The sequence below is a fragment of the Pholcus phalangioides genome, unplaced genomic scaffold (genome assembly GCF_987345545.1).
Source record: "Pholcus phalangioides strain wild (caught in Gottingen) unplaced genomic scaffold, Ppha-v1.0 ptg000042l_1, whole genome shotgun sequence".
Lineage (NCBI taxonomy): Eukaryota > Metazoa > Arthropoda > Arachnida > Araneae > Pholcidae > Pholcus > Pholcus phalangioides.
The window spans coordinates 10,730,972-10,875,150 of NW_028301628.1; the positions used below are offsets into that span (position 1 = coordinate 10,730,972).

A 144,179-nucleotide genomic window follows, 5' to 3' on the forward strand; every position below is an offset into this window, starting at 1 on the left:
CTTAAAAATTAAAATACAGGGTGAATTTCACTAAACTGCTAAACGAAAAGAGGTGAGTAGTTTTCAAGTGGAACATAAAACACCATTTTAGTCTCTTTATATTTCTTACCGTTTTAAAGATTTTGGGGACAATTTGATCATGCACTTTTTCAATTTTTAAGCATTTGTAGCTTGCCATTAAATCCAGATATGGTGTCACCTTATAGGATTTTTTTCTGCTCTTTCCAAATGTGTACTTAGTTTGAGTTAGGTCTCTCAGGAACTTCACAAATTTAGGTTTTTTTTGGATTTGACATTTTTCTTCTTCCACCATAACTCCAAAACAGTAGGAGATAGGACAGAGGTGTTTTATAATCTACTTGTGCTCATCTATCACCCCATTTTCATTTGGCAGATTAGGCAGAATTCACCCTATATACTTATGACAACTGATGTACCGTATACACTTGTGTATAAGTCTGGTTTTTTTTGTTCAAAAATTCATTCCTGAAGTGGGGAGGCATCAGCTTGAGCAGAAGAAATAAAATCCCAGGATTATCAACACTCCTTCCCCCTCCTCCATGGCAGTGATATGTTTATTCTTTTCTGCAAAGTAGATTTTACTCAATCCTTGTATACAAAGACTCTTTGCTGACGTCGCAGTATCATGCTGCCTCCCCCAACCAAACAATATGCATTGAGACCCTATTTGCAGGGTTAGCAGGTTTTTGACGGTTTAGACCATAGTTTAAATTGTCATGTCAAAAACCTCAAATATTGTTTTTCGGTATAAAAATTTCCATAGAAAATACACACATTGATTGCATGTAATATTTAAACTATGTTACACAAAGAATAAATATTTAGTATGATTGTAAAATAATTTCAGATAATGTAATTGCAATATAATTTCAGATAATGTAATTGCAATATAATTTCAGATAATGTAATTGCAATATAATTTCAGATAATGTAATTGCAATATAATTTTTTGACAATATATATCAAGATTGGGGGTTTTGGACAGAGGATTTTTCGCATGGATTTTATTGTACAAAACTGTACTTAACTGTCCAAAACTTCAAAAGCCAATGTATAACATGGAAACAGATTTTTTAAAACGAAAGTAACATACTGAAAACTAATTAGTTGAAAATTTAAAAAAATACCAAAATCCAAATTTGTCAAAAGAAAATGAAGTAGTAAAAGTATAAAAAAACTGTCCTTAACTGTCACAAACCTATCTAAAATATGACATGAAAATACTTTCTTTTCATTGCACTGTTCAACACTGATTTTGTTCCCAAAGATATTTTGGTGATTTTAGGGTAATTTTAGGAATCTGAATCTGGAATTGGTTTTATCACATTGGCTCCCCAGTTTTGGATATATATATATATATCTGTGTGTGTGTGTATATATGTATATCTCACACACTCACTCATAATACATAAGCATCATAGAAATCACATTGAAACAGTACAAAATGCAAATCAATAACAAAATTAACATCAATACATATAGACCAGTGATGTATGATGGTGATACAAATGGAATAGGAAAATAAATAGAAAAGTAAAAATTCAACACAAAAATTAGACTTCAGACTACATTGAAATAGTGAGAATTTGCAGTATTTCAAAAGCTAGAGCCAAATCCAGCAAAAATAACACCAGTTTTGAAATCAGCTGCCTAAATTTTTCCCTAATACAGTAGAAAGTTTCTTGAGAACACAATTTTTTTTTTTCTTTTGAACACTGTTATTGGCCTACTAATATACTATAGAAACTGTCTTTTCTCTTTTGAGACTCTTTAGCAGTCCAAAATTTGAAAGTCAGAGTTGGCAAAGTTTCGGACACCACTGTAAGTAAATACAGTCGATAATTTATCGTTATAACGGCCCCACATTATAGTATAGATACACTCAAGTTTACTATAAGTTAGATACACAATAAGAATTTTCTGTCTTTCCCTTTCCAAAGTTACAGAATATAATTAATTTCATTATTAATAATTAATTTAATCATTCATGATTTTCATTATTGTAATAAATTGATGTTTAAAAATAAAACATTGTAGTATGAAATTTTTTTTTCATCATTATGTTATAAAAAAAACATGGCCTATCTATTCTATTCAAAACATCATTCAAAATCATTCATTTATATTTTTGACAGTTTAAACAAATTTTTGATGCTTGCCAGATCAAAAACACAACCCTGCCTACAAATTAGACATATTTGATTACAATTACTATGTAATGCTATCTAAGGACCCCTTCATTTATCCTGATACTGCCTTAGAAAAATCACTTGGCCCGGGGGCCCATGATACTTTTGAGATGGCCCTGCTCAAGATAAGGGGGTTGGCTTATACACGAGTATATATGGTATGCTTAAGAAGAGCTGTTTGGGTGAGTGATAAATTTGTACAAAAAAAGTTTTTTAAGCAAATGTATCACCATTGATATGGACACTCATTACCAGCTAATGATCATTATAGGAGCACATTAAGTTTGTTCTACTCGTGCGACACTGTATCTATTTTTGTAGAGAGTGTTTCTAGATACTTTTGGCAATATGGGATATTTTATTCGTATAACAGCATTATGTGATGCCAAGTACTATTGTGGTGGGTTGGTAAGATATGAAGTCAGAGATGGGAAGAGTTCAGGGTACATGCTTCGAACCCACCCACGGGAAACTAGACATTTTTCTCAGCCACCTTGTTGGGCATTTTGCCTGTTGTGGTGTTGTATTTGTATTATGTACTTGTGAAGTGATCTCAGTCTGGTTCTTAACCATCTCTTCTGGCATATACAAGACCCGCATAAGGCATCTTTCATTTATGATAGTTCTATGGCAAAGTGAGATCTCAAACGAGGTAGCCAAATTCGACTGAAAATCTATAATACGAGTTGAATGATCAAAAATTCATTTAAATGTTTGTTTAAAACATTTTTAGTTTTAAAGATTGGAATATCAAAGACAAGAAAAAAATCTTTCTTCAAAAAAATTTTTGTAAGAGCTTCGGGCATTTTGTAGTCATTTTATGCATTTATGTACAGTGTTCAGAGATTTATATTTCATCAACATCCATCTTTATGGTGTCACCAAAAATTATGTGTCTTTTCCCTCTATATTGTAATTATTATTTTTTTTGTACCTAAAGAGTCGCAATTATAACCTGTTTGCTTCGTGGATCCGCATTTATTATCATTTTCTTTTATCCTCGTTGTTCCCAGTGCATATTGAGAATTCCTGTATGACATCTCTTGTTATAGTTATCAGAAGATTTGCATTAAACTTAGTTTTAAAAATACTCCTCTCTTTCTGTTTTATGTGCTTGTTTTTTTAAGACATATTTCTAGTTGGTTCAATCATAGTTCTTGATTGTGTCACATGTTTTGACTCTTTTTACATCTACTTAACTGAAAATTATCAAATAATATTTCCTCCTTGATTTTGTATATTGATGTTGCCCATCATTGCTTTAAAATTATTTTTGAGACTAAACTAAGGAGCCATTAACCAGTCAACTGTCCAATTAATTTCTCCGAGCGTTACCCGCAGTGTCCACTTTTTCTTTGAAGATGCGCGCGCTTTTCCCTTTTTTCCTTTTCTTGGAAGTTTGAAACATTAAAATATTTTTTTATAGCTCGAATGTGTCAAGACGTAATATGGCACCCCAAAAGTGGGGGGGGGGGTGTCATAATGTCCTGTGACTAAAAGAAATGCTGTTGGTGGATTTATGTGGAACCATAGTAGTTGAACCTTTGCTAAAAGATATATGAGTAATAAAACAGATGTATCTTTGCAAGGGAATCAGAAATAAAAAAAAAAGTGATGGGGCTGCAGCTTTGCAAAACATGACGAAGATAATAGTAATAATAATCTCAGACCTTGAAATATAATTGTTCAACTCCATCTAGTGATGAGATAATAAAGTAGAAGGATGGCTGTACAGATGGCAGCACATGTATGAGGCCGGTATTACACTATAAAAGTTCTTTGTCAAAGATAATTTATAAAATAAGTTTGACAAAAAAATTTGATAGTGTAATGGGTAACTTTGATAAAAAATGCTCTTTATCAAAGTTTCGTTTACCAAAGTCAGCCTCCTCATCCAATATTTGAAAAAAGATTAATGTTGATGCTTTCTATGCTGCAGTTTCAATTGCTCAAGTTTATGTACTTTGGGAGTTGATAAAGTAATTAAAAAAATGAGTGGTAGGTATCAATTGGATATCCAAGTTTTCGATTCAATGAACTGAATTAGTTCATACGATTTGAACGGTATAAAAAAATATAAAAATGATTTTAAATAAACTAAAGAAAAAAAATATTTTTTTGCTTCTATCACATACTGAAGTCAGTGGGAGCTACTTTAATTCCCTATGTGAATATCAGAGATTTGAATTTCCCTAGCTGAATGAAGAACAAACGTTTGGATGCTTATCGGTTATAACAAATTTAATTCCGTCCTAGTGAATTTTTATGGCAATGAGTGTATATATATGTTGAACTGGTATATATATTTGGTTGGTAGATATGAAATGATAAATACTGTACTTTCGGAAATAATATACATAGCCTGTTGGAATATATATATAGCCTATACTCAGTGTTATCTTACCACATGGGCCCGGGGCCTCACAAAAATGAAATGCGGTTGGAATTTCCGAGAATTCACCACGTAGGGCCTCAGAAAAATTATTTGGCCCGTGGGGCTCATGATGCTCTTAAGACTGCCCCGCTCAAACTTCTGGTACTTTTGCAATCAGGTAGTGGGGCCCTAGAACATCACTCGGCCTGGGAGCCTCATGATGCTCTCAAGTTTTACAGATATGGGTTATAGGAAGATCGGGGTAGGACGAGGCATGTCATGGGTCATGGTGACAATTTAGGAGTCCTCAAATTTTAGAGAGCGGGGGTCGTTTCCAAGTTTTCCTTTGGGGAGCAAAACTGGTGGATCGATTTTTTTTTTTTTAAATGGATTAAGTTCCATAAAATCAAAAGTTGTATTTCAAGAAAAAAGCCAGAATCTCTGAAGTACTACCGTACTATTGCGAAAATCGGCTTAAGGTGTGTTCTGTCAACATTATAGCTAGATGGCTATCTCTAGCTATAGATAACGCTGGTTCTGTTCATTCCCAGAATCACTCGAAGAAGGATCGACATAACTACAAGTTTGTGTCAGAGGTCCTCAGTCTTTGTAAACCATGCACCACAGTGGTCATCGGCTGAAGTTGGTTTTTAACTTCGAGCCATGAATGTGAGTCTGGCGCATGCTGAAAGTCTCTCCACTGAAAGCAACAGGCCTACAATGGTTCAAATATTCAGTCTCATTACGCTTCACTCCCAATTTAAAATATTGATGTCAGCACTGCAATATCAGGCACAACACCTTATACGCATTGAGACTGTTAGGCACACGCTCACATTCCCGGCACAACTCATTCAGTAGTATATTCCCCATGGTGATAGGCTGACCGGAGTTGTGCTCGGTTTGAAAGAAAGTCTTTGTAAACATCAGATCTATTGAAATATCTGTAACAATTCGACAGACCACTTACATCCATGATTTTTAAAAAGTTTCCTTCCATTTCACCCTTGTCTCAACGTTTACCCACTGCTCTCCAGAGTACTTCAAGTAGCACTTCAAAGCACTAAACAAATCAATATCGACAGCTCGCCTCTGGTAAAGGTTTGTGACTACCCTAGAATCTGTGACTCACACTTTGAGAAACACTGATTTGCAGTACACGGGTAATTAATTCAAACCCTACGTGAATATTTTTAATGTTTGTGACAAACATAAATAATTTTAGTTTTCAAGTCTGTATGAGGACCACTTGTTTCTGGTACAGACCCATCGCGAATAGGTCGAGTAGTTTTTCTCATTAAACTCGAATAATTATGGTGTATCGGTTTTCACGAATATCGGATGTGTAGAATGTTTTCACGACTTGGTTATATCCGGGCTCGACTGTTTATGCATTACATCACTGGATTTGTTGGTTCATATTGATGATACATTTATTTCATTATCATCTGAGATGGTTGACAGTGCCAATAAATTACACGAGGTGTAAAATCTTTTATCCAACATTGCCTCATCACCAATGTTTGATAAAAGAGTTACGCTGATGCGCTTCCATCCTGCACTGTGACATATTAACTTTTCAAAAACCTGTTCTTTCACCTCTCACTTGCCACTCCCTTCTCTCCCTGGGGACAAAAAAAAAAATTCTCTTCCGGTGTGTATTTCTTTGATTAAAAAAACTTGTGTTTTCAACAATAAATGTGATAGAAAATCGGGAACGTAACTAGGCTGGGGCACTCTGTCACAGGGCTCCGAGCCAAATGGGGCCCACAAAAATTTACACTAACCAGGGGTCTGTTGATCCAAAATTTGGGTCCGTTTTCCGGACCCTTCACAAAATTCCGGATCAGAAAAACGAACCCTTCACGAAAAATAAAAAAATAATGAATCCATAAATTTGAAATTTTTCATTTCTTTTGTGATAGATCAACTAGATTATTTCGCTTCCTACAAAATTACTCATTTCTCACAAAATTAATGACACATTTCACAAAAATAAAGAAAATTTTCACAAAAACAAGACCCTGCAAAAAAGTCTGGGCAGACCCCTGCTTACCCCAAATAGAAGTCTGCCCCGGGCCCGTAAAGGCACAATAAGGTGTTATAGGAAAATGAATTTTATGTCACCCGCAGCTCACTTGCCCAGTTCATGGTTTTACTGCTGCTCCCCAGAATAGTTAAGCAGTGCCGTCTTAAGGTATGGGCGCAGCCCGAGGACCTCACAAAAATGGGATCCTCACAAAAATGGGATCTGGTTGAGATTTTCAAAAATTTGCCTAGTAGGGTCTCAGAAAAATCATTTGCCCCGGGGGCCATGATGCTCTTAAGATGGCCCTGTAGTTAAGTGGTGTTTTCAATTATAAAAGTACCAATTCAAAGCAAAAAGAGGCACAAAAATCAATATCTTCATCTCGCCGGGACGCCCATAGAAGCCACGGCGCACACTTTGAAAAACCCTATCATATCACATTAATGATACATTTATTTAATTATCATCTGAGAGGTTGTGAAGATTAAATTAATCTATTATCTCATGGGTGGCTAACCTCTCTCTATTCGAGGGCCAATATAATGTTCAGTTGCTACATCCACTCCGATGTATATGCCACGGTTCAAGCTCGGAGACAAGGTGAGATGGTAAAAGTCTGAAAATGTTTTTATTTGGGACTCATTACCAAGTCGAAGCCCGTTTTTATTCAGTCAATAAACCATCGTTAAATTAATTCATTTATATATAAAACAGGCTTTAACTGGGAGTAAATTAATTATGAGCATCAATTACTTAAATAGCGTCAAAACCTCATCATGGTGGTTATTTCGTTTGTTAATTCATTATTTGTTTATAATTATTAAATTATTATTCATAAACTAATAAGCATCAGGAACTAATAAGTTCATGGCGATTAATTGATTCATTTAAAGCAGACTTTGACTTGGTAAAAATCCGAAGTGAAAACATTTACAAGCGTTTTTTGGACTTTCACCAACTCGCCTTGATAAAACCCGAGTCTCTGGGATTTCACCGTGACATGAGCCGCAATAAGTAATATGATGAAACATGGACAATTTAGTCGCTAAACTTTAACTCTGGGCGTTGTGTATTCCTCAACTTCTTCATAAACTGACGTATTCATTATTCATTAAGTTGCGTTCTCAGCTAGATGTAATGCATCAAAATAATTAGCTTCTTCCGCAAATTATTTCATCCAATACAATCATCCACACAGGGGTGTTGGAGCTGTGGGTGCTCAAGAATGCACAGTAATTTGTAACATGGATCCGAGCACTCCCAGAATTGATTCAGAAATTAAAATTTCCGATATAAAACTAAAGACGAGCACCCACAGTTTAGAAACACTTCCGACGTCCCTGCATCCACATAAGCTTCATGTTTTTTTTAAAACCGAAGCCACTACACAGAGGTTGCAAATGATAAATTTCCTATAGCAAATGGTAAAAAAAATTTCTTCATCCATAACTTCTATCAGCAACAGCACAACACTAACGAAAACTTTTGCAAAAACAATTTTATATAAATCTTTTATAGTGTAATGTGGTCCATTTCCTTTATAAAATAAATTTTATAAAAAAAATTTCAATATAAAATTTATAAAAGAAATTTTATCAAACTTTTATAGTGTAATACCGGCCTGACAAATTATTTCGTCATATCTATGTGAAAAAGGCTGAAAAGTCTGTGTCTGCAAATGCCGTCGCAGGCACCACCATTACACATAGCAGCGACGGCAAATGCTGACGTAACCACTTGACTGGTTAAATTATGACAAGGCCAAGGGTGTTATACAAAGGAAAGGTTCAAGAACCGCTGTCTTAGATTATTCTTTTATCCTCTTCTTCGGCACGGTTCAGTTAAGAGGTAACATTGCCACAGTAGAAATCGTTAAACCCTCTTTGAGATTCTGCTTCATTATTTCATGATGTTTATATAATTTTTAACAAACGTGAGGCTAAAAAACATCACATTGCTTTACAAAATATCCAAGCTTGTCATTACCAAAATGAAAGGCTTTCATCAATGCTAGAATGCAGTGCATTCAGCAGTGAAATCAGGTTTGGCAAGATATCTTTCCAATAACGTGGAGGTTAAAATATTTATGTAGCCAAATTCCTCTCTTAATACTTTGAAGTACTTCCAGCAATTGATATTGCTGTATTTTTCTTTATATACAGGGCATCCTCTTGTAGCATTTTTCAATTATAATATTTTCATTAAAAAATAATATAAAAAGAAAATATATATAGGTAAATAAGAGTTGAACCAAGAGAAAATAAGGCATACTAAGTGAGAAAATGTTCTAAATGGGAACATTATAAGCAGCATTCACTGTAATCTGTGGATTATATATTAAAAAACACATCTGAATTTTAGTACATGCAAATGTATACAGGGTGGTCAGAAAGTAACTTTACTGACATACGAGCCCCTGGGGGGGGGGAGGGGGCATAAAAATTAATGAATGTGGATAAAATTTGAGATGAAGGTGTTTCAGAGTATGCACTTGCCATCAAGAAGCTAGGGGCTTGTATATCTACAAAGTTTATGACCATCCTGCTGTGTATTACGTAGATTTTTTTTTACAGAGCAATTGGAATAGCAATTAAAGTTTTAAACGATTTTTAAAAAATAGTTCTTGAAAGATTCATAGATGGCACATAGTTGTATTAGTAGGAAGAGTGACATTTGTCGTACAAAAGTCTAAACAATTCCTTTCATTCATTAAGATTTTGTACCAAGTCAACCAAGTTTTCATATGAAGATTGTATGTAGCTGCTGGTTCTACAATGAAATTTTTTTGAAAGTAGTGAAATTCATATCAGTGGATTATACGCAGGAAAATACTGTACTGTAATGAACTTTTAGTACACCGCCAATCGACTGCTTTTACAAGGGGACACCAGTATCGATTGGTGAGGGACAATGCAAGGTTATGGTGTCACAGGGAATTTTTCTCTAATAGGGTTGTTAATAAATGGAATAGCTTACCCCCGGAGGTAGTAAATTGTAGTACAATTGACACGTTTAAAAAGAAATACGATAAACATGTTGGGGTAAATCGAGAAGCTATCCATTCTTAGAATAAGACAACCATAAGTATTCTTTATGGGGCGTTATATAATATTTTATCATGTGTATATATTGTTTATAATTTGTGTTAATTGCATTTTTAATTGGGTTGCTGTATTTTTTAAATATATGACATCCATATTTTTATGGGCATCTTTTTATCAGCCACCTCGTTGGGCATTTTGCCTGTTGTGGCGTTGTATTCGTATTTGTATAGACAGCTAGAGATGTGAACAGACTCGTTGTCTTTCATTTTGGAATGGAAAAACCTGATTTTTGTTCAAAGTTATGCCTAATCATTGAAAAAAGGATAAATAATAGTGATGTCACACTTTACTCAAAGATGGCTTGTAGGTCGATGTTGGGTTTCAAAGAGTCATATATACACAGCCATGATAAAGAATTAAAATTATTTTCAAGTTATAGGATGCTGTATTTAAATAAAGTGTACTATATGTTGGGCGCAGGTGCAAGAAACTGGGGTTAAGGTTCTTTCATCCCCTATATATGCAGGACTTGCAACAACCTTATATAGCACCCTGCCTCCCATCGCCAAATATTTTTTTCACTTGAATATATGTAGAAAATATCTTGAAAATTGAATATATGTAGAGATGCAAATTTTTTGGAACGAAAAATTCATTTCTGCATTCACAGGGACTCAAATTCCCATCCTCTGGCATGCCAAACAAGTGCTTTAGCACTGATAAGCTATAGAAGCAAATAAAATATCTCTTCCTCAGAGCATATCTGCTTCTATAACTTGTTGTGGTTCCTAACGTGCAAGGTTCGAATGTGAGCGAATCTCTGTTAATAAGCCGAGCAACAGGCCAACAATAATAAAAGTATTTAATCGTTACACTTCACTCATAGTTTGAAAAATAGATGGCAGCACTAAAGAAAAGGAATGTGAAACAAGCATCACTCCAACAACATAAATATGTCAAGGCCATGCATATACATACACTCACACAACACGTTCTCGCATGTACCGATTCGTTAGAAATTCCTCAGAGGAAGGTATACATGTGCACGTTCAGTTAAGTAATAGTGTAGTAGCACTACAAATTCATGCACAATGCTATTAGGTACACATACACACATTCAGTACAACTCAATCGGAGGGTCTGTTACCTCACCCCCAGAAATGTTTTAAAATGACTGATTTGTGTATAGAATAACATATACTTAAGTCAATTGTTTTATCAGTATGCACCTCCCTCCAAAATAAAATTCCTGGTTATGGCCAGCACAAAGTAACTGCATATGTACATGGATCATTGTTACTACTGCTTGAATAGGGCTTTGTGAACTGATTAAGGAAATTTTTATAAATTGGGGGTTGGGGAGAGGGTACAGCTTCTAACCTCCTACATAGCCTTGCAAGTTGATAATGATAACTTATAAGGGAAAAATAAGTCTGGTTTCACCTTAATTTCAAAATGCAAAAAAAAAAAACTTTTTTGACAGAAAATAAATAACATAAACCAAAATCTCCTGATAACTGTGAACAAATTTTTTCCCATATTATGATATTGGCCTGTTCCGTGATAACACTACTGAATGATAATATTATCCCGGATTCTTTAATAAATGATGTCTACTGTGATAATATATTTCAGAGCCATCTTCACAATGTCAGAGACCTTAGGATAGCTACCCAGGGCCATAACTATAAACTGAGGGCCTCACAAAAATTTATACGTATTTTACATAATTTTTTTCCTTTTTAAGGGCCCCCCCCCCCTAAAAAAATTTCTGCCCCGAGAAGGCATGCTAGGGCTCTGTAGCGATCCTAAAATCCCTGGCATTTAAAAAAGAATAGCTGTTTCAAAATATGTAGTTTGATCTTTTATCTATGCCACTATATTTTCACAAGATTGATAAGCTTTTGCATTATTTTGTTTCAACACAGTTTTAAGTGACTTTCCAGGTCCACATTCATAAATGTTTGGAAAAGGCGTTTCTTGTGGTCGCTCGAAAATTATGTGCATCGTCTGCTCCCATTTGACAGGACTACACATTTGCTCTTCAAGTTTCTTCCTGATTTGCTCGATACGTGTGTAAGGCTTGCCGTCAACATTACAGTGCACAGGTATCAGAGGTACTTGAATTCGAGCTGATTGCAATGCATTCTTCAGTTTTTCTTTTGCTGGTTTCATGAGTTTTGTGTGAAATGCACCACTCACTGGAATATACTTTATCTTCTTGATTCCAAGGTCAGAAGCATTCAGTTCGATGAATTTCAAAGCCTTAAAAAAATATTAATTTACAATTTTTGATTAATAATTTGTGAAAAAATACACTAATCACTTCTTTTAGGGGGGGGGGGCTATTTTTCATGACTAATGTACAGTATAAAAAAAACTCAAGTTTACATAAATACAGAATAAAGTACAGGGTGCGCGGAAAGTCCACAACATGCTATGAAAATTAATAAGAAATCAATCTATTTATGTAAAAAACAAGTGTGGTTTGCACTAAAATACAAATTATGCCAAGGAGATTTTTTTTGATAAATTAGAAAAAAATAGTTCACAAAATCTCACTCACAGATATAAATAGTGTCAAGAATTCTATGAAGATGGATTGGATGAGGTAGGGGACCCCTATTATAGCCTCTTCAGATTTCAACTCCCTTTGACTCCTTGTGGGGACATGGTGAAGATAAGGCCCATGTGTAACCCACATTGAGGTATTAAATATAACAATGGTGGAAGTGATTGAGACTTTTTGGCAATTGATTTTAGCGGATAACAGGGATTAAAATTGATGTGTGTCAGAGGGTTTCTTTTTCTGAATCCCAGAACCACTAAAATTTCTGAAACAATTTAATAGACCACTAATTTACTGTATTTCAGCCTGCTTCATCATTCCAACATTAATGGATATCATTGTTATTGCATACCATAGAATAATTTTCATTCAATTAGAATTTAATTTTCATGTTTGCCTGCATCATCTTCACGGACCATAAGTTGAGAAACACTGGTTTAAGTAAAATCTTAGTTACAAAGACTGCTCATATTGAAATGTAGTTGTTTTATGTTATTCAAATTTACATTAGCATTAATTATGCACCATTTATGTCACATTTTATGTCTTACGTCTAACTTTTCATGATATAGTGCCATTTGTGAGTAGAATTCCGAGCTATTTATTTAAATTTATTAAAATAAAAGAAACTATATCATGATAAATATTTTAGTGTAAACCAGTTTTTTTAAATGAAAACTTGTTGATTAATTAATTTTTAAATTGTATAATGGACGTTTCGTCAACCCTTTACAATTAAAAAAAAAAGAGAGCACATTGTACCCACAAAAATTTAGCGATACTTAATATGAAATTTTCATGTTGAAAAATTCTGAAATACCTCCATATGCCCAGCGATGACTCTGATGTCTGGGCATAAGTAGATGGCAACACTGCATTCAGGATCTTCAATGCCCCTACGGGCACACCATTCTCTCGCTGCCGCACATGCATATTTTATCTTCGTCTCACGTCTGAGTATAACTGTCATCATACCGCTTGGACATAATTCTGATGCTGATTGCATTGCTTCTCCTCGGATCTTCAGCAGCTTCACAGCTATCATGCAAATATTATAGAATGAGGAAAATATTCTGATTGAATGAGTTACAAAAATATTTTATCTTCATACAAACCTACAAAATAAAACAGTTTCTAAAATCTAACGAAGAATTTATGATGTACATTATATAAATATTTAGTTTTTGCTGCAATTCTTTTCAGGTATAGTATACCCAAATGTCTGATTTCAGTCATAGATTGGGAAAAATTTTGTACACAAATTTATAAATTAAGTAAAATTTCATTCACCTACATGTTTTAAATGAATGTAGATAATTTTCTTTTTCTTTTGCAAACTCAAGGCAATTTATGAAATGAACTTATGATTTTAAAATATGGACGACTTTTACTAATCCGGCGCATATCAGACCAGGGTATGCCAGATTACCGAAATCGCAGATTACTAGAAATTAATTGGAAAAGCCCATTCAAATAATATAAACTTCTATACAGAGACATGAAGTGGCATGTTTTCCTCTTCTATGGGCTCAAAGAAAACCTGCCTACTAAGAATGCTAGAGAGGCCATTCAATAATCTAGCTGTGCTGTAGTGAGTCTACTGCAAGGTGGCGAACCCGCGGGAGGCCATGGTACCAAGATTAGCATGTGCGAACGCTTTAAAAAAAAAACTAAAGAAATTTTATTTCATTTTTCAATCAAAGAAATTCTCTCCAACTCTAATAAACAATCCTTTTCTTATGAATGATGGTCTTGGCTGGCAAATCTATATTTAGAATGGTTGGTAGTCTTAAAATTATGAAATGAGAGACTTTCTATTCAATGCGTTTCTCTTCAGTTTTTCATCTCTGGACATCCCACGTGTATGAGATTCAGTATTATTTGCATGGGGAACATGTATTGTATAATATAATTGCATTGTATATCCATGAATTCTTGGGGGGTGGGGAAGTACCTTGAGTCTCCGGTTCTTATGCCCAACATGGTGTAGGTGAGATGAACTTCTATCAATATATGTATGTACACAATCTGCATTGTGATTATCAAATTTACAACTCAAATATAAAAACAATACAGAATTCAAAAGAGTGAAAAACTGAAAATTTTTTTGAATGTAAGAAGGCAGCCAAATAATATTTTGCAGGAAGGGAACTGATTGTGACCTGTAAAATAGGATGCACAGTCTGTATGTTAAAATTTGCAGAGTGGGAATTGCATTGAAAATAATCTTCACTGTGGCACAGATTAGGAAAAGTTTAGCCACCCCAGTCTACTGTATAGTGAAACATTGCAAGAAATACTACTTCACTGAAACACATGTTTACTCCTTTTGAAGTAAAAGATTTTGAAACATTATTGAATAACATATAAAGTTTTGTTATTGCATTGCACTTTTTTGGTTCCACATTAATGAGGTTTGACTATCTCTCACCCATTTTCTTACCTTCTTCGAATTCCAAAGCTCCAGCAAATACCAGAGCCGAATATTCACCCACACTAAATCCAGCTGCAGCAACACAGTTTTCAATCATCTGAAATGAATTTTTATGAAAAATGATAAAACAGAGCAAGTTATTAGTTGTGTGTATTTATATAAATTAAACTGCCAACGTACTTCGTGTACATAGGCTATATCTACTATCATAATTATACAGTTGATGCTCATTATAACGACCATTCTATTGAAACGACCAGAAGGATAAGTCCCAAATGTTTTCATGGAACGACTATCATATATATATGTTACTTTCGATATAATGACCCTCCTAATATAACATCCGTTTTTGACAGGATGAATAAATGACATTAGTCCGAAATAAATTTCTGGCAACAGGCTTTATGGGAACCTGGATACATCTGGTTGTGTGTTCAGTAGTATAAAAATTTGTATTTGCTGCCAGTGATGACAGGCAATTTTAACATTCAGTAAATCTCCGGAATCACCCTAGTTTCCATGGGACAATGGGCTTAAATCCCCTTGTGTGATAGAACCTGCATGTCTTTCGGTTGTTCAGTAGATTTACCTGTAAAACTTGCCCTCACTCAAGAAATTTAGTGATGATACAGTATTTCAAAGAACTTCACAATTTAAAAAATTTGTATGGATAATACACCGGGTGCATTGGGCATATGGTATATTACTGGCGTACCATTGATCCTAAAGGCATACTTCCAATTAGAAAAAGTATCCAAATGACATGTAGTACTTAGATATGTGTCATTCATGTTTCACATTCGAACATGTTGCAAGGGGTTGTATAGTTATTAAAATAAAAATGTTAGTGGAAAAAAACTGAGTTAAATACAGATAAACCTTATCCGTACACTTTCCAGTGCCTTCATTGTTGCTCGCTGTACTTCATCAGAACCTGAGAATCACTGTCCCTTAAGCAAATTCTTTATCCAAAGAAAAAGTCACATGGGACAAGATGGGGGGAATAAGCTAGTTGTGAAAGGTAATCTGACAACAGCAGGGACCTGGGATCTTAAATGTCTGCATGGTTTGGTGAGATGCAAGTGACCAAATCTTTGGAAGGCAAAGTCATGGGTGCTCTATCACAATAATATGGCAGCTCACAGGTCTCACCTGGTATCAGATTACCTGTCAAAACACCACATTCTGACACTTCTACAACCAGCTTATTTCCCTTATCTTGCCACATGTAACTTTTCCCTCTGATGAAGAATAAGCTTAATAAGCAATGATTCTCAGGTTCCAAAGAAGTGCAGTGAGCAGTGACGTATGTACAGCATGTGCCGATTCCCTAGAAGTTCTGCAGAGGAATGTGGATGAGGTGAATGTGTGGTTTAGTAGTAGTGAGCAGAGGCACTGGAGAATGTGACAAAAAGAAGGCTTGCAGGTTGCATTTACATCTTTGTATGAATAATAGCAAAAATGTATAATTGCATAGGGTAATTACTTCAAAGGAAGCACCAAATAAACAGGTTCTATCTGTACTCACCCAAAATGTAAACAAGTCTTGGAATATTTTGAACGTAGTAGTAAATCACAACATACCTCAGGAGAAGTAGCTCTAAGTCTCTCAACAGCAGCCAATGACGCCACAACCACAGCTACTTGACAATGGACAGTGTCATCAAGTAATTGTTTCGGACCATTCAAACATAGATCAAGTAAATTGTAGCGAAGAATATCATTAGCTGACTTGAACATTTCTTGGACAGTATCATATTCTAATAATGATTTCCCCATTCCTACATACTGTATACCCTAAATGAGGGAAGGAAAATTATAAAACAATCATTTCACATCATCATTCTTATTAATATTGCATAAGAACGATCATTCTGTATGAATTTAAAGACAAGTAAAATAAATCTATGTGTTTTCAGCCCATTTATTTCAACAAAAGTCAGAACTAATGAATGTTTTGTACCAAAGTATCATCGCAAGTTTATTCAACATTTTGCCAACTCCAGTGGTTGGCACGATGAGATGTTTATATTTCTTGAAACTAAGGCAAAATGCTAATCACTGGAATGGACAGAACTTGCGGCGAGTGCTCAAACTCAAAACATACGAGCATCACTGATTTTCCCAAATTACAGAATCAAACATTTTTTATTATTTCATTCTATGAATGATAAAAAGACTATGAATGAAAAGATAAATTGAAGACAGCTCACATTCCAGCCTCAAAGTTGAAGAACCAGAGAGAATAAGACTTCAGCCGATTGCCACTGTGCCATCTCTAGGGTTCGAACTCAGATCTTAGATGTGAGTCTATGACGATACCCACACAACCACACAGCAGCAAAAAATGGTGCTGTAAAGATTGGGGACCATGGAAGAGGACTTTGGTTTAACTAAGCAGTCTTTAAAGCATAGTTCATGGGCCACTTGTGGTTAGCTGAGCTCTTTGATAATATGTGAAGAATAGCTTAGTGGATTCTGCAATCCACTAAGCTATTCTTCAGGCTTTCCACTAAGCAGGCTTCATTAAAATGTCAAATATGGTCACTGTGGGTAAATGGTTGAAGAACCCTTGTCTAACTAGTGCATTAGGTATTATATATCAATGATGCATTTATTATAATGGTCAGAAAGTTTTGAAAAAGACAAAATTCTGTGAATCTGTAAATTTCTTAAGCATGCATTACTGCTGTTTGGCAACTTTTTTTTTCTTATTATTTGAACAGAGGTCTTCAACCTTTTTCCAGTCGCAAGCACTGCCTGTACCAATCATAAAAAATGAGACACCCTTATGTAGAGTTCACCATACGATTGCATGCAATGACAATGATTTCAATCAACTGAATGCAATTCCTCCAAGGTGTTTAATTGGTATGTTTATCAAGTGCTTGCAAGCACAAAATCGGTGAAGAGCATTGAGCACTCTGGGTAATCCAGGGAGCACTGCAGTGTTCGCGAGCAATGGGTTGAAGATGCCTGGTCTAGAACTATTTAGTGCTTTTTGTTAGGGTTACCAGAGGAACAATATCAAACAGTCATCTGTGCTGCAAGTAACTTGAGTGATGTGGAAATTAAGTGCTTTGGAACTGTGCCACAAGTTACTTAAATGATCTCTAAATGTGCCGCTAGTCACTTATGTGACCTCTAAATGTGCCACTAGTCACTTATGTGATCTTGGACACTTAAGTGGTCTTGATATGTGCCATGGGCACTCAAGTGATGTAGAACTGCAGTGCAGGTCACTTGAGTGATCCAAAAATGTACAGCGCGTCACATAAGTGATGTGAAACTACACCACAAGCCAATTAAATGCTCTGGAACTATGTCACGAGTCATTTACGCGATGTAGAATTGCCCCACGGGTCACTTAAGTGATCCGTAAATGTGCCACGAGCCACTTAATTACTCTGGTATTGTGACGGGGTCACTTTAGTGATCTGTAAAATGCCACGGTTCCTTTAATTTATCTGTAAATGTGCCGCTAAATTTATTTTTACAAAATTTTGTTTGAGGTAGCGGGCAAGATGATTTTGAGGGCCACATCTGACCCTGGGTTGAGTATATTTTGTGTAGAAGTTGAACATCAAATCAGGAGCACGTGCCTGTCCGGGAAACAGCAACACTGATGTACGTTTTGGATCGATCTGAGGTCGAACTGAATGTCTCGCTTGACTTTTCTTCGTCAAAGTTGGATAGACCGGAGAAGACCATGAATCGCTGGGCGGGTCCTCGATCTCATATGATGCACATTCCTCCAACAAAGACTTGGCATTTTGATTGTTTCTTGATCGAGAGTTAGAAGATTCCTCATCATTCAGGCTTTTTTCCTTCTCTGAAAAGTCACTGCAAGTCCGAATGAGATGACATTTGGGTACATTTCGGAATGCAGCGCTTCGTAATGCGAGAAATGGATTCAAAACACCTCTCATGCCCGTCGTCAATGTTTACAAATATTACAATTCCCTGAAGGTGGACGGCGGTGACCAAAGGACGGTGGTGACTGCTTTCAGGTGAAAAGGAGGGGGAGTGAACAGTACAATATAATAATGATTACATCACTGAGCTATAAGGAAAGTTATTCTGTTAAAAGTTATTTTTTTTAAAGTTAATTTCATTGTTTCCTTATAGCTCAGTGGATTACACTGGGCTTTCGGGGATCAAGATCATTTTCTGAAAATAATAATGTCACTGAATGTCAATTTCGGTTTGGCAACGGAAGTGGCGGGATTTTCTGTGACACTTTTCCCGCGCTTTTCGTCATTCAGTGGTTGTGGGATTCACAAAGGCATTTAATTTTATGTCGGAGAATTTTTATTGAAAGTATTAAATATTTGCATTCAAATTTACCATATTACTATCAGTTTGTTAAATTCAGTGAATATATTTGTAAGAATTTCTATCTGTGCTGTTTTCAAATAACTATTATTATTGTTTGTAATGATTCAATGATATTCTTTGTTTAGATTTTGCGAATAATACTGATTTGAAAAGATGCCTACTTCGAGTAGTGAGCAAGGATCTCAAGGGAGAAAGAGGCAATGTAAGGTTTCATTTTGTATTAGAAATAAAATTTTTAGTGCAATTTAAATACATTTGTACTCTAGAATCAGTATAGTGAAAGTCCCCCCCCCCCCAGGCTGAAATCTTTAGGAAGATGGGGTGGTCGGTATAGTGTGAAAACACAAACTAAATTTGTAATTGTCCTTGGCCGGAGCTGTGTCAGTCCCAACCTTGTGTAGGCCATGATGGGGCCTCCCAGTGTTCACACTTTCCACGGCTATGGAATGAGAGGCATATTTACAGGATGGAGAGCTTAGCTGAGGGTGACAAATGTACAAAATGAGTAATGAATATTATTAAGGCCCATTTTTACACGTGTTAAGTGATTAAGTAGTTAACTAAATTTTAAGTTGTCAAGTACTTTAAAATGTATGGAGACAACCAGGGCCATTTACACTGGTTAGTAAGTGGTAAGTGCATAAGCAATTTAGTGGAATAAAGATGGTATATTTTTTTCCGGTAAGTAGATCTATGGGCATGCACCAGTGGGCATGGCCTGCCACTCCTGGAGGAGTCTTTTTGCTCTCTCGGGGGGGGGGGGAAAGGGAGAGGTATGTTTATTTTTATCTTAAGCGGGAACCTATTTATTCTCAGTTGTCTCCTTCCATTTAGCTAGAATTCTTCAGAAATATAGGATGACAAAGTGGCCAGAAAGCATAATCTTCAAGTTTATCTATCCCATGAATTTTTGTTGACTTATAGAAATGAAAACTACCTCAAAAAAACGAGCTGAAAATCAATCGATGTTGGAAATATTGAAAGCTATGAAGTATTCTGTTGACATGCTCACAAGAGTTTGAAAAAATTGAAGATTCAAAAATATCAGGTACTGGTGTGGAGGATTTACAGTCAAATCCTGTTATAACAAACTCCAAAAGACTGGAGAAATCACTTCGTTGAAATTAAATTTTGTTATAAAGGAATTCCATGTTTTCGCATTGTTCTTATGTAAACTTATCTGAAGGATTAGCAAAGTATTCATTAAAATGAGAATTTTGCTATAATGGTATTAATTAAAACAGGATTTGACTGTATTATATATTAAAAACTGTGTGGACACTGGTTTGGAATATTTCCCTCATCCAAAACGAATTTGTTGCCATCTATTGGTAAAAATATATAATCAAGTATTTAACGTCAAGAAAAGCATCTGCATTAAATTCAAATAATTTTTGTTTAATGAACCTAGAGAATTTCCTATAAACGTCAAGGAATTTCCCACGTTGACCGATTTTTCCCGCTAATGTGTGAAATTTCTCTGCTAGATGACCATGTCCCCTCCCATAATTTTACATAATTCATAATTTAACTTCAATTAATATTTAACATGTCTCTGATCACAATTTTTGTAAGTTCAGATTATCTTCATGCATTGTTGCGGAAGTTATCAGCTGTTATAAAAAACACCTCTCTGAATTCAATGTATTGAAATTACTATTATTTTCCCACGTGATGTGTCTCTCTCCCTCTGTTGGTTTGAGTAAAATATAGCATGCATGCGCCAGTTGCGCTTGCGTGTAACTTAAAATTTAGTGTGAACTACTTAATCACTTAATGTATGTAAATGAGCTTTTAGACTGGAACAAGAGAAGGGCGGCAACATGAAAAGCTTCCAGAAATTGAACAATAATTTCTAAAAAAATAAAACAGGACGAAGCCCAGCACAGCAAGCCTATTTTTTATTTATTCATCAAAATTACAGATTTTTTTTTAATCGTTCAAAAATACATTTATAATTATTTTTCTCAAATTTACTGTTACTTTTTTTATTTCCCTCGAGCGGTCCCTGGGTAGTTTACACGGAGCCCCACGGATTCTGCAGAACACTGGTTGAGAACTGCTAGACATAGGATAATGTATCATGTCTTGAAAATGACTTCTTGAAGTTTCTTTATGCATTGATACCTCGGCCAACAAAAAAAGTAAAAGTAAATTATTCAGTCTAGAATCACATTCGTTTGCCAAAATGTAATGTCACGCAATCAATTTGTTTTCAATGGAAAATTGCCGTCATTCCAGGTACTACCCAACATTAAAAAATATATTTTTAAAAGCTAAGAAGTATTATAAAAAAGCAAAAACAAACCGAAGCCCAAAAGTGATTTTTTAAATGATCTAAATGTAATAGTGTTTCACAATTACTAAAATCAACACTTAAAATTGGGTAAATGAGAATTTGCTGGAAGATGAGATACTGAAGATCTTTTTGTGTTTTGCACTATGTATACAATTCAGTTAGGTTTGTAGGTGTCCCTCATCCATTTGTGATTTGATCAGCTCATTTCTATGTCTCATACATGCTTAGAAACCTGACCATTCAGTTTGACGCCATGAGTCATGCACTGAAAACATCCAAGTCTAGGCTCCTTTTTTTTTCAATGGAGTTTCTTTTAGCTTAATCTTTCATTTGGCATAAAATACTTATTATGACAAAAAAGAAAAGTGGAGGTTCCTATGTTTTAAAAAATATTTTGAGATAGACATGAATTAATTTGGTTCGAGTGACAGTAATTCTCATAATGAGGGACATAAAAATTCAGCTCACAATGCTGCTGTGACATTATTACTATGTTTGCTGAGGCTAAACAATCACAAAAAAATTTTTTGTTAACTGAACTTTGAAAATCTGTACAAGCCGAAGTATTACTTCATTTTAGTTCTTCTACACTATTGATTTTAAATGGGCCTCAATCTTCATAAACTTTTTTTTCTAATGTATTCATTGTGTTACTTACTGCCAGTTTTCTTTTTATTGGTCACTGATACTTCTCATTCAATATAGATGTTTCCGTTATGCATGGCAGTGAAGGGGATAGACAAGAAGAACAGTCTGACCTGATGCCTCTTCCTCCGTCTTCACCACCTGATCAGCTTCTTTCGACTCCTAGTCGAAGAAGTGTTGGTAAGATTGTTTAGTTTAATATTAAAAATATAATCATGTATAGTAGCCTCTTGCTTATCTGACACATATAAGACTGGATTATTAAAATGCCCAGATTACTGGAACCCAATTGAAAAAGTCCATTTAAATAATATAAACGTCTGCTCACAGACATACAGTGACAGGTTTTCTTTGGCCAGATTATAGAGAGTCTACTGTACTATACAGTAAAACCTCGGTAAGTCGTCACTCTGGTTAAGTCGTCATTTTAGTTTGGTTTCGTCTGGCTTCCATAGATAACAAGGTTATTAAACCCTCGGTTACTCATCACTAATTTTGGTTAACTCGTCACTATGAAAAAGTTTGGGAGAGAAGAATGGATGAGTTCTATGGTTTCCTTTGAAGAAAAAGCTTAATACAACACTATTATATGTTCGAAAGTGACCATAAAAGCCTTATATACCGAAACGGAACAGCTCAAACAAAGATAGTGGCACAGAGGAAGTTCATTTTTCGACTAAAAAGACAGAAGTTCTTGAACCGCGTTAGGGTGACTATTCGAGCGAGACATAATTCTTGCAGGGGTCCCCATTAATTTAGGGCTTCAGTTTAAACAAAATATCTTTGTTGATAAACCAGATATTTCTTTTTTCCCAGTTGAGAAGGCTCTCTAATATCTGTCTTGCCCTACCCAGGGATCCCTCTAGTCAAAATTTGGCCCTGTGTTCGAAATTACTTCATATTTGTACCATGAATTACTGATAAAAAATTCAAATCACTGAAATTAAATTTGTCATGCACATATATAAAACTAATGTGCATTAAACTGTGTTGTGGAGAAATGTTAATTATTCTAACATTTGCTCTGATTAGTGTAAATCAAAGAAATATATATATATATTGCAGGGTTCCCACTCGTCCTACTTTTCCTACTTTTTGGTAAAATGCCCTACTTTCTAGTTTTTGTCCTACTTTTCTACCAAATCCTATTGACAAAATTTGTGTAGTTGATTTTAATTGAGCAGGAAATCATTGATATATTGCCAAATATTACACATGTTGAAGAATGCAATTAATGATTCTGCCAAAGCAGAAATTTTATCATTTTTAAGGTTATTTGGGAGGGGGGGGGGGTTGTATGTGGACCATTTGGTTGATTAATTTTTCATTTGCTTAATTTGAGGGTTCAACAAGTATAGTAGTCATTAAAAACATCTGTCTGAATGGGAAAAATAATTTCGCATTTATTACTTCATGGTCTTGGACAGTAACTAACATTCATCATTTAAAATTACGGTGCAAATAGGTGAAACAACAGTTTGCATTTCAAAGAAGTTGAATACATAGGCCTATTCTAGGTTTGGTGATTCTGATGCTACACAATAGCATTCAGTTGTCTTCTGTATTTTTAAGGCATGAAGAGCCATAAACAATATTTACAGTGCTCAGCAAAGAAGAAGTGCTTCATTTGTCAAGAATGATTACACTGGCATTGAACAGTAATTCTGTCGTTTGATGTTTGTGTGTCTTAGACATTGTACACACCTTTTTAACACAACAGATTATTTCATCATATTAAATTTATTCCGCTTAAAATATTGAAATATTTACACCATGACAACTAGGAGAGCATAACTGCGTGTGTGTTTTCTAGCTCTCTCTATCTTCCTTCTGCCCAGTCTGCATTGGCGACCGCCACATCACTCCCCTCCCAGTACAGTGCTTCATCACTATGCGAACCTTACTGGTGGTTTCGATTTTCGACCAGACCTAGTAGTTGGTAGTTGTTGGTACTGTCGTGGGAGGTGCATCGCCATTGCCCTGCAACAAATATGCTGGTTTGATTCGGTCGATGGATATGGCTTTTTTTATGTTGTTGATCAGAACTTTGTAAACTTTTTCTGATCTCTCCAGCACAGGATATGGTCCTTTATATGGCTGGCTGCGAGAGTTGGTCTTTGGTTGTTGTACGAACACATGTGTGCACTTGTCCAACTGTTGTGGCACGAAAATAGATTTATGACCATGATGCACGGGAGGTTGAGGACGCAGTGCAGCCATTGTTGACCTCAGTTGAGAGATGAAATCCTTACTGGCAATAGATGGTGCATTTGTGACGCTGAAAAATTCTCCCGGCAGTTTTAGAGCCGTTCCGTAGGTAAGCTCTGCTGGTGAAGATTGTAAGTCCAGCTTGAGTGAAGTGCGCAGTCCTAGAAGTACCATTGGAAGGATGTTCATCCAATTTCGTGAATCTAGACACTTCATTGCTGCTTTCAATGGCCTATGGAACGACTCAATCATGCCATTTGATTGAGGATGATACGGCATGGTTTTAAGATGTTGGCAGCCCAACAGGTGAGCCAAACTTTTGAATAGTGCCGACTTGAACTGCTGACCACGATCCGTAGTGATCCGAGCCGGACAACCAAAACGAGCTATCCAGTTCGCAAACAGTTCTCTGGCCACTGTTTCTGCTTGGATGTCTTTTATGGGGATGACCTCAGGCCATCTTGTGAATCGATCAATGATCGTCAGTAGGTATGGGAAACCATTTGAAGGTGGCAAAGGTCCTACTATGTCTACGTGAATGTGTTGGAAACGTTCATCTGGCAATTCAAAGCCTGCCAATGGACTGGATACATGTCGATGAACTTTAGATTTTTGGCACTGGACACATGTTTGTGCCCATAGGTGACAGTCGCGCTGAAGGCCAGGCCAAACAAATCGTTGCTTAATTAACTGAACTGTTTGTTTGATGCCTGGATGTGCGAGACCATGGACTGCATCGAACACTGCCCGACGATGTGGATGAGGAACGAAAGGTCGAATCGTCCCTGTAGAAGTTTCACAGAAGAGAGTAGCTGTGGTATTAGGCAGAGACAGTTTCTTTAGCTGTAAGGATGTGGATGATGATGATAGTGTTTGAGTTAAATCATCGTCCTCTAGTTGATCTGCGGCCATCTGGTTGTAATTGATGGTGGATGGACACTGGATTGCAGATATTCTTGACATGCAGTCAGCTGGTATGTTTGCACTGCCCTTGATGTGTCTGATATCTGTGCTGAATTGTCCAATGTAGTCTAGCTGCCTTTGTTGTCGAGGTGATCCCGAGTCTTGTTTCTTGGAGAAAGCGAATTCCAATTGCTTATGATCTGTATATATGGTGAATGGACGTGTCTCTAGCATGTGCCGAAAGTGCTTGGTGGATTCATATATTGCCAATAGTTCTTGATCGCAGGCTGAATAATTACGCTGCGCTGGTGAAAGTTTCTTTGAGAAGAAGGCTAATGGTTGCAAACCCTTAGAAGTAGTTTGATGCAAATCTGCCCCGATGGCGAAGTCGGACGCATCAAGCATGAGTGCTACTGTTGCATCAGGATTTGTATGTGAAAGTAGACACACATCAGCGAGAGTTTGCTTGCATTGTTGGAAAGCTGCAGCTAGTGATCAGGACCAAGTTATTAGCACTTTATCTTTCTTATTTCCGGCTCCCTTCAACAGTTTGTGTAGCGGTGCTTGAATATGGGCTGCTTTAGGCACGAAACGTCGATAAAAATTGACAATTCCCAGGAACTGCCGCAACTCTTTGACCGTTTGCGGTTGCTTGTAGTTGAGGATTTTAGACACTTTTTCAGTTAGTGGCTTGATACCCTCAGATGATACTTCGTACCCCAGGAACAAAATTTCTGACTGGCCGAATTTGCATTTGGCCACATTGACAGTAAGTCCATATTTTTGAAGCCTGTCGAACACAAGACGTAGGTGTTCTTTGTGCTCCTCTATGTTTGCACTGGCGATCAACAAGTCGTCGATATAGGCGAAGCAAATCCAGCCCTCTGAGCACTTCATGTATAAAGCGCTGAAAAGACTGTGCTGCTCCACACAGACCAAAGGGAAGGTATGAGAATTCAAAAAGACAGAAAGGTGTTATTATGGCAGTTTTCTTTACATCACCTGGATTAACTGGTATATGATGATAGGAATTCGGTTGAGAGCTCTGTAATCCCCTGTTGGTCGCCAATCGGTAGTACCTTTGGGGACCATATGTAAGGGACTAGCCCAATTGCTTTTTGAAGGACAACAGATGCCCTGTAATTAAATTCTTCCTTAGCAGCTTGGAGCTGTTGTGGATGCATCCGTCTAGCTTTCGCAAAAACGGGAGGACCATTTGTGGGAATGAAATGCAGTGTGTCATGTTTGACATCAGCGAGCCTATAATTTGGTTTCGTTATTTCGGGAAATTCTTCCAAAATAGCATGAAATTCGGTCTCCTGAGAAATGGTTTTAATATCATAGTTTGAACAAGAAAGAATTTTTCCCTGTTTTGAAATATTAGTCAATGTGTCTATCAATTTCCAATTTTTGATATCAACTACTAAGCCAAAATGGCGAAGAAAATCGGCAGTAGGTATGGGTCTGTTGACATCTGCGACGGTGAACAGCCACTTGAATGAACGTCTGAGATCAAAATTTATATTCAATAATTTTGTACCATACGTTTGAATTTTCGTGTTGTTTGCTGCTACTAATTGATAGGAAAGAGCTTTTCATTTCTTGGAAGGAGATGGAGGTATGACGCAAATATCCGATCACTATCAATTAAAAATTTCAAATTGGATGCGTGATCGAAAATGAAAAGGCGGCTACTATTGTTAGGCCCTGTGATGTCCGCTGCGTCGACCGAAGGCTTAATTAGTTTCCCTTAAACGTGCACGGTTTTGTGCTTTTGCCTGAAATTTTCTATGATAAAAACAAATTCCGTTTTAACTTTCTTAATTCTGGCTGTCGCGTTTTCGCTGCCAAGAGATAGATCGTCGTCTACGATAATATCCACCTCTTGAGCGGCTACGTTACGGCTACGACGCTCGAGCTTTTCTGCCAGGTCAGCTATTTGTTGCTCGAGACGCAAAGTGTGACTGGATTCAGTTGCGCAGATTGCTGTCTGGCTTGTGGCAGTAACCTCTGCAATTTTATCTGCCATCACGGCTAACTGAGGCAAAGTATCTGAACTGACAGCTAGGATTGTCTGAATGTTAGGAGGGAGGCGACTCAGCCAAATGTTTTTGATGAAATCTTCATTCACTTTATTCCCCCCCCCCCCCAGTTCCTTCATTCTTCTGAGAAGATATGAGGGTTTGGAGTCCCCCAACTCAATATCCTGCAAAAGAGTTTTTATTTTCTGATTTTCTGTTAAATCGAATTTGCCAATTAACCTATCCTTAAGAACGGTGAATGGATTCTGCGTTGGAGGTTGGAAAACCAAATCAGAAATATGTGTCAGAGTTTGAGAATCCAAAGCTGCCACAACATAATTGAATTTTGTTCTTTCATTCGTAACTCAAGAAATTTGGAAATTTGCTTAAATTTGAGCAAAATATAATCGTGGATTATTTGACCAAAAAGGGGGGATTTTCATCGCAACTGTAGCGATGGTTCCTTCCGGCTTTTCGTCTGCCATACTGATGGTCGGGGAAAAGGGGAGAGAGGAATACTACGCACAAATGATAGAGAGGGGCAAACGGAATAATAATGAAAAAAAAAAAAAGAAAAGGGAGAAAAACAAGGCAATAAATTTTATGGGTGGTTGGAAACTACAAGGGGCCTTTTAAGGGAAATGAGACTTACCCATCTGGCCTGTGGAAGCAGCTATGTCGTATTATATGCATAGGCGTTGCCGACGAAAGATGTTGCTTGTTTCTTTAACTGGTCACCAATTCTGTCATTTGATGTTTGTTGTTCGTTAGACATTGTACACAGCTTTTTGACACAACAGATTATTTCATCATATTAAATTTATTCCGCTTAAAATATAGAAATATTTACACCATGACGACTAGGAGAGCATAACTGCGTGTGTGTTTTCTAGCTCTCTCCATCTTCCTTCTGCCCAGTCTGCATTGGCGACCGGCACACGTTATTGGCGACCGCCACAATAAAATGTGAACAAATTCCTTTAAAAAATTATGGACAACGCTGTAAAACTATCTGGTTCACCTTGCCTTATTTATATCGGATCTTGTAATCTACACATTTTGCACACTGTGCTTTTGAAAGTGGTCTCGAAGGAGCGTCATTCTTAAAAAACTTATGTATTCAAAATTTGCTGTGCATTGTCGAAGAGAGTCTGCAAGCTCTGCACTTTGGAAGACTCCAAAAAAAAAATGTAATATAGTTATATGAGGAGAGACAGCAAAGAATTATCTGCGGTTGCTAGTGCACTGTTTTGGCCAAAAATTGGTTTTGTAACCAAGTCATTTATCATTTTGCTTTGGCTTGAGTCAATCTTATAGGAAACTGAAATAGTGCTATGAAAAAAAAAGTTAGTTGAAAATTAAATTTTTTTTTAATTTGAAATTTTTTTTTTTTTAAATAATTTTATTTGAGGGGTTTTTTTTTTCATTATGCTATGATTATGTTGTCTAAAGGGGTTACCCTCCCCCATCCTACTTTTTAGTCCTGCGTTTTCCTACTTTTTCTCATTTCTTGAGTGGGAGCCCTGATATTGGTAAAAATCGTAAATTTACCAGTGTATTTAACTATTATACGGTGAGTTGAGTACAAAACGCTTAAAAAATTCAAAAATTTGTTTTATGTCTTTTATTGTCTATAAAGTTTTTCTAATATTGTAGTTTTAATTCATATTTTGATAAATTGTTCATTATTTTAAATTTATAATAATATTTTTTAAATTTATAATAATATTTTTTAAATTTATAATAATATTTTTTAAATTTATAATAATATTTTTTAAATTTATAAACACTGAAACTGACGGCACTCCATTCAAGTCGTCACTCTGCTTAAACCGTCATAATTTGTGGATAACTTGAGTGACAACTAATTGATGTTTTACTGTAATTTTTCTTGCACATGATCAGCAAATCATCATCGAAAAAACATCTAAGTTCTTATTATAGACATTTATTTTCATTATGTGCAGTTTACATTTTTCCAGAGTTGTAATATTATAAAATGTTTTGAAAAATTAACTTGTTAAAAATAATTTCTTATATATACACTGAAGAGCCGTAAAAACTAGTAACCTGCCTAATATTGTGTAGGGCCCCCGCGAGCCGCAACATGACGTGGCATGGACTCGACTAATGTCTGAAGTAGTGCTGGAGGTAATTGACACCATTTATCCTGCAGGGCTGTCCATAAATCCGTAGGAGTGAGAGGGGGGTGGAGTTCTCTTCTGAACAGCACGTTGCAAGGCATCCTAGATATGTTTAATAATATTCATGTCTGGAAATTTAGGTGGCCAGCAGAAGTGTCTAAAGTCAGAAGAGTGTTCCTGGAGCCACTTTGTAGCAATTCTGGACGTGTGGGTTGTCGCATTGTCCTGCTGAAATTGTCCAAGTCCGTCGGAATGCACAATGGACATGAATGGGTGCAGGTGATCAGACAGGATGCTTACGTACCTGTCAGAGTCGTATCTAGACGTATCAGGAGTCCCATATCACGCCAACTGCACACGCCCCATACCATCACAGAGCCTCCACCAGCTTGAACAGTCCCCTGTTGACATGTAGGGTCCATGGATTTATGAGGTTGTCTCCATACCCGTACACTTCCATCAGCTCGAAGCAATTGGAACCGAGACTCGTCAGACCAGGCAACGTGTTTCCAGTCCTCAACAGTCCAATGTCGGTCTTGTCGGGCCCAGGTGAGGCATAAAGCTATGTGTCGTGCAGTCATCAAGGGTACACGAGTGGGCCTTCGGCTCCGAAAGCCCATATCGATGATGTTTCGTTGAATGGTTCGCACGCTGACACTTGTTGATGGTCCATCATTGAAATCTGCAGCAATTTGCGGAAGAGTTGCACGTCTGTCACGTTTAATGATTCTCGTCAGTCGTCGTTGGTCCCGTTCTTGCATGATCTTTTTCCGGCTGCAGCGATGTCGTAGATTTAATTTTTTACCGGATTCCTGATATTCACGGTACACTCGCGAAATGACTGTACGTGAAAATCCAAATTTCATCGCTACCTCGGAGATGCTATGTCCCATCTCTCGTGCGCCGACTATAACACCACTTTCAAACTCACTTAAATCTCGATAACCTGCCATTGTAGCAGCAGTAACTGATCTAACGACTATGCCAGACACTTGTTGTAGACGCTGGCATAGTCGTTAGATCTATGCCAGACGCTGTGGCGTCGTACTCTGATTGGTTCCATATCTCTCTATTTGCATACGCAAGCTTGTACCAGTTTTTTTTTGGCTCTTCAGTTTATATTATACCTATAACATAAGTTATGTATATAGATGAGAAAAGGAAAATCAATTTTTTTTCCTTACCAAAATCCAGCCAATCCTCTTATATTTATGGTCTAATATTTTGTTATCAGTGAATGGAATTTACTTATGCAGATTATATTATAACATTTTTTTCCCCCTTTGAAGTGGCAAAGTTTGCATCTGTAGATTATATGCTACCATGTTTCATACATAAGAAATTACTGTAATAACTTGATTATGTTTTGCACGTTTTCTCTGAATCTGAATTCCAGATTTTTTTCAGCATTTAGTGAGATGGATTTGAGTTCACCTTTGCATTATGGGCCACCGAGCTCTCAGGGTACTACACATTCAGCTACGTAAGTATGATACCTTATTAAGTTTTCTGCTTTTTTACTTTTTAAAAACTTTACATGTATCAATGAGTAGATACAGTTGATCCTATGCAAGAAGTTCTCACTTGACACGTTTTCTTATTTAACTCTTTAAACAGCATAGCAGAAACCACCAAGCCCTCTATAAAGTGGTGTATATATATTTAATTAACTAGGCTTTCTTTGAATTCCCAGCAGGTGTAAAGTAAGGGGGTATGGGGGAAAAAGTGTTCCCTTGAGAAATCAATTTTACGTGAGAAAACAATTTGGGCGTGTTGATGCTGAAATAAGAGGTCTTTGGGGAGGGGGGATATCTCATCAATGACATTTAAAGAGTTAAGAAATTCTTATTTTCAGAGCCTTAACTTTCCCCTATTTAAAACACTTTCCTTCCTTGAGAACAAACGGGGGGGGGGGGGGGGGCAAACATTTTTAAGAATGTTGCAGGAACAAAGCTTGTAATCCATTCTTCTTACTTATGAGAAAGTGATGCAAAGCAAGCAGACAAAAGAGGCAAATACAGGCTTTGTTTCCACTACATAAGACTTTTTTAAAAATGTTTGTCACCTGTGAAACGAAATGTTCAAAGACAGTGCTTTCTATCACATCAGTCTAACAACCTGGAAGCTATGAATTTTTCATTCTGCTGTAGTCATATATGTTTTGTATAGTTTTTTTAACACTCAGAACCAGAATAGTTTTTCATTGTTTTCATAGGCCTCCAAAGAAATTTGGCTGACGCCTAATTTTTTAATTCAATTTATCAAGCCCTGGTCTACAGAAAAAAAAACTTACTATTTCACATTCTTTTTTATATACTGTTGTGTGAGATATGTCAAAGATAGCTCTTGTGTTCTTCCCGCAGACGTACCCCTATTCGCCAAAGACCAGATGTAAGAAGTGAGCGAAGAGTTCGACAAGTAGCATTTGGCAGTAATGAAGGGGTAATTTTAAAATTACATTATATTAGTCACACCTTAGAAATTCTCACAAATTTTTATTACTATTTATTTAATCTTTCTGTGATAAACTTATTATTCTTGTTTATTTTAGGATCCAGTTACTGAACCACAGTCTGTTGCACCTGGTACCAGTGAATCAATGAGTGGACCTCAGTTAGTAATATGGGGAACAGATGTGGTTGTCAGCCAATGCAAAGAAAAGTTCAAGGCTTTCATTCATCAGTATAGAGAGGATCATCTTGAAATGGATGAAATGATGGAAGGCGTTGATTATGACCAGCCATTCTATGTCCAGAAGTTAAGAGAGGTAATTGTTTCTTCCCCCTTCGTGACAACTTTTTACTATCATCTGTTTGCACATTTTACTTCAGCTTAAAATTGTATTCCACCAATGTCAAAAGTGTACAATACAGTAAAATCCCTCGTAATAGTCTCTCCTCTTTTACGGCCAAATAATAATTTTCTTTGTGATAAAAGTATGCATTTCAAACACCCGGTTTTAATGTCACCCCACTGTCATGGACAATTCTTTTTTTTTTTGGGGGGGGGGGTCTTCTCCACAAGGAGTTTACTGTAATAGTGCAATTTATGTCGTCTTAAATATGTTTTTTTTTTTTTTTTAAATTGTTGTAATATATCTCAATGGTAGACTAAGGATGCCACCAGAGAAGCACGGGGGAATAGTTAATTTGTTTTTTCTCAGCAAAGGGTGGGGGAGGTGGAGTATTTTATACCTTTGGTTGCTGGACTGGAGCTTTAGATATGAAATTTAGTTTTCTGAATTAATACTGGAGTGCTCATCCTCGTGCTAGGAAAAACTGTCTCTCCACTGTTTTTAAATGTGCAAATAGATTCATTAATTGTTGATATTGTTCTGAAGAAAAAAGAGAAATATTGTTTTATTATTTATATGTATTCATTAGCTTCGCTTATAATTTTATGACTTTTTTTGATAGATTTATATTCTGGGAGAGCCCTTCCTTAATGTGAGTTGTGCTCACCTCCAGAATTTTGATCCTGAGTTGTATCGACAGCTCGTAAATTATCCTCAAGAAGTCATTCCTGTCATGGATATTGGGGTCAATGAAGTATACTTTGAGTTGTATCCTGACAGCCAACTCCCTCATCAAGTACAAGTTCGTCCTTACAATGCAGAAATGACTAGAAACTTGCGTTCTTTGAATCCTGAAGGTTAGTATTTTGTGCAGTCCTGCCAGTTGTAACAATGCATTTATATAGGGTAGATATCGTACTGTATAATATGGCCTTTCCATATTGCACATCATTAATGTGCTAAAGTTGTAACAGGAGTGTTCTGAGCTGTCTATAGCTTTCTGATGATGTAGTCAAGATCATAGACATATTACAGAACATGCCAAAAATAGAATTTTATATGTTCTAAATAAAGCTCAATATATTTTTTGCAGATATTGATCAACTTGTAACCATAAGTGGGATGGTAATTCGTAGCTCCAATCTCATACCAGAAATGCGAGAAGCTTTCTTTTTATGCACCATATGTAACAACAGTACCACTTCGGAATTGGACCGTGGTCGTATACCTGAGCCCGTTCTATGTTCCAGATGCAATACCAAGTATACCTATGCCCTGATTCACAATCGCTCCATGTTCTCAGATAAACAAATGGTGAAACTCCAAGAATCACCAGGTAAAGTTTTAGTTGTTATGGATATATTGTGTGGGTGTCAAACTTAATCTTTGAAAATATTTCTATGTGTTATGAACAGGTCCGCAATTAGAAAGGAAAGTTTACTCTTGTCGCTCAGGTCCACTGTACATTTTGGTGGCCCCATCTGTAATTTTGAATGTAAAAATTAAACTCTGCTCCCTCTGATCCATTCCCTTTGACACCAGACCAGTCTGTTCTTCCCTAGTTGCAGCCCTGGTGCCCAGGAAGATTAAATTTGTTAACTATGAATGAATATTTTTCCAAGGAGGTAAACATCCACTCAGCAACCTTTTCTCTTATTTTGAATTCAAAGATGTTGAGCTATTTTTATTATATCATTTTGGTATTGCTTTCCATGTCTTTTCTCTCTTGGTTTGATTTATGGTAAGTTTTTATGTTTTGAAATACTCATAGATGAGATGCCACCTGGCCAGACTCCTCATACTGTCATTTTATATGCCCACAACAATCTCGTGGATTCTGTACAGCCTGGTGATAGGTGAGTTCTTTAATTTCAGAACTCTTCCATGAATTACAAATTCTCTTTGCATCTTTTTTATTAAAATTTTTCTTGATTCAAATTTTTCTGCATTCAAACTTTTTCATCGAGTTATCATTGGGTTTTCTATCTAATATAGTGTGTCCCAAAGTGAGCAATAGCCCCTTGGAGGGTGATGGAATAGTCCACGGGAGGCGATGATAGAAGCTACAGATTTTAACATAGGATCCTATGGGTTCACGTGAATTGGGGGGGGGGGGTGAGGGAAAAAATTTCTAAAGAGGTGGACGATGAAATGAAAAATTTGGGAACCCATGATCTAATATGCTAGTGCAGTGTTTCTCAACCTGTGGTTCATGGACCCCTGGGGGGGCTGTGAGTACTTTGTAAGGGATCTGCGGTATCATTACCATTTACTTCTATTGCAGGAACGATGCATTTTATGCTGTGAAATTGTAATTTTTCAATTTTTTATGATATGCAAATTTGAAAAAAACAATACATTTTTGATTTTATGGAAGGGGGGTATAAATTTTCTGATGCTACAGGTGGGGGGGGGGGCACAGACTATGAATCGGTTCCATGGGGGAGCCATGACATCAAAAAGGTTAGGAAATACTGTGTTAGAGGAACACATAAGTAAATATTCATTTTATGTTTAAAATACCCAATATTTTCCTAATAGACTTTAACTTCAAGCAAATAAACCTGTTACAATCATTGATTTCAGTATTCGTCTTCATTAATTACAGAGTTTCTGTGACTGGGATCTTTAGAGCAGTCCCAGCAAGAGTCAATCCCAAGCAGCGTAACCTTAAGACAGTGTACCGTACTCATGTTGATGTTCTTCACTTCCGTAAAGTGGATACAAAAAGGTTGCATGAAGATACTGAAGAAGGGTGAGTTCTTAATTATTATTATTTCTAATTTCATTTCAGTTTTGTTTTGAATATTATGGTGTCATTTTAATATTGAAGCATCATAATGAATCTGAAAATTATGTACGCCTATCCTTTTTTGTTTTCCAGCCTTGCAAATAATTTCAATGATAATTCAGTATAACGGCAAATTTCAATATCTTAAAGTTATCAAGATTTGATTTATGGAAAATATTTTTACATAGCAGGGTAGAATTACTTTGAGATATAAATAATTTGAGTGAAAGAAGTTGTATTTGTGGAAATGTGAATTGTACGTTGTATTATTACTCTTTTATTTTACATAGCACTGATATGCATTTCACTCCTGAGCGAATAGAGAAGCTCAAGGAACTTTCCAAATTACCTGACATCTATGAGCGTCTTGCAAGAGCTTTGGGTATGCTTCTTTGCTGGTATTTGAGTGATTTGTTGTTATTACAATTAACAGGGCTCGGCACGGGTCACTTTTTTCCCTAAAAGTCACTTTTTTAGAAGCTGGTCACTTTTATTACCTATTTTCGGGCCCAGGTCACTTTTTCCACTTTTTTTAGCAAGAAAACCTAAGTCTCGCGCTCTTTTCCGCTGTCAGTGTTTTTCTTTTCTTCAAGGAGGAACTTTACCGGTTCAAGGTCGCTAATTTTCTCCCTCCCTTCATTGAACTACGATCGTACAAGGAACCCCTATATATATATGAAGGCGTCTTTATCTTCCCGGGAGCATACCGTGTGACGTCAGCATAACTTGATTTCAAGGCGCTTGGAAAGAAAGCTCCTTATACTTGTAGTTAAAGAGTCGTCATTTTATGGAAAAGCCGGTCGGAAAAAAATAGCGTAAAAGGCTTATTTACAACAAAGAATTTTTTCCCCTCCTCTACTACCATTCTTTCTTATTTCCCCACTCATTCTTTCATTTTCATCTTATTTTAAAATTGATCCTTTATTTTATTTGTTTTAAAAAGTTTTAGTCCTAAGGGCCGAATTCCTTTCTTGGAGCATCGAGCAAGTTACATTTGTCGTTTGTTCTATCGTTACTTTTATTAATTTTTTTTAATATTTGAAATGACGATTTAAAGGCTCATTTACATTGAGCGAGTTTATAAAGAGAGCCCGTGCAGAAACTAACTTACGCGCAGCGGGAGAATACCAAAGCGCGCCTATTAAAGATGCGTACTATTAATACGTATTAAGCGTATTATTAGTACGCTTTGGAGAATTGAATTTCACTTGTAGCTGGCCAACGTTAAAGAAGCTCGCAAGTATTTTGAATTTACTTACAATAAAAAAAAAATCATCCGACTGAAAAACGCGATCTATCTAGAAATAAAATTCGTACTATTTTTCTAACTGGATTTAAATCTCAGCAAGAAACCGTAGCCCCAGATATGATCGAAAGGAGAACTATTTATGAAAAGATCACAGAATCCTGCAATTCAACGTTTATGGAAGGATGACGTCACTCTCCGCTACCATACTGTAACGTATCGGGATCCGGTCCCTCTACGTTAATGGTGGTCTTGTCGTTATGTGGGAAATTCCTTCTTATTTTAGACCCCAGGGACCTCTCAGTTACCGGAAACCACCCGAGGACCCACTGGCGAACCGGTAAGGGCCAGAGTGTTCGATTAGTTCGGCAGTCGGCGGGTGGGGTCTTTCGGCTGTCGAACGAGAACGGGCCAGAGGTCGGGCTACTGATGTCCCACATAAATTAATTCCCCTCATGACGACGATGCCGCTATTTTCGTGGAGGGGTTTGATCCAATATATGTATAGTTGGGCGAGGCTTAGCCCAGTTTAAATTATTTTTATCGAAGAACTTCCCGGGGGAGTTGTTGCAAGTCTCGTTGTGCGGATACGAAAATAGTGTTGTACTCACTTATTTTCGGCGGGGGGCTGCAGACCTCCGTCGGAACAATTCATTTCATATTGTTATGTTGGTAATGTTTACATAATCGGGAGAGTCTGATCAGCTCTCCGGATTATGTCATGTTGCCAGATTCCAATGTAATTAAATTGTAATGTTTATAATAGTGACGCATGAGTATGCAAATTCGATAATTTTGTTGAGGCGAAAAGGCCATGCGAGGACATGTGGTCCCAAACTTCTTGTAAAAGGGGAGTATAAATTCCTCCCTCTTTGTCTCTCACATTGCGTTCGTCTAATCTTGTTCTGTTCAACTGAAGCCCTCTAGTAGGACGGTTCACCGTCTTACTACCGTATCTATTGGCCTTAGGCTGAATTGTTAAAATGCAATAATCTACATTATTTGAATCCGTTTTCCGGCAGGTCCGGAATCAAAATATAAAACAATCTTCACAGTCAAAGTTCTTCATTGCTGATCGAGGTGGTCCGGCCCTCAACCGAGAGGCCCCCGGAGCTGATCAAGGTGGTTCGGCCCTCAACCGAGAGGCCCCCTGGAGCTGATCAAGGTGGTTCGGCCCTCAACCAAGAGGCCCCCCGGAGCTGAGCAAGGTGGTCCGGCCCTCAACCGAGAGGCCCCCAGGAACTGATCAAGGTGTTCCGGTTCTCAACTGAGAAAACTCCTCTGGTATTTACGGAAAGGCTAACAACATCGGATGTCCGATCGCTGCACAGGTTGACTGTTGTTGATCATCAATTGGTGAGCCAGTATCTTTACTGCTAACGTCGAATAGAGGGCTCCAAGATATACTAATCCATTGTTAAAATTAACTAACCCATATAATTGAATAAATAATAATATTTCATGCGAAAGTTTGTTTCTAATCATTTTCCACTTGTCGTTTGCCACTTTATTGCTGGATATTTCGAACCGGGCAAGTAACTCCCATAAGGGACGTTGCAATTTTGGGGGCTCGACCGGTTCTCAGTAAGTGTGGCAAACCGCGGGTGGAAAGTACTTTCGCTAAAAAAAATTTTTTTTGATATTTAACATTGATTTTAGAGATGAATTCTAATAATCATAGTACGCCTAGAAATTTAGGTGATGATGTTCGTGTACAAATTGAACCGGAACCAAGTGGTTCACAATCGAATAATGGTTCACAAATGAACTTTACTTATCCAACAATGTCAAATCCTTATAACGAGACGCATGTAATACTTCCCCCGGCATTACCTTTAAATCCCGCAAATGCTTTGGTTCCATTGACCCAACGCAGTGTTGGTAGTCTTATATTTTCGGGTAGTGGAGAAGACGTTAGAAGCTTTTTATTAAAATGTGAATCGTATTTTAATCTTTACAGTGTTCCTAATAAGATCGAGTTAGTTGTAAGCACGTTTGAAGGTCGTGCTCAGGCCTGGTGGCAAACGATAGGCAGGCACGAATGGGAAAAATGGGGCCCCCATAAATCGTGGGAAAGTTTCAAGGGCTTGTTATTACAAACCTTTTCAAGGTATCATACCAGGGTTGAATTAGCTCGTGCTTTATTCTCTGAAAAGTTTTCGACGGGCTCGTACCTTGATTTCGTATTACATAAGTTAGATCTTTTTCAGTCGTTCGATTTAACCGTTCCGGAGTCGGACAAAATTGAACTTATAATGTCACAATTACCCTATAATGTGAGAACATTTTTGGAAGTTAGGAAGCTTAATTCTTTGCAACAATTATTTGTAATGTTAGATCAATTTCTTGCAACGCGTGAAAATGTTCAAATTGAATCTCGTAAAAATTTTGAATCTTGTGAAAATTGTGTTGAGAAATTTCAACCTGAAGTTAGAAAAAATTGTGTGGGACCTACACAAAATGTAGTACAACCTTCAAGACGGCCTTTTAGGACAAATAAATTTTTTCGACAAGTTACCTGTTTTGGTTGTGGTCAAATCGGCCATATTGTAAAAAATTGTAAATCAAATGGGAATCAGGGAAACTAGACCTGGGATACATGAGAAGGGGTAGTGTATCCATGGGTAAAAAGACCCCTAGTAAAAAATTTAGTTTTCTTAATCCAGTTGTGAGAGTTAACAACAAGATTTTGACAGCAAAAATTGATACCGGTGCCGATTGTTCAGCGATCAGTTTCGATCTGGCTCGGCAGGTTGGTTCACCCACTAATCAAGTTAGACCCTATCACGGTGATAGATTTCAGTTGGCATCCGGTGAGTACTGTCAGCCTGTGGGGATTCTTCGGGCCCAAGTGGAGATACGAAACAGTGTCGTGCACACAGATCTGATAGTGCTCGCCAGGGTCCCATTTGGGATCTTGATCGGCAGTGATATTTTGAGTAAAACTGAAATTATAGTTGACTTCAAAAACTTTGAACTTAAAGGAGGATTGTTGTCGTATAAAGGAGATGTCGATCAGGTAAAAATGCAAAATTTAGTAAGTAAATCGGAATTTGATTCCGATCAGAAAAAAAGGTTGTTTGAATTGTTAAAACAATTTCCGAATTTGTTCAGAAACACTCCCGGTAGAACTCACGTTGCTGAGCATAAGATCGTGACTGACGGAAAACCGGTTTTTCGATCCCCTTTTTCTCTTCCGCGATGGAAAAAACAATTAGTAGAAGAGCAGGTGCAACAGATGCTCTGTGATGACGTCATTGAGCCTGCCTCCACAAACTGGGCTTCCCCGTGTTTTTTAATCAAAAAGAAAACTGGTGATTGGCGATTTGTCGTCGACTATAAAAAGGTGAATAAAATTACGGCACCCGATCGGTACCCTTTGCCTTTCATCGATCAAATTCTACAACGAGTGGGTGACGCACGATTCGTCTCTACGTTCGATCTGGCCTCAGGGTATTGGCAAGTTCCAGTGCGGCTAGAGGATCGGGACAAAACGGCATTCATAACCGATTCTGGAATGTACCGATTTAAGGTAATGCCCTTTGGACTCAACAATGCCCCGGCCACGTTCCAACGCATGATGACTACAATCCTGGGCCACTTAGTCGGTAAGTGTGCCGATTTTTATTTGGATGACATTGTCGTTTACAGTTCGAATTTTGAGGAACATTTACAAAACTTGAAAACAGTATTTTCGTGTTTGGAAAAAGCAGGCTTAACTCTTAAGCCAGACAAATGTAATCTCTATAAAAAAAATTTGGAATATCTAGGTCTCTGTTTGACCAAAGAAGGATGGCACGTAAAACAGGACCAAACCGACGCCATTTTGAGTTTTTCTAGGCCTAAAACAGTAAAACAGGTGCAACGTTTTCTGGGACTCTGCGGGTGGTACCGGCAATTTGTTCCCCATTTTGGTGATGTCGCTAACCCCCTTTACGGCCTGACAAAAAAAGGGCAAAGGTTCAAATGGGACAAAATACACCAACAGGCGTTCGAAAAATTGAAACATCTCTTGTCTTGTGCTCCCGTTCTAACCACAAGAAAAAAAGATTGTGCCTTAAAAATTTACACAGATGCCTCAGGAATTGGGCTTGGAGCCATTTTGCAGCAAGTTGAGCCTGACGGGGAAAAGCCGTTAGCCTATGCCAGTCGTACCTTGAATTCAGCAGAAAAAAATTATTCGGTAACAGAACAGGAGGGACTCGCTGTTATATGGGCGTGTAATAAATTTCGAGCCTGGTTTTCAGGAGAACCTGTTACTATAGTAACGGATCACAGGGCAGTCGCCTGGTATTTTGAGGCTAAACAATTGAAGGGGAGGTTAAGCCGATGGGCTCAATTACTACAGGAATATCCTTTAAAGTTTGAATATAGAAAAGGTTCGACCATGCAGGCCCCTGATGCCCTGTCCAGAATGCCCGCTGTTGTCACCACTGAAACTGATTTCGAGGAAAAAATTGATAATAAATTATATTTGTTCTCGTTTTTGGATTTACCTGAGTTAATTGTTCAACAGAAAAAAAATTACCAAGATATTATACAGTATTTTAATGATAAATCTGTCGGAAGACAAAAAATTGATGAAAAAATTGAAAAGTATTACCTTTTCGAAAATCAAAAATTGTTTTTTAGATTCAGGAATAAAAAATTGCTAGTAATTCCTCCACCATGTAGAGAGAAATTTTTGACTGAAATGCACATGCATCCCATTTCAGGTCACATGGGAGTCAATAAAACTCTTCAGCGATGCCGACAACGCGCGTTCTGGCCCGGTATGCGTAAAGATATAAAAAAATTTGTCCTGTCCTGTAAAAAATGCCAAACATGCAAATTCGACAATACGAGGCGATGGGGAGGCATGGTGTCAACCTCTGTTGATCATCCAGGAGAAATGGTTGGGATTGACACCATGGGTCCCTTTCCCGTTTCTTCCAGAGGGAACGTGCATCTGTTAGTCGTCGTCGATTATTTCACAAAGTGGGTAGAGTTATTTCCACTAAGACGAATTACGACAAGTGCAGTTGCTAAAAAGTTTGTTCATGAGTACTGTATGAGATATGGCTTTCCAAAAAGATTAGTTTCCGATAATGGTTCTTGTTTTATATCAAACCTTATGAGGGAAACTTGTAAAGTTCTCCAGGTCAAGCAAAGGTTCACAACCCCCTATCATCCTCAATCAAACCTTACCGAGAGATTTAATAAGACAATTAAACAGATGATCTCCTGTTATGTTGGTGATAAACATAAAGACTGGGACAAAAATTTAACCTTTTTTGGTCTTGCTATTAGGTCGGTTCCCTCGGAAACTACGGGTCAGTCGCCAGCTAAATTGTTTCTTGGTAGAGAATTAGTTTTACCATTTGACTGGGCTATGGACATACCGGTTTGGGAAAGGGTGAGTTTGCCCGAAAACTTACTTAAGCAAGTTAAGGAAAATGTCAAAAAACAACAAAGGAGACAAAAAAGATATTATGACAAAAAAAGATTATTGCACACCTTTAATCAGGATGATTTGGTATTAAGGAGAACGCATTTCCGTTCTAGTGCGCAAGGCAATGTTATGGCGAAGTTGAAACCACGATGGGACGGCCCGTGTAGAGTCCTGGAAAAAATTTCACCTATTGTCTACCTGATAGTGGATTTATCCAATGATAATGTCTATAAAGTCAATGCTTGTGACTTGAAAAAATTCGTTAGTAGTGACCAAATCGTTCTTGAGCCTGTCCCGCAGTCACCTGAGAGTAGAGAGGTCCTTGTACAACACACTTCCAGTAATCCGAGTCGACATCATGTTTCACAAACGCCCTTAAATAGTGCTAATTGCACTAACTCTAGTACGTCCTTTAACCGGCAAAATCCCGAGGAGGACACCACTCCTAAGATGGTGAAAACGAATTTCATTAAATCTTCCGTAGGTTACTCTAAGTTTTTGGTTCCGATTCAGAGAGGGTGGCAAAGGGTTCTCGTTAAGAGGAAAAAAGAACCTCGTATTGACGTCTATTATTACTCTCCCGAAGGGACAAAATTCAGAAGCAGTGTTGAAATTTCGCGATACTTACAAAATCGGGATACTGATTTGGCTGTCGATAACTTTTCCTTTAGTGGGAAGTTTAATATACCAGGTGATATGTTAACATAGTTTTTGCAAGTATTTCTGTAAATTAACTTTTTTTAACCTATAGAATTTTTTTTTTTGGGAAAAATTCTTCCGTGGTGAGGGGGAATGTAACGTATCGGGATCCGGTCCCTCTACGTTAATGGTGGTCTTGTCGTTATGTGGGAAATTCCTTCTTATTTTAGACCCCAGGGACCTCTCAGTTACCGGAAACCACCCGAGGACCCACTGGCGAACCGGTAAGGGCCAGAGTGTTCGATTAGTTCGGCAGTCGGCGGGTGGGGTCTTTCGGCTGTCGAACGAGAACGGGCCAGAGGTCGGGCTACTGATGTCCCACATAAATTAATTCCCCTCATGACGACGATGCCGCTATTTTCGTGGAGGGGTTTGATCCAATATATGTATAGTTGGGCGAGGCTTAGCCCAGTTTAAATTATTTTTATCGAAGAACTTCCCGGGGGAGTTGTTGCAAGTCTCGTTGTGCGGATACGAAAATAGTGTTGTACTCACTTATTTTCGGCGGGGGGCTGCAGACCTCCGTCGGAACAATTCATTTCATATTGTTATGTTGGTAATGTTTACATAATCGGGAGAGTCTGATCAGCTCTCCGGATTATGTCATGTTGCCAGATTCCAATGTAATTAAATTGTAATGTTTATAATAGTGACGCATGAGTATGCAAATTCGATAATTTTGTTGAGGCGAAAAGGCCATGCGAGGACATGTGGTCCCAAACTTCTTGTAAAAGGGGAGTATAAATTCCTCCCTCTTTGTCTCTCACATTGCGTTCGTCTAATCTTGTTCTGTTCAACTGAAGCCCTCTAGTAGGACGGTTCACCGTCTTACTACCGTATCTATTGGCCTTAGGCTGAATTGTTAAAATGCAATAATCTACATTATTTGAATCCGTTTTCCGGCAGGTCCGGAATCAAAATATAAAACAATCTTCACAGTCAAAGTTCTTCATTGCTGATCGAGGTGGTCCGGCCCTCAACCGAGAGGCCCCCGGAGCTGATCAAGGTGGTTCGGCCCTCAACCGAGAGGCCCCCTGGAGCTGATCAAGGTGGTTCGGCCCTCAACCAAGAGGCCCCCCGGAGCTGAGCAAGGTGGTCCGGCCCTCAACCGAGAGGCCCCCAGGAACTGATCAAGGTGTTCCGGTTCTCAACTGAGAAAACTCCTCTGGTATTTACGGAAAGGCTAACAACATCGGATGTCCGATCGCTGCACAGGTTGACTGTTGTTGATCATCAATTGGTGAGCCAGTATCTTTACTGCTAACGTCGAATAGAGGGCTCCAAGATATACTAATCCATTGTTAAAATTAACTAACCCATATAATTGAATAAATAATAATATTTCATGCGAAAGTTTGTTTCTAATCATTTTCCACTTGTCGTTTGCCACTTTATTGCTGGATATTTCGAACCGGGCAAGTAACTCCCATAAGGGACGTTGCAATACGAAGGTTTTTAACAACTGGCTGTTGCGAAGATATATTTTGGAAAGAGAAAATTCAACTGCCCCTGCTGGGAATCGAACCCACGTCCTTTCACTTTCCGGTCGAATTTTCTCTTTCCAAAATATATCTTCGCAACAGCCAGTTGTTAAAAACCTTCGTGTGGTAGCGGAAAGTGACGTCATCCTTCCATAAGTCGCCATCTGGTGGCAGCGTCAGCAGTTGTGAGCTTGGCCTGAGTCTGGTCTGGCCGTCCATGTACGGTCCTTTTCAGTGTACACGAGCTCCAAGGAAAGATTGAGAGATTCGTTGCCTCTGTAGTCTAGTGGGTTCGATTCCCCGCAGGGGCAGTTGAATTTTCTCTTTCCAAAATATATCTTCGCAACAGCCAGTTGTTAAAACCTTCGGATTCAACGTTTAGTTTAACCAAATAAGATGAAAATTGGTCATCAGGCTGATGAAAACTCAGTTAATGTGCATGCGAGCCGTACATAGAGGTGGATTTAACGGTGGGCACAGCGACCGCGCCTTTGGCCCCTACTTTATACTTTTTTCCTAATTTAAGGGGCGTAATATTAATTTTTTTTTATGCCCGGGGCCGTCAACAACTGACCTTTATCCGCCTCTGGTCGTAACTTAATTTAGAGCATCTTCACGATGCTGATTGTTGACTTAATATCGACATATTGCGCTCCATTCTCGGTGTTGTGTAAAAAAAGCCTTTTTAGACCTCGGAAGTTATTACAACGTTTTTGTCTCGAGTCGCTGTTATGACCGCAATAGGAGAGGGCGGGGTCTGGTTCCACGGGTGTTGAACGAGGAAGGGTGCCGAGTTTACTCTTTTTCCGTTAAAAAAATGGATACCGGCCCCGGGCGATAGTAAATTTTCGTTCGTACTTGCGGTGCGGGTTGCTACATACCGTGATCAAATCCAAAACACGGGGGGGGGGGGGCAATGCCTCGAATGGAATTTTTGATGGAATGGTATATTTAAGAAAAGGAAATAAATTCCTTTGCAAAATTATCGAATTTCACAGTCAAGGGGCAGTAAAATTACGTTTCCCCTCCAGAAAAAATATCGTATTACGGCCATGGTAAATCGGGTGCCCCGGGTGGGGGTGAATTCACTGTTTTTGTTCGTTGAAAATTACGGGAGGAGTCAGAGCTAACGTGGCGACTTTTTTTCGCATTAAAATAGGTAGCCCTGACAGCGGCATCCATAAACTGTATCAACCGCATTTATAAACCCCGTATGTCGTTGATTCGAATTTTGTGTTCATTTTATCCTAATTTTCCGTATTTCCCGATATATTTCTATCGATTTTCGCATATTTGGTTGATTCATGTTATAAATTATATATTTTTTTGTAATTTTATGTGGCCTTTGTCAGCCATCTTGAATTGACCGCCGCAAAACGGCGATTGGTTGGCGCGGAAAAAAGTCGCCACGTTGGTGCTTACAAGGTTCATGGGAAATTTACCGGGGAAGACCGCGGAGTCTTTTTCTGTTAAAAATTACGGGGGGGGGGGGGCAAAATTATATTGTTTCTGGGTAAAGTAGTAAATGTTTTTTTTGCTAGGGGTGTATGTTGTGTGTAAAAAAAAAGAAAAATATGTATTTACAAATTTTTCTCTCAAAAACCAATTTCAAAACTGATTTATTTTCTCCCTCGCCCAAGGGAGGGTATTATTTTGGAGCCCCCTCTGCCTGTAAAAGAGTAGACCCACCCACCCTTCCCAGTCCAGCCATAGGTGCAGATAGACTTGAAGGTCTTAGAGGTGCGGCAGATGACAATTGATATACATCATGTATACATCAGTAGGCTCTGCCATTGACGTTGGGGGGAGGATGGATTGCCCTCCCTCAACGTATAAGGGGCCGTTCAAGTATTACGTAAGCAAATTTTTAGCCATTTTTGACCCCCCCCCCCTTGGCAGCAAAATTTCTTCATCAGCTCTGCCCCTCTGAATCCTAACTCATATTTTCATAAAGGGTGGTTGATGACGTAAGCATTATCGTCGAAACCAACCCCCCCCCCCATCGATGATGAGGTAATACTTGAACGGCCCCTAACAATTAAAATAATTTAGTTAATTTAATAATTTAAATAATTTATTTAATTCAGTAGTTTAAGTAATATTTTAATTTAATAATTTAAAATATTGTTTAAAATGTAATTTTAGTTTTTTTTAAAATCAATCATTATAGTAAATTTCTTAAAATTTGTTGGAAGATATTATACAAACCTAATTATGTAAATCAATTTGTACTAGTTAAAAAAAGTACATTTTGTATACTGTCATTCATAGCATAACATGAATGAAAAATCCACTAGAATGTAGATGGGACAAATTCTCTCATCAAATTTTGTGTTATTTCATTTTTTTTTTCTTCTTTGAATGTGAAAATGTTTTCTCGTTTTGAAGTTTTTCCGGCTTAAATTGATTTTAAGATGGGTTGTGGATAGCAATATGGGGGCCATTCAAGTATTACATAAGCAAATTTTTAGCCATTTTTGACCCCCCCCCCTCCCGTCAGCAAAACGCTGACCCCTCTCCCCCCCCCCCTGTCAGCAAAATTTCGTCATCAGCTCTGCCCCCCCCCCCTGAATCCTAACTCATATTTTCATAAAGGGTGGTTGATGACGTAAGCGTTATTCAACCTCCCCCCTTGTCATCAAAAGTCAGCAAATCGGAAACCCCCTCCCCCCCATCTATGATGACGTAATACTTTAACGGCTCCTATGGGGAGGGGAAAGGCATTGCTACTGTTACTTAGAAAGGATGTAATGTTACTCTCTCACACATAGTTGTTGATAAATTTGATAAGTTATTCAAAACTTTTCTGGTTAGCAGAATGCATTCGAGTTTGATTTATTTCACACTATTATGTAAAAAAAGCAATTTCGATGAGCTCCATTGAAATACAAAGTTTAGTGAAAACTAAATTCAATTTCAATTCATTCAATTTGGTAATAATCAAAATTCATTGTCCATTTGGTCTCTTTCTAAAATTATTTTGGTCACTATTGGGTCACTTTTTAAACATTTTGGTCACTATTTGCTCACTTTTTTAAACAATTTGGTCACTATTTTCACTATTTTTGAGGCCATGATCCGTGCTGACCCCTGCAATTAAGTTTTGAAGTATTTTTATGCATTATTCATTGATCCGTCATGTCTCATTTCAGCTCCAAGTATATATGAAAATGAAGATATTAAGAAAGGGATTCTCTTGCAGTTGTTTGGTGGAACAAAGAAAATATTTGACGGGAAGAAGGATTCTTCAAATATGGGCAGAAATCATTTCCGGTAGGATTTCGAGTCTCTTGAGTTTTTTTCGTAAAGCTTTTTTCCTCTCTCTTACTGAGCAGTTTGTTCCTACAACTAAAATCTAAGCCATTAAATTAAACATTATTTGAGCTGATTTCACATCTTTTACTCTTAAGAGAAAGTGGAAGCTTTATTTGCCTTTCATCTTATTGTAATCTCATAGCTGCAAACTTTGGAGAATGAAAATTAGGGAGGTTATTTTTGAAAAATAATATAGAGATTTTTCATGAATAGAAGTAAAATTGTAGGGATTTTTTCCCTTTATTGCTCAAGCCATCACTGATTAGCACTAAGTCGCCAATCATCATCAACTAGTTATATTAAATTACCTGTCATTACTACTCTCCAATCAAATCTCATTGACAAGAAAATTGTCATTGGGCCCGTAGTGGGACGTATGACTCAAAGGGATGTATGGTCAAAGTAGATACAAATCATTTTGCCGATTTCAGATGTTGAAAGGCCAAATTGATGCTGGCTGTTTGACAAATTTTATTTTTTCTCCCCGAGAGTGAAATATTTTTTGTGATTAGATACAAAGGCAATAATTTGCAGTACACGTGATGTCATTTTGGCAGTGAAAAACGAATACAACAGGGGTGCAAGAGCTGCGCCAAACTGCGCCGAAACTGTTCTCTTGCTACATGGTGCGCCAAGACGCCAAATCCCTGCGCATTCGCGCCAATTCTTGTTTCTGGTTCGCGTAGGTACCGCTAATCCACTGTAGTGCGTCAAATACCGGGAATTTAGGAAAAAGAAGCATGAAAATTTTGTTCATGGGACGCGTTCTTTCCGAGACACGGAAAAAAAATACGGAGGGAGAAACTTTAATTTTTTTTTCACTTCCCACCATCTACCACAATCGCGTTATGTCGTGACCTTGGAAAGTAGTTCTACTACCTTGAAGTATAAAGTCCTATACTGTTATTGGTTAACCGGCGGGCTATCAAAGTCCCTGAATGAATATGCCGAATTTTCCGATTTCGAAGACCGTTTTTTCTCCTCCAGGTTATATACTGAAAATTACGGTAATTTCGCGGCTGCCAACATGCGTTCTAAGACCGCATACATCGAAAAGAGGATTAGTTTACTCGTTAATTTACCGACATTTTTCGAAGATCATTGGAAAAAAATAGGATCTGTTAAAACTCCAGCTAAAATATTCATAGTTTTGTCATCTAGTCACTATGCGGTCGTGTGATTATCGTCGGCAGTTGCCGATCGTGGCAATTTCACATTGCGAAAATCCGGATTTGGTGAACACAGGGGCAGCTCAAGGAAAACGATTTCTACCCATGTGGAATCTGTTTTTGGCGCTACTGAAGGCGTTTTTTTTTTGGTAAACAAAGCTTTTTTCACCCTTTCAATTCCATTCAGCACCCCTCCTAGAGCGGCGCCCAATATGGCAGCACAGTCCGCCACTGCATTGGTGGGGGAGGGGCATGCTCTTAACAATAGTCAAAGGAAGGAATTAGTACTAGGAGCATGTGCTCATTTTACATAACTTCTGTGAGATACCTTTTTTATATTAATGTCCTACCTTTCCCAAACATGTTGTTGGAGAGAATGAAACGTTTGCACTCCCTCTCGTGCATTGCTGGGATGGTACATTACTCCCTCACGTATTGCTGGGATGTTGCTCAACATTGTATCACCAACAGAACTATTAATTATGTGTGATGAATGGGTTGCACTACAATGCAAATAATTACAAGAAGTGAAATCAGTTCAGAGAATAGATTGATATTGGGCAGACATATTCAAACTTTATAACCTTGAAAGCAGCCCAAAGTTCAAAATTTTGCCAGTTTTGGTGAAGGCTTTTTTTATCTTCAGCATACGATAATGCAGACAGTGAAAGAGAGTTCATTGTTAACAAATAAATGAAAGTCTGTTTGAACATTGAAAAATCTGTCCATCCAATGCTTTAATGGAATAAGACATATAAAATCTTATGTTCAAGTGCATGAAAAATTTGAAAAAAAATTGTCATTGAGATGCTGAACTTCTGAAAGCGACTCGTGATTCGTAATCTATTAACATGCTATTTTAGGTTGAGAAATTGTTTAAGTAAATAAGGTATTTATATTTTTCTCGTTTTTTGCATTTTGCTTTTAAATTTAATAATTTCTTTAAATTTTGTGAGAAGCTAATTTTTTTTTCACGAAAACCCTTATTATATTCTGCACGCACTTTTTTTGCTATATCAGGATGAATAAGATTTTGGTGTTCAAGCAGCATAAATTCTTGTTGCCTAGGTTTTTAGTATGCATGTTGCTTAATTTGAAAAGAGTCTCATAATTTTTATTCGTCATTTCAGTAATGCATGTTTTAGTAATGACAGATAAGATTATTCAGAAAAAATTTAAATGGGTTTCAATTTGTGAAGGAAATTTATTTAGAATTATTTGTTTCAACCATTTTTGGCAAAACTTTTTAGGCATTTCACAGAAAAATTACTCCTTATATTGCAGATATAGTTTGTTTTTAGTTCTGTTCCATTTTCAAAATTTCTGCTCCAAAAATGAAATTTGCTGCTCCGAAATAGATGAGGGGCACTTGCACCCCTGATACAACTATCTTTTTTAAGGTGAATTCTTTGGGAATAATTTTTTCCCCTAAAGTAGGGATTTTTTTATAACTACATTCAAAATTTGGGATATGTAAGAATTTTTTGGGAGTTTGTGAAATTATAAGAGAGAAATTTGGGAGTACAAAAAAAGCGTAGAAATTCAGGAGCCTCCCTGGATTTTCTGGGAGACTTGGCAGCTATGTAATCTATACTTAATTTGTAAACATGAATAATACGGTATTATAAAGTGAAAGATGAATTTTTTACATAAAAATGTGGTTAAATTGTTTCTTCTTCTTACAGTGCTGAGATAAATATCCTTCTTTGTGGAGATCCTGGTACAAGCAAATCACAATTGCTTCAGTATGTATACAACTTAGTTCCTAGAGGACAATATACATCTGGAAAAGGTTCAAGTGCTGTCGGTCTGACTGCTTATGTGACTAGAGATCCAGAAACCAAGCAACATGTTCTTCAAACGTAATGAAGATTCAAATGCATATCATTATGAGATGTCTTTTATTAATTTTATGTTATGTTTTCCTTACATTTTTTTCTCTGATTTTTATAGAGGAGCTCTAGTGTTGAGTGACAATGGTATTTGTTGTATCGATGAATTTGATAAGATGAGCGATGTTACTAGATCGGTTTTACATGAAGTGATGGTAGGTATCGTTTTGTGTGCTGCCTTTTTCCCTTCTTGAAATCACATGGAGGTCATAAATGTTTGTCTGTATGCTTAAAAGTATTATTAGCTAGAACATGATTAATTTCATACCTCACTTTTTCAAAAAGTTTTTTTTCATAGAATTTTTTTTTAATTTTAATATTTATTCCCATGGGAGTTGCATCCAATTACATGTTTACAGTCAATGCTGGTTTTTATGAATCTGTACAGTAAAATCGAAGGTTCATAGATAAAAAAGACATTAAAAGGAATAGTATACTGTTTGAGATCAGATTAGGTCATAAAAATGTGCAGTTTATAAAATGGAGTGTCAACTGTTTTTATTATTTAATTATTTATTAAAATTTATTAATTTATTTATTATCATTTAATTATTTAATTATTTTGCCAATTTTCAATTTTTTTCTCCCATGTGGCAGTGAACATATTAAATAAGAATTTTGTATGTAAAACTTCCATTGAAGTTGGGTGAACATGTAGTTTTTACTTGCACAAAACAGCACTATATTAATAATTATTATTAGTCATATAATCCATAATTACTTGTTAGTAGGTCTATAGGAGTTATGTTGATTTTAACATAAAATATTCATTCAAGTTACGTTTATACTTTTCTTCAACCCTCTCATTAGCATTGACAAGATATCTCGCACCCTGAAAGCCTTTTATTTTAGCAATGATAAGCTCAGGTACTTTGTAGAGCTGATTTTTCAGTGAAACACATTTTCCTATTCCCTTTACTTTTCACATGTTGAAAATTGGAAGAAAGCCTAATTCATTAAAAAAAAGACATTTTACAAGTGGTTTAGTGATTTCTGCTATTGTGGTTGAAGGGTTAATCTACTACCAGGTGTATCAAAAATCAGTTTTGCATTTTATATTGCACATCTTATATTCTGCCCATCAGAGGCTGAGTTTCACAAGAAGCGTTTTTATGACTGTTTTATGACTGTTTTATTGACTATTTTTCAAGAGATAAATTTCATTAATTACTGCCATCATATATGTTAATTATATTTTCTGTATCTCAGTTTTTGCTTTTCAATTCAGGAGCAACAAACATTGTCTATTGCCAAAGCAGGAATAATTTGTCAGCTGAATGCTCGCACATCTATTTTAGCTGCTGCAAATCCTGTGGAATCCCAGTGGAACAAAAACAAAACCATTATTGAAAATATTCAATTACCGCATACCTTGTTATCCAGGTGAAAATTTCTGATTTTTTATTTATAGTTTTTCAGATATTTTGAAGAAATTTTATTTGGTTCTCTGAAATAAGTTACACCAAGAGTTTTCATACTTTTTGTTGCAGCAGTGTTACCCAAAATTAGTAAAAGTTTCCCCACTTTTTCTGAGCTTCCAAAATTTTCACTGAAAAAAAAAAGCTGAAAAATGATCACCGTATTTTAAGAAAATTTGGAAGTTCTAATACCTCCTCCAAAAAACTTTACATCCCAGTTGCGAAATCCCTGGGTCATACACATTTTTTCATTTCTTCTATTAAAAGTTTTTTTCCTTGTTGGTTCCCGAAAGGGGTTATGTTTTTATTCCATCTGCTTAAAGTACATGGAATAAAATTCATAATTTACAACAAGAGTGACTTGTGAATTCTTCTTATTAAGTAAAAGAAATTCTATTCTATTTTTCAATCAAAGTTCCAATTATTATTTAGTTAATTCCTTTTTCTTTAGAATAAGTGTTACAGACTACTAAATGCCTGTATTTGATATTGTCCCAGTTATGCCAGATACATGAATGTGCAAATTTTCACTTTTTAGGGTTCATCTGCTTGGATAACTTATTTTGCCAAGTTTTCCCAGAAACATGAATGTGTATTCCCAATTGAAAACCATGTTAAAAAACATTTTAGGAAAATAACATCCATAGAAGTATAAGTAACATGGGTAGAGTAAAGATCCAAATATTTCACAATTTTTCAAAATTTGCACATTCATGTTTCTGGCATAGGGGGGGGGGGGAGGATATGGTGGGCTTTCTTATCAATTAAACTACATAATAACTTTATTTATTCCATTTTTCGTCACATTCACCCATCTTTCCCTAGGTTCCACCACCCATGGACAACATATATTGTACATTAGATGAACTTCTATCATCTAATGTAATCTGTGTACCCGATTCCCATTATAATAAATTCACAATTCAAAAACATTAACATTTTATTTCTTTTTTTTTTAAATGACGAAGTCGACATTTTTATGAAAGCAACAAGACAGTTAAATTAAAAAAAAATTCCTTTCCTGTAAAAACAAGGTGTGTGGTCTTTGTATTAAAATTTGGAGAGTGCACTGTTTGGAAAAATGCTGGTTATCTCTAGTTTGAAAATTTTTATTTCCTTGATTAAATGATTGTTAAATATTAGTGAAATTAACCTGCCATAATCTGTGAGGGGTTCAATTTTTCACTAAGCAGAAAATATTGTGCAGTCATCACAGCATGTATTGTTACGAAGTTTGATTTTAAAACTTTTGTCTACGATGCATGTCTGTGCTAAGATTTTTTTTTCTTGCTACTTATCTTTAGAGCAGTGTTTCCCAACCTTTTGAAGTTTGCGGCACCCTCGGGAAAAACACTGAAAACTTGTGGCACCCTTCCTTGAATACAGAATGCAGTTTACCACAACAAAACAATATTATTTCTATGGCGGAGCTCCGTAGGCCTATTTTTTATTTATTCATCAAAGTTACTGATTTATCTTTTATTATTCAAAAATATTAATAGTAATTTTTTTTTATTTACTTTTTTTTTTTCTCGAGTGGCAGCGGAGCCCCTGGGAGTTCACATGGAGCCCTTAGGGTTCTGGGGAACTCCGGTTGAGAACCGCTGCCATAGAGGAATGTGTACAAGCTTCATGTACTGTCGGGTGGTAGTAGTCTATTTCTCGTTTTGTATTTTATTGTCGCCATAGCAGAGAAAGCTTGCTCGCATAGATATGATGTTGAAAAGGACAAAAGTGCATTAGTTGCTTTTTGTTAAGATGCCCCTCTCTCAGGTCAAGCCAAAAAAGCAGTCACAGACGCCTTACTCTTAGTGAACTTACCTTTGAGCGTGGAATCAGCGCAAACATCAATAAATTCATCTCGTTCGCAAGCAGTGAAATTTATTTCCTCCGCATTGTCTGCGAAATCAACTGGTGAAACAACGCAGTTAAAATTCTCAGTGAAAAAAGATGGAAAGTACATATCTATTGCATCTTGCAATCTTGATAAGTGTTGACAAATGAGGTCTTTCAGCTTATCCAAAGGTGATGTCACTCTCTGCTATTACTATGAAGGTTTCGACAGCTGGCTGATGCGAAGATAAATCCAAGAAAGAAAATTCATCTGGCCGCGTGAGCATCCAAGACCATTAAACTACAAAGCCAATCAATCCTCTTTCCTTAAGCTCGTGTGCGCTGAACCAACACTATGTATAGCAGAAGGCCGCGCGAAGCTTTGACGTCACTGAAGAAGTCCATTTCACTTGCAGCTATTGGATATAGCAGGCCGAAGCATGCGATACCTTTTTTGCGGTATATATCCAATGACTATGGATGGAATAGACTTCTTCATTGTCGTCACAAGCTTCACACAGAGGCTTTCTGTTATAGATGGTGGTTGAACGAGGCCGTACATGGGCAACTAGACCTAACTCAGGCCAAAGCTCACATTGCTGACACTGCCACCAGACAGACATGACCGCTGACTGCCCAGAGAGACCATCTTGGGATGGTTTGCGCTCTTTCCGAAAGGGGTGGACGGTCTCAAAGAGCGACACTGATGGCGGCTTATCCAATGAGTTTGTCATGCATGAGAGTAATTAATTCGACTTAGATTTTTTTAAGACCTTAAGTGAACTGTCGTGTTTTTTATCTATCTCCATAATATCTTGTGGCATCTTAGGGTGCCGGGGCACACCAGTTGGGAAACAATGCTTTAGAGTATAACTTTTCATTTCACAGTCCACAAACTATTTATGGTTTATTATTATTAATCCATAGGTTTGATTTGATATTTCTGCTTTTGGATCCACAAGATGAAGTTTTTGATAGAAGACTTGCTCGCCATCTAGTTTCGCTTTACCACAAAAAACCTGAAGAAGAACAGGAGGAAGTTATGGTACAGTTTTTTGCAGATGTTACTTCGATTTTATTTTAACAAGTTGTGATCTTATCAATATTTTATTTTGTTATTATTTATTAATCAAGTACTTTATTTTCCATGTTTTTCATATCCTGTAAACTCAACTGCAGAAAAATATTTTGCATACTTAGTCATTTTCTATTCACTTTCCCCCCAAACAAGTTTCAAAACCTGCATGCTTTCAGGGTGTTAATAATCTGTCAATCAAACCTGTTTGCTTCAAATGAATAACTGGATTGTCATTATTGATGTTGTTGTACACAGGACATGAACCTCCTGAAGGACTATATAGCTTATGGCAGGACATATATTCATCCAACCATCTCTGTTGAAGCTGGTCAAGCACTCATACAAGCTTACGTTGACATGAGAAAGTTTGGTAGTGGAAGAGGTCAGGTAACTGCCTATCCACGTCAACTGGAATCACTCATAAGATTGTCAGAAGCTCATGCCAAAGTTCGTTTCTCCTCAGTAGTTGAACTAGTTGATGTTGAAGAAGCTAGACGGTAGGAATTCTCATTTATTTCAGAAAATCAAATGAATACAAAATCTTCTCACTTTGAAAGTGTGAGAGTGATATTATTGTGTCAAACACTTTCACAGCTCCAGTTCTGTGGGCTGTTGAGCTGCATCCCAAAATTTAAAATAAGGCTGGGCATCTTATTCAGAGCTGTCCTAAGCATTGGGGTGTGCCAGGGCTGTCATTTCAACTTTTCCGGGGGGGGGGGGCAAAGAATATGTACTCAATGTATGTATATATATTTGTATATATGTTACTGCTAAAGTGCAGAAATCGGTTATTCTACAGATTATCTAGGTATGAAATCAGTTAATCTGCAGATTATCTAGGTATGAAATCAGTTAATCTGCAGATTATCTAGGTATGAAATCAGTTAATCTGCAGATTATCTAGGTATGAAATCAGTTAATCTGCAGATTATCTAGGTATGAAATCAGTTAATCTGCAGATTAGCTAGGTAATGTGCACATTAATGGCTAGGAGCAAATCTGCAGTTAATTAATTTGCCAGTGCTAGCTTGTACATTGATGCTTAAGAAACTCCTGTAACTTATCCTTAGTCAAACTTAGTTATTCTTACTTTGATTAATTAATCAGTTAATCTGCAGTCAAATTTGTCAAACCTGAATGAATGCTTTTTGATAATGTTTTAAACACAATAGGTATATAACATGATGAAAAACTTACTTTTTTTTGCATATTACAATGATTTATTTTTAATCATTAATTTATTAATAATTAGAACAAAATATTAATTATAATTTGAAATTTTCAACATAAGAGTCTAGAACATATAAAATATAATTTTATGGTTTATTTATCTAAGCTACTCATTACCTGTGTTCAATTTGCTAAGCGGAATAGAGTTGCTTATTCAAAATATGTATGATAGGGCATCAGGGTTAGGTTTTTGACTTCAGAAACTATTTCAGTATTAAAACAGTCAAAAACTTATTGTCAATGTTGTCAAATAGTTTTTGTATAGATATGTTAAATAAAAAATACTTTTATGTAGATTAATGGGTTTTATATTGGGAATTATAATTACTGAAAAAAAATATATATATTTTGATATTTTAAATTTTCTGATCTGCCCAAAATTTTATTCCATATGAAAAATTCTCACTCAGCATCTCTTAATGCACTAATTAAACTCATGTATTTTCACCTAAAAATTTCATAGCTCAGGTTGTATAAGTTCAGTTCATATCGTAGTGCAAAGTAAGAATAACTAAGTTTGACTAAGGATAAGTTACAGGAGTTTCTTAAGCATCAATGTACAAGCTAGCACTGACAAATTAAATGGCATTTTAGTCCTACAATTTTGTATTTTGATTGCTAGATATTTCAATTTTATGCACAATAAGAGTATGGTTTAAGTATCAGTGATTATCAACATTACATGTATGATGTGATAAATTTTTTTAAAAACTTATCTGTTGTAAAAAGAGTACAGCAGATGATTTATATCAATGCAAATACAGTATATAAGCAGTTGAAGAAATTTTAGGTTAAGAATCATCTTGAATCAGAGAATGTCCGATCATTCCATAGTTTTCCTTTAAGTGTTTATGCTATGCTTTATTCAAATTGTATATTTTATTTAAAAAAAAAAAAATTGTCCAAAATAATTCTGTAGAGAGTAGAAAATTATTTTACAATCATTAAATATTTATTCTTTATAAAACAGTCACTTTAAACATTACATGGAATTAACATGTGTGTTTCCAATGGGAATTTTTATATTGAAAAGCAATATTTGAAGTTTTTGACAAAGGTTTTTGATGGCAGTTTAAACCGTCAAAAACTGCCATGTTTCATGAACTTGCCAGTCCTGATTAGAATTGTACTAATTATATTGATCAATTTGTGGCTTGCTTTTATGGAAATTTAATGACTAAACATTGAATTCCCATGCATTTTTGTACCTAACCATATATTTTCCAATATATATCCTATATTATACATTCCATATGTTTTGTTCATAGGTTGCACCGTGAGGCTATTAAGCAGTCAGCCACAGATCCAAGCTCTGGCAAGATTGACATATCAATATTGACTACTGGCATCAGTAATGCATCCAGACGCCACCGTGAACAGATCAGCCAAGCTCTTCGGAAAATGCTTCAAACCAAAGGGAAAACTGCAAAAACATTTTCATACAGCAAAGTTCTTGAGGATATTAGGGAACAATCTGATATTGTAAGTTCACAGTTTTGTTTAAAAAAATGTTTTTGTTAGTTTTACTTGGAGAACTTGTGGTAGCACAATGTTGTTGCAATATGTCAGCCATCTATAACACATTTTTAAACTTGCAGTATTGAAGCTACACAATGACTAAAATTCAAAAATAATTTTCTTTTCTTCTTCATTATTAAAGTTTGATTGTAATTATTTGAACACTTGGAAATCAGTGGTGATGCATCCATCCATCTATAAATGCTTCAATGATCATGGATGAGGAAACTAAAATTTAATTATTTAGAATAAATTGATTGTATTGAAAATAGTTGCTATTATATAGTATGGAAATTATTAATTTTTTTCGAAAACATGCATCTGTGCAATTGATTCATGATAAATTTTTTTCATAATCAAGTTTTTTCCCCTTCCATGGAATGAATAATGCACTAAAGGATGTCTGGGTTAAAGGTATCCAAAAGCAATGGCTTGTACTTAGAAAATCACACATATTTAGTTATGCGAATTCTGCACTGTCCATGGGATATTGCTCCAAGTTTCCTAACAAGATCATGCATATGCACTGTTAACAGTTGCCTTTGGACAGACACTTCTTCGATGTAGTCATGAACTCATTGCCAGTCAGCATGTGGACGCCAAAACATTAGGTTCATCACATGCTCTTTGGCTGGCTGAATTAAAATCAATGATGTGTGCTTAACGTCATGTATGAACTGAGTGTAGTGTGTAGCCTTCCACATTCATATCAACAGCATATCTCTGCAGCAATTGATTTAATAACACCTCTAATACTACTGAGCTTTTTTGCAAGAGATAGAGTACCATTTATATATCTGCAGAGCCACAAATGGTGCTCACATTGAAATTTATTTATCTGCTAATAACGTTAACAGTAAAACTCTTCTTAATGGAATCACCTCAGATGTGGTCACCCCTCTTTTACGTCTAAATAATAATTTCCCCCAGTGTGTAATAAAAGTATGCTTTTCCAACCCGATTTATCTGTAACTCCTCTTTTATGGACAAATTTGTTTTTGTCCCACCAGTGTCTTCAAAACTGTATTCTAAAACTATATTGTATTCTAACTGTATTCTAAAACTCCATAAGCCAGGACATCTATGAATGCAGTTCAATTTTTAGCCCAGACAACCAGTACTTTCATAACTACTAGTTGAGGATGACCCCCAAAGCAAAATGTTATGTATTGGTCTGTGATGAAAATTCTGTGTTTTTTACACGAGTTCTTTTTATTGTTTTCTTTCATAGATTGCTCTTGATGCATATTACTGTTTTTGGTATACTGTATTCTGCTTTGGGATTGATGAACACGAATTTTATATTAAAAACAATTGCACCTTGAACAATTTATGAATACAGCTCTCACACTCGTTCTAAGCTCCTGAATTCATCTTGTTCAAAGTCTGTCGAATCATAGTGGTTTATCCATATCTTCCCAAACAAATCACTTTCACCACTGTTGCAGGCGCCACGTTTTCCTCTTTTCTTTACTACTAGTCTCACCTAGTAGCGACAGGGAAATACCATAGCAAATTTTTCTTAAACCTGACAGGGGTGGTCATAATACGTTAGCCCACTGAGTGTACATTTTCAAGAATTTATTAATATTCTATGATATTTTATGATAACTGCCATCGATATTTCTAAACCCTTTGAAAGTTAAAATTATTTATTTATTTATTCCCCTTTTGTAATTGCAGATGATCACCAGGGACATGTTTGAAGATGTGTTGAGAGATTTGCAAGATGATGAATTCCTCATTGTCACTGGGAAAAGTACGATTAAATTATGTTCCTGATTTTTTTCCCCCACCTTAATCTTCTCCAAAGGACTGTTTTTTTATTTGTATCTTTTTTTTTTCCTGAGAAGTCATTGAAATAAACTCTACTACTTTTTTATGCAAGCTGAAGTGCTTATTGAAAAGATTGTCATGCATGATTTTTGGGGCTGGTCCGATTAATTAGGTTGGTTAATCAATCATTTGTTAATCAAAGTTAAAAATTTTAGTTGAGTTAATCAACTCAATCAATCTGATTGAAATTCTATTCAAATTTTTGTTAACAGTTTATAATTATACATGATTTATTTGATTAAACCGACTAAATGTCTTAAATATTATGTTCCTACAGATAAGTGACCATATTAAAAAATATTTGAATCAATATTTTGATCAAATTTATCGACAAGTCGATTCAACGGAAACTAGTGATGATTTATAAAATTACTGATTTTAAAAAAAACAAGATCCGAATTAAGGAATTTCAGAATATGACAAGCATGTTCAGCATATCTTCCACCTTGTGGCAGGGACATGAATGTGGAAATTTTCACTTTTGGGTTTATCATCTGGTTGGATCACTTATTTTGCTAAGTTTTGCCAGAAACGTGCAAATTTGTACCCCCTATTGAAACACATTTTACAAAATATTTTAGGAGAACAACTTCCATAGAGTAACATGGGTAGAGTACACATCTGAAAGTTGCTTTCTGAGTTCTAGAAATTTGCACATTCATGTTGCTGGAAAACAGGGACGATATTAAATAGCTTCAAGCGGGCACAGCCTTTATTTCTTGATCTTTTTCTATATTTATTTACATCCATTCAGTGGATAGATGCGTGAAATGAATAAAATGTGTTTTTATAGCATCAATTAATACTGTATTACAGAGTTACCAACACTTCCTTTGCTATGAATGAATGAATAGCATTTAAAAATATTTGAATAAAATTCGATTAATCGATTACATTTTTTCTGGTTAATCAAAAAAATTTAATCGGTTAATCAAATTTTAGTTCCAGTTAGAATTTTGATCAATTCCCAGCCGTAATGGTTCTTTATCCTCCCCTTTATTAAACGTATATAAATATTATTTGATCTTGTGTGTATGTTCTCTATACAAATCTATTGTTATGAAGGGTAGAATTTGAAGAGGCTGTGAAAACACATGCAAGGTACATGTGGCATGCAATCGTTAACATAGAAGAACAAGATTCTGGGACTCTGACAGAATTCGAAGAGAGAAGGGGTATGTTTGGAAGGCTGCTCTAGTTTTAGCGGTACTTTTAGTTCATGTAAATGAAGGTGATTATTTGTTCTCGTTCCTGAGTGTCTACCCATATTCAAGTCCTTGGCAAAGAACCTGGGAGAGATCTGCGCGACAGGATGAATCTGGTGACAAAAGGTTATACGAGTGACCTGGCGGCACGACGTGACACAATATACATCAGCATATCCATTAATACCGGAAGTAGTCACTATGCATGCCCTCCCCCCACATCCTGGAGCAGCCCAATTTATGGCATGAAAAAACAAAAAAAAAAAAAACAAACAAGAAAATTTTGTCCGAGGCTTCAGGGCTGGAGCTCTGTCAACCTTCCCCTTGTGGGGGCCATGTCACTATGTCTTGGGGAAGGTTGATAGAAACATTATTTTTTTTATAAGTTTCTCATGGAAAAAATATTTGGCACAACTGCTCTGTGCAGGACCAAGAAAAAATGCCGTTGTAGGAAGGTTTTATTGGGAGGCAGCACAGTTAACATTTCAAAACAAGACTTGAAAATTGATTTAGAGGGATTTATAGTGGTATCGAGTATCGTTCAAGAAGTTTCAATTTCAATGTGTATGGGGAACATATATACACACCAGGCACAGATCAAAGAGAATGTGTCGGGAGGAGCGAGTTGTGTATGTTTATTGAATTGACTTGTATTTCAATGGACATACAAATTTTCCCATATTATTCAGCTCTTGGGAGGCATAAGCTTTCCTCTCCCTCCATGGATCCCTGCCTAAGCGAAGGCAGGCACATTCAGCTGCAAATTAAACAGAGACAGATATCTTTAGCTGCGAATGAAGAAGATGCAAGCATTTTCAAATATGAATGGAGCAAAGGCAGACATTTTCCACTGTGAATGAGTCGAGGCAGATATATTTGCTGCTAAAGAAGCTGAGGTAGATGCCTTCAGCTGCAAGTGTAGTGAAAACAGACAACCTCAACTATAAATGTAGTGGTGGAAGATGTCTTTAGCTTCAAATCAAATGGAGGCAGGCATCTTCGCACAGCTGTGATTGAAGCCAAGGCAATGTTCAGCTTCAAATGGAGCGGAGGCAGGTGGATTCAGGGCAATGTGTTGCAGAAGCGACTTATTGTGTAGGTGCATTGGATCATCCCATATTTTACACAGTATAGGAAAACTTCTTCCATATTATTTGGCTCTTGGGAGGGGTGGTCCCCCCACATCGGATCCACACATACAGAAAATCAATTTTATATACAGATTGAAAAATTTTATAAGGTCTGCTTTATATTCAAGGCTGGTCTGGTTCACATTGGTTGCTCAGATATTAATTGGAGTGCATTTTATGTGAATTTCTGTACTTCATGGATAAAGGGGGCACATATGGGACGAGTGGGGGGATTCGCTACCGTTCAACACAAAATATGTATAAGGGTGGTACAGACATCATCATGCTTCCCCAGATTTTCAGGTCTGTTTCCCCTATGCCCCCTCTTTCTATAGCAAAAGATCTCAAACTGTTTTCTGCTGTGCCTTAAAAAGTTTTTCGAAGACATTCTTTCTTAAACTGCTGTGGGGGGAGAGACTGATAAGCATTGATTAGGGTAAGGGGCGCTGCAGGAAAACATTTGAGAACCCCAGCTCTCTAGGTTTCAAGATGTTTGATCAGTCACCCTTGAATTTTTGCTATTTAAATTTGAGGTCACTAAATTTTGGGCCCTTCACCAAGAAATAGTTTATTTTTTTTGCTGAGTTCTTGAATATTAATTTAACATCTGAACATTGGGAACTTTGATGCCATCTATCGGCAGGCAGGCATTTCATTTTTCTGATGTTTAGGAAAAAAATTGGAAAAATGAAATCGATTATGAAACAGCTGCTACCATCTGATATTTAAGGAAGAGAAAATAAACTTGCATTGAGGATCATCCTCAAAAACTAGATAGTAAACTCTTCATTTAAGGAATATTTCCTCCCCCCGTATGAAACCATCTAAGTTAGAGCCATACAGCTTTCAGGTGAAACTACAATGAGTTAAGACTAATGAGCTTATATTACTGCAGGGAGTATGACGTCAGCGGTCTCCGCCTTGGCAGGGCTGAGAACACGGTGTCCCCCAACATCTTTCTCGGAAGACCATGTGACTCTGTGAAAACAAACATGATCCCCCCATAGAGATCAATGTTAAAATTGCTGATTTTAGCATAGAAATGCGGAAATTTAGTGGAGTTTTCCGCCACATCAATAATTATAAAAAATTTTTGAAATATTGAGTTCGCTTAGAGATACGAAGCCCAAAAAATTAAACATAAAAGAATAAGCCAGACCCCTTTTTGTGGTGGATATCCATGCAATAACAGCTTTTATTTATTTCAGCTTTTTATTTATATCTTCTCAAGCACGAAAATGAAAATTAATGTCTTCGTATTGTCTTATATCAATAATATTATTGTCTTATATTATTGAGATGCAAGTGGATAATAATTATCCACTTGCATCTCAATCCATATAGTTTAGGATGTTTTGAAATTAATTATGGGCCCATATAAATTAAATTCCGCAGCTTTAATCATGCATTTTTTGAAGCAAAAACAGGCAGATTAATTTCTGTTTTTTTAATTTAGATTTGTTAATTTCATGAGTCGCATGTGGCATTCCTTTCATGAGAGTAATTAAAGATAATTCCAGAATTAATGAAAGTGATAATTCCAAAATTAATGAAAGATAATTCCAAAATTAAAGAAAGTGATAATTCCAAAATTAAAGAAAGTGATAATTCCAAAATTAATGAAATAATTCCCAAATTAATGAAAGATAATTCCCAAATTAATGAAAGATAATTCCCAAATTAATGAAAGATAATTCCCAAATTAATGAAAGATAATTCTCAAATTAATGAAAGATAATTCCAAAATTGATGAAAGCGATAGTTCCAGCATTAATGAAAGATAATGAAAGAAAAATTCTAGTTTTAATAAAACAGAAAATTTCAGTTCCAAAATAAATGAAAGGAAAATTCTAGTTTTAATGAAACAAAATTTCAGTTCCAAAATAAATGAAAGTGATAATTTCAGCTTTAATAATGAAAGAAATAATTCCAGAAAGGGATAATATTCCAAAATTAATGAAAGAAAAAAATTATAGAATTAATGAAAGGAATAATTCCAGCATTAATGAAAAAGTGATAATTCCAAAATTAATGAAAAAGTGATAATTCCAAAATTAATGAGAGATAATTCGAAAATTAATGAGATAATTCCAAAATTAATGAGAGATAATTCCAAAATTAATGAAAGACAATGCCAGAATTAATGAGATATTATTTCAGAATCAATGAAAGAAATAATTTCAGCATTAATGAAAGAAACAAATCCAGAATTGATTAAAGCCATTACTCCAGAGGTAATGAAAGAAATAATAATTAAAAAGAAATAATTCCTTAATTAATTTCAAAACATCCTAAACTATATGGATTGATGCAATTGGATAATATAAGACAATACGGAGACATTAATTTTCATTTTCATGCTTGAGAAGATATAAATAAAAAGCTGAAATTAATGTTACTGCATGGATATCCACCTCGAAAGTTGGTCTGGCTCATTATTTTATATTTAATTTTCTGATCTCTAAGACAACTCAATATTTCAAAAATCGAGAATTCAATACAATTTTTAAAATTATTGATGCGGAGGAAAACCTTACTAAATTTCCGCATTTCTATGCTAAAATCGGCAATTTTAACATTGATGGGCTCGTGTTTGTTTTCAGCGAGTCACGTGGTTTCCTTGCATTAGATCAGTGGTTCTCAACCGGAATTAGAAAAAAAAAACAGTAAAATTTAAAAAAATAATTGTAAATATTTTTAAATAATAAAAATAAATCAATAACTTTGATGAATAATTAAAAAATTGGCCAATATACGAGGCTCCGCCATAGAATTCTTTCACTAAGAAGGGCTCCGCGAGTCAAAAAAGGTTGAGAACCATTGCATTAGATGTATAGTTCTTCCGACCACGAGATGAATTTTCGCTGCGTCATGTCACGTCACGTCCACATCAAGAAAAGTTCATCAGTGACCAAAGCCGCTTGTAAGTCTTAATGCAGCTTTGTCAGTGACTGAGCTCCCACGATTGGCATGTCCTTCTAGGATATAATAGAATCGTTTCACGTGACATGACGTGCCGTAGCCAAATCTCATCTCGTGGTAAGAGGACTATAGACGACGTCGCCGCGGCTGGATGATCCCTCCACAACAGTGATGGTAACCTCTTCCAGCAAAATTTCCCTCAAAAATTTCCCTTTTGACTAAATTTTTCCCACACATTCAGAAAAATGTGCTGCCATCTAGCGGGGGATATACGTAATCAAGAATTTTACAATAGAAATGTATTGCACTGCATTAATTTTTTTATTTTTTGCAAAAATTCTTTTGTTTGATGAACTCTCAAAATTTCCCACAAATGACAAGAAATTTTCCACTTGGGTGAATTTTGTCCAATTTTTCCCACGAATATGGGAAATTTCCCACGAGTTACCATCACTGCTCCACAAAGCCGCTTGAAAGATGCAGATTTGTCCCTCCAGCACTACTTATAGCTCAGTGCCCTCCAGTAATATAAGTTCGATGGTTAAGACCGACCATATTTACATAGGTATAGAAGACAATAGTCAAGTCAAGTCGACCACATGCACATTTGCATTGTATCATTATTAATTATTTTGTACTTGTCAGGGTCGGTTATCTGGACACCCTTCGGTGCGTTTGTTACATCGATGGTAGCCTGTGTCAGCAATATCACCAGGAACATTCGATTTGGGCTTGGCTGTGAATTCAAAAGTGAGCTGCCATGTTTGTTTACATAATAATTCGGACGGCTTTGATTAGTGACAAAAAAAACCCATATCCAGAATTTACTGTCATCTACAGTTGAAAAGTATGGTGAACTGATGGTTATTGTTTGCTTTTTTCATAGCAGATGGCAGCATAAGTCCTACTTTTTTCTTGTTGAAATTCCTTAATTAAGTTCTCAGATTATAGAGTAGATGGCAGCAAATTTCATAAAGGACTCAAATTCGAATTAGTAAGAAACTGACCATATCTATATGTCCAATATTTTGGGTTTGGTCAGAAATTTTTGAAGGATCTAACATTTCTGAGCGGGATAAACGAATTTCTCTGTAAAAATTTCCCTGTAACTGTTCCTGTATTTGTTTATATTTGGCGGTTTGTGGGAAAAATAATTCGCTTCTTGTAATATGGCCGTGCTGGACTTGAAAACTAATCGCGATCTACTTGATTATAAATTTGAAGGATATAAGCTGTCACTCGATCCCCTTCCTGTACTGAAAGTGCCCATTGATGGAGGTTAGGTTTCGTTTATTATTATTAAAAAATGCCGTAACTGTGGATATTTCACGCAGTCGGATCCACTTATAACGACACGAATATTACGAATTTTCACATATGACGAAGTTTTCCCCGTTAATTTCGTTTTGCTTATGTATACTTATCAAGAGAGTATGGATATGATAAAGTTCGCTTACAATTTTCAGTTTCGTTATTAACGGGTCTGACATTTTTCAGCCTTAGTATAAATCTCTCGTGTTAATGACTTATTTGTTAACTTAATATTTTTTATGGTTATGAAACAGGTGTTGAGCCATTCAAGACCAGCTCAGATGAATACAGTTTCCTACAGCTCCACATGTCTTCGCAGTTCAACCATCTATTCCAAGACCTGTGGTCACCGTCACCTTCCATGTTTTACATCACTAAAAAGTCTGAGATATTTTGGTGCTCCTTGATGCAGGTTGTATGTCTATGTATACAGGGCGAACGTGACATTTTCTGCCGAACGCGAGGGCGGGGGGAATAGACGAGCCCAACTGGATCATGAAACACAATAGCAACCCTGTCTTATCACAAACCGTTTTCGAGTTATGGTGGATAAGCAGTTATGGAAAAAAATTTATCAATTTTAACGAACCCGAATTTGTAAAATTTCGGAAAGACCTACATGCAAACTAAGAACACATTTGGAGAGAGCAAAAAAAAAAGGGTCCTATTAGGTGAAACAAATTTCATTGAAATGTAAGGATTTAACAAGGAGTTACAAGTGCCTGAAGATTAGCAAAGTTCAAAATTGGGTTAGTTCCCAATATACTGTATATCTTTTTGTCACCAATTATTTTGAGTACATGCCAAAACAGTGATAAGTTGCCAACACCATCTGATCTGGTGCATTTTTAAAATAAATTCAGATTTTCTTATCGTTGTGTGGTAACCCTAGTAAAAAGCGCTAAATCGGGTGTGCTGATAAAAAAGTTGCAAAGCAGCAGTATTATTGGGAATTAACCCAAAATTAAATTGTCAGAATTTTTCATTGCCAATTACCAAACATGCTTCTGGCTGTAATCGCTCAGATTTACCAAAAAACTTGTCCGTTCTACCAGTTTTGATAGAAATATATTGGTGATCTAGTTCAGGAGAAATTTAGTCTTTTGTTCACAATAAGTCAATGAAATTGCTCTTTGTCGAAGTATATATTCAATGAAAATTCGGTATTGGCGGTTACAGATTTTGGTGACAATTTGTTTTTTCATTATCCACCATAATTTTTGATTTGATTATCCACCATATCTTGAAAATGGTTTGAGATGGGTCAGGGTTGTTAGGGTGCTTCATGTTCCACTTAGGCTCTTCTATCACCCCCCCCCCCCCCAACTTTCACTTGGCAGAATATATCATGATCACCCTGCATATTTAGTGTTTTGTTAAATAGGAACTGCTATAGTGTAATCCCTTTTTTTGGCAATGTGTTGGTGATTTTTTTCTTTTGCAAGAAAAATGTTTGGAAAGCATGATGAAAAGTCATCAAGGGTGAAGCAGGTGGTCACTATATCGAGTGCCAAAAAAATTGAGCATTATATCAAGTGTCAGTTAAAATTTTTTCAATGTGTGTATGTATATTATCCAGTCAAGTTTACGTTGCCATCTGAGGACTAATGTCATTAGGGATCATTCAAATATTATGTCAGCATTGATGGGGAAAGGGGGTTTGGATTATTCCAAAAGCCAGAAAACCTTTCCTCAGTTTGTGGACACCTGAATTAACATTTTTTGCTATCGATAAATCGTCTATAGACCTCTTAGACAGCAGGCCCCCCCGTCCAGTCGCACTTATAAGTGGGGGAAATCAGTTGTCCTTGAGTGATTTGCTAGACTCTCGTACATAAACGGGATGTATGTTTTTCGAACAGGAGGGATGTGGTTCACAGAGAGGTGATTGGGGGAAGGGGCAGAATTGTCTACTTTTGCCATGCCACCTATTTTAATGATAAAATTTTTTTGTGCGTGGAGGGTCACCACTCCCTCTTCCCACCATTGTACTGTTTGTTCTTGTATGATGTGGACGAGAAAACAAGCTGCAATGATTTACGGGACAAGCAAAGAAACTGTTAGTCATGAAAACAATTTTGTTGTATGATGGAAAGCTGTGACCACAACTGGTTTTGTGCCTGGGGGGGGGGGCTATAAAAAAAAAGAAAAGTGAACGTTTGGTGTATTTATTTATTCCCATTAAATACTTGATCACACATTGTGTGGGCCCCATCTTACAATCAGAAAAAAAATCATTGCCTAGCCAAGACCAGGCACATCCGCAATTAATCGCATCGATAAAGTAACTAAGTAGAAAGGAATTACTAAGGAAAGGCTGTTTACAGCGCAGTCTCATCCAGTGTAAACCTTTGGTCTAAGGGAAGATTTCTTTTCTCTGTAGCTTAATGATAAAGCATGCACCCGGACTGTGAGAGGGTAGTAGTTTCATTCCTCTCAGAGGAATGTGAATTTTGTTTCCGAAAGTAATCTTTGCTTAGTATCCAGTCAATTGTATTTTGTAATGTACATGTTAGGAACCTCACATACACTGGGAACACACATTCTGGCATGTACCGATTTGTTGAATTTCCTCTGAGGAATGATTACAAGGAGCATGTATAATGTTAAGGTTAAATAGTAGTAGTACAGGCCAGTTACCGGGACAATTCATCAAATATTTCAAATATTGCCAGTTTGATTAAGTAGCACTATTAAATATTTTTTATTTGTCTTTTGAAACTTTGAACTTTATTTACTTTTTTCCCCTAATCGAAGCATTTTATGTCATAGGATGGAGGTCACCTCGCTTCTCCAAGAGTGGTATGGAAGTTACCAGCTGATGATGAGCCAAAAGCAAATTCTGCCATTGTGTTTCCGAGCTCTGATTATGCTATTGTTAATAATGGTTCTAATGTCATCTATTTTCTCCACACTACCAGTCGGAGTGCTGGAGAGCCGTGGATGGTGAGGGAAAAAATGTTTTCCGTCTGATATTTCTGTTAACATTGTTGTTTGGTATATCAACACAATTTTTTCTAATGGAATAACAAACTAGCAAGGCTCCACCTACTTCAGTTGTCAGGTCACATTTGAAACGAAAAATTTAAATTAATGCCCAAACTTTCCTTCAAATACGTCATTGGCTTGATTAGAATCGGGGGTAAAATGCAAAATTTTTTTAGTTTTATATAATCATATTTACTAAATTCGAAAGTAGTCAAAATTCTTGAACTTCTCAGAATTTCTTTTCTTCCAAGTAGTTCTGTTGGTATAAGAGTGCATAGGAAGGAGGTCCTTTTATTCTGGAATTACTCGCAAACTGTTGATTCTAGATGCATACTACTGTGGCGCTGCTTGTCTTATGCAATTTCTATATTTTTATTATGTTTTTTATGCCACCCACTATCTAGGTATTATCCAGTGTCATCTTGTATTGGAGTTCAGTCTGGTTCTTACTGTCGACCAAACATGTAACAAAAATCTTTCTCTTTTATTTCTTCTATTAAATAACTTAAAAAAGAAAATAGGTCATGACTCAGTATGTTTTCAAAATAACGAGACATCCACCAGCACTCGCGTCATAAATTATGACTCACAATAGGACTGGTGACCCATAAATGATGGTGGATCATGTCACCATGCTTTCAATTGTAAAAACCATCCAAATAACACGTAGATCTCAGATATATCATTCTTCATATTACAAAGGGTTGTATAGTTACTAAAGTAAAAAAAAAAATTAGTTTTCATTTGGTCACACTGTTCTGAAAAACAAAATTAGAAAGATATTACCCAACTTCTCCTTAGCTGACAAAAAAAGAAAAATCAATGTTTTTAGTGCAATATATATTCCCTTGGATCAGTGGTTCTCAACCAGTGCTCTGCGGCCCCTCATGGAAAATTTAAAAAAAAAAGACAAATATTTTTGTATGATAAAAATGCATCAGTAACTTTGATGAATAAATAAAAAATAGGACTATGTGAGGCTCCACCATAAAAATTATAAACCAGAAAGAGCTCTGAAAGTCAAGTAAGGTTGAGAACCACTTCTTTAGATATTAGAATTAAAGAAATAGCTTAAAATGAAGGAAAGAACCACGTGAACTAATGAACAAGGAACTAATGAACAACCTATGTTTCATAGGTTATTCTTTCCCCCATTTTCAGCGATTTTTGAATTCAAATATCTCAGCGAACTTTGAACTTAAGAGGATGGAAGTTGTTCTGGATAGACAAAAAAAAAACTTCCTCTAATTGGGGTTTTTAAGACAGGGTGACTAAATAAGTAAATTACTTATATTTTAATAACTATATTATAACTCCTTGCAATATGAACGGTGTATCTGAGGTCAACATGTTATTTGGACACTTTTTCAAATTGGAAGTATGCTTCTAGGATCAATGGTTTGCGAGTTATTTCAGCACAACAGGATTTTCCCATGCACCCTTCATATATGATCTGTTTGTTATCTTTGAAACGTCCAGTACAAAAGTGATACTTAACACAAACCAAAATCTAACCACGTTTTCAAAGATAATTTTATCACTAAGTGGTTACTCTGTCTTTCTTCTTTAAATAACTAAGTATAGCAGTGCGTTTTAACCGGGTTCTTCAAGACTTCTCTTGATGAATAATTCTGGTCAGAGGGGAACTCCTACAGATAAACCAAATCTACCTGTATGATTTGAAGGGTTTTCTGAATATTGATATCATTTCAAAGGTTCTACAAAAGCGAAAAAAAAACTTTTCAATGCAAGTCTTTTCCATTACAAAAACATGAATGTCTGTTCTAATATAGTATACTGGTGAAATTTGAACTTATTTTCGTTATTAAGTTCACCTCAGTTGAATAATATCATGATTGTGCAGTAAAGCTATGATAGTATGTGGTAGTGTTAGCTAGCAGCTTGCTTTTGGATCACAATTTATGGCTTAAACCAGCTTAGCCATTCATGTATCATGAAACTATTTACCATCATCTGGCATCCCTGATTGAGCCGATCTGATTGGGCATGAGTTGAATTGATTTTGGGACCTATCAGCATATCTACCATTGAAAAACTGCAGAGATTTGCATAGCGGAAACTCTATAATATAAAACTACCAACCTTTACTATAACATACTTCAACTCAGATCAAAAAATGAAAAATCTCCTTATGAACTTCATAACTTCTTTGTTATTTCTCTTGTTTTTATTTAAACATTACAAAAATAAAAAACAAAAAAAACGAATTCTGACATTAGAAAATTGTTTCAGTTGGTACATCGGTATGTCATCCAGAACTGCACCTCAACCAGCTATTTGCTGCAAGGAGACTATATAACATTTCCTGGTAGGCAGCAAATTGATTGTTTATTGGCACATTTTAGTAAAGTTGAGCACAAAGAATCGGGAAAACATGACAAGACACCGCCTTTTGTATGCAAATTAGAATGGCTGTCATTATCTTCTGGTAAGCGTTTAACTTTTTATTCCTCTTGAGTTGTGAAATGCTCTTAGTACATATAATCCAGTAATTTACTTTGAAACGGTCAAAAGTTTTTTTGCCCATTTGCTTGAATAAAATTTATTCTTTTCACTCATACATTTAGTTTGAACTGCTTTAATGACATGTTAATCTCATGTGTACTTTTTGTCATGATCGCAATTCCTACCTTAAAATATTTAATACAAGTCAAAAGTAAAACACTCTGTGATCGTATAGTCACTTCAAATATGTATTTTTTCTCACAGTACAAATTCTACTACGCAGTCATGCCCCAGTTGGTGCTTACATGACATAAAATCACCATGCTATAACATGACTTGTTTTTCATGATATCTCTGGCATCAAAGAGACTGAAGATGTCTACAGTTTATTGAATCGCCACCTATATCAAGAGGTTCTCACACTCAAACCCAAAACATCCTCATGACGTTTTAGTTTTTAATTTTTAGACCAATCGTGAAATCAAATTCTAATCAGGCACCTACCTTAACCAATCGGAGGAGTTTGACTCTGGATGAAGAAGCCAAAAGTAAAGTTTTTAGCTCCATTTGAGGAAGAGAGAATCTTCTACACTCTCTCCAGGAACATGATCTGATGAGGTCATAGTGAAAGTGCTAAGGTGCTGTTAGTCTTTCTGTGACAATACTGAGCATTTAATTTTTAAAGGGCTAAAGGTACTTAGTGTTGTGTTGATTAGAGTTGAGTGAGTGATAATTATAGTGAGCATGTTTGTAATCAAGCTGTGATCAAAAGGACCCTTTGGCTTAAATAGCAAGGGAAAGGTGGGTAGTGAATCAAGATGTTTATTTGTTATACGTTATCATAGTTGATTTCTTTGACTGGGTGAGTGATAGTTATTGAGGTGTAAATTGTATTGTTCTGATTTATTATATAAGTTTGATAGTAAAAGTTTGTTTGTTTCTTAATGAATTTATCGCATAGTGTAGTTTAATCCATTATTTAATTTTTACTGTATGCTCGTGTCTCGAAGGCACAAGGCTTTTTATTAACATTTCACAGTGGTAATTCACTTTATGTTCACTTTGATTTTAGATCAAAATGGTCTGGATTGGAAACTGAAACGAATCAGAAGGCTAGAGGGGACTTCATCATTGGTTTATGTTACTTTGGAAAAAAGCTGCGATGCTATCTGCTTGGCATCTGAAACTGATTTCCTAATCACTTATGATTCAGAGAGACCTCTCAAGGAAGAAAAGGAAGTGAAAAATGTTGATAAAGGTGATCATTTTCATGTAACATCTATAATTTTTTCCTTCTAAATTGTTCAACATCAGTCTTGGGGGGGGGGGGGGAAGGGACAGCAAATTTTAGTGACAGAGATAGAATAAAATGATTTTTACTTCGCAAAAAATGAGTTAAAATGATTTTCTTTTGCCAAAAACCCTAGTTATAACCTTGAGTGATACCCTTCCCTGGTACTGATGGAACAGGCTCGGATAGGGAGAATTTCATGTTGGCTGTTGAATCAGGTGAGTTCCCTCAAAGAGGGGGTAGGGCATGAATCTGGCAGTGGGACAAATAAGTTATAGTCATTCAGCATTTAAATCTGCTAATCTTTTTCGTAATGCTGTGGCAAAATAAAGCACTTGTGGTGAGAGGGCGGACCCAGTTAATTAATTCCTGCTTTACAATGTTCATGATCTTGATTCATGCCATATGTTTGCTGCAAGAGGACATCCTTGCATATCACACTTATGAAAACTGTTAAAACAATATTTTGTTTAAAACTGTAGCTCAACCCTGTATATGCCTATGCCAGTCTCCTGTATTCATGCACACATAATTTTTAAGAATTTATAATGCACATCGTCAATAGCTGCTGTCAGTTGTGTGATCATTGTGATGGATTCAGACTGTGAGGATCTGGAATCGATCCCCACAGGCAGCACAGTGGTAGTGGGCTCAAATTGGTTTTCTGTGTATTCTAACTTCAAAGCTAGAGTGTGAGCCTAGCTAATGGTTAAAAGTCTTGCTACTAAGAGCAATAGACCTACATCGGTGAACATTTTCAATGATTCACTCACAATTTGAAATATAGATGGCCTGCACTGTATAAATTCGCACACAATGCTAGATACCCATTCAAGCTGTTAGGTACATGCACTTCAAGCACAACTCATTTGGTAGTAAATTGCCCTTGGCGTTAGATTGGAACTTTGTTTGGTTTCAAACAAACAAACTACATGTCAACATCAAACCAATACTACTACTTAACCATAAATGCACCTTGTACACATTCCTCTACAGAATTTCTAATGAATTGATACATGCTGAAACATGTATCAATTCATTAGAAATGAATACTCATAGTCAGTGTCTCCCGTATACTCAGAATTAGTATACGGGAGACACTGACATATTTATGTCATCAGAATTGTGCTTGTTTTGTGTTCTTGCTGATGCTACCACCTGTTTTTGATATTTTGAAGTAAAGATGGTAAATGCTTGAATTTTGATGTTATGTGAATGTCATGTTATGAGGCTGCCTGCTCTCTGTGGAAAGAATTTCTAGCTTTCATTCGCACCTTAAAGCTGGGAAAAAGGCAGAAAACCAACTTCAGCTGACCATCACTGTGCATCAATGGAGTTTGAACCTTGGATCCTCATGATGAGTCAGCACGATGCCCACATGACCACAAAGTGGCATCAAGCCAATACCGTATCTATTCATTGTCATCTAAAGCCTCATGCCCAAATGTATTTGATACAGATGTATTTTTTTATTTTTAGACAATGAGAGTCAACCCCACCTCTATACATACATTCAGACACCAGAGGATATAACGGTAGTGCTTAGGCTTTCTGAACAGTCATCAAAAAATGAAGTAGACGTTAAGTTTTCTGCGAGGCAGTTGGAAGTGTTCTGGCGAGGACGGTGTGTTTTGTCTGGACAGTTGGAGAACCTAATTGACACTGCAACCAGCAGTTGGATTATTTCAGGGGAAAGGTTTGCTTTCAAATGTCATTCATTCATTTTTTAGTATATGATTAGCTATGGGATGGTTATAGCAAAAAAAAGTCTCAATTGAATTGCTCCCATGTACTGAATTGCATCCAGGTAAAATTACTATAGTTTAAATGACATTTACTCTCAAACATAGATTGGAATTGATTCTATCAAAAGCAGAAATTGGTTTGATGTGGCAGGAGTTGATAAAAGGCGACAAACGAGGTGAAGAATTGATGGATCCAGCTCTTGCGGAAGAAATTCATTCCCGTCTTGCTCACTTGACTTCAGAAAATGAGGTACTGTTTTTGAATTGAGATTTCTAATGTGAAAGAATCTATTTGTCATGCTCTTTCCATTGTGTTGAACAACCAGTATCAACTCTCATTCTCATGTTTGAGGGGAACTCTAATCTGGAAAAAAAAATCAAGTCTCTTTGTTGGATGAATATAACTTTTGTGCTGATTAATTCCTAAATGCATTTTTGGAACATAGCAACATCCTGCGTCATCATTCAAAAATTATTATTTTTTGTAACCATAATAAGACCTCTAAATCTCGATCCTAGAGTGACCATGCTTATCACACATTCATAAGGGTGACTGTTTATACGCCTCTGAATGCTCACTATACCTATCTGTTACAGAACAATATTTGCTGTTATCATCGATTCTAATATGCACCCAGATGAAACTGATTCATTTTTTTAGAAGAAAAATAGCACATTTGATTCTAATAAATTGAATACTCTATTTCACATTTTTGTTTTGATGTAAATACTGTACATCTTTTAAATCATCTTTAGACCAAACTGATGCATCTCCTAAAAGTTGGCATAACAAAACTACTTCAAACCCTCATATCTCAAAAGGTATATATGCTATTGTTGAAGTGTATAATTTAGTTACTTCATATTTCATAAAATAACTAGCTAAAGTGTGGGATAACACACTCTTATTCCACACTTTAACTAGTTAATCTATGAAATAACTGAATACTAAACTACTAAACTGAATACACTTTAATGGTAACATTACAACACATGAACGTTTTTGATATCTACAGATAGATCTCATTAAGACAAATTCAACAGCACCTATTTAGCACATTGATCCATTCTCTGGTTTAAGTACTGGGCACAGAAAAGTTGGCTTAACAAAACTACTTTAAGCCCTCGTATGGCAAGATATATATATATGCAACACATGAACGTTTTTGGTGTCTATGGCAGTTTGTTACCTGAGAAAATAATCATGAAGATTAATTTCACTGTTCAAAATTATAAGGGTATCTTTATAAAAAAAAGGACAGGTATTTTATCTATCAGTGAGAAATAATTCTAATAAAAAAATTACCCAAAATTTACAGCAATTAATTGAGGAGTATTTTCACTAACAAAATTTGCAGGAGTAAAATTAAATTTTGATGCATGAATTGCATATATAGATGCGTATTGGCAAACACTGGTCTACGGATAGATCGCATTAAGACAAATTCAACAGCACCTATTTAGCATTGATTTGTTCTCTGGTTTAAGTACCGGGCGTGGAAAAATTGTTGTAATAAAACATTAAATGCTCATACCTTGAAAAGTAGATAGAACATGCAAGTGTTTTTGGTGTCTACAGGTAGATTTTGCTGATACAAATTCAGTGGTACTGTATTAGTGTTAATAAGTCTTACTGTTTGCATATCAAGTGCAAGGTACACTTCCATAACAAAGTTGCTTCACTCTATCTCAAAAAGAAGGAAAAATACTACATGGACCGAATGTGCTGTCGTTAGCTCGTGTGTGTGGACCAAAAAAAACATGAAATACGATAACGAAACTTTTACAAAAAAGAGAGAGACAACAACACAAACTTTTTTAGTAGATTCTGTTCACACACAAGTACATACAGTATTTACAAGAAGAAGAAGAAAGGTTACTTACCTGACAGAGGACCCCTTCTATCGCTAGGGATACATATACACATATGAGGGCTTATTAAAGAGGGAAAAAGCACAAACTATAGTATGTGTACATGGGAGCTAGTGGCTCTACTGAACACATAAATAGAAACCAAATTTAACAGTATCTTACTGATGCAGATACGCCTCCTGGTTTGCGTACTAGGCACGAGGTAGACTTCCGTAACAAAATTCTTTTACACTGCATCTCAGGAGGTATGTAAAAGATGGAAATGAGAATCTCATTGAGACAAATTCCACAATACTCCATTTATATGAAGTCTTCGGTTTCACTTAGCAGACAAAACAAATTGTATTGCATTGCAAAATGGTTTAAAAGACATATTCACATTAGAAATTTTGACTCAGCTTCTTTTTCACCATTCTAGTTGACACCCTTGTTAATATTATTGAATTTTAAACATATGTGTGTTTCATTGACTGCATGCATTAATTGCACTTCATCAATTAATGCAGATACCTATTACCTACTGTGTTAATTTATGCAAGTAAATGTATAATTAACCTACATAAGTTAACACATTGCATTTGATTTACAAAGAGAATGTGAATGGGTTAGTTACTGATCCATTTGAATGAAAAAACTGCGGTGATTTTAGCATGGTTTTCTTGTCTGCGATTCTTGAATGAAATGTTAGTATAGCCATTTCAATTTTAATCAATTTGCTTGGGTTTTAATTTGGTTTTGGAAATCATTATTTATATTTGAAGTTTTGTTTCAAACATTGCAGGTATCGGGAACATATGGGACTCCGTTCAACATAAATGAACTGGAAGAGTGTGATTCCTGTACTGATGTCTTGACTTTTGTTCGTTTTGATGGTAATACTCATCAAGAGACACACAGGGTATGAGATTATAAATTTATTTCATAGAAATTATAACTATAGGAAATTATAAATTTAGGTTATCATTATGAATGGTGTTGTTGTATAAGAGTTTCAGTGTACATGGTAGCATGGAAATTCCATTTGGTATCATTCATTAGACATGAGGAAAATATAAATGAGACCTTCAACTCATTTTATGCGGAATGCTCAAAAAGTGAAGAAACAATAGCTAGTATTCATTTAAAATGTTTTTGTATGACAAAATATCAAGTACAAATTGTTCACTAGTTCATGCAACATTTTTCTGTATAACTGCCACCATTTTCCCAACATTTATTTGGTCTGTTCTCCAGTGCCATATAAATCTGTTGCTGGCTACCAGAACCTTGTTGCAACTTTTTTGCTACAATTTTTTATTATGTTCTCGTCATGGATGTGTGTTCCTTAAGGTATTTCTTCAGGTAAAAAAGCAAATGTTCACGAGGTCAGGGCCTGGTGGATGGTGTTAAACTGACCACTCGAGTCTGTAGAAAAGTGTGTTGGTGACCTTTGTTATGTGAGTCTAAACAGGCAGACACCATTTGCCAACATTCTTCTTCTTTTGTTTTGAATAACCCATCGAAGCTGTTGCAGGTTTGGCAATATGCAACAGCATTAATTGTGATATTGGGAGGTATGAAGGCAAGAAGAATAATGCCTTTTAGGTCTATGAAAACAGAAATCACAGTCTGGAAGTATTTCTTCTGTTACTGAAATTGAGGTTTTGAATTTCTTGGCTTTTGATGAATGTGTATAGACCATTGCTAATGATTATTACTTGGATTTATGAACATTGGTCCTACCTCCGGAGAATTCACAGCACCATATCATTACTTTTTGTCGATTCAGTTACTATAAACAGAGACAATTTCTTTGTGCATATACACCAGGCACTCACATTTGAAGAAACATATGGTCGAGAACATGACAGAGAGCTCACTTTACAATTGGCAAGAATCTGAAATGCTGCCGTTATTGTAAGCACTTGCCACTCAAATTAGACTGCATATCAGTAGCCAAATATCAAGTGGAGAAACTAAAGTATCATGGTAGAAGTCAACATTGCCAGTATATGTAATAAAATATTACTTTGGCATGGATGTCTACTAACACTAATAAATTCCCTGGACGAATCATACTGATCCCTTGGGAATACGTCAGAATTACATTATCACATCAGTACCAGTTGATAATTTTTGTGTGCACATCTGTGATCAGCTCTATTCTAATTTAATGATTTCTTAAATTTAATGAATAACCGTCCAATTTGTTAAATTGGGGTTTAAACCTTTTAAATCATAGCAGTATCTTAAATAGACTTATAATAGTTTACAATTGCCTCTTGTACCAAAAGACATTTTTGACTGAATTTCCTTAAATTCACTTTCAGGTTAATATGGGTGGACATCAGTGGCTGTTCACTTCTCACACTTGCCTGGAATCATTACCAATCATATGCCTTCGTCACGATGTTGATGGTCTCATTTGGCAGCCTGCGAACACTAGTAGTGAAGGTGAATTGAACCTCTTCAAAATGGAACACATTGCAACATTTTCCGCTCTGGGTTATGTGCAGGCATCCAAACAGGACAAGAAATTCGCATCCTGCTCACCTAGTTACAGCTTTGCCGTGATTTCTGATTGGAGTAGGCATATTTACATCTATTGTCAACCTGTTAGTTTGAATTCATCTTTAGAATTACGAAATCGGAAAACAGGGGAGTGTGTTTCACATGTTGCAAAACAGTATGTGGTGAACCTTGAAAACTGCCAGGAGATACTAGGACTGCAAATTAATGGTGATTACATATTTGTTCTGAGTTCTAGTACACTGTATGTCATTAAAGTTTGTCTGTAATGATACTTTTCATTTAGTAAAAGGATTTATGTTCATCAAAGTTCATTCCTTCATTGAATATTCTTTAAAACCAGGACTGGAAAAATCTCAGGTGGCTGGTCGCCATGGTGACTAAAAAATTGGTATTGGCGCCTAAAATGTTCTTTTATGTAGGCACTAAATTGAAGGCTGAGAGCACGAAGTTTTTGGAATATATAGCAGCATATCTGCCAACATGAAAGAGGGCCACTATTCCCTAAAAAGTAAACAGGAAAGTATTATTTTGGACCCTTTTCTTTGGGTAAGAATTTTTTCTAAAAGTCTTTTCTAGTGCCTAGATTTATATATGGTATATATATTATATAAATCTAGGCACCAGAAAAGATTTTTAGGCGGCAAAAAAATTCTTACCGGAAGAAAAGGGTCCAAAATAATACTATATATATATATTTGATTTTACCTTTTTTGTGCTAGTCCACAAAATATTTTTTCTAATAATTTATCTTTTGCACTGTCCGCCAATTATTTTACTGCCGGTCCACAAATTATTTCTTCTATACCATATTTATTTACTTTTCACTTGACGTAAATTATTTTCCATATTTGTTCATTATTTGCAACTTTACGAATTATTTGGACAGCTTTTATATAAAAGGAACGAAGCACCATTTCTAACATTTTTGTGATATACTGAAATCTGAACTGTTGAAATAAGAGGTGGAATTTTTTATCTAAATGGAACCAAGTGACATACAGGCTGTCATGCCATCTGTGTGCACTTGAACCTACTACCAAACTGAAGAGATAACTGAATCGAAGATAACTTTAAATAACTTTTTTTCAGTTTTGATTTAATGGCGCTTGGTTCCTTTTATATAAAAGCCATCCATATTTTTTCTACTACTTATTCATGTTTTGCCTGTCCGCAAACTATTTCTCACATTTTTGGCCATCCATAAAATTGTTTAACTATTTTCACCTGTCCACAGGTGTAAAAAGGTTGAAGAACACTGCCTTAGTCAACCTAGTGTGGTAGGAGATGAAATTAAGAAAAAACTACCTACACTCTGCTAACATTAGAATCTTTTTTGCTCGCTTTGTTGTTGTCTTTCTGGTCACTGATGTGCCAAATCAAGAAGCCTAAGCATGGTGTTAATTTTAAAATGTAGAGAAAGCAACAGCTAAAGGTGCATTTATGGTTTTGTCGCCTGTTGGGCAAACCCAATTTTTCCATCCTCCTTCCATTCTAGTCAAATTTTCTTGATCACCTCATCCGAACCTGTCTGCTCTGGGGTCAAGTTCGTTTACCCCCCCCCCCCTTGCCCTGTAAATATACGTAGCCGGTCAATTTGTCGTGGTACAAGTTTGTCGCAGTGTCAATTCGTCGCGGTACAAATTTGTCGCAGCTCCAATTCGTAGCTGTACAAGTTAGCCGCCATGTCAATTTGTCGTGACGTCAATTTATATATTACAGCGCAGAATCAATTCATCGAACCGTCGATTCTTCACTGTACATGTTCCACGCGAGCTTCTATGTAGGTTTTTGTCTTACACATGAAATAAAAACATGAACAAAAGTGTACACTCAGTTAACTGAAAATAATTAATTTTGTCAATGCAAAAAGGTCATCGAAATTAAAATTACAATATCAATTACATTTAAAATTTAACTGCATATAAAAGTTTAATTATATTTGAAAATTCAATTATAAAAATTTGAAATGTTAAATAGTTGATTTTTGCTGTGATAAAATTTCAATATCATGTGGAAAAATTTCGGTTTGTATGATATTCCCCAAATTACAGTGAGCCTATCTTTAATGGTAAATTTCTATCTGCCCCATTACAGTATCTCCATAAGAACCTGAAATATTTAATTAATTAATAATTAAATTAAATTAATATTTAATTTTCACCGTATAAGCCGCACTTCCCGCTTTTGTTGGGATTTCTATTTCTCACAGCGAAGGGAGTTGGGTGCCAATCAAGGGTGGAAATGTACAGTGATATGAATGACGATTTGATGAAGTTTTCATAATGCCCACAGGATGAGCACTGACAAAGGCAATGTAATCACCAATAAGAAAGATGACTATTGGTCAGTCGCATAGATATAATATAACCATTATTCTTATGTTTATAATCAGTTGCATATCTTTGGCTGGCTTGTTTGAATATTTTCACATAGTTTTCATTAGCGTCTAAGCTTTTGGTACAAGGTTGGTGTGCTTGGTTTGTGTTTTGTTTTAACATTTTTAATTGGGTTGCTTTATTTTTGAAATATATGACATCCATATTTGTTATGGGCAGCTTTTTCTCAGCCACCTCGCTGGGCATTTTGCCTGTTGTGATTTTGTACTTGTATTTGGTCTACATATTTCTGTTGGCATAAACATGGAATGTTGCAAAACCGAACGTGGAAATGATATATTGGTTTACGTGTGTGTTTAAAAGTTTTTCCCCCATAATTCATGTTCCGAAATTAGAAAAACTTTTAATGCAATTCAAAAAATGAATTAGCCTATTATTAATTTTCTTTATTTGAGTTTTTGTTGTATCTTAAAGAGAGATACAGGTTATACGGTACAAAAAATTATGTAGTACTTTTTAAAATTTAATTATTTGAATTGAATTTAAATTGCAATAAATTGAAATCTTCTATGTATCTTTACAACAAAAGAAAAAACTTATGGTAGTTCAAAATACCATCAGTTATTATTCTATAAATCATCATCGGGTTTTTACTGCGATATTCAGGTTATATAAGTGTTTAAATAAAATTATACTCAAAGCACTCAAAATAAATAAAGGTTTAGATATTGTGGAGTGTTTATATGTATGATACGAATTGTTTTTAAAATTAAAATTATCCTAATAAATGTAGGCTTTTTATAGGCGAATTTATAGCAAATCAGAGGCGAATTTATAGCTTTCCCACCTGTGGGCTATTCAAACCTTGCCTTCCTTCTTCCTTTCTAATTCATGTTCTTGATCACCAATTACTTAATTTTGGTCACACCCTTTCACTTGAACTTGTCATCTTGGGATAAAGCCCGCATACCCCCTCCCCACCTAGGAAATATACCTCTGAACATAATCTTACATTGTCTGTTAATGTTAATTCACTTGTATTGTAAGAAGAAATTTTTACTAATCATTGACTGGAGCCGTAGACCAAGCACACCAACCTTGTACCAAAAGCTTAGACGCTAGTGAAAACTATGTGAAAATATTCAAACAATCCAGCCAGAGATATGCGACTGATTATAAACATAAGATTAATGGTTATATTATATCTATGCGACTGACCCATAGTCATCTTTCGTGTTGGTGATTACATTGCCTTTGTTGGTGCTCATCCTGTGGGCATTATGAAAACATTGAATCGTCATTCATAAGCACTGTACATTTCCACCCTTGATTGGCGCCCAACTCCCTTCGCTGTGAGAAATAGAAATCCCAACAAAAGCGGGAAGTGCGGCTTATACGGTAAAAATTAAATATTAATTTAATTGAATTATCAATTAATTAAATATTTCAGGTTCTTATGGAGATACTGTAATGGTAAATGTTGGTGACTCTCGAAGGAGGGGGGGGGGGACTCTCGAGCCAGGGGTGGGAACTCTGCGCCGAAACTAACATCTTGCGCCATCCTGCTCCAATAGCGTATTTTCGCATTTTTCTGCGCCAAATAGCGAATTTTGCTTCAGTATGTCCGGAATTTCGGAAAAGACGCCAAAAAATGTTTGTTCCTTCTAGCCACGAAACGATTCTTTCTGAGAGGAACGTGTTTTATTCCACTCTACTTAAACTATCGGCCCCTGATCGGGCTTTCCATCGCGAAACCCCAATCTTGTCCGTGATCGTGGAACTGAAGATGGTTTGCAATGCCTTTCAGCTTTAAAGTGCAAATTCGAGTTTCCGTTTAAAAAAAAAAAGTCGTCACTGGAAGCAGCAGAAATTACTGTAGTCGATTGTCGTGTTAAATCCCGATGTTTCGTGAAAAAAAAAATTTTCGTTCCGGGAGTAAAAAGCGCATGTCCGCCGAATTACGAATGTTAGTTTAGAAACTTTGCCGAATATCGAGCATTAAATCGCCAATCTTACCGAATAACGAGTGGTAAATCGCCAATATCGCCAAATAACGAGCGTTAAATGGCCAATCTCGTTAAATAGCGAGCGTTAAATGGCCAATCTCGTTAAATAGCGAGTGTCAGATCGCCAATCTCGCTAGATAATGAGTGCTGAATCGCCAAACATCGAGTTGATTCTTCCGAAATTCTCTCCCATTTTGCAACAATTTCTTTCCAAGTATAAAAGAATTAAAAACTTATAAATTTTTTTTAGCTCATTTGAAGTGCTGCTGTTCAAGGCAGCAAATAGTGCCCTCAGTAAGCAAAAATCATCTTAAATAAACGGGTGCAAAAAATTTTATGGCAGCCGCTCTTTCAAACAAGCTGTCAAAAGCCTGAAACACCAAAAACAAAAATCAAGCTGACGGAAAGATGTTTGATAACAAAAGACAGTGCAGTTTTATTTTGAAAAGGGTTGAGGGTTAATGAAAATATTGTTAATTTCACTGCTCCAATTTATAAATATCTGCTCCGAATCCCATATTTTGCTGCTCCGAAATGGACTTAGTCACTTCCCACTCCTGTCGAGCCCGTGGGGCAGATAGAAATTTACCGTTAAAGATAGGCTCACTGTAATTTGGGGAATATCATACAAACCGAAATTTTTCCACATGATATTGAAATTTTATCACAGCAAAAATCAATTATTTAACATTTCAAATTTTTATAACAGAATTTTCAAATATAATAAAACTTTTATATGCAGTTAAATTTTTAAATGTAATTGTTATTGTAATTTTAATTTCGAGTGCCATGTACATGAAGTTACATACAATGGTTTAATTAAAAGTCTGATTTCATTCTTTTTACTCGAGAGTTTTAGAGTTGGAAAAAAAAATCAAAAATCGATTGACATTTGCAGTGGTGTCAGAGACAGAGATGCTGTGGGCATGGCCCTCACATCCTGTAGCAGGGCCCCTAGGCTGGGATCTTTTGCAGGCCCCTCGGTCAGACTTTTAACGGGCCCCTTCTGTAGTTAATTTATAGCGTGAAAAAGCAAAAAAATGATGATAATTCATTCCGGGCCACAGAGCTAGAGCCCTGTCAGCCCCCCCCCCCTATGTGGGGGCCATGGCTGTGGGTGCCCAGGGTACTTTATGGAATGGGTATGAGCACCCAGAGAAATGATTCAGAAATCAAAATTTCGTACTTCAAGATCAAGACAAGAACCCACAAGTTCCAAACACTTCCGGCATCCTTGGCCAGTCAAAGATGCCGACATGAAGGAACCATTGAGGAGGTGGGGGGAGGGGGGAGCTGAAAATCGCCATTCATTCCGTTTATAAGGAACTCAAACCCGTACTCAGGAGGCGAAATGGTGCATTACATTGTATATTCATGAGTTATTAGAGTTGGGGGGGGGGCGGCTCAAATAGCATCAGCCCCCAGTTCTGGAGCCTATGGTCGGAGTGTTTGAATATTATTTCGGTGTGATAATACAAAGTGATTTGAAATGTACTCTGCATTGCAAAAAAATAATTTGAAAATAATACTTTTCGCAGCTGTTACACATAAATCTTAGATACATTGTCATAAAAAATTCCTTAAAGATATATTCTCTGCATGGATACATTTAATAGTGAATTACGGAAATCGTGCTGGGTAGAAACATTGCACCCCCAACGCCCCTCGCTGCAAGAAATGGAAATCCCTACAGAAAGCGGGAAGCGCTACCCTATACGATGGAAACTAAATTTTCAAAATTTATTTTGATCTCAATTTTTTATTTAGGTGAGCTCTTCAACATCCCTCACTGCCAGAAATGGAAATCCCGACAGAAATGCGTCTTATATGGTAAAAATTAAATAACTTCAATGAATACTTTCTTTCATTTGTTTAAAATTAAAACAGATGGGAAGGGGGAACATTTCCAATAAATGAGAAAAAAAGTTAGTTCCCTTTTTTACGCCTAAAGCAACTAACCTATTTATAAGATCGCAACAAACATATGAATTTTAAAGCAATTCAAATTTGTCGCGGTGAAATGAGTCTGCGAAAAATTTGTACCGCGATGAAATGAGCTTGCGACAAATTTGTACCGCGACGAAATGAGTCTGCGACAAATTTGTACCGCGACGAGTTCGTAGCACGACGAATTGACGCGGCGACAAATTGAATGCGACGAATTGTCCCGCGACAAGTTGAGCGCGATGAATTGACCTAGACCACGACCACCTAGATAACCTAGGTGGTTATATAGGAGGTCGTGCCTAGACCCGTAAATATACCTCTGGTCCGGGAATAATGATGGCCCACTTTTGATTTGAATGGGGTGGGGAGAGGAAAAAAAAAACAAAAAAAAAACAAGCAGTAATATTAGGGTGACCATACGTCCTGTATTTCCCTGGACAGTCCCGGTATTTTCTGTTTATTTGGCCGTCCCGATTTTTCGGCAAAAGTGTCCCGGTTTTTCCCGTATTTTACACGAAGCCTACTTGAATTTTTATTCTTTATTGAAGTCAAAGAGTGACATTATTCTTCAACTCATAAATTATTTTATGATAATTACAACTATATATGAGAATACTAATCTCCCACATTTGCCTCGGTGAACGTTTTTTCTAGTGGAATACATTTTAATCCACTGCAATTTGCAGCAATGCATCATTTCCCGCCATTGTGATTCTTCCACAATTGCAACAATATTTGGCAACTTTATTTGGTTTTGCCGTCGTTTTTGGCGATAATTGGCAATGTCCCGTATTTCTTTCGAATAAATATGGTCAGGTTAAGTAATATGCTATATCTGTAGAGAAGAACTGTGAAATCGAAAAACGGAGTGCCGTTATGAAGTGAATCTTCGAATTTGACGCTGCCTCTGATTCGATCTGTAAGACAGAGTATCAACTAGATACTCAACATGCATGGATCCAAGGGAGGGATCACTTGTACACCAAAGCCAGATACAGTGAAATCTTGATCTAGCGATTCTCTGTGCAGTGCCGTCTTATGACATGGGCCCAGAGATTTAATATGGGGGGGGGGGAAGCCATGGCCCCCACATCCTGAAGCAGGGCCCGTAGGCTGGGATCTTTTACGGGCCCCCGACCAGACTTTAACGGGCCCCTTTATGATGAATTTGTAGCGTGAAAAACAAAAAATGATGAAAACCATCCCGGGCCCCAGGGCTAGAGCCTTGTCAGCCCACCCCTTGTGGGGGGGGGGACCATGGGGGGAGCTCACAAGAATGATAACCGGTTGAAATTTTCGAGAACTTTCCAAATAGGGCCTGAGATAAATCATTTGGCCTGGGGTCCATGACGCTTTTAAGACATCCCTGTTCACGATAAACAGTTATGTTTTCCAAGAAATATACATTTTCTAGATAATATGCTGACCCAGAAAAAAAAATTTAAAGGGATTATCGAGAGACAGCAGTATATAACATAGTAGGTATAGGCATTTCCAAACAAAACTTGAAAGAATATCGTTTTACAAGGATTTATTATTCTAGGTTTCATTGTAGAAAAAGAAAAATTTGGTCTTTCTTTCTCTCTCATAAAATACAGAGAATGATCCTTCTAGCACAATCTCATCCCAACACATCGCTCTGGACAGGGTCGTAGCATACCTTCTTGAGGTCCCCCCTGAAAGGATTATTGTTATTCTTAATAAGTTATTCTAAAGATTTTTGTGGTACCCAATCCGGCTCTAGTTGTATTCCATCAGCCAAGGAAAACATTCCTGTGGTTCCTAACTTCGAGGCGCAAATGCGAGCCGATCTCCCCATTAAAAAGTCTCGCCACAGAGAGCAACATGCCTACAACCATAAATCATTCAATCATTACACTTCACTCATAGTTAGAAAAACTGGTGGCAGGTAGCAGCACTGCACATAACAAGCATTACACAGAAACAAACTTTACGCCATTCTTCACTACACATACACGCACATTCCAACATGTACCAATTCATTAGAAGTTCCGCAGCGGAATATGAACGAGGTGCATGTCTGGTTTAGTAGTAGTAGTAGCAGCCAAGGAAAGCATGCATTTTGACACCTCCTTCCATGTTGAATGAGTGGTTAGAGCAGTGGTTCTCAAAGTATGCTAGTGGTGTTGCGGTGTGCTGTCAATACTGATGCAGACTATTTACTGGGCTATTCTGCGGAGCCGTGAATGAATTACGATGAGCAAGGGAACTGCGTGGGTTACAAAAAATTGGAGAACACTGGGTTAGAGGGTGAAAGCCAGATACAGTGAAATCTTGATCTAGCGATTCTCTGTGCAGTGCCGTCTTATGACATGGGCCCATTTGGGCATGGCCCAGAGGTGTAGGGCACTACATGCACCTTGTTTTTTTATTCAAGGAAAAAAAATGCAATGTAATTGAAGCAAATCAGAGTACGTGAGTTAGGATTTTTTCCAGGATTTTTCCCCTTTCATTGTAAAATCCAATGATTTTATAACAGGAATTTTTGTTTTCCAAAAAATTTGACACCCGGGGCAATTGCCCTCGTTGACCCTCGTTAGTTTCGGCCTCCAAAACAGTGGGACTGGCAGGACTGCAGCCCGGATGTCCAGGACGATTCTTATTATTTTTTTCTCGTGATATGAATCGCTTGTAAAGGGCCCCACTAAAGATCACATCTCAGAGCCCATTTGCAGCAGTGGCGGATTATCGCAGAGGCCTCCGAATCACTGGCTGTCTCATCCTCAAAAACCAAAATTACATTTTTATTGTCTGTAAATATGAGAATTATAAAATAATAATTGTTGGCAAATTTTACTATCTTCTAAAACCTATTTTCATGGTGGGAATTGGGTAATAGTCATTAATGCCAATGGCTATTGGCATTTGCTTTCGTGGCCACAGAGAGGACACAGATTCGAATCGAAGAGGAAATTACCTAAGAGGGAGTTGCATAGAATATCTCACAGAATTTGAGTAATCATTTGCAAAATACAATAATTCTGGTAGAGGTAACGTTAATTAGTTGTCGTACACTGTGTGTGACGAATTTATGAATTTGACGGGGAGCGAAGTTGAAAAGTTTTTAATTGCCAAAGTTCAAGAAGCATTGTATTTTTCGATAATTGTGGATTCGATTCCCGATATAACACACACAGACCAATTGACTCTAATCTTATAGTTCATTAATGAGCAAGGAGATATCGAAGAAAGGTTTTTTTGGATTCTTTCAAATCGAGAAGCATGATGCAGCATATTTAGCAAAAGTTGTATTGGAATCATTGCAAAATCTTAGGTATTGATATAAGAAACTGTAGAGGCCAAACTTACGATAATGCGACCAACATGTCTGGTCAATACAACAGATTACAAGCAAGACTGAATGAATATGTTGGAACAGCTACCTATATACCATGTGCCAGCCATACCTTACATTTAATTGGGAATTCTGCTGTCGAATCTTGTTCAGAGGCATTGCAGTACTTTGACTTTGTTCAGAATATATATGTGTATTTTTCTTCATCCACTAAACCATGGAATATTCTGAAGGAAAGTTTACCGGATACTAATACTAAAAAGAAGAGTGTGAAGAGAGTAAGCAACACTAGGTGTTCGGCTAGAGCAGACGCCTTTTCAGCCTTAACACTTAAATGACCGCATATTATTTCCCGTAGGCTTACTCTAAGACAGGTGATTTTTCGTTTAGAAATGAAAAACAAATACATATAGGAAATTATAAAAATATAAAGGAATCATTACTTCAAATTAGTATAAGCAAAACAGAGAAACCAATGAGTAAATTAGAGGGATAAAGTTAGCAAAAAAATTTGATGATTATGAAATAGCCTTAATAACTGTGTGGTGGGACAAACTGTTGCATCGGATGCAACAGCAAATCTTTACAAGATGTGCAGTCTAATTTACTCCATGGGGCAAATCTTCACAAATCTCTTTCTGATTTTATAAAAGATGTGAGAGACAAATTTGAAGTTACTGAAAACAAAGCAAATTTACTAACAAGAGAATGGAAACCATGAAGATAATGATGGCAGAATAAGGAAAAGAAAATTGCAGTTTGGTGAAACATCCAGTAATAACACATTTCGATGGTAAGCAATCTTTTATAGCTAATACAATAATGTGATATGTGATGTACCTACTCATATCTGAGATATCCATTAAATGGGTTGAAGATTAATGGATAATTAACTTAAGGATTAAGTTAATGAATTATTTACATAATAACACACAATTATTTACATATTACATAAACAGAAGCTTATGAATTATTTACATAATTCATTAAGTCAACTACGTTTGAGCAATTTGTCACTTATGTTTATAGAAAATGATGTTCAATTGTTATATTATGAATATATTATTGGCAAGAATGAAGGCAAGAAAAGTTCCACTTTAAACGAGCAGAAGTGGAACATTCATCTTTATTAATTAGTGACACTAAATTATTAAAAATTACTGCAAATTGTTTATATCTGAGAATGTGATTATTTTTTTCCTAGTACCTGAGAATATTTTTTTTTATTTCTGTATCTTATTTTTATGTGTTTATGTTTTTGTTGATCCAAAAATAAAAAAATTATTATGGTTGATCATTATGATTTTCTGCATTCATTTTAGGGAACAATCCCATTCTTAGAAGGATCAATAGGGGGTCTCCAGATCAGGTTGTGCCTGAGGCCCCACAAAAACAAGATCCGCCACTGTTCTGCAGGATGTGAGATCCATAGATGGGCATATGATTTTGGGTTGCCAGACATCCTCATTTTCCAATCCATATTAATCGTCCTCAATGCATTTTTGAGAAATTTCTCCATGATGTCCTCATTTTCAGGGTTTCAATTTTTATTCCCTTTCTAGAAAAGAAAATTTCAATGTGAAACAAAAACTTGTGCATCAGGGTGCCTTTTATAGGGTCCCACACAAATTCGAACGCTTTGGCCAATTTCCGCCAAAATTAGCAGAACATAGAACCCAAGTTGTCTTCGAGGGCAGACGCTTTTTCTAGCGAGGGCTTCGTGTGCAGTGCTGACTTAAAGCGCGGGCCCACCCGGGCACGGAACGGGAACCTCAACGGCAGAAAGGGCCTCATGAGATCTGATTGAAAATATTGGATCTTTTTCTTCGGGCAAAATTGTTTTTGGCGCCTAGATTTCTTTTGCCATTTTACCGGCCCTATTCTGTTTATCAAACAATTCTGAATACAGTAGCGCCAGCTGTTGTAAACAATCATAAAAAACGTTAGAGGCCCTTCCTATCGGCTCTCATTTCTCTTTGTTTCGAAATCGAAAACTGTGTAGTATCTATTACCACTGAGCTATATGAGTTATAAGCTTTCCTTATAGCTCAATGGCGATTACTTCACACTGGAACTCTTACTGCCATCTAAGAAACATAAAGCTAACTGCATTTCTCAATATGTAGATGATTTTACATTTCTTAGATGGCAGCAGGGTCTCCGATGTAACCACCAGCTATGAGTAAAAAGCCGTGTAAACGGTCCTTATCGTCTGCATACATTGCATCGTACTTGGCAACTTAAAATTTAGTTACCAACTAAAGCACTTGCCTCATGTAAACGGGCCTTTAAGTTTGTTCCGTAACAAAACTATGCATACCGTATTTACATTTTTACAATATGGCAACGCAAATGATACTGCTAAGATCCCATGGTTATGGACTATTTTTATTGTAGTGACATCTGGTGAAGCTTTTCTCTGGATCAGATGAAATTTTACCAAACAGAAGCTTATCGTCTTGCTTTTAGTCCCAGTGAGCTGAACTGAACTAGTCGGTACTTTTATTGTAAACAATGTCGATGTTATGTTTTAATAGATTTCACTTCGTGATGTTTCAGTTGAAGAAACTGTTATGTGATCGATCAGTGTTATACAGCACTCGCGCGCCGCTTCAAAAAAATCTACTGGCGAACATTTTACAGGTGTTGTATCACTTTCTCGATTCGTCTCTTGCCGCGATGTTTCCAGAGTTTTGATATAATATCACTGAATCTTTTCACTCCTTGTTGACATTGCCAGGATTGTCATAGTGATGTATTGACCCTGTAAAATAGAGGGTGTACGACCTTGGGCTAAATGTGGCCTGCCAAGGGGTTCCATCTGGCCCGCGAAAGGTGTGCCAGTAGAGAAGCATTAGTACACACACAATGCGATGTATATTCGTAGAGTTGACCATATTTTCTCTATAGAAATACGGGATATCAGGAATCATCACAGGAAAAAACGGGAAAGGCAAGCAAAGCTGCCTTTTATAACTTAAAAGTCGCCAATTAGCGGGACATGAAATGCTGCTATGAATCTGAATTAAAGTGTTATTCACAGAAAAATAAAATTTTTAAACACACAATTCACCTTTTATTTGACAAATATGTGAGACCTTGAGATTAATATTCATGACTAATTAATAACAGTAATTATAGTCATATAATTATATAATGATAATTATATTATAACCGTGTGTAATATAGTTGGGTTACATTATAATATGATAATTAGCATAACATAATTTGTAACACGAAAATAATCTTTTTCTCAGGTTCCTCAGTGAAGAATAAGAGGGGTGTTTACTGTACTTACCCCACAGTGCTCTATATTTATAACTTTTTAAACATTTTTAAGGTACGTCTCGGTGACCCCCAGTTGTATATAAGGAGGAACCATACAGCTAAAGGATGGAAAGCACTCGCTAATCCGAAGCTGAATGAAAATGAAGGTGACTTTGTTGCTAATCAAGCGTCTTGCGAAGATGGGACTGATGCTGTCCCACACAACATTCTCGTTTCTCATCTCAACAGCTGCAACACAGTAAGTGAACATTACATGATGAGTAAATCTTTAATCTTTCATTAAATTGGAATGACTAAGATTCCAAATCTGTATATGCAAGCATTGTAAGGATAATTCCTACATTAAAATATTCAATACACGAGTCAAATTAAATGCAAAGTACCTGCAGATTGTAGTCACTTTAAATATATTAATTGGGGAATAACAAATGTTTTTCTCACAAATCGTACTATGCCGCAGCAATCAAGTCAGTCATGATCATTTTCAATCTCATTTTTCCTTGACAGAAATAGCAGTGCCACAACAACTTTGTTTTCTGTGATAGCTGCGGAATCAAAGAGACCAAAAGATGTTTACAGTCTAAATTATTGCCTGTAACGGACCCGTATCCAAACCATTCTCACATCATAATATTTTTGATAACTAGGCCTGTCCTGTAATTCGATTTCAATTGCAGGTTAACGTTACTTGAGGGACCCGTGACCAATGCTGTCTTGGCCCACCTGGGCACTTCAAGAGAAGAGGGGACTAAAAAATACCAGAAGTAGTTGAATTTTTTGTGAATTTGCCAGGTAGGGCCTCTGAAAAATTACTTGGGGGGGGGGAGCATGGTGCTCTTAAGATGGCCCTGCCCATGACACTTTCTTATGTCACTCAAGTGGAACCATACACACTTCCAGATCACTTAAGTGAATCATGATTTGCTTAAATGATCCACTGGAAATGTGGTATGTGGCTCATTCCCAGATCACTTGAGTGACCCCCCAACATATTCCCAAATCACTCAAATTGTCTGCTGTGCATTTGTACCCATTTGCAGATCACTTAAGTGAACTGAAGTGCAGTTCCACATCACTTAAGTGGGATGTGGCACATTCCTAGCACTTGAGCAACCCGTGGCACAGTTTCAAAACACTTAAGTTGTCCACAGTACATTTTTAGGTCACTCAAGTGTCTGATGGCATGCTTATATATTACGGTGCATTTGAGAAACTTGCGACACATTTACAGATTACTTGAGTGTCCCATGGCAGATTCCCTGATCACTTAATTACCCACACGGGTAAAGGGCTTATATCCCAGTAGGGACAGAGCCTGAATCGTGTCTGGTCTAACAGATCACTTAATTAAGTGGCCCACGACACATTTTCATATCAATGAAGTGGACTGCACACTTTCTTAAAGCAGAGTTCCTACGACTTGTAAAGTCGGGGGAGGGGAATTTGTAAGTAAATGCTTGATTTCCATTATCGTTATTAAATTTCTTGACAAAACATGTTTGCTTCAGTGAAAACTATTATTTTATTCTGATGTGTGTATCTATTTTGTGATTAAAGATTGATTTCAGTCTTCTAATCCAATGCTGTGCTAAAATAATGTAATTTACAGGTGGACGAGCAGATACAAACTTTATACAGAAAACTCAGTTTAAACACAGAAGACATAGCAAACAGAAAAGCATTTTGCACTGCCATCGAAGATGCCATAAATCCATATTTTGAAAAGTCCAAGGTTCATATGTTTGGGTCAAGCATGAATGGCCTCGGTTTCAAAGGCTGTGATGTTGATGCCTGTGTTCAAACAGTTTTTAATCAGGATGAGAAGGTAAAACTTTGTTCTCATGTTATCTCCCAGATACATTTTTGAATTTTCAGTTGCGTACACTGGTCATCGTTGAGGTAGATGATTATGAGCTTATATACAGAAGCCAAAAATATTAAAACTAAAAGCTACACTTCATGAGGAGAGTTACATGTTCACATTTGCAGAAAGGGAATCCTGGGAATAGAAAAGACACAGTAAACTTTAATATGATCCAGATTGTCCAGTTATCCACAGTGAAACCATAGTTTACAAAGTCGCACCAGTAAAAAAAAACAAAAAACACTGGAATGAGGTCCATTCATCAGACAATTAAAAAATTACACATAAAAGAAAGATAAACACAGTGCCATCTCTTATGGCAGTCCTTCAAACTTCAAACATGCCCTATAATATAATTCTGCCCTATAATAATTAATGAATTGTTATACATATAAAAGTTATGGGGGAAGCTTGTATAGGCCCTTGAATGCCTTCATGTTGATTACAGGAAGTCCATCAGTTCCAGAACAGGATAACTTCCTTGATTGACTACCTCTAGCGGATCGGTGATAGAAGTGAAACATAAGTGTTGTAGTGCAATCCTCTATCTTCGAAGGACGTCACCATCTTGAGATGCTGACGATCAAGAAGATTCAACATCAGTATGCCCATGGAGATAGTTCTTTGAGACACTACTGTACATTAGATTTATCATCAGAAAGGTCATGAATACCTCGATGGAGGAAATCATTGAGTCACTACCATATTTGGAGTCATTACCTTATTACCGACAATGAAAACATCTGACATCAAAGAAAAATTAATAAACAGTTGCCATCTTAAGACAGTCCCCCAAATTATAAAGAGTTCCATACAGTGGTTATTGTTGAGGTAGACTATGAGGAGTTAATGAGTGAAAAATGTAATTACAGTAGCATCTAGAGATATGAGTAAATTGTTCAGGAAGTTTCTTGCTAAAGAAGAAAATCAATGATGTGAAAGCAAATGACGAGAAAAGCGCAAAAACTTCCTCAAAGTTTTATTTGCCTTCTGTGCCTATTGCTGGTTTCTTCTTCATTGTGGTGATATTAGTTTAAGCTTTTTCAATCCTTCTAAGTTACCCATATCATGAAAAACTTCATATCTCAAAGCAAACTTCCCCATCTAACAGGGAGATTTCTTTACATAGTTGCCAACCAATCTTCTAAATTTCTACTTCATCTCCAAATCTCCTGAAAAAATTCTTACTTCGTTCAAATTGTGACCCACGATTGCAAAATACCCCAAATTTTTTGAAAATGGAAAATAAAAGAAAAAGTTCTCAAACAATTAACAGAGTCTTTGCTTGTGATCCCCCCCCCCCAAAGCAAAATGTGCCAAAATCTGCAATGTACATCACAGAACAATCAGTGCTACTGTAGAACAATCTAAAAGAATTTCAAGAAAAATATGTAGAAAATACTATTATGGGAATTTTTACTGCAGAACATTTCCAATTCGCCAAGGGCTTGTTGTGGAACAATGAAAAACATTCTGGTTTGGGAATAATGGCACTCTTATAATGAAGAATTATCACCAGCGTGTCAAATCACAAAAATTTCTTTAATTTTTACATCAGAAAAGATAGTCACCAAACTGCCAAATTCAGTTTGGCATCTTGACTGTCAAATCAGCAAGATTGCTTGTATCTAGCATGACCATTTTCTGGCCGGATGATGATTTCTTGTGATTTGATTACTTAGAGTGCAATAATGACAGACAATTTGAAATTTGCTATTTGATAATTTGTGCCTTTGCACTACTTGGTGATATAGCTAATTACTTGATGACAATTTTTTTTGACAGGGAGAAAAATCCCATCAATTTTACTTTCATTTATGAAAAATCCCCAACGTTGTTTTCGAAATATTCCTTTTATAATACACATTTATATTGTGTGATGTGCATTTCAATATACACATCTTTATAAATATATATAGATTTCTTCATCAGTATTTTTCTAGTGTATGAAATGATATGAAGATAAAGTGAAATTTGTCAGGTAGTTGTTAGCAGAATAATGAAAGCTCTTTTTGGACAATTTAGCCGTTGTGATTGGGAATATATATATATTTTTGTTTCTACAGCAGGCATGTTTAGGGGACTAAACATGTTCTAGTGAATCTGGTGATTAAACATTTCAAAGCACAATGGCCAAACAATTCGAGAAGCTATCATTATTCAGATTTTCCCCTGATTAAAGTCTTCCTTCTCCAGCCAATAGGTACATATTTTGCATTCACAGAATGAAACTGTGGTAGAGTCTTGCCAATAAAAATAAGATACAGAAAGTTTAATGAAAATTTTTTTTACAACTGTTATATCATGCAAATTTCTTTTTTATTCTTTTACTGACTTTTTCAAAGAAATCTACTGACCCTGATTTGAGCAGAAAGAAACATGGCAGCTGTAAAAAATTTCAATACATTTCTGTGTATCACATTGCAATGTCTAAATCTAAGTTTTTGGTTTTCTGAACAATAGGACACCAGTTACGCACAACATTTTCAAGTACCCGAGCTAGATGATATACTTGCTGGTAAGATTTCATCAGATATTGTGGCTACCTTGCTTCCAAAGCTCAAGCTGCGTTTGATAAGAAGAATTCTGAGACGACGCTGTCCAGATATAAGAGAACCCATATTTCTCATAAGAGCACGAAATCCAATTTTGAGGTTCTATCATGAAAAATACAACATTTTCTGTGACTTATCTTGTGTTAACAGGTGAGAGCATTTTCTCCAATCTTCTCAACAAGTCATGGTTTTAAAATTTTCTTTTATTCTCACAAATTTTTTACATTTATTTCTGTAATAGCAGCTATTACTACTTCAACTCACACCAATTTGCCATATCGCTATATGTAATTTACTGCCATTAACTGAGTTTGGTTGGAAATGAAGATGCCATCTATTGGTGGTCGTCTCAAGCTCATTAGAGAAAATATCTTGTTATATCTATATTCTTTTCCCCCAGATTGAACCTGAGACCTGACGGCAACCTTCACAGTAGTAGAATGTAACATATATATCCATGGACTTCTGGCAAAGAAATCCTTATTTTAGACTCAATTTAGTCACATTTATTGAATATTTATCTTTTTTGAGGTTGATCTCGATGATCGTGTTTCATGATATCGCAGCCGATTTGTACTGTTGCCAGATCTTCCAGATAATTGAACTGTGTGTAAGGGGTATGTGCTATGCAAATTCAGGTGTTTGCTCTTGAAGCTGGTTGGATCCGAAGGCCCTGTGAGGTCGGGAAATTTCTCTCAAATACTGGTTATATGTTCTTGCTTGCTCTCACTTCTTTTTTTATTGCAGTATGTACTAAGTAATGGTAAAAGTGCCTTTTGTGCACCTCTCCACTCATCATAATGATGTCTAATCCAGGATGTTGAACCGATGCCATAACCACTCTCCAATTTCTGTCTCACTGGTTCTGATGGAGATGATTGTGCTATTACCATATTCGACTACCATTTTGCCAATCTCTTACAGATAGAAGATTGTGATGGCTGTTTGAATCCATTTCTGCAGTGGGGACTTCTGTGAATTGTGGTGTCTTTAAAAGGTGTCAAAAACAGTGACAATAAAAAGAAAAGTGTCAACAGCGTTGTGCTTCTTCAATATAAATATAGCAGACTTTCTAGTCTCATAGATTTTACTGATTTCAAGAATGACTGTGATATTGTAGCTTAAATTTTATTGACGTAAACATTTAAATCATGACATTGTGCTTATTATGATTATTGAAATTAATTTCTGGAAATTATCAATCGATTGTTACTGTAACTAAAATAAAAATTTAATGTAATAAATATTCAGATAGAAAAAATCAGTGTCATTCCTTATTGTCCTCTGCCAAATGTTCATTTGGAAAAATAAAACACACAGAGGGAATGTAATTAACATTGCAAGACAAGCATCTTACCACCACCATGCCACTGGGGGCCCTAAGTTAAGTTACTAGAACACCTAAGCTAAATGTCTCACATTGTTCTGTAATGAGTTCTCAGCGGATTGGAAATTTTCTGAGGTAAAAATTCCCATAATAAGGTTTTCTACAACTTTTCTTGAAATTCTTCCAGATTGTTCTGTGATGTATGTCACAGTTTTCGGCACATTCGTCTTTAGGGTACTGGAATTCTTAATTTACTGTGTCAGTTATTGAGTAAAAACAACCTTTCTACAGTTTTGGGAGGAAAACAAACTTTTTTTTATTTGTTAATTTCCATTATAATAAATTTTGGTTCATGAATAATTGTTGAATGGTATTCATTACCGATGTTATCTTCATTTTATGGTGTTTGATTTTGTTTTTTTAGGTTTGCTCTACAAAATACAAAGCTCATGAGGCTTTTGAGCTATTATGATGATCGTTTTGGACCTCTAGCAAAAATTCTGCGTTATTGGGGCAAGTATGGGAAGTTCGTTGGCGACGTTGATAGATTCAACAGTCATTCGTTTTCCTTGATGATAGTTCATTTCTTGCAGAACGTCACTCCACCCGTGTTACCTCCACTTGCTGAAATGATCAACAAGACCAGTGAGTCATTAGTTTCAAATTATTATAACTACCACATAACAGTAATCTTTTTTCTCATCAGCATTTGTCTTTTATTTTGCATTTTTAATAAGTGTAACCTTCATATTTTTTTCTCCTCTGGTGAATATAAGACCAAAAATGTTTTTTTAGTCGTTTTAGATTATTTTAGTAACAAAGATCTTGATGATCAAGAGATCCTGATGGAAAGTGTTAGAAGTATACCTCAGATGGGCAATAAGCAAAGCATCGGTAATTATTTGTGATGATTATTCTCTGAAATTCACTTTTCCTGAATAAATGAAACTTGCATGCCTGAATGAGCAAATAAGTATACACAGTATATCATATGTTTGAATGGGATAGAATCTTTGAAAATAAAGTTCATAGCCTACGTGCTTGCATCTCACGAAAATGTTAATTCTCAGGAACATGTTCAGCATAATATCATCAAACTTTCACAGGGTCACTTGTTTTTCAACCTTTTTAAAATAGTACAGAAAGCTTAGTCATTTTTTATTGCAAAGAAAAATCTTTTTGATATTTGGATCTTCAAACTGTATCAGAAAGGTGGGAGAACATCTTTATCTGCAAATTTCCTTGAATGTACAACTGAAACATTATGTTGCAGGATTAATGCTGTTTGTGGGATTATCAAGAAACTCTATAATTTTGTATGTTTCTGAGAAAAAAGAATCTGTTTGAAAATATCACCATGCAACTATTATGTGGGGAGTGTCTCATAAAAAGCAACAAAAGAGGGTCAGTTTTCCGCAATTCCAGCAGGACATCTGTTAGAACAGAATGAGAACTGTATGATCCTGATGTTCTCAATTTTTTGATACCTGTAACTTAGTGATCGTATACCTGTGGTGGCATCATGAAAATAATATTTATTATAATCTATTAAATTATAATTATTTTTAATCATTGAAAAGGCGCTTATCAATATCATTAGCTTGACATGATACCCTTGACAAAGTATATAGAGGCCTCTGACTTATAGTTTTGGGACTATTTGCATAAACACTTCAAATTCTACTACTCAGAAACATACTAAATAGTTTCTGGGCCTCTTGAAGGTCGCAGCCTCCAATCATTGCACTATACACAGACGCATAAACTAAATTTGTACCTGTCAAGACTTCACAATCGAGAGAATTAAAAGATGTAACTTTATTTAATAGTATCCATCATTTTGAATATGTTTTGAAATTTTTTTATAGCCATTTTCTTATATATTCAAACCTTCTTTATGCATTTTAATTGAAATGTGTTATTTTTTCCCCTTTTAATTCTCTAGCTGATCTGTTGAGAGAATTTTTCTTCTTCTACATGTATTTTGATTTCGACAGAGTTATGACTCCATTGACAGGCTATTCAGTGCCAAGACAGCTTTTCCAACCTGGTGAAGATCCATCTACAGATGTTTTTGAGGTACAGTAGACTTGATAATCCAGCCATGCATTAATTCGGCCCGTCCAGTTATCAGGCGTTTCTTTGGTGTTTCGTTTTTTTTCTCTTGCCTGATCACTTCTTTACAGGAAAAACATGCATATAAACTTTGTTCAACACAAATACACATACAAGATAAAAACATGAAGACAAACAAAGAGGTAGATAAAATAAAATAGCATACACTGTGTGTAACCTCAAGAGACTATTTTACAAACTACATGGCCTCCTGTAAAGATGTTATCTGTGAGGGTTGTTGGCTCGATGTGGAGAAATGAGAAGTGTCACCACATGTCTCTGCATGCGTCTATTGCTTGGAGGAAAGCAATATTGAATAATATTCTGCATTGTGTGTAACCCACCCATAGCATCTTTCCAATCACAGTCTTTGCTACAATTCGATTTTTGGTCTCCTTCATTTATGATAATGTCTTGTCTGCATCTCTGTTGTTTCTCTTGTGTGTGCCATGTCCTTGCAGTCGAAATGAAAGCATAAAACATTAACTCTTGTTCAAAAAAATTAGATTATTAAAAAGCCTCCAAAAGAAGGGAAGGTGGTTGACCTTGCCAATACATATACCCTACGGCAACCCCAGGTTTTTTTTACTCCAGTGGAATAATACAGTCACCAAATATAATAGCATTTTTTTTTGTTGCGGAAAATGTACAGATTCATTACGTAAACTCATTTCAGTAAAAATTTATAAAATATAAAATATCCTATATTCATATATAAAGGTCAGTTTATTTTTGGCTTCACATGACGTTTTGGTAATGAAAATCTGGCATACAGTGGTTTAAACAATTTTAATGCATTATTATTCCAAGACCTTCTAGTATTCTGGTGTTTTTGCAATCCGGCATACCCTTAGTCTGATATACACCAGATTACTGAGAGTCTACTGTATGTTTGAATGCCAAAAAGAATATATGAAGTCAAACCCAGCTATAGCCAACTTGGCTGACTGTGAACTTAAAGATCAAACAAACAACATTTTTGGTCTCTTCAGATTTCTTATGCATCACATCTTTTTACTTTCCAGTAAAGCTGGTTTATTCTAAAATGGGTATGATTCTAATCTCTGTGGTATCACTTCAGTGACACGTCATTTTTTGGTCCTATTTTCGAAGTTGAAGAGGTATCAGTTACACCCAAGCGTTTATACGTAATATATGGCAGAAAAACTGCCAGATCTGACAGGCTAATTGCATTGAAGATGCTCATAGACAAGAGTCGGAGAGAGCAATACACAAATTCAAGAATGAATCTTGGACACTTTCATTGATTTTCGATCGGCCTCTCAAGAATTATTATTTTATTTTATTATGGCTTTATTTTTGTTATACAGAATGAGAAAAGTATATAAATTAAAAGCAATGATCACAAAGTTTTTGTGTGAAAAAATCATTGAATTTCCACATGTTTTCCCACAGTTGCTCGAAATGATATCCAATCAGTAGTAGGGTTCACTATGTACTATTAAAAGAGCTTTGTCCCAAAATGATCAGACATCCATGCCCCTGTGTAAAGCCCCTCCCCCCACATCTTTGCTGAAGATAGCATTGGCCTCTAACTAGTAAGTGTTAAGTTTAGGATACTGTTACTACTACTTACCTGTACACGCACCTCGTACATATTCCTTTCTGGAATTTGAGTTTATCATAATTGAGTCTGCATAAAGTTGCAGCATTATCAAAGTACACTATTACAGTTGCGTTATTAGAGATGCATCCGTGATAACAATGTTCCCAAGTTTCTGAAACTCTGATTCTAAATTGCTTTTTCTTTGTTCATGCTTTTGATATAAAAAGTACCAATAAATTTTGTTTTCTATATGTAATATGTGTTTTAAATTTCATTTCAGATGAGTACAATAGCTATTCAAGATCCGTTTCGTCTCTCTTTTAATTCTACCTTCAATGCTGAATTCAAATACTGTAAGAAGTTTCTTCTATGTATTCGGGATGTCTGTCAAATGTATCAGAAACCAGATGTTTGGCAGCAGAAAGATACTGGATGGGGACTGACAGCCGTTCTTGAATCAGGTGCAACAGATATTCAGAAGCTGCATAATGCTCCAGAACAGAAGACCTTCAATATTGACATACTTTTGCCTTCTGAAACTCGACAGGTCTCTGGTGACACAAGTGTAGGTGCTAAAATAGAATCTGTTAATGATGTCGCTGACATTGTAAAACGTGTCCTTGAATATGGACTGCTCTTTCAATGTAAGCTATCGAAGTTCCCTGAAAGTAGCAATAGTGATCAAGAGAAACTGCTACGATTGCAATTTGAGGTTTGTAATAACACTTGGATAGGTAGGTATAATGTGATGAAAGAACATTATGAAAATTCTACTTTCATTGATCCATTAGAATTAGAACACTTAATTTCATCGAGGCTTGTCAGCGAACAGTCAGGTCGTCAGGGCCAATTCAGACTTCTGTGTGAAATGTATCATATCTGTGAGAACAATCAGTCATATTTAAGAATTCACTTCAAGTCACAAACTGTTAGGTTCCCACCTGCTTTGTGTATATTTCTCATTGACTATATGCCAAAAATCATGCATCGTTTGTTATGATAGAAGTTTACTTGTTTCAGTTTCATGTTGTATAGATGTGTTGTTTTGAATTTCTTTACGTGAGTAATATTGAAAGGTTTTGGCCTGAATGATTAAAGAGTGAAAAAAAATACCATTGTCATACTCATTAATAATTATTTCCTCAAATGTTTATAGCACATACACATTGTTACTGTATGAGTAATTATCATTTTAAACTCATTAAATTCAAGTAAATTTGCTGCATTAAATGTTTTTTAAATCCAGAAATGCAATACAATAATCGTCCCTTGTGGGCAAGTGACAGTGCATTCAACTCTTTCAAGTATTCTCAACTACGAGTTCTGTAAGGTTCATGAAAATCATTACAGTCAATTTTACGAACCTCCAATTTATGAACACACTATTTTTAACGAACTGGTCTTCCGCCTCTAACAGCATACCATAGAGTAAAATTTACTCTATTTACAAACTATCATATTTCGATCAACTCTTTATTTTGCAAACTTCCTTTTTCTTGCACTATTTTTTTTTCATTTATTTTATTCTCCTAGCTGCCTCAGAGTTTATTGCAATCAAAAGTAAACTTCAATTCAAGGATGTTTTACATGTCTTAAGAGAAAATAGAGGAAGAGAAGGGAGAGGTTTTTAGAGAGAGAAAGAAAGAGTTCACATCAATTTGTCGTCATATTGGTGTTTTGCAAACATGTGCCAGGAAACGTGGGTTCGATTGTATGGCGATTGAAGATGTTTTGACAATATAATTCACTCTTTGTGCATTATGATTGGATAAACTGGTGGTTTCAGAAATGATATGATGCATTAGGTTATTGATAGGCAATTTCTAAGTCAAAAGTTGATCAATCAAACTCTTTCAGCCAACACTGCTATTCGTTTACTTTTTTCTTCTCAATGTCAACAAAACGGAAAAAATTGTGCTTGACAGTGGATGGAAAAAGAATATTTTGAAAGAAATTAATTGCAAAGTCTCTCTCTCTCTTACACAGACAGAAATTGCCAAAAAGTACAGAAGTAAAAAAACTGCATTGAGTCATCCAATCAAAGATTAGCAAAGGATTGTTTCTACTGGAAGTGGCTCCAGCGGTATTTCACCATCCTGAAAATATTTCAGGGAAGTGATATTTGCACGAAATGTTATTTTATATCAATTCTAGGGATTTTTGTTTTTATGAAAATGTTGTGATTAAGCAAAAAAAATGAAAATAAGTGATTTTTTTGGAAATCATCAATAAAGGTGAATGACTCTCATTTTTTATTTCCTGTATTTTTCATCATCTTTCCAATTTGCAAACTTTTGATTTTTATGAACTAATTATCAAGTTTCTACAGATTCGTAAAAGGAGCATCAACTGTATTTTCTATTCAGAAATCGCCTTGTCTAAATGCTAAACATTTACCTACTAACAATATCTACATCTGACTAAGGCTGCTGGTATTCCTTGAGGAGAGTTCAGCACTGAGAGGCTAAGAAAATCTTAAATCAGGAGCTGTTCCTTTGAAGAGGGAGGTTGGTTCTTCATTGGTTTCCCTGGCCTTTTTACAATTAAAAAAAAGCCTCACTGGTACCCACTCTACACCTTGAATAAATGCATTCCTTCTAACATAACACACATTACCAGTTTGAAAGATTAATTGTAAGATATTCATTTGCAAATTAGAGATACAGTAGAATCTTTCTTAACTGGCCTAATTGGAATATTACACATATACAAATGCAAATACAAATAGGGGTGTAGGGACCCTACTATGTGCATACATATGTAAATGAATAGCACATGCATGCTAATTTTCCTGATCATTTTAAGGAGATTGCCCTAATACGTGTATTTTTTGAAGCCTTAAAGAGAAAATTAGAGTATTCTATTCTGAATACAACACCAGTAAGAAAAATTTATGCACAATTATGCTTCTGCATAGCAATATTAGAAACAATATATTTTGCCACCATGAATGAGCAAAAAAAGCAACCATACTATGATCGTATAAATGTATTAAAAATGGAGAAAAAAATCAAATATAGGAGTTTTGTACTGACTTTGATGTTTCCTGTAAATATCCCAGAAGTTTTTTTAAATTGCTGATTCCCCCCTCCGCCCAGGACTTTTGAATAGAAGATTTAAGGAATATGCAGTCTGTACAGTCAATTTGTGATAAGTCAAACTCCAATACCTTGAATATCCGTTTGTGTCAAAGTTTTCATTTAATCCCAGAACTTTTCGGGAACGTGGGAAATTTAAAAAATAGCATTCAGTTATAGAATTCACCATTTAGCAATGGAATTTTTTTATTTATCAATGGAGTTAAGCATTTGTTAATGGAATTTAGCAATAAAAGTTAGTCAGAATTTAGCAGATTCATTTGTCTGCTTGCAAAAAGTGAATGACTTATTAAAAAAAAGAAAAAGAAAGAGCAGTCAAAAATCGCTGCAGTTTTGACAGAAAGTAATCTTGTATTCACTTTATTTATAATTAGTTTACTTATATGAATATTATGTATGTACACAATGATGACGTCACTCTCCGCTATCATACGAAGGTTTTAACAACTGGATGTTGCGAATATATCTTCACAACATCCAGTTGTTAAAATCTTCGTATTATGTATGTGTCTGTTTCCATAATACAGTATGTATGTTTAGTTTATTCCTAAATGTCCTCATTCAATAATTAAATTACGATAACTTACCTTTTCGGATTTCTTCATCTCCAGTAGTATGATATTTGTAAATAGCGTGGTTGTTTTAATATTTCCTTTTTTTACTCTGAAATGAAGCAACTATGACGTAAAGTTTTTTGTTGGCTGCTGTACATTTGACTTATCAAGATTCGACTGCATATGGGGGGGGGGGGGGTTAAAGTCAAAGTGATGTAAGTTGATTAATTCTCATTTAGAGAAAAAGGGGTTTTTTTTGCTAGAATTGTTGGCATAAGTTTCCATATTGAAAATTTTGTGATTTTTTTCATAGTCTAGAGGCAAACTATTGAAGTTGGGACTTGGTTCATTTTTTTCTTTCTGCAGTTTTAGTATTTCTAGATTGCATTTCTGGAGTTGATTCAGAATAGTTGAAAATATGAGTTGCACTATTCTGACTTTAACCACCTCATATAGTCCTTTTGTTCTGTTTTAGGAGAGAAAAAAAGTTTATACCAGAAAGTAATTTAATTTACTTCACGGAATGTTTCGGTTTGAAGAAAATAAGTGAACAAAGAAATTTATTTTAATGATAAAAATGAGCGGAAAATAAAATTTGAAGAAATAATGATGAAAAGATCTCTAGGATTTTCACAGCGTACAGAGATCTTTTTTACTATTCATTTACAAGAATTTTTCAAAAATTCCTATCAAAAAATTGAACTTCTTTGGTTCTTCTATGATGTTCATTTTAAATTCTTTTTAAAATGGTGAATATATAAAACTAGAAAATCTGCTTTCAAATTTTAATTCGAAAAAATTGAATAATTTCAAAGCAAAGCAATTTTAAAAATCTACGCACTAAATGAAAATTCTATCTATTACGTTGGAAAAAAGTAAAGCATGTTATTGAAAATTATATTATTTCCATTGAACATTCATGGATCACATGAGCATACAGACTGAGCATTGACTGAGATTCTACTTAGTTTATAGCAAGAAAACATGAATTTTCATGTTAGTATCGTGTTGTAGGTCTCCACAGAGAGTGTTTACAGAGTGTGTTTATTTATTTTACAATTAGTCGCAATTCATCGTTCAATTTTATTGCAAACGCCGTTCTAGAATTAAAAAAAATGAATGTGGTAGAAGTGGATTTAACGGCGGGTGCGCCGGACCTGTGCCTTGGGGCCCCGACTTTTGAAGGGCTCTTTAAAACAGCAACTTTACTCTTTTCTAATTTAAGGGGTGGGGCGATATTTCTTCTACGCCTGGGGCTTCAACTGATCTCGATCCGTCTCTGCTTACGAGAAAAGGGCGCTGCCTTGTATGCAGGGTTTTTTTGTTGGCGTTTTCAAAAGATGGTCAGTCAGAGATGTGTTCTGATTGATTTTGAAAGCAGTAATTAAAGGGAGTTTATACTAGGGGTTTTAGTCGGCTGAAGTTCATTTCCTGTGGTTTCTCAACTTTGAGGAGTAAATGTGAGCTGTGGTTTCTCTTTTGAAAAAAAAAAAAAATTCTCAACAAACTTCCTAATCCCAGTCATTCAATAAATCTGTCACATCTTTAGCTATTACTTCTAAACCACACTCGAATCGGGAATTTTTAACTCTTCTTTTTCATGCTGGAATGTGTTGTGTGTGTGTGTTTACCCTTAACGCATTTATGATGTCAGAGTTACGTGTGTTTCATTGCATCTGCTCCCGTTATTGGAAGTAAAAGTGGAAAATTCCTGAATTGTTGTATTATGCAAGTAGCTGTTGTCTTGTCGGCCTGCTTGCCTTCTGTGGAGGCAGAGCCGCTCTTAGGGGTGTGCGACAGGTGCGGTCAGAAGAATTATAACGAGGTGCAAGTGCAATTTTGTAATCGAAATTGCAAGAATTTACACCAATCTACTAAATGCACCTGGATACAACTTTTTTCCCTTAGAAAAGAGAAAAGGAAGCATGAGTCATTCAATTGCCCATTCAAATCGACGTGTAACATGACTTGCATAAACATTCATACTTTAGACATTTTCTCTTGAATTTCTTTTCAACGTTTTTCAAAGCAATTTATATTTCACGATGCCACTAGAAAAAAAAAAGCCAAAAAAATTTTTTTTTCTCGTTGAAATTTACCGCAAAGTTCAGCTTTTTGCGTATTTTCGTGAAGGGCTCCATTAATATAAACTTTTTTTCTCTCTCTTCTTTCGAGGGGAAATTCTTCTTTTTATTTTTAAATTAGGTTTTCGATACTTTTCCTCCCAAAAGTTGCTTTCGTATATTTACTTCATTTCTACGCGAATGCGGATGAAAATGGAAATACATTAGTCTTCATTCAGATGCTACAAAAAAGTCTATGAAGAAGAATTCGATGTTTTAACGAATAGAGAACATTTGTTCCAATTTTTTTTTATTCCTTTCCGCAATTTTTACTTCGGTGTTGGCTCACGTAAAATTGGAATACCCCGAAATTTCTGTACATATTTCCATATTTTTTCAATTCGATTTTGTAACTGGATATTGGATAATTTTGTGTAGGTACGGGAAAAGGATGACTTCCAGCCGAGGCTAAAAAAAACGAGCTATCGGGGCCTTTGCTCCAGGGTCGCCTTAAGTGCACTGTAGACCCCCGGGCCCGGGCATAGAGATTTTTCTGAGGCTCCCCCTACTTGTCTAGAAATGCCTCTGCTTACAAATTTTCATACTTCATCTCGAAAATGTTGAACAGATATAATTATCGTGAGGCCCCCCTCGTGCCGGGGCCTCATGTGTGTGAAGACGGCACTACTTTGCTCATGTCATTCATACTTCGGAGGTCTGGTTTAAACTGCATTTTTTCAACTGATCAAACAACTTTGACCCTAACCATTGGGATCTTTATTACCTGCTTTGACTGAAGAGCCCCTCCCGCCCTTAAGGAGGGTCGTCACAAGAGTAACATGTCTCCCGCCAAACCAAAGTGGTGTTCTCGGATGCTTTACCTGGCTGAAAGTACAACCTTAGGAATTTATATACTTTCAAAAATCGTGGCACCAGATCCAATTATAATGGAAAGCCCTATGCAAATGAGACCACCTAGTCGTGCCGGGATGGGGTGGGTCCATGCATTAAGACGGCCCTGTTCTGAAGTCAAAGTCAGCCCCTCCCCCTCCCCTCCTCCCAGTTATTTGGCCTTAAACTTAGTTCGATTTTTTACGTTTTTTTATTAGACTGTTTCAATTGAAACAGTCTTGAAACTTAATAATTATGCTAATTGGTAGATTATGAAAATTCCAAGGAAGTCATTATCCCAAGGCGTTTATAAATACCGTATTTCTACTTGGTAGAAAAAATTAGTATGAAATACTTGTGTGTCTTAGACAAATTTAACCTTCGATCGGGCGCAATACGAATCCTAACATGTTCGGGTGCAAATCATCTGTGCGATTAAAAATTAAATTTTTGTTTAGGCTTAAGAGAAAGCTTATCAAACTGAACTTATCAATCAAACAAGGTTATATATAATTGCGTTTTTATAAGTAAGTTTTTTATATTTCCTTCCAATTTATAATCACATTCCAACAAAACCAAGTCATTTCGGTAAACTCCACCCTTTGGCAAAAAAAAAAGTGTTTTATTTCACAGATGTTCTCGACAGATGGTTAATATAAAAAATGCAGTTAAACTCGCAAAAATGCCACCTCTAAAACATTTCACCTTCCAATAAGGACAATTATTTTGCCGTTCAAAATTATATACACTATGCCGTTCTATTAACACATATGTATCGACTGTCTATAAAAGGGGCAGCTTATTCAAATGGCCGGTTTTCTAATGGACGACGAGCAATGCCGTCTTAAGAGCATCGTGGGCTCTCCGGGCAGAATGATTTTTCTGAGTCCCTCACCTGTTTAAAAATGTCCGCCTACCAATTTACATGCTTGCTGTCGAAAAATTAAAGCAGATCTTCTTTTTATGATCTCCCCCTTTGCACTTGAGGCCCCCGGGCCGTTCTCAGGTGGGTCCATGCATTAAGACGGCAATGACGGTGAGTGGGCGTCTTAAAAAGGTTTTTTAAAGGTAAATTGGCCTCTAAAAATTATGTTTATTCAAGATTTACGTTGTATTTAGTACATAAACCGTACGTTCTAGAGCAGTTTTCGGGCTGTTCTTCGTATTAGTACAGATGAGCACGTGGGCCCGTGGCTACCAGATTAAAGAATGTGCTGCTTGGTCGTTGCCAGAAATTTATTTCGGTGGGGGACAACTTATGTTTCGGGAGAGAACACCAGAGTGACTTGAACTTTTGAAATACCAGACAGATTATATACGTTAATATTCCTTACGGAACCTCTAACGTAAAGGGTTATCTGTTAGAAAAGTAGCAATACCCTCCCATACAAAACCAAAATGATTGAAAAACAGCTTAATAATTTTATCCCGTAAAAATTAGCCATTTCTGACATTCCGGGGAGGGAGGTACTGGACCCCAGTCCCGCTATGGCCTGGCAATTCGTAGTTAGCAGTGCAATTTTTTTTCTCCTAAAAAAGAGAAAAGATTAATAATTCCGGAAACCTGAAAATGAGGACTAAAGAGAAATATTCAAAAGCGTATGACAATGCTTGAAATGACATAAAAAATTAGGACATGCTCTTTATAAATGAAGATGCCTTGTAACCCAAAATCATGATGATTCCAACTCTGCTACTGAATAGGGAAAAAATGAACTTTTACAATACTAAAGTATCTATGCTTGAATAGATGGCATCTCAACTGATATTCTTTGATTCAAGAGAGGTCAGATTATTTCGATTCCATCTCAAATATCAGCTTCGATCTCTGATCGGAAAAGCCCATTTCAATGATTATGATACAGATCGATACTAATGATTCAAGCGTACGTGTCGCCTGATCATAAATTTTATAGTGTTTTTTTTCCTCTCAAGACACATAACAACACTGTTCCAAGACGCATCAAAGTGGAAACATTTTCCTCCAAAATCAAAGCAGTGCTTTATTACACCATCAAGTATGTATGACCTGTTGATAAAAAAAAGGGGTTAAAAAAAGAAATGTTTTCTGAATTTCCAGGAAAGGAGTATCTTTGGAAATTTCCTTCAGCCATAGAAACTAGAAATTTCTTTTGCCATCACCTTGTTGCATCCGAATGATGACATCAAAGATTCAAGAACCTTCAGTTTCTTTCTCTGACTTTGCGAAATTTCCTATTTTTTAAAGTTTTCTTTTTCTTTTTTTTCGTTTCACGTTTTGTCACGTGACCAAGTGAAGTGAAGGCACCATGAAAGGAGCTGGAGAATGAAAAGAAAAATGTTATAGAATTTTGAAGTGGAACTTCAGAGAGAAAGTGTGAGATTGGAAACGAAAAAGTTCACGGAATCTTACGTCAAGGGCAAAAAATTGCTCCAGAAAAATCACAACTTGACGCCAATACCTCCATTTGTGAAATATTCCATGTATTCGATTTTCTTTTTTGCCATTCTGTATTATTCTTCTTGAATGGCACGAAGCTTCCCAAAAACTATAGTAACGTGACTAATGCACGGATAGGAAAATTTTAATGTTTGTGGAGTCAATCTACTGATGATAAAATTTTACTGCAGTACATTTTGACCATATGACCCATATTTCCCAGGACATCTCAAATTTTTCCGCAATTTAGGTGATCCCGCGCGAGCGCGCGACTTGTTTTTACAAAAAAATCTCGACTTTTCAAATTTTTTAAACGACGCCTAAAACCCTAAAATTTAATTCTTTAAATTAATATCAAGGATCAGAATTATTTTCTCAACTTACAAACTCATTCACCATGAAAAAATGGCGCCTTTCTTAGTTACTTTTGGCCCGTAACCAATAAATGGGTAAAAATAAAATTTTATCAGTAAAAATGTGTCTTCTAGCGAATATTGAAAATAACTAAACAGTACAGTCATATATATATATTACATATAAGAAACATCGTTGAACTGGGATCCCTGATGTTACCTATCAAATAAAAAATACAACTGTTGTGATTCTTCGATTGAAATTGGTGACTGGTTTTTGATTCATGTGCCTAGTAGAAAAAATAGATATAATATGCTATTAAAATAAATACACTGCTGGCCACCCAAATTGCAACACCAAGAAAGACAAGAGATATCGCAACAATATTTATTTTGTAGATAACATGTTGACCAAGCATCAAATGATTAAATTTATAGACTTCTGTGAAGTGTGGTTCCTGCCAAAATCAGTAGCCACAGTAGCCGCCATTGTTGGAGATCACCGCTGCCACACGCCTCGGCATTGATTCAAAGAGACTTTGGATGTGTTCTTGGGGTACAGCAGACCAAGCAGCTTCCACGCGTTGCCAAAGTTGAACTGGTGTGGCAGCTGGGGATGTAATCTGGGTCAATCGTTGAGCAACCATGGACCACATGTTTTCTATCGGCGAAAGATCCGGAGAGCGAGCTGGCCAGGGAAGTGGCCAGAACTCTATCTGGCCACAATTCTTGTTCAATCTGGCGATTGACAAAGAACCTTTGGACAATGCGTGCCACGTGTGGTCGCGCATTGTGGTCTCGCTTTTAAAGTACCATGTGTGGTCTCGGCTTTTTAAAGTACCGGCAATGCGTACTAGAGGAGTGTGAGAGTGATATCCAATACCGCCCTATACCATAATACCCGGTGCAGGACCAGTGTGGCGGTGCATAACGCAGCTGTTCAGCATCCTCTCTCCACGGTGTCTCCAGATTCGAATCCGACCATCGTGGTGTTGCAGACAGAAGCGTGACTCGTCAGTAAAGACAATTTCATTCCATTGTGCCGTCCACGTCCTTCTTTCATCACACCATTGGCGGCGGAGACGTCTGTGGTTCTGCGTCAAGGGTAGACGAAGCAATGAACGTCTTGCGGACAGACCACTCTGCTGTAAACGGCGTCGAATGGTACGTGCAGACACTGGATGATGCGGTACAGACTGAATGTGCTGTGCTATGGTTCGTGATGTGGCTAAGCGATCCGTCACTGCCATACGCACAATACGCCTGTCATCACGTGAAGTGGTGCACTGAGGTGGATGCGATCGAACACGTCGGTCCGTCGTACCCTCCTGCATCCAACGATCACATATCCGCATTACAGTTGTTTGGTTTCGTCCAACACGACTACCGATTTCCCTGAAAGATAATCCACAATCTCGGTAGGCCACTATCCTTCCTCTGTCGAACTCGGATACTTGATCAAAAGATGATCGTTTTTTTTGAAAGAAACCACAAGAAAAACACAATTGCCGTACTTCAAATCGTCGAAATCTCCAAGCCTTAAATAGCGCTTTGAAGTGGCGCCACAGGCGCGCGTGATGTGCGTCTGCTCTGAAATTCTAATCATTTGCATATCTCACCTGCGCTAATGCATGTTGTAAATTTCATATTATTTGCATGCTTCCTTCAGGGTGTTGCATTTACGGTGGCCAGCAGTGTACTTTATGAGCAAAATAATATCAGTTACATTGTCCAGTTTGCTTCAAAATTTTAACAGTTGTTGTTTGTATGCGGCAAAATAACGTTAGTAAAATGCGCTGAATGTCGAGGAGTCTTTGCTTTTTGAAATTGTAAACACAAAGAATATAAGAATTAGAACTAGAGAAAATTATTTCGATTACGATAACAAAAAAAGCCGAGGATGACCATGTGCTCTGCGCATTTTACTGACGTTCGTTTGCCGCATACAAACAACAACTGTTAAAATTTTAAAGCAAACCGGGCGATTTAACTAATATTATTTCTCATAAAATATTTATTAACATCATACTATATTTATTTTTTCTATGTGGTACATTAATCAAAATCCGGTCACCGATTTCAATCAAAGAATCACACCATTCGTATTTTTTATTTGATAGGTGCCAGCCAAGGTTTCAGTTCAAGGATGTTTTTTATGTGTAGTATATTATTGCACTCTGTCTAGTTATTTTCAATGTTTTCTAGAAGGCCCATTTTTACTGAAAAAAGTTTAGTTTTTACCCGTTCATTGGTTATGGACAAAAGTAACAAAAAAGTTTTTACTATTTTTTCATGGTGAATAAACTTGCAAAATATGGACGTTTAGAGTCTGAGACGGACTCAGAATGCTCCTGTGCACAGTGTTAAGCTGAGCAGAGAAAAATTCCCTATATTGTTATAAAGTAGCATTTTATTTTGCCATTTCGCACAGATATCGTAATTCTGCGCTCAGAGAAACAACAGATCAGTGGAGGTGAAATAAAAGACAATGTGCCGCCTATCTGGAAAACAAAAGATTCATCTCGTATAATCAACGCAATTGTTTTTTGTTTTACCACTGAAATAAAATTTTTTATTCCGCTCAGTCGAGTTTTTTAAGCAGGCTGATGTTTAATATTTTTCATATTTCATATAGATGGCAGCAGGGGTTCTAATGTAACGATATTATTTATTATTTACATTCTCAACACGAGAGTGAAAGCGTTGAAGTACAGTTACTAGATATATTCCTAAACTTGAATAAGAGGATTCATGCACGCCCATTTTTGGCTATGTTCCCTGCATATTCTTACAACAGAAGCACTATACCAACAATGAACGACAATTGTTTTTCAACCAAAACAGAACCGATTATAATATGCACATAGTTTTATAAGGTGCTTCCCAATACGGAGGGCATTTATTAATTATCAGGCATTGAGTGTTGTTTCACCAGTTTTCACCCTGGTTTTAACATGATTTCACACTCCTTTAGTTCACTTTTTTTCATCCTTCGATCAACAGGTCATTCTTCTTTGGTCACTCACATACTTGCACACCGTTTTGGTCAGGTGTTTCCAACGTAAAACTTCTCGCGGAATCCTTGATGATAATGATTCTGTTCCACGAAACTCAATTTTTTAAATATTTATCTAGAAAAGTGTCCCTACTGCGGCCTGAACAGCATCATATAGCCCCAGGGCAGAATAAAAGTCTTGCTATGGAGAGCAACAGGCCTACAACGGTACAAATATTCAATCATTACGATTCACTCATCATTTGAAAAAAATGATGGCAGATGGCAGCCCTTTAACAAGCATTACACAGAAACAAACTTCAAATTAGGTTCGCAACAAGTACACGCGCATCCAACATGTACTAATTCGTTAGAAGTTCCGCATAGGAGCGAACTGACTATACTAAGGACAATGGCCATGGCCCCCACAAGGGGTGGGCTGACAAGGCTCCAGCCCTGGGGCCCGGGACGATTTTCCCAATTTTTTTACTTTTTCACGCCATAAATTCGTCATAAAGGGGCTCGTGAAAGTCTGGTCGGGGCGAGGGGGCCCCCGCAAAATATCCCAACCTAGAGGCCCTGCTCCAGGATGTGGGGGCCATGACAATGGCTGCAAGATTTTTTGAATTAAACTTTCTTGTGAGTCACACACTACTGAAATTAACATCAAAACATTTTATGCTCGGAGAAATATGTTGAATTCATGAAACTTCGGTGAGCTAATCTATAATACAAAATTACCATTAAATAATTGATTTATATTTAACATTATTATTTTTCTGTTACACATTTAAATATGTAAAATTCTAGTGAACCTCATATTTTATTTTCGCTATAAACGATTTTTTCCTTTATGAAACGGAGCGACTTTATAATGCAGATAACTCGTTTGTTATCATTTTGAAATGAAAAAGAAAAGAAAAAAGAAAGAAAATCCAGATGACAGTGACATGAAGTTATCAAAAAATTTGAATATCAGTGAAAAACGGAAAAGCCACATGAAGAGCTTGCTTCGTGATAATGAACGCTGAATTAATTGAGATTTAAATTCGTAAAATAAAAACTGGAATTTTTACAGAATTCAGCAATTACATGTTATTATTCGTTTTTTGAAATATTTTGTAAGAAATTTCATCTACATAAATCAGAGATTTTCGATAAGAAAAACGATGGTGAATGGAATTTTTTTTCTTCAAATTTTTAGAAATTGAAAACTAGGAATTTCTTCAATCTCATCACATTTTCTGTCATTAAATGATGTCCTTTTTTAAAATATAATATTTTAAAAAATTACCAAGAACATTTATTTTTTTTGCTTTTATCATTCGTTTTAAATGGATCGCGTGAACCTTTTTTATTAAAATGTACCAATTTCGTGGTTTCTTTCAGAAAAGAAATGTATTCGCAGAAAACATGCTATACTTTAATATAGCTTTACCCTATACCTACTGACGGTACTAGATACTAGATAATTTTTAGGTTAGATAATTTATTTGTACTAACTAATTGCTTGAAAACATTTCTTTTTTACTTTTTGGTCTTCAATTTGTAAAACTAAAGTTACCTACCTGATAATAATAATTCTTAATTATTACCATTGCATTTGTATTTTTGCTGTATTATTTTTATTTTCATTTATTATCATTTTCTTCTTTCTATTTTTCATAATGTGGTAGATGAATAGTTAAAGTAACAATAATCTTATAAATGATTTAAAAAAAATCAGTAATATATTAGTATAAAAATTTATATGAACGTTGTTAAGTAAAATAAGAAAAAGTTTAACAAACTTTTCACAAGTGACTGGCCATTTATTTTTCTCGGATGGTTAATCAGCTGAAAATATAATCTTATGGCAATTGGTGAAGTGGATAGACGAGAATAACGTATTGCCAGAAAAGCAGCATTAGTTTAGAAAAGGGGAAGTCACGTGTAACCAACTTCCTTTTCTTCTATGATCACGGGACTGTCATTTTGGGAAAAGGCAAAAACCGTCGTCGATGTTGTTTATCTTTATTTGCAGACGGCATTTGATCGGGTCTAATAAGATAAACTCTTGAAGCGTTTACATGAGATTGGGGATAATTTCTTGAATACGATAGGTTGGGAGATAAGTCACAACGGGTTGTGGTGAACGGGGAATTTTCTGATTGGATAGTATTAATTATCAGTTTTTTCTTTCGTGATATGTGCTTTTAAACTAGGTTGGTGTATTTTGGTTATATTTGACATCCATATTTTTTGTGGGCATCTCTTATCAGCACTTCGTTGGGCAATTTGCCTATTGTGACCTTTGTATTGGTATTTGTATAATCAAAATCCACCCTCGAAAGGTTTTTCTATTGAATTTATTATAGCTAACGCGATATTTTTATATAATGATTTCTAAACGATTTGTTACATGTTAAAAAGAGTTGCACGTCCCCCCCCCCCCAACTTTCTTCTATATCGCTGTCTGTCTTTATCTATTTCCACGTTATGAGCTTTAACAACATATGAAGGATATATTGTTTCAATCAATGCTAACAACGCCCATTCACATCTTCATTTTCTAAAAATAATGATTTTTTAGTGCGTGTTTATGGGGGTGAGCCATACAGGGCCAAGTCCAGCAATGCAATCTAGAAGGGCTAAACTACTGGAAGAAAAAAATGAAGTCCCAGCTTCAATAGTTTTCCACCAGATTGTGACTCTATGAAACAATTCTAATAAAACCTTTTCCTCTCAAAATTGGGATTAATCGACTTGTACAACACTGACTTTATCCCCAAGTGTTGGTGAGGTTGCGAGTTACTGCACCCAAATTACCCCTTGGCCGAAAGCAAAGAGCTACAGCAAGTTTACGGTGAATTAAGATGTATTTCTAAAAAAAAGAAGGTTAAACACAAATATTTATATTTTTAGTCATTCATTTATCAATATAGTCAAGAGATAAAAATGATTATTTGAAACTATTTGTGTACATGAAGCTTATTGTTAATAAGTAAATCCACCAATATTTTGATTTGAAGCGCGGTTCACTTCCTCTCTTTTCAGTCTCCTCACTAATACTGTTGATGGACCACGAGAGTCTGGTTTTCATGGTCATTGATCAATCATTTCCCTCTACTTCCCGGAAGATGGATGGTTTTCTAGATTGAATTTCAAAACACTTCCCTGAATTTTTTGATCCTCTTTCGCATTTTTATTCATGGATTAGATGGGTATGCTACTCTCATTCCAATTTCAACTGAGTACAAAACAATCTTCTTTTATAAGATTGTTATTCTGTCTTCGGAAGATTGTTATTGATTCTTATACTTATATGAATTTAAACACCTTCCTTAGGCTACGGTCTAATTAAAAATTTCAGCTTTTCAATTTTTTTCTTGGAAAGTCTACCCCACACGATATTTTGTCTAAACGAAATTCAGGTTAGTTGTTGTCAAATCATAAGAAATACTGATAGACTAGGGCGAGTATAAAAGAATGAGAATTATTTTATCTTTCACAAGCAACATTAGTTGCAGTTCACTTTTTTCTGAAATAGGGCCACTGTCGATTATAAAATCACTATTACTATCAATTAAAAAACAAAACAAAAACGAAAAAAAAAAGAGAGAACATAATTATACTAAAAAAAACTTTCAGAATGAAGAAAAATAATTTCAGAATTGAAAAATTAATTGAGAATAGGGTATCGTTGGGCCCACCGTTGCAACGCCACTGTGTGAACATAGATTCCGCTGTATGACATATTGACCCTCGGATTTTTAGGAATTTTTTTTTTATCTCACTAGGTCTAAAAAGTTGAAGACCTCCGCTCTAGAGATGAATTCTGATTTACTATGTTCGATTGTGATATAAACACAGTTTTACGATTGGAAAACGTAGCCGTTAACCAAGAGAGGAATATTTCAAATTCGTAACCGTGATTCGTCAAGTGGTGACGAATTTTCTTACAATTTTTCATTCAATGAATTGTGAGCGAATCATCTGAAGTCTGTTGTCTGAATTCGGCGTCATCTGTACCAATGCAGCGCCCTCCACGCAGTGCCGTCTTAACGTATGGGGCCCATCCGTGCACGGCCGGGATGGCGGGGCTCAAGTGCATAGAAGGCCTCATGACAGTGAGATGATGAGTTAAAATTTTCGAAAGTGAGCATGTATATTGGTAGGCAGATATTTCTAGGATCTATGACAAATAAGTTCGCCCGGGTGCCTAGGATGCTCTTAAGACAGACTTCACTCAAGCACGTACGCATAAAGAGGAGGATGGCTGCATTGGATTGTATATAATTAGTTATTGGAGGGCTCTGATCCCTCACAAAAATTCATTAGGGGAGGTATTTCCGGCCCAAGTTAAGTTCCGGCGTTATGGTACAGTTTTAGGTGGGAACAAAGAGAACACCATTTTAAAATTATCGAATTTTAAATTGGTGGTGGCGGCAAAATACCTAGTTACGGCGCTGGTTTTGTATTATCCACATAGTACAGTATGCCTTAATTAGCATTCACCCTAGAAGTACCGCCTTAACGCATGGGTAAACCCGGTAGGGGTGGCCTCTATATGATCTGATTCTATTATTTTCTTAAAGTAGGTAAATCGGTAGGCTGGTATTTCCAGTCTTGTAAGGGCCCCCCCCCTAAAATATTACTTTTTTCGGGGGCCCCATGGTGCTGTTGAGACGGCCCATCATCGTGTGAACTGGAGAAGTTCAATCTCGATAACCCTGTATAAATCAGAACCGCAAAAAATCATCAATTTTTTTTATCAAACGACTTTAGAATGAAAAGAAATCCTTCGTTTTCGATATTGCATTATGGACGATGCGGTAATCCGAATGTGAAAAGGAAAACGGAGCCAAACTTATTCGTATTCATGTGGAGGAGAAAAACATTTGGTCATCATGTCGAAAGTCAAGTCGCTACTCGTCAAGAGGTCGATCCAAAGGTTGTAAAGTAAGAAAAAAAAAAAATCACGATGGTCTTGATTTCGTGACTGAAAAAAGTCCTCGAAAGGACATGGTTGGCGTCAAAAAAAAAAAAAAAAAAAAAAAAATATCAAACAGATAATCTCGTGAGAAATGTTTTACGAAAAGATTCTTTACACGTTTTTGCTGTAAAAGTTTTTCTCTCTATCTGTATCGTGTATATATTTATATGAACTCTGCTTTAATGTTGAAAGTGCTGACGAGCACCTTTCCTGGCTTCCATTTTTTTCCATGCGTGAAATACCAGATATTGCCTTTGGAAAAAAAAGAATTGCTTCTATAAGATTTTCATGGCTGGTAGCATAAGTGACTAAAGTGATTTTTCCCCCTTCAAGGACGAGTCACGTGACATGAATAAATCACCATATTTTATATTTTGGATAGAAAAATTTTAATCTAAAAGAAAATTAATGCTTATAATTGATGAGAAATCGGGGGAGAAAATGTGATGAATATTATAGGAATACTAGCAATAATACCCGGTGCTGCCCGGGTTTTCTTCATTTACTGGGAGGATTCAAAAAAATGTGACAAACCATTTATAAAGAAATAAACTATTATACATATATATATACTGGCAGCATCAAAGAAGTGACAAACCATTGTAAAGGCATGTGCATGTCTGGAATACATTGCTAGGGAACCACTGTAACCAAAGTAAGCATTCCGAAGGTGATTATTCAGGCCGAGAAACCATTGTTGTCCGACAATTTTTTGCCCAGCTCTGACAAACTTGTAGCCTATCGTACAAGTCGGGTCCCGTTTGGTATATATATGTGAAATTTGAAGACGATTGGAAATTGTAGATTTGTATAGAAAGCACGCATAGAGAGAATTAATTTTATACACAGATATACATAGATAATTTAAACTCGAAAATAGGGGTGTCCCAAAAATTCGTAAATAGTTTAAAAATTTATAAAAATTGAAATAATTGATATATTTGAATGCAGTCTACGAAAAAGTTATTCTTACGAAGAAGGGCTAACTTTTGTTAAACAGAAAAATTTTAGTTCATTTTTTTTTTCGATAGAAGGCACCCCATGAAAGCAAATCACTGGAAAATATGTTTGCATATAAATCACGTATGCAAATCAGAGGACTACAAAATGCAGGGTGTACGATTAACAGACCGTTTCTGAATTTTCTTGTTGCTGGCACTTACATAAGTGTTTTATTGTGATGTTGATATTAGTGGGTAAAGCAATATTAGTGAAGTTGTTTCACCTCAGCCACGAATCACTGGCTCAAGTTTTACGAACATTTCGGACACAGCAGAGATCAAAGAAAGATTCAGGACTAAGCCTACTGATTTGATTCCGTGCGGAACACTCTATCGACGAAAAAATTTATCTAACTCCCTGTAAAAAAAAACAACAATTCTTCATGAGAATAACTTTTTTGCTAATCGCATTGAATTACATGTATACCAACTCCTTCAATTTTTAAATTACTCACGGGTTTATGGGAATCTCGTAGTAGTTTCATCGGAATTTTTCTGTCCCTTATTTTTTCATTCTTCACTCATAATCTTATTTTGAAACTAACCTGAATTTGAGTCTAGATATTTCACACGTTGGTTTTAGGAATCTGAGAAGAAAAAATTACTTATGACAAACGGGTAGGGGATTTGCATAAATCTCTTTCCGTTGCCACCACTTCGAGGTTACCGTTGCTTATCCGCGGGCAGATTTAGTAACGAAATCTTCGCGTAAGACGTTCAACGTTTAACGAAAGAAATAGCGAGATTTCAGTGAGAAATGTCGTGAAATTCAGTAATGTGAGCTAGAGAGGAAGTTATCGAAGAAAAATATACAGGGCGCATAGCAAATAGAGAGGTTAAACCGTTAAATGAGGGTAAAACGGGTTTCCCGCAGTTAGAGCAGTTTTTCTCCCCCAACTTTTCTCCAATTTTCTCTCTCTCTAATTCGATTATCTCAGTGAATACTGCAAGTAGAAACATGGATTTTTTTAAGCTGGCATCAGGAGAGAAAGGGCAACACCTTTCTAACTGGGTTTTGGGAAACACGGGGGGCCTGTATAAAAAGTTAATTTTTTATTTTAATAACTATACAACCCCTTGAATATGGCATATCTGAGTACCACACATTATTTGGAAACTTTTTTAATAGGAAGTATACCTCTAAGATCAACGGTTCGCCAGTGTAATGTCTTCGAGCCCTCCTCCCGTTTGATATGCATCCTGCATACATGTATATTAAAATGCCCTGCTTGATTGACTGATTCATCATTGCCCCACCGAAACCGCTGAAGCTATAAACATGAAACTTAGCCTGTAGGTTCATTTTATGATGTAAGGGTTCACTAAGAAGGGTTTTTTCTAAATTCGACCCTTAAGAGGAAAGGTCATAAGGGGGCTTCGAAGGTTATACGGTCAAATCCCGTTATAACGAACTGCAAGAGACTGAGGTCTGAATTTTTCTAGAAATGCACAGGAGTTTATATAGGAGTTTGTCTTTAAATATCACTGCCGATGCATATTGCACAGAATGGTGAGTAACTGTTAGTCCGTTTAACTTACACGTAATATGAAAAGGGATTTTCTGATGACGGATTGAAATGTTTCTCTTGGGAATTGAATAAAATGACATCGGCTTGAGGAAGTGTTAGAAACCTTAATCTTGTACGTGTGAGTGTGTGTTTGCATCCTCCACCAAACGCCACAAGTCGTTAATTCTGTTTGTAAGCACGGAAAGCACAGGTGTAATTGAATTTACTGATGGTTCGTTGGTGAAGAGAGACGGCGACGATTCCAAGTCTGTGTGTGTGTTTGGCCTCGGGTTCACAAGGTACAGTAGTATCTTCTCGCCCATTAAATGAAACATGTCCGAGACTTTCATCTCTTTCCGCTCAATTTAGGGACTGACACTTCAACCAATTGAATTATCGAATGTGTGTGTTATACTGATGACGGCGCTTACGTAGAGGATAGAAGGAATTACGAGATTATACGAGCAAACCTCGAGGTTTACCATTTGGGTAAACACGAGAGAACTCGAGATAATTTTAAAATAAACCTTTGAACCCCCAAGGAGAACTGTCATTTCAAATCTTACTTCGAGTTTTACGTATAATAAATGCATTTGACGGTTGGATTGTGTGATGTCTCGAGCAATGATAACCACAGGACGATTCATTTCATATTTTCATACTGTATAAAGCAGGGGGTTCTTAACCTATGGGTCGTGACCCAAACTTGGGTCGTAGAGATTTAGTCCTTTGTTTGCACTACATCACTGAAATCGGTGTTCGCCGAAGTATATATTCGACGAAAATTCGGAATTGGTGGTTACAGATTTTGGCGACAATTTTATTTTGTAGAAAAAACTTTATTAGCTGACACCTCCCATCTATATATCAGGATATCTGTATTAGATGGCGCGCTATAATCGCTGAGAAATTGGTGAATTGCATAACCGAATTGTCGCCAAAATCAACTAAAATATTTACATCGACAAACGCTGATTTCAGCGATGTATTGCAAACAAAAGGATAAATTTCTCCAGAACTATATCACCGATACGGTTCATTGTAGGCTCTTTCGAAAGCTGATAGAATGAACGAGTTTTTGGTAAATTTGACCGATTGTAGCTAGATAATAGCTAAAGGGCTATTTGCGGAATTGGCGATTGAAAGTTTTGGTGACAATTCGATTTTGAACCTTACTAGTCTTTTAACGCCTAAGCGTCGTTGGTAAATTTGATAAATACTAAAAAAATTGTCAATCTTACGGGCGATTATGCATAATAACCAAGCGTCGCTAGTAAATTTGATAAATACTTGCGATTTATCGCCTTTATTTGTGATTATGCATAATACCCTATTGTAATCGGTTAATTTGATAAATATGAAATAAATTACAAATGATTCTAGTATGTGTGTGATGAATATAGTGGGATTCAAATATAATGATAACAAATTTTACTATAGTTCCCGATATGATGATAAAATACAGAGCGTCAGCAGTTGTCTGCTGAGTCAGGTTCGGCCAAAGCCGCTTGAAAGTTCTTAATGCAGCTTTCGGTCCGTCCATGTACAGTCAATTTCAGTGCACACGAGATTCAAGGAAAGATTGATCCAAAGAGATTCGTTGCCTTTGTAGTCTAGTAGTCTAGGGCGTTCACCCGGAAAGTGAAAGGACGTGGGTTCGATTTCCCACAGAGGCAGTTGAATTTTCTCTCTTTCCAAAAATTCAATTTTGCAACAGCCAGTTGTTGAAAGCCTTCGTATATAAAAGTGTAACAATATATTTTCCCGGGGACATTAGGTCGGTCACATAAATGATCTGTAATTGCGCCGGAGACAAAATATGCTACGGGCAATTTTAGTGATTTAGAACAGTGTCCTGGTCACTCAATTAATCTGTAAATGTGACTCGGATCACTTAAATTATCTTTGAATGCGCCCCGGATGAATCAAATGATCTCGAAATACGACGTGTGTCACAAAAGTTAGGTAAGAATGTGCCGTGGGTCACTTAAGTGGTCTGTGAATATGCCACTTAGTTGATTTTTACAAAATTTAGTTTAAGGTCGCGGGCCATGGGCTGGTACGCTCTAACGTATAAAATGCATTCAATACGGCCTAACGATACAGTCTAAAAATGTTTGATAGATACGAATCTCACACCAAAAAATCGATTCGAGTCATATATCTCCACCATATCAATCCAATCTATGGATAAAAGATTCTCCAAAACATGAATTGAACATTTCAAAATTTTCTCAGTTTGGTTAGAAGAAAGACGTATGCGGAACACGTTCGTGTAATCGTTTCTAAAAAGAAATAATATTTATTTTAAAAAAATCCGATTTTCCTTTGGATACAAAATTGTTCAAAGATATATCTGATGAAAAAAAAAGAAAGTTATTTTCTTTCCATTTCCCATAAGCCAAACTCTATAAATGTTTCCTTTTTTTTGGGGGGGGGGGGCAAAAAAATAGAAAGAATCCATCCGTATATAAATAACTGACTGGTTTCCTGTTTTACCGAAAACTGAACGGCTGAGTAAACTTCCAGAACCTTCCACGTCACTCAATGATAATATCGTTTCTACGTATAGCCAGCTATCTTTTTTTTTTTTGCTATCTTTTTTGGAATCGAAATTTCGAAAATCCTTCTATTTCACCAGATTTTACTGGAACTCATCTTTTATTTTCATTTCACTTTGTTTTTCCTCCATCCTGTTTTTTTCCCTTGATAAAGATAATAAAAGAAACACAATTACTGACTGAATTTTCGTCAAATAGCGCCCTATACAGAGCAAGATAAATGCATAAAGAAATCTGGTTAAATCTGACTATGGCAGGAATGACTTTAAATAACTGTTTTGCGCTATAAATGCTAAGGTCCGTTCATCTATTACAGGAGGTTTTCAACGCATGGCCCATCGGGCCACACGTAACTCTCGCAGTTTTTTAAGTGGCTCACCAATCATTTTCAGAAAATTGTTGAAAACGTTGAAAAAAAAATCCGAACCTGAAAAAATCCCCTTTATAAATGAAAGACGTAATTGCAGAATAAATGCAAGAAGTAATTACAGAATAAATGCAAGAAGTAATTATAGAATAAATGCAAGAAGTAATTACAGAATAAATGCAAGAAGTAATTACAGAATAAATGCAAAAAGTAATTACAGAATAAATGAAAGAAATAATATGATTAATAAACAATTCTAGAATAAATGAAAGAAATAACGTGTGAAAACGTGTATAACTGACTGGTTTCCTGTTTTACCGAAAACTGAACGGCTGAGTAAATTTCCAGAGTGCCCTTCCACGTCACTCAATGATAATAAATGTATATCGTTTCTTTACGTATAGCTACCTTTTTATTTTTTTGTTTCGACGTTCTTTTTGGAAACAAAATCTCGATAATCTTTCTATTTTACAAGATTTTACTGGAACTCTTTTATTCTCATTTCACTTTGGTTTTCCTTCCTTCTGTTTCCCCTCACCAAATTGATAAAAATAGTAAAAGAAACAAAATTACTGACTGAATTTTCGTCGAATAGCAGCCTACACCGAAAAAGATAAATGCATGAGAGAAATAAACTCTGGTCAAACCTGACTATGACAGGAGAATGGCTTTCGAAGTATATGTTTTGCGCTATAAATGCTATAAGGCACGTTCATCTATTAGGCACTTGAGGGCTGAAAAACAACATACATAGCACATTTTGTAGAAGCCAGGTTTGGTGTTTTGCCTTGTGTAAAATCAGGGTCGTCTTGAGAGAGCATCATAGGTCCCCCAGGAAAGGGATTCTTTTGAGCCCCCTTCCCCACCAGGCTAAAAATACCCACCTACCAATTTACATTCTTTTGAAACCAGATCTCATTATCACGAGTGCCCTTCTTTACCTGAGGCATCTTAGCCATGAACGAGAGGGCACATGCAATAGGATGGCACTGTGCAATATGGAACACTGTACAATGTTGCGTATGCGTTACATAAACGTGACCACGCATTCGGGGAATGGTTGCCTCCATTAGAAGCAGCATGCATAGCTGGCTGCTCGAAGACGGCAGGCAGACCTTCAACACAATACTTACAAAACATAAAAAATTCAGGCATATTTACTGTTAATAGTTTATAAGGTTTTCGCGGCCATCATTTGATAAAAATTGTTTTTTCGGGTTCGAAGACCGTCGTCCGTTTGAGTTTGTTCTCAACGTTTCCCCAACACTAGTGGTTGGCATCTTCAGGAGAATTGATAAACTGGATCAAAGTCAAGTTTTCCGGAGTCTCAGGTTGTATTTATGCACATAAGTGGCTTGAACTACACTATTGTTTTACGATTGGTCAGTTGATTCTATGGCTGGCAGCGTGTTGTAAACAGTTGTTATGCTGGTAGAACCTGATTGGCCGAGAGATGTGGAGTTATCTGATTTGGCTGTTGTCATCATTCTGTTGCTGGACCTTGAAGGGGAAGGTTCTTGTTCTTCTGAGAGCTGGTGTCCAGGATCTGCTCAATTTCAAAGTTTCTTCTCTTCTATTATAGCTGTTTTTGTGCTTGTATATTTCAATAGCCTCTCTGTAGATTCGTGGGAAGAAGTGGTCAACATTAGCTATTACCTGTGTTTTGCTTAACTGTACACTGTGGTTGTCGTAAAGCGCATGCTCTGCCACCGCCGACTTTTCTGTTTGGCCCATTCTGCAGCATCGTTCGTGCTCTTTTATTCTCGTGGCCACAGATCTTTTTGTGGTTCCAATATATACCTGACCACAGGTGCACGGTATTCGGTAGATCCCCGGTGTTGATAGAGGGTCACGGTGGTCTTTTGCTGATCGTAGCATTTCACATATTTTTCTGGTTGGTTTGAAAATGGTCTTTATACGATGTTTTTTTTCATGACCTTGCTGATTCTTGCCGTCACTCCGGGGATAAAAGGCAGCACAGCTTTTCCAATTGATTGTGACTGCTCATTTTCCGTTGGTGATTCCTTGATGGAGCGTAAGGCTTTCTTGATGTCGTCTTTCGTGTACCCATTAGAGCGGAAAACTGATTTCAAGTGCTCAATCTCTTTACCTAGATCTTTTCCTTCACATAGTCTTCTTGCCCTCTCGATCAAGGTTTTCAGTACGCCTCGTTTTTGGTGAGGATGATGATTGGAGAGCTTATGCACATACCTGTTGGTGTGAGTAGGCTTACGATAAATGCTGTGGCCTAAACGTTGACCTTGACGGCTGACCAGAACGTCCAAGAACGGGATCTGTCCTTCTTTCTCTATTTCCATAGTGAACTTGATGTTCGGATGGATTCCGTTGAGATGGTCCAAGAATCGGTGAAGATTTTCTTCACCATGCCCCCAAACAACGAATGTATCGTCAACGTAGCGGAGCCAAATTGTTGGTTTGAGAGGCGCTGTTGTTACTGCCTGCTCCTCGAATTTTTCCATAAAGAAGTTGGCAACTACCGGGCTCAAGGGGCTTCCCATAGCTACTCCATCCGTCTGTTCATAGATGACGTTGTTCCAGGTGAAATAGGTTGTAGTAAGGCAAAGCTGGAAAAGGCCTACTATATCTTTTTGGAATATTTCATCGAGTAGTCTTAAGACGTCTTTCAGTGGCACCTTGGTGAACAATGATACGATGTCGAAGCTCACCAGTATATCATCAGGTTGCAAGTTGATATTTCTTATTTTTTTCGACGAAGTGACCAGAATCTTTCACAAATGTGCTTGTTTTTCCTATGTGTGGCTGCAAGATGGTGGTTAACACTTTGGCTAGATTGTAGGTGGGAGATCCAATGGAACTCACAATCGGCCGCAACGGAACCAGTTCTTTATGTATTTTCGGCAAACCATAAATGCGAGGAGAAAGTGCTTCTGTTCTGCAGATACCTTTTTTCTCATTCTCAGGTAAAGACGAGGATTTTACCAAACTGTTCATCTTCCTCAGGATCTTTTGTGTTGGGTCTTTTTTGAGCACTCTATACGTTGATGGATCCAAGAGTTCTGTCATTTTACGGCCGTATTCTTCTGTCTTCATTATTACCGTTGCATTTCTCTTGTCTGCTGACAGAATGAGAATATCCTTATCGGAGTTGAGGCTCCTAATCGCTCGTAGTTCGGCTGCTTTTAGATTTTTCCGGGGTGGCTTGGCTCTTGTCAGAATTCTGGATGTTTCTACTCGTATTTCTTCTGCTTGCTCTTCTGGCATGTTTCTCATGGCTGCTTCAACATTTGCGATGATTTCTTCAGTGGGAATTTCACGTGGGGTGATGGCAAAATTTCCTCCCTTGGCGATATTTTATCATATTTACTGTTGTTTTCTGTTGTATTTGTTTTCCCTTTAAAATATGAACGACAGATGGAAGCACGAACTTTACACGAAATAGCATGACTGGCAATATTAATACGTTAAAGCCATGCGTATACACATATTCAACACGTTTCTACATGTACCAATTCGTTAGAAATTCCCCCGAGGAATGTTCACGAGGTGCATGTGCGGTTTAGAAGTAATAGTAGTCGTCATAATTATAATAAAGCAGTTTATAATAATAATAATCTTCAGCCTTGATTCCAGTGAGCAACAATAAAAACTCCAGAAGTTTCTTTGAGAAACGTGAAAACTCCAGACATTAAGAAAAAAAAGGAACGGCCAAAAAAACATGAAAATATGGAGTTTAAACAGCTCAAGAGCACGTGTTGCAACGACTCATTTTCATGGTGATATTTTGGCATTTGAGTAAATTTAATTATTAGAAAAACATACGAAAGTGACGCTTGTTACTCCAGGGAATACTTTCAATTTCAGCGATAAACAGATTCAGTTCTGTTTTTAGAAGAAATGATCAATGATTTTTTTTGCGTGGGTACGTGATGTGTGATATTTTCATACCATTTCAGTTGAATAACAAATACAGTCAAACTCGACTATAAAGACTTCGGTATTAACAACACCTCAGCTATAACGTCAAACGTCAATAATTGGTAGTCTGGTCTGATTGTAATAGAAAGTTTTGTTAATGAATCTTGCTTATAACTTCGATGCAAACGCAACGGTCTCGGAAAAACGACACATTTTTCATCACCTTTGTTTCGTTTGTTGCTCTATTGATGTCCAATGTTGAAAAAAAGTTATTGCATGTTTGACGCTCCAACTTGCCACTCATTGACATGGACCATACATGTAGGACATAACCGTATTTCTTGAGATTTTGCCCTTCCTTGTTTTTATTTTGTGGAAATGTTTCATTTTCTCTCGTATTTTCAATGAGGCTTACTTTCATTCATAATATTAACTGAAATGAATGGTAAGAAGACCATTTGCATCATTTATAAATTTTTTTGCCCACAACTATTCCTATAAATATTACTTTCCATATTCAATTTTTCCCTGCTGAATACATTTTAAATCGTAATTTGCCGTAGCACTGTATTTCTCTCCAAGGGTTGTTTATAAGCAATATACTGTACGTATTGGATGATTTCTTCGACATTTGGGAGCATTTTTTGGCAAGAATTGTCAATGTCTCACATTTTCAATCCAAATTTCTCTGTATTTTTGTCGATCAGATATGGCCAACTTAATCTTATTAAAATAACTACTTCGTGTAGATACTTCATTGATTATGATTATATTTTTCGTCAAAAAAAAGTCTTGAAAAGACCTTTTTTGAAAAATACTATTCAACCTCGATTATAACGTCAAAATTTCACGAAATCGACGATGTCGTTATAACCGAGTTTGACTGTGGAATAATTCAAAAATTCAAGAATAATTCAAGGAAAAAATCGCAGAAACTGATATTGAGCAGGATCTTCCATCTATTTTTATCAAAACACTATTTCTTTTAGGTGGATTCCTCTGGAAGTTGTGCTCGTACTAAAACATCTTATTTCTCAGTGACTTGCCACGAAATGGGAGAAAAAAAATCAGATTTTTCTGGATTATGAGAAAACAGGAAAAAAAAAATGTGGAAAAAAACCGAAGAAAAAGTAAAAGAAAAAAGAAAGAAAGAAGTGAAATGAGACTGAAGCCAAAACAGAATGTTATATAACGCAACAAAATGTCAAACAGATCCAAGTTTTTTCCCGATATTTTTTCACCTTAAATACGCGTGTATTTTCTTTTCTATCTATGCTTTTCCGTCTAAAATATTAAAACTGAAATGAAAACGTTCGTACATGAAACAAACCACATTTATACGTTTTTGTTGCAAGTCTTAGATTGCAAAGAAAAATAAGAAACGTTTTTATTTTTCGTTTGAAATGTTCTTAGTTTGGCGTTTTTTTTTCCTTCCCGAACGAACCCAATTTCAAAGCAAAACATAATAATAAGCCAAAACATTTTGGTTGTGCAAAATTTATGCAAAAATATAAATTTTTATACCGCTAACGGGAGCTGAAAACTTCCCATCATGTGTGGGATGCAGATGGAATTTACAATGAAGAAACATTTTTTGTAAACAAAATGGAAATCTCTTCACACCTAGTCTTCTGTTGCTCGTCACACCAGTCTTCGTTCTGAATTTAAAATAAAATATTAATACTACATAGTGTCATAACATAATGTTACAGAGCTTTTTAGTTAGATAAACGTGAGCTTTAATCCCAGTTTGGGAATGGAAGAATATTTGAGCAATTATTTGAATTTCAAGCTTATTTTTCAACTTGTTAATTGGTGGGCGATAATGCTCATCCGCATTTCCGTTTTGCGGAGCAAGTGGCGCAGTTGTGAGTTGTTGCCTACCACTGTGGAGGCTTCCTTCAGGTCCGCATGTTCGATCCCAGCCATTGTTAAGGAAAGAACCTTTCCTATCGAACCTGAGGCGATTACGGTGTGAGTGCTCCAGATTGTGCCACCGCAGGAAGTCTCCCATCTACAAAAAGTGTAATCGAGCGTTTAGTCACTTGTACGAGTATAACTTGACATGAACACGTCACTCCATCCGGTCTGCTGAAGTTGGTGTCCTACAGTTTCCAACTTCGAGCAACAAATGTGAACCCACTTCCCATTCGAAATGTCTCGACCCAGTGAGCATCAGACACGCAACACATATATACAGGATCATCCAAAAGTCAATTAACATTTGGAAGTTTGTAGAAGGCAAGAAATAGCGACGCACTTGCTGGAAACATCATACAGTTTTATTAAAACCTTAAAAAGAAATACAAGTAATAATGGCCATTATTATTTTTAATTGTTTTTTAAGGTTTTAATAAAACTTCTAGTCTTCTAGTCTTCCATGTACAGATATATATCATAGATTTGTTTAGCGTCATCTGTCGGCAGTCTTTCTAACTACATTTAAGGTTTCAATAGAACCTTGTCGTTTCCAGCATGTGTGTGTGTGTGTGTGTGCGCGTGTCAATTTTTATATCTCTTGAAGTATTTTGTGAACTATTAAACTTTAAAATGCTAATTGACTCTTTAGATCTAAATGACTCTTTAGATTATACTCTATATTCATATAGACTACAATTTCAGAATTCCAAATATGATGAAAGTTCAGAAAACCAGAACTGATGAAAATTCAGAATTCCCCAACAATTATTTCTTTCATGAATTCTGAATTTCCACCAATTCACTATATTCTGAATTTTCACCAATTCACTATATTCTGAATTTTCACCAATTCTGGAATTCTGACCTCTTTTTTTATGAAAATACAAAATTCCAGAATTGATGAAAATTCAAAACATATGAAAAAGAAATTATTGTTACAGTAAGTGTGGGACCCCTAACACGAGGGGCCCTGTGCGATCGCACCTGTCGCACACCACTAATGGTGTCTGTGGTATGAGTTTCGTATAAAATGGTCTAAATGTTACCTCTCAAATTTCTTCAAAAAACTCGAAAATTAAAGACAAATCCTAAATACTCGATTGTGAATCTCACATTTTTGAACTTTAAAACTGTTTTCCTTTAAATGTCTTATATTTTTCCAAAAAAATATAATTCTTTTGAAAAATATTTCTTCCGAAAAAAAAGGACCGAAGAGAATGTCTGAATTTCAGTTATTTTAGAAAGATATCGTTCCACGCTATGGAAACTGTACATCTGGTATCAGGAATTCGAAATTGTATTTCCTTTCATTTTAAAACATTTTTTTCTTCATCGATTTTTATACTTCATTTTTTTCCTTATGAAAAGAGGTTTTCAAGAAAAATATTTAATATAGAAATAAGATTTTATATATATATAGTTGAAGAAGTGAGATGGCATCGGATAAACTTTTTATAGAGTATCTTCTCTCTTCCCTTCTCCGCCCATAGAATGATAGTATATAGGACGTCGTACATTTATATAACAACTCTTTTATTCTTTAGCCGACCACATCGGAACTCTTCAAAAGAATTTTACGTTATGTATATATATACATTTATCCTTTTTATCCTTTTATATATATACGGTATCGATTCTGCTGTATCGATATCTTTTCTGAATATTTTCCGATACTGAGCAAAAATACTTTTCTATGCTATAAAATAAACGACTGATAATTTGGATTAACAGAATGTGCAAATATTTGGCCTCGGATACAACCCTTATACTGTTTTAATTGATTACTTTCATTAATCGTATTCTGAACTATACAGGATATCTATAAGTGAATATTCTCTGTTTTCTGATCTGTCTACTACCGCTATAAGCATTCATCAGAAAGCCACAGAACTTGAGGAACGTCAAAATGTGGAGATGAGGATACCGAAATTTACTATTACAAGAAGAATTACTGTTTTATTCAAAATATTTTACCCGTAAAAAAGTATTTGTATTTTGAATTAGTGTACTCTTTTCGTACCTGAGCCGAAACGACGCGCCAAATACAAATACAAAGGCCACAACAGGCGAATTGTCCATGGAGGTCGCTGACAAAAAGATGCACATAAAAATATGGATGTCAAATATAACCAAAATACAGCAACCCAATATAAAAGCACATATCCCGAAAGAAAACCTAATAAATAAATATATAATACACTGCTCATGAAAAAGATTATGGTTGTCTTATCTAGTATGGGGAGCAAACAATTAAAACAAAAATTTTTTTGGTTGTTTTGTGTTTATTGAACATCAAAATGCAATTTAAAAACAAATTTTTAATTAATTAATTGATTTGGATCTTTATCTTTACCAGGATCATTTGAGTGAGGTACCCTTACGTAGTGTTAACGTACCCTCAAGTGTTAACTTGAGAAAATAATTATTAAAACCATAAAAAAAACCCGTTAAAAATGAAAGTACATATATCTGTATTTCTGAAACGAAATGGGTACAGGCTGTCCCAAACTGTTTTAGTTAGTTAAATTAGGAGGTCAATAATTAATTAGAATGAGTCATCTTTTTAATTTTATTATATAAAATTATTATATAAAATTATAATAAAATTATAATCAAAATATATAACATTAAAAGAAATAATGTCAGAACAAATAAAAGTGTGTGGCCCTAACGCCGGGAGTGGCCAATCTTTTTCCGAGCTTTGCCACAATTGAGATTATTTTCGATCCGCGTGCCACTAGGATTCGAACGAGCAAACCATATGTCCCGTTTTTACGGGGTATGAGCGTTTTTCCAGCCATTACGGTAAAATAATACCCTTACGGATTATTCTTCGGCTGTTTTCTTATATTCGTGAAAATGATCATTTTGTCACTCCTTTCAATTCTGAATTGTTTTTATTTTTGAGTCGTAAATTCGACTATCCCGATGCAAATTGTGTATGTATGTATAAATAGGTGCGTATTAATTTAAGGTTATCTTATCTACACAACATTCGATATCGGCATCGGAACCTGGGGGCCCAGAGTGCTTGAGCCCTCCCAATATATATTGTAAGAGGGAATGCCTGAGAGAATTTCTTCGATTGAAAAATGAAATTAAATTCCTTTAATTTTTCAAAAAGTCTTCACGTGCAGCTATTGATACCATTGGCGGATTGGCAACCCCCTGCCCTAACGAATGAATGTTGTCAGAATTGAGCTTTGTTCGTGTCCTTGCTGGTACTGCCATATTTTTAAGAAAGACGAAGATGTCAGTATCACGTTGTAGTTCTGCCTGCTCTCTGCGGAGAGACTTATTTAAATACAAAACGGCTTGCATTCACACCTTGAAGTTGGAAAACCACAGAAAATCAACTTCAGCCGATCATCACTGTGCGTTAACGAGGTTCGAATCTGGATCCTCATAATGAGAGTCCAGCATGATGTCCACAACGCAAGAACGACTGCTTATCTCGAGATTTGTGATACTGTAGGTATATTATATAAACAAGTTGTTGAAAGAAGGGCCGTCTTAACGTATGGGGCCTAGTCCTACGGATCAAATCAGTGACAGCTTGATATAAGGGATTAAGGACAATGGTTCTCAGTAAATGGAGTCATAAGAAATTCGAGCAAAAATTAAGATATTTGCAAAAAATATTAATGTAAATATTTTGTACTTTGGAAAAAAAGACTTAACCCAGAAAAAAGCCCTAATGCCTGTTTTGGAGCAAAAATTAATATACATGGTGTTCTGTTAATAGACCGGAAAACTCAAATGGTTGTTGGTAGACATCGAGAGGAACAGAAATTGCGATGGAACATGGTATCGCAAACCACGTTGAAAATCGCGAAAAACGCATGCAGGTTTCGACGCCACGCTGGAACGACAAAAAGTATAATAATAGCTACAAAAAAAAATTTATTTGATTAATTATTACAAGAGTTGTTGAAAGTAATGGCCGCTGACTTCATTGCACAGTCTACAACGACGTAAAAACGATTCCCGGACGCGCTCGAAGATACCAGGTACGCTTTTGATGTCTGCCGCAACGATGACAATCGGCGCTCTGAGATCCTCCGTTGTGGCATCGCATAAACGAGCGATTTAAGGTGACCCCATAGGAACCCACGAACGCATTCAGCGATCAACCAACATCCACCTTTCGTCTCCTCTGGACCCAGAGCCTGCATCCGTTTTTCGCGATTTTCACCCTCTTAACGTGGTTTGCGACACCATGTTAAATTGCAATTTTTGTTCCTCTTGATGTCTACTATCAACCCTCTGAGTTTGTCGGTCCATTAATAGAATACCCTGTATAAGTCCGAGTCTTGTTTCAGGGGAAAACACGATAGATACCAATTTTTGGAACAGTCATGTAAATTGTTTGACCGTAAGCTTCATGGAAGCTTTTAATTCACCCGCAGTGTCTAAAAAGTTTATGACCCCCCTGGTGCAAGTTAGCTGACAAAGAAAGGGACCCAAGGTGACGTCTTCAAAACATTTTTGAAAAAATTACCACTGATTCTACTCATTTAAATGTGCACGAAAATGATATAAAAAGTCCGATGGAAATATTACAGGTCACTAAAAAACAGTAAACATTGATATTTTGAATGCCAATATAGGCCAAGAAAGAATTTAAAAACCCTGCAACACACACACATAGTCATTCAAACAGAGTTATTGACGTCATTTATTTACATCATTCAAACAAAGCATGATCAAGTAGAGCACAGACAAAAAAGAGAGACGAAAAAAGAAAAATAACTGTTTTTTCTAGAACGGAGAGGAGGAAAGAAAGGAAAAGAAAGTGAAAATGTTTTTTTTTTATAGATATCGCCACGAAACGCGAAAGACGATGAATATGGCTGTTATCATATGTGCCAACTGTTATCATTTTTAATGATTTTTACGGCTGTAATAATTGTATTCCACCGCAAAATATTTTGTGTTCATGTGTTTCTGGGTGAGATGAATGTACTTGTGAATTTTTTTCATAATTTCTTGAGTACGACAAATTGGGATTCTTTTCTTGTGGGAAGGAAAATGTTCCAAGTGACGCCTTCAAAAAGTCTTGAAAAAAAAAACCCCACTGATTCTACTCATTTAAATATGCACATAAATATGAAAAAAAAATCCAGTGGTATTATTACAGGCAATTAAAAAAAAAAAAAAAAAAAAAAATTGAACATTAATATTTTGAACGTCAATAGGGGCTAAGAAAGAATTAAAAATCCCTTAAACCTAGAGTGTGAGAGCAACGTCATCCACCAACACATGATCAAGTACAGCACAGACAAAGTAAGAGAAATATTTTGTTTCTAGAACTAGGTAATCTAGAATCAAAGATATTGGTGAATAAGATAAGCTAGAGGAAAGAAAGGAACAGAAAGAAATAAAAGATAAAATAATAAATAATAATAATAATAAAAACGATAAATAATACTATATAGACGAAAGTGAAAAAAAAGTTTTTTTTATAGATAATCGCTAAGAAGAGCAAAAGGTGACGAGTAACTAACCATTGTAATTTTTAATACTTTTTCGTGGCTAATAATTGCATTCCGTTGCTAATTTTTTTGTTTCTATGCATTTTTAAGTGAGATGAATGTACATGAATGTTTACATAATTTTTTTAAAGACGACACCTTGGGACCCTCTCCTTGTGGGACAGAAATGGATACGAAAGGAAAACAAAAGGGTAGAGTCTCTCATCTCTGAAAAATAAAAGGTATTCCTATTTTCGAAAAAGAAGAAGTGAATCCATCTTTTGTTGTGTAGGTACATGTTTTGCGGTCCATTTGGTGCCGAGAAAATATTCCCTTTGTTTTCTTTTTCGGATAGGATTAATGTCGCTGTCGTACAAAGTATAACAGGCCCTAGCCTTTTGCTATCATCAACAAACGCAACTGAGGTGTGAGAAAGTAATCGAGAGGAAAGCCACAACTTATAATACAAGCTATAAACATTACGAAAAATAAATAAAAAAAAATCTGCGTTATAGCATCCCCACGAAGAATGCTCCGGGTAATAGCCAGGGGCTTGAGTCAGGATGCTGTCGATGTTAGAGGTAATGTTGCGGACATATTTCCCAATGGAGTTATTTCCGATTTTTATCTTTATTAGATTTTTTTTTCTCTGTTGAATTTCTATGGCTTGTATTTATTTTTTGCCGTTCCCCCATCTTTTACCGAATGGAATTTTATTTGATGGTCTTGAAAACAGAACAAATTTTATGGTTTCGGTGTTATTATTATCTCGTGATAGGAGGTCACTCGAGTTCTGTAATCATTTCTACCGTATGTAGGGAGTGTTTCTCGTATTGGAGTGGAAATAGTCGGTCCGAGTTTGTTCTAGACTTTTCCACAACACCTAGTTGCTTGGCGTCACACGTCCGTATGTCCAAATATCCGATGATGTCTGCTACTAGATTTATGGAAAAGTTTAAGGTAAAGTAAAACTAACGATGGCTAAGAAATTTTCCGCCTTCGTCGAATTTCTATATAGACTGATTTTATTCAACCATTTGTTCCACAAATTATCGCTCCAGTAACTACACCTGTGTCTCAAAATCACTTATTTGGTCACTCGCATGCTCGCACACTTTCTTGGTCACTCTCTTGGTAGCTCACTAACCCGCTCTCCAGCTCTCGCTCTCTCCACGTTTAGGTCTCCACTACATCTACCAAGGTTATGGAGAGAAATTAACTTGTACATTTTTTATTGTGCTTATACCCCCTATGGGACAGAGCCTGGTCATGTCTGGTTTTACGGCCCTCGCTCTACCAGTTGCTCTTTTGGTCAGTCACTGAACTGGTCTCCCGCTCTCTAGGTCACTTATTGACCGGCCTTCTCATTGCTCTGGTCACTATTTTGGTCATTGACATTCTTGCACACTCTTTAGGTTTTCCCTTTTGGTCACTCATCGACCTGGTTCCTTGCTCTCTAGGTCACTCTTTGGACTCTCACTGACCTGGAAGCCCTTTTGGCCACTCTTTGATCCGGTCCCTCATTCTCTTGGTCACGTTTTAATCGTTGACATAATTGCACGCTCTCTAGGTCACACTCTTGATCTCTCATTGACCTGATCCGTCACTCTATAAGTCATTCTTTTTGCCACTCTCTGACCCATGCTCCTTAGGCCACTCTTTTGGTCCTTCTCATGCTCATACTCTCTCTAGGTAACCCCCGCTCACACACACTCTTTAGTTCACAAATTTATGCACTCCTATGTTCACACACACTCTCTTGGTCCCTCCCATGTTCACACATTCTCTTGGTCCCTCCCATGTTCATACATTCTCCAGGCCACTCGTTTGGTCAGTCACTGAGCTGGTTACGCGCTGTATAAGCAACGTTATTGGTCACTCTCATGCCAATAGAGTGGCGTGGAGCGTGTGTGAGCATGAGAGTCAGGGACAGAAATGGAGGGGGGGGGGGTAGAGGAATTAACTGCCCCGGATGGCAAAATTTAGCAAGTGGAAAATTTTAAGTGGGAACAAAAAACACCATTGTAAAATTATTGAATTGTAAAGTAGTGTGGGCGGAAAAATCATGTTTGTCCAGGCGACAAAATAACACAAAAATCTTAGTTACGACTCTGATGAGAGTGACCAATACAGTGGCGGTGAGAGCGCGGAACCAACCAGCACCTCTTAGAGATAGAAGGCCCCCCGCACCTTGCTTGTGACGTCAGTAAGTAGTCCATTTTCCTTCAGAATATCCAGGGGAAAAATTCCCTTCTCTTGCCAGTATCATCGTTGCGGGGAAAATAAATGATCGGGCTCAGAATTGCGATTTCTATGCCCCACATCCAATCACTATGCGGTATTTATGAGCCAATCAGGAAGATTCTACGCCAAAATAAGAAGAAACGGAAAACAATTCTGTTTCAAAATGTGGCAAACTTGCTAGGTAGTCTCAATGACGTTTATGGAAACTCGTGCGTAGGCCTCCTATCTCTAGGAGGTGTTGGACTAACTCAGTGAGTTACCAAAGGTGATCTGGGGAATGTGTGGACCTCAGAGTGGCCAAAAGAGTGACCCAGAGAGAAACGGATGAGGTCAATGAGCTAAGAGAGTGACCTATAGCATCTGAAAGAATGTCAATGAGGGAAGAGAGTGACCTATAGCATCTGCAAGAATGTCAATGAGCGAAGAGAGTAACCTATAAAACGGGTGACCAGGACAGTAAATGACGAAAAGAGTTACCAGGTCAGTGAGTGACCAAAGAAAGAGAGACAAGACTACGAAAAATCAGGTCAGTAAGTAACCCAGAGAACACGGGAGATTTGAGATTTCATCTACTGTTGGCTATACAAATTTTGCCACCCTTCTCCTATTCTAGTCCAATTTTCATGAACATTCATTTCTCAAATTTGTCGCCCTGGGCTATATCCCGCTAAGCCCTTCCCCCCTAAAAAACGCCTTCGACATCCTTTAATTAAAGATATTTACCAGAAAAAAAAATCACTAACGAATGTCAATTAATTGCCACTACATTTATAAGCAAAATGAGTTATGATCGCGGCCCAAATTAAAAGGCAAATAATCAAGCTGTTTGAACGACAATAATCAGAACAGAAAAAAACAGAAAAATGTCGTATTAATCAGATTCAAAATGAAACAAATATTTATGATAATAAATGTTAAATAACATAGAAAATATATTCAAATAAATCGGCTCTTTCGCATTTCTGTCATTTCCACGGTTTTTTTTCTGTCAAAGAATTGGTTCAAATCCGAAAAATAAATTTTACTTTTATTATATTTTAAGAAAAATTTCGTTTTTAGGAGGTTTTCCCCAAAAGAAATTGAACTGAAAAAAGAAATGAAAACAAAAAATTTAAATACTTTTTCCTCCCGCGTGGTTTAATTGAAAATATTTCTAGTCTGAATGGCAGCTCCATTTAACTACTATTTTTAGAAAAATCGATGAGAAAAAAACATCGAAATGTCGCATTTTTGTTTACCTTTTTCTTTGTGTGATTTTGTGTGCTTAATTATCCGTTTTCCCATCAAAAGAAGAAAAAGAAAATATGATTGGTCAGGAGAGTAAATAGAGAATAATCATATTAACGAGATACGACTTTTATTTCAGAGCATTTTTTATGACTTGTAGAATTGTGACCCAGAAGCGAGCTTGAGCTAAGAGAGTGACTTAGAGCGTGCTCAAGAATGTCAATGACCAAAAAGAGTGACCTATAGAACGAGGGACCAGGTCGGTAAATGGACAGAAGTGTTATCAGGTCAGTGAGTGACCAAAGAGAGAGAGAGAGAAGACAGCGAGAAACCAGGTCAGTAAGTAACCTATAGAACAAGATAGATTTGAGATTTCATCTTCTGTGGGCTATACAAATTTTGCCATCCTTGTAAATGAATGGCAAATGGCCGGGCCCGTAGCCAGAAATTTCGTTCGGAGTGGGGGAGCTTTCATTCCTTGGGGGGTGGGGGGGGGGGAACCAGAGTGATAAAACAATAGATTTGGCCATCTTTTCCCTTTTTTTCTGTCATTTTCTCACATTTCGGGGGGGGGGGAACCAGACCCTCAAATCCCCCCTCGCTACGTTTTGCAATTGCCAATGACAATTGAATCAGTGAGTTAGTGTGTGATTGCATAAGTGAGCGAGTCACCGAGTCAGTAAGCAAATTACAAAGTCAGTGCTTAAGTGCGTAAGTGAACTAGTGAATGAGTCAGTGAGCAAGTACGTGAGGGCATAAGTTAACAAGTGGCCGAGTCAGTGAGAAAGTGTGTGATTGTATAAGTGAGCGGAACGAGTAACCGAGCCAGCAGCGAGCAAGTGGCAAGTGCGTGAATGCATGAGCAAAGGAATCATCGAGTCAGGGAGAAAGTACATGAGTGCATGTGACCGAGTGACCGTGTTGATGGGCAAGTGCGTGAGCGCATAAATGATTGGGTGATAAAAGAAAGTGAGTGAGAGAAAGTGACCCTCTACTTTACTATTCAACTACACGCGATTCAAGCTCTATCAAGCCACATTCACCTTCGTACACATTCCTCTACGGAATTTCGAATCAATTGGTACATGCCCGAATGTGTGTTCTGAGTGTATGTGTGGCCCCTAACGTTGTCGAAATCGTGCTTGTTTCATGTTCTTGCTGGTACTGCCATTTGCCTTCCATATTCCGAAATAAATGTGGCAAATGCTCGAATTTTAATGGTGTGTCAGTATAAAGCTGTAGGTCTGACCCTGATCTCTGTGGAGAGACTTTTTTGAATAGAAGATCGGCTCGCATTCGCGCCTAGAAGTTCGCCTCAAAGTTAAATTCAGTGAGTGACTAATTGAGTGAACTAGTGTGTGAGCGAGTGGTGCACAATCGGGCGATCAAGAGAGTGGTTTAGTGACAGACTGGGTGACACAGAAAGTGAGTGAGCCAATGACTGATTTATTTAGTGAATGAGAAAGTGAGCGAGCAAATGACTGATATATTGAGTGACCTAGATATCGAATGGGTGAGCGAGTGAACAAGTGCGTGATTGCATACAAGAGAGTGGATGATCGAGAAAGTGAGTGAGCAAGTGATGGCGTCAGTGAGTGAGCAACTGCAGGAAATAGTGAGTGAGCACCTAAGTGAAATAGTGAGTGAGCAACTGCATGAAATAGTGAGTGAGCAACTGCATGAAATAGTGAGTGAGCACCTAAGTGAAATAGTGAGTGAGCAACTAAGTGAAATAGTGATCATCTGATCAGAGTCAATGAGTGATCATGTGATAGAGTCAATGAGTGATCATGTGATAGAGTCAATGAGTGATCATGTGATAGAGTCAATGAGTGATCATGTGATAGAGTCAATGAGTGAGTAACTAAATGAATCATAGAAAAAATTGTGACCGAGTCAATGAGCGGGTATTCAAGAAAGTTAATGAGCTGCGATTGAGTCAGTGAGTGATTAAGTGAGCGGGCGAATGACCGAGAGATCAACAGAGTGGTTAAGCGAGTGACTGAGTGACAGAAAGAGCAACTGAGACTGAGCGAGTCCCGTTTTGAAAATTGCTAAAATGTAATTTGTCTTTCGTCGTTGTATAGCAGCTTCTATACCCGTCATAGGCAATAGGAACCATCGCATCGGGGGCGAATTATGCATCGTTAGGTCACGTGCTTACGGCGTTCCATTCGATTCGTATCCACAAGCGATTCTGACAGAAATGAATCGTAATAGGATTCGACTATCAATTCCTCTCCCCCTCTTGTGATTACCGAAGTGCTCGATGTAATCGTTATTATTAATTATGTTAATTTGATCTAATCAATAGGAACCAGCATCTAGCAAAGTACGGATATGCTAATGCGTTGGGATGACGTTGTGTGTGAGAATCTCCCTGAACAATAATAATCATCAATGTCCGATTTAAACTCGTTATAATTATTTGAAGTAATCTGATTTGTGTCTGATTAGGATCGGCGAATACTTCAGAAATTAAATAATTTGATAATTTTCGTTGCGCCATGGCCATTTTATGCTCAGGAGGGCGATACAGAACGGAGCCTACTGTTTATAGCCGATTTCGAAATTCTTTTCTTCAAGGCGTCTAATTGAGACGGCACTCGGTAGTACCAGACCATAAGTTTCCCTTTTTTGTCCCATCGCTCCCTTATTCAGAAATATTTTTCTCCCATCGCCCCCAACGCAATCTAACTCACAGGATCGTATGCTATACCCGTACCTTCTACCCCCCCACGGAACTTTTCATCTCCCCCAAGGGGGCGTTACCGCCCACGTTGGGAATCAGACTAACCTCTAAAGATGCCCACCACAGCCCAAAGCTGCGTGCCCAAATTACTAAAGTACGTGAAATCGGTGGGGGTAGGGGGCGCTCAAAGTGTTACTCCCCGGGGCGCCCATACTCACTGTAATAGTAATGTATCAAATTGAAAGCGTTAAGTTTAGGATCAGGACTACTTTATAAAAAGTTTGATAAAAGACCTTTTATAAAACTTGAAAAATTCAACCATCGGTTATCAGTTACATTTGAGCGAATGCAACCGATGAGCTTACTCGTTTTTTTTTCAAGTTTTGTGAAAGATTTTTTAATCAAACTTTCATAGTGTAATCCCGGCCTTAGTGGATAATATTTTTCTGAAAGGATGGCTGCTGCAGTAGGATTGTTGTGCTGCAACTTTGAACTGTTATCTCTCTTGAGTGTTGAGATAAAATACGCCACATGTTGTTTAGGTTGAGGAGCCTATGAAGGAGAGCGGACTCGTTGTCTATGTTTGCGCAAAGAACAGGTTTGCAGTTCAAAGTAATGTCTTGGAAATCGTTGGAGAAAAAAGAGCAGAATAGGGAACAGCGAGTGGCTATAGCGGTGATACTGACGACACATGTTTGCTTTAAGAAAGCGGATGAGTCGGCCTAATATTTGAAGGAACTCTACGTAAGGTAAATGCTATACAGACATTTTATATCACTCATGTTAGAACCATGACCCACGGGTGCACTGTACTATGGCGTTCGGAGTCATCTGATGTGTCCAATGACCTCAAACCTAATATTGTAAAAATGAACTTAGAGACACATAACCAGATCACTCAAGTGACCTGGTGAGCAGTTCCACATAACTTAAGCGGTCTGATGTACACTCCCAGATCACTTAAGAGGTCTACTCCCATTTCCAGATCATTTAAGTAGCTTGCGTCACATTCAAAAGCTCACTTAGGTGCCGTAGCCCGCTGTTCCAGATCACGCAAGTGGCCAGCGGCGCAGTCCCAGATTATTTAAGCAGCCCGTGATACACTTACAGATCAGCTCCGTGACCTGCGGCACTTCTCACTTCAATTAAGTATTCCGCGACACATTTGCAGATAACTTCGGTGACTCGCAGTACCTTCTCGCTTCAATTACGTGGTCTGCGACACATTCTTAGATCAATTCAGTATTCCGCGCCCATGGCACATTTACAGATCACTTCAGTGCCCCCACGGTGCATTTACAGATCACTTAAGTGACCCACGGCATTTTTTCCAGTTCCCTTTAGCGATCCGCGACACGTTTTCATATCAATGAAGTGGCCCGCCCTCTCGAAAAGATTGCCCCACCGTTTATAGTGTAATACCAACACCAAGACATACTACCCCCGCAGAAAAAGAAGATTATATTCTCCTCAGTGTGATATCAAATGAGATTAATATGACGCAGAGAAACAATTTTTTTTAAATGCCATTAAAACGATAAATTTTTAGTTGTTTTGGAAATTTTTTTATTCAACTGTAATTCCACGAATACAAAAATCATTCGAAGTGATTTGCTGTTTAGGGGGAGAAAAATTCTATTTCTTCCAAAACAGAAAAAAATCGACAGGAAATTATCGCTTGCGTTGAATAGCTGATGGCAAATCTCCCGTGTTTATTTTCATTTTTTGTGTGATAAAGATACGAAGTAGGTTTAGTTTGTTCTGGAAATGGAAATAAATATAAATAGTTATCTCAATAACAATGCACTAACTGGAAGATAAAAATAAGTTGAATTCGGTTGAATTCGATTGAATGGAGATACTGTATAAAACAAAATTTAATCCTCCAATAATTGAGATGGAAAAAAACGAACTTGAATGTGATATTTGCATATTCAGGGAGAACAATTTCTTACAAATCCTGAACTACCCACGCAAGGTATTAAAACGCATTTATGGGGAAAATCAATTTATAGCGAGTTAATATAAAGAGAGTGTGCAAAAAAAATGCATTTGAATTGAAATTATATGTCGGTGAATTGTTGTTGGCGATTTTTCCGTCGGTGGATTGTTCATTGATGAATTTTCCTATCGGTGAATTTTTGTCTGATTTTTCTGCCGGTGAATTGTTGCCGATGATTTTTCCTTCGGTGAATTTTTTGTCGGTGATTCTTCCGTTGGTGAATCGTTTGTTGATGAATTTTTCTATCGGTGAATTGCCACCGAAAATCTTGTTGCTATTATGACAAGAGAGGCTTATATATAGCCCTTGAGAGAGCTGTTAAAAATGAAACACGAATCGAAGTCTCTCCAGGAAAAAAACTTTTCACCTCGTATTACAATGAGCAACAATTTTGTCTGGGAAAAACGAAAAAAAAAAATCATATTAAATTATTACTGAAATGGGAGTAAACAAAATCCGTTTTTTTTTCACCTCGCCGCGTAATTTATTTCTTCAACTACTTTTCTCGCATCGGGAACATTAAACACGTCTAACGGAACGGGAATTACGATCGCAATTTGTGAGAACAAGGACCAAATTACCACGAGTGAATAGAAATTTATCGCTTTGCAAAAGTTAAGTTCATGATTCTGCAATTAACGTTCTTTCAGTCATGTTTTTAATGTATCTAATATCGGGTATTTTTTTTTAGCTCGTTCGCAATATTTTTATTACTTTATATACATTTTTTCTCCAGGTAATGAACTTTCCATTTGGTTTGAATATGTTTTCCTTGCATTATTTAATTCCTAATATTTGTGACCATACATTGTTCACAAAAAATAAAATAATCGCTAGAATAATTACGAAAAATGTTCATATTAGTGATCATAAATAGGTTGTACAAGATATACAGAAGACTGGATGTTGTGAAGATATTTATTATTTTAGATGTTAATTTTTTAAAGAAGGAAAAAACTCATCTCTGCCTCTACCGGGAGTCGAACCCGGGTCCCTCGATTGCCGGACGAGTGCTCTGACCACTAAGCTACAGAGGAGATAGAGATTTTCCTTCGCAAGAGCGTATATATGCCGAACGGAACCGTGCAATGGACGGTGAAACCGATCAGCTAATAGCTCATGGACGACGAGCCACCAGAGGGCTATATATATATGACATGAATGTCGCTCTCCACTTGTTAATACAAGATTCACCGTCCATTGCACGGTTCCGTTCGGCATATATAC

General features: G+C 36.5%; 5 protein-coding genes across 6 annotated transcripts; 3 read left to right on the forward strand and 2 right to left on the reverse strand.

Annotated features, from left to right (window-relative positions):
* Positions 1 to 10,502: 10,502 nt before the first annotated feature.
* beg (malonyl-CoA-acyl carrier protein transacylase beg) lies at positions 10,503 to 18,633 on the reverse strand. 2 transcript variants are annotated; one of them, XM_089255019.1, is made up of 5 exons: positions 18,263 to 18,633; positions 16,245 to 16,457; positions 14,670 to 14,757; positions 13,047 to 13,264; positions 10,503 to 11,922 (listed from the first exon to the last, which is right to left on the reverse strand). In XM_089255019.1, exons 1-5 carry the CDS (start codon positions 18,587 to 18,589, stop codon positions 11,527 to 11,529), a joined length of 1,242 nt encoding a protein of 413 aa, XP_089111145.1. In that variant the 5' UTR covers positions 18,590 to 18,633; the 3' UTR covers positions 10,503 to 11,526. The 2 variants fall into 2 exon arrangements, with proteins under 2 accessions (XP_089111145.1, XP_089111146.1); XM_089255020.1 differs by lacking the exon at positions 18,263 to 18,633 and adding an exon at positions 16,874 to 16,894 and having other exon boundaries at positions 11,509 to 11,922.
* A 226-nt stretch (positions 18,634 to 18,859) lies between these two features.
* Positions 18,860 to 58,995, forward strand: dpa (disc proliferation abnormal). The gene is made up of 19 exons (XM_089254819.1): positions 18,860 to 18,980; positions 19,124 to 19,200; positions 22,003 to 22,122; positions 30,626 to 30,701; positions 31,582 to 31,660; positions 31,770 to 31,985; positions 32,635 to 32,869; positions 33,106 to 33,348; positions 33,784 to 33,868; positions 34,621 to 34,767; positions 35,094 to 35,185; positions 46,813 to 46,933; positions 49,830 to 50,006; positions 50,098 to 50,191; positions 51,265 to 51,419; positions 54,215 to 54,332; positions 54,621 to 54,862; positions 56,864 to 57,077; positions 58,797 to 58,995. Exons 2-19 carry the CDS (start codon positions 19,152 to 19,154, stop codon positions 58,893 to 58,895), a joined length of 2,562 nt encoding a protein of 853 aa, XP_089110945.1. The 5' UTR covers positions 18,860 to 18,980; positions 19,124 to 19,151; the 3' UTR covers positions 58,896 to 58,995.
* A 6,312-nt stretch (positions 58,996 to 65,307) lies between these two features.
* Positions 65,308 to 78,696, forward strand: LOC149064472 (nudC domain-containing protein 1). The gene is made up of 9 exons (XM_089254988.1): positions 65,308 to 65,484; positions 65,772 to 65,929; positions 68,290 to 68,463; positions 70,759 to 70,954; positions 72,044 to 72,229; positions 73,742 to 73,958; positions 74,113 to 74,257; positions 76,661 to 76,777; positions 78,189 to 78,696. The coding sequence occupies exons 1-9, from the start codon at positions 65,376 to 65,378 to the stop codon at positions 78,654 to 78,656; spliced, it is 1,770 nt and encodes a 589-aa protein (XP_089111114.1). The 5' UTR covers positions 65,308 to 65,375; the 3' UTR covers positions 78,657 to 78,696.
* Positions 78,697 to 90,461: 11,765 nt separating this feature from the next.
* Positions 90,462 to 101,823, forward strand: LOC149064473 (poly(A) RNA polymerase, mitochondrial-like). The gene is made up of 8 exons (XM_089254989.1): positions 90,462 to 90,638; positions 91,336 to 91,521; positions 92,893 to 93,108; positions 95,611 to 95,852; positions 97,454 to 97,674; positions 97,825 to 97,923; positions 98,975 to 99,108; positions 100,992 to 101,823. Exons 1-8 carry the CDS (start codon positions 90,510 to 90,512, stop codon positions 101,709 to 101,711), a joined length of 1,947 nt encoding a protein of 648 aa, XP_089111115.1. The 5' UTR covers positions 90,462 to 90,509; the 3' UTR covers positions 101,712 to 101,823.
* A 24,370-nt stretch (positions 101,824 to 126,193) lies between these two features.
* On the reverse strand, positions 126,194 to 126,739 carry LOC149064474 (uncharacterized). Its single transcript, XM_089255327.1, has one exon. It carries the CDS (start codon positions 126,737 to 126,739, stop codon positions 126,194 to 126,196), a length of 546 nt encoding a protein of 181 aa, XP_089111453.1.
* Positions 126,740 to 144,179: the final 17,440 nt, after the last annotated feature.

Bases quoted from the DNA above. Each gene is read 5' to 3' on its own strand.
- LOC149064474 (XM_089255327.1), bottom strand. From the start codon at position 126,739: ATGCCAGAAGAGCAAGCAGAAGAAATACGAGTAGAAACATCCAGAATT.
- LOC149064472 (XM_089254988.1), top strand. From the start codon at position 65,376: ATGGCCGTGCTGGACTTGAAAACTAATCGCGATCTACTTGATTATAAA. The intron at 68,464-70,758 runs GTGAGGGAAAAA...AAATTGTTTCAG, and splicing joins GTGCTGGAGAGCCGTGGATG to TTGGTACATCGGTATGTCAT. The intron at 70,955-72,043 runs GTAAGCGTTTAA...CTTTGATTTTAG, and splicing joins ATGGCTGTCATTATCTTCTG to ATCAAAATGGTCTGGATTGG.
- beg (XM_089255019.1), bottom strand. From the start codon at position 18,589: ATGAGAGGTGTTTTGAATCCATTTCTCGCATTACGAAGCGCTGCATTC. The intron at 16,458-18,262 runs GCACGTGCTCCT...TCCCTCATTTAG, and splicing joins TGTTGCTGTTTCCCGGACAG to GGTATACAGTATGTAGGAAT. The intron at 14,758-16,244 runs GTATGTTGTGAT...AATTCATTTCAG, and splicing joins TTAGAGCTACTTCTCCTGAG to ATGATTGAAAACTGTGTTGC.
- dpa (XM_089254819.1), top strand. From the start codon at position 19,152: ATGCCTACTTCGAGTAGTGAGCAAGGATCTCAAGGGAGAAAGAGGCAA. The intron at 46,934-49,829 runs GTAGGATTTCGA...TTCTTCTTACAG, and splicing joins ATGGGCAGAAATCATTTCCG to TGCTGAGATAAATATCCTTC. The intron at 50,007-50,097 runs GTAATGAAGATT...TGATTTTTATAG, and splicing joins AAGCAACATGTTCTTCAAAC to AGGAGCTCTAGTGTTGAGTG.
- LOC149064473 (XM_089254989.1), top strand. From the start codon at position 90,510: ATGTCGATGTTATGTTTTAATAGATTTCACTTCGTGATGTTTCAGTTG. The intron at 97,675-97,824 runs GTGAGTCATTAG...ATGTTTTTTTAG, and splicing joins TGAAATGATCAACAAGACCA to TCGTTTTAGATTATTTTAGT. The intron at 99,109-100,991 runs GTACAGTAGACT...ATTTCATTTCAG, and splicing joins CATCTACAGATGTTTTTGAG to ATGAGTACAATAGCTATTCA.